We start from the raw sequence: 124,896 nt of genomic DNA on the forward strand, positions 1-124,896 counted from the left end.
GCTTATTTGATAAAATATAATTTTAAGACTTAAAAGGATATTGTATAACACCTGTAACTAAACGTTGTGAATTGTGTTCTTTTTAATCTATGAAGTTAACTTCAGTATATTCTAGTGAAAAAGGGAAAGCCTAAGTTTTGGAGCCACAGATACCTGGATTCAAATTCAAGATCTGACACTAGCTTTGTGGCTTTGACAACTTAATTTCCCTGGGCTTCAGTTTATTGTTCCACAGTGAAACAATAAAGAGTGGTGTAGTGAGCATAAAATATGTACCATATCTAGCATATTTCCTCATACCAATGTTGATGGAACTCCCTTTATAAAATTAATAAAAGGTCAAAAGGCGGGAACTGTGGTAGAGGCCTGAACTCTGCAAAGCTACAGGCATAGTTAAATGTATATATAACCAGCCATTGTTCCCTAGCTTGCTTTCCTGTAGTTGCTTACTACTCAGCAGTCACATAGCTGATGGTCACAAACATTCTTAGCTTTCTTCATTGTTCTCATAGAAAACATCATGCTTGAGAAAACTAGGGCTGATCTTAGAGATAACTTCCAGACCCTGCATAAGATGGACCAGCTGATCCAACAAGACCAGTGACCCATACCATGGAACTGACTATTGATCTTGTAACCCTCTACCTGAGAACTGACTCAGAGCAAGAAGGAAGACAATCTCTGTTTCCCAACCCTATGAGTTTATTCCCTGCCAGTCGGAACCAATTCCCAAGCACTTTGCGGTCACCAAGCTATCTTTAAAAACCCTGGCCCAAAAATTCTCGGCGAGGGAGATTTGAGAAATTCTTCCCTTCTCTTCACTTGGCAGTCTGTGATATTAAATTTTTTCTCCGTGTAACCTCTGCTGTCTCAGTGTATTGGCTTCCTCCTGAGCAGCTGGCAACAAACTTGGTTGGACGGTAACACTGGGGCTCAGAATACAGTACTTTGAAATGAAGGTCTTAGAAGCAAAAGTTTTTTTCTGACCTCCTGTCCTTTTGTCTCTGAGTCCCATTCTCCTCCAAGACTAGCCATAGAAAATAAAATGCCTCTTCCCTAATGCAGGTCATAGAAACCAGAACTCCTTTTCCCCAAAGCCAAGCCATGAATCCTAAAAATCTTCGGTGTAAAACCTCATCATAGGCTGGGTGCGGTGGCTTGCACCTGTGATCCTAGCACTTGGGGAGGCTGATCTGGGAGGATCGCTTGAGCTTAGGAGTTCGAGACCAACCTGTGCAATAGCAAGACTCCCATCTCTACAAAAACAACAACAAAAAAAAGTATCTAGGTTTAAGAACACTAGAGAGTATGTAAATATTAAAAAAGACCAGACTTAAGCATATTTATATAACAAAAAACTTGTACCACCTTAATTAATATTTTGAAATAATAACAAAAACAAACAAAAAAAATCTAAAGAAATTATCTTACCTACCATGTTTGAGTGTAGGTACTAAGACCCCCATTCAGAGAGGGCCCTGCTTCTCATCCAGAAGAAAAGAACTTCCTTCTCAGAAAGGCCAAGAAGAATCTAGACAGACAGGCATTGCTGGGTTTTCCCATTCAGTCTATTAGCATTAGAGCACAACATTTTTGTCCAATCATATTTCTACATAGCTGTGTATACTTTATTGAACCTAACCATAAAAATGGACAATATCCCCTGTATCTTTGGGTGTTCATTCTGAAGGCTTCTGCGTATACACATTGAATCATTTTTTTTTGCCTTTTCTTCAGTTAGTCTACAAATCATCAATGATTTTTCTGTGAACCTTCACAGAGCCACCTAGTAGATAAGCAATAACTGATAACTGTCTTATTTTCACTAGAATTACCTGAGAGTTGCTAAACTTTTTTTGAAAGTTTTCATGGGCAATGTTATCCAACATATTTTTGCTGCTTATAATTTTCAGACCTTCAAATCACCTGCCAAAGACCTATGGTAATTATCAGTACATCATTTACGTACATAAAAGGAAAGCCAGTAATAGATTGAGTTGATCTATCTAGCCAAGGCAAAAACCGATGTTTATGAGATCAGGAAAAGAGAGGGGAGAATCAAAGAAATTCAGACACATTTGGTATTATGATTTGGTTTTACTTTTCCTGGGTAGGCTTTGGCCTTGCTGGCAACTATCAAAGACACCAAAGTATTGTGCCACTCAGCAGCCAGATGGGTCAGTTGTTCCCATACTATTTGAAAGATTCCAAGAATATAGCTGCAGAGTATGTACCAGGATGTCTTTGTCTTATGTCTTTCAATGTCTTTAGTATCTCCAATTTAGTTATGCCAAATTTGCCCCATTTTCCTTATCAGAATTTCTCGCATTGTAATTGGCTCCATGAACAAACACAATATCACACCCCTGCCATATACTGTGTTTTCCCGAAAATGAGACCTACCCATAAAATAAGCCCTAGCAGGGTTTCTAAACATTTACGCAATATAAGCCCTACCCCAAAAATAAGACCTAGTGATGGGCGTGGCTACTCAACATAGCTGCACAACTCATGCATTTCGTGGCAGAGCATTAAAGAAGACGAGCAGCCCTTCTCATCTGCCCCATGAGAGCTCTATTGCTCGACATGAGAGATTAGAGCCAATGGTTGTAAAGGAAATAGAGTCGCAAGAAATTCAGGATGGAATTTGGAGTTTGGAGAGTTATGATGATGTTCCAGAAGAAGACGACTCAACTATATTTGAATAAATGTAGATTGTTGTACCGTACTTAAAAAAAAATAACACATCCCCTGAAAATAAGCCATAGGGTGTCTTCTTGAGGAAAAATAAATGTAAGACCCTGTCTTATTTTCAGGGAAACATGGTATGCTTTCCCTGTAGCTTTCTTATGCTTTGGATTCCCAGGCCTGTAGCACTCAGTGATCAGAACTTTATAATCATTTTGTTTAACCCTTTTACATTTTGAGTTGTCTCCCAGAAACAACAGACTCTTTGTAGGATATTAATGCCAAGACTCTCCATGTGACTTCTGAATAAACCCCCTGCATGTATTACAGCCCAGCTGGGCCACCCTTGCCCACCACTCAGTACTAAAGGCCAATATGTTGAGACAGAAGGTGTTGCAGCAGAGAAAGAGTTTTATTTCTCAAGGCACCAGGCGAGGAGATGGTAGTCATCTCTCAAATCCGTCTCTCTGAGAATTTTGGGACTAAGGCTTGTAAAGGTGGTTTGGCTAACAAAGGGCTAGGGAGTTGGCCTGCTGATTGGTTGGGGATGAACTCATAGGGTCGGGAAACAGAAATCGTCTTCTCAGTTGGGAGATTTCCTGGGTAGGGGGTCTCAAGGCTTGTTGGATTCACTCTTACACCTGTCCATAGGTCTAGTTGATGTCGGTGGGTCCCCCTGAATGCAGACTCTGAAAAATATCTCAAAGACCAGTCTTAGACTTTACAATAGCAATGCTATCTATAGAAGCAGTTGGGGAAGTCACAAATCTTGCACCTGTCAGGGAGGATACCATTAAGCAGTAACCAGTTGCAGTAGTAAGGAAGTTAGGGAAAAATCGCTAGTTAACTTCTGGCTATACCTATACTTTTATAAAAATCAGCCTTTTATTACTACTTTTACCTTATGGCTTTACATTATTTTAATATAGGTGGTTTTCTCGTGCCAAGACTCACCCTCCATCACTAACCTATGACTTCTGAATTAAGTCTCCTGAACACATTGTATTTAACACAACCTGCCCCAAAACATGTAGCCACCTTCCTGAAGGTCTTCTAAAAACCCTTACCATCAGTTGATCAGGGAGAAGGATTTGAGGCATTTCTTCTCTCTCCCAGGTGAAGTCATCTGCAACATATCACCTTTCTTCCTACCTCGGCAACCCTTGCTGTCTCAGTAATTGGCTTTCTGTGTGGCGAGCAATCAGACCAAGGCCAGCCCCCTCTTGTGGGTTCAGTAACATTATTATCACATTACTCCTGCACTCCACTAAACTACTCCTGTATCTATCCATAAACTATCCTGCCGTGTTATGTCCATGTTATTACTGAGCTAGCTCACTAATGCAGGAAAAGAAGGAATTTACCAAGTGGTATTCTCTAATTTTTTTTTTCTGAAAAGAAGAGCCTTAGGCAAAATTTAACAACAGGTACATTTTTCTCCATTGCTTTTCCACTTTCTAGCAACCTTTCTTCCCCAGCTCAAGTCACTCTACCCAAAAGAACACATGCTACCATATTTTTAGAAGAAGCCCTAGTAATGTCTTAAATCTTAAAATTATCCCATTATTTTTCCCCCTTTTGCTTTGAAGCAGCACAGGGAATTTCACCCCAAAATATGGCTCCCTAGTATAATGAGTATTTTGATTTAAAGACCCTAATAGATCAACAGACCTTGGAAGAGACTTTTTCTCTGTCCACAAAGGAGAACAATTTTTCTTTTTCCCCCTCCCTGTTATCTCATTATCCAATGTAGAAAAGAAGACCAAATATACAACCACAGCTGAATAGACCCTTTCACAAGATATTGCCTATCTCTAAGGATCAGTCAAATTCCAGAGAACTATTTACAAGTTAATCTTTATTCACAGATCCATTCATTCACCCCAGTAATCATTTATTGCCATTCAACAGAAATCCTCTTCTCCCCCTCCCATTACCTGTTATGCCAGGATCCATGCCCCCATTCTTTCTGTAACCTAAAGATAGTATATAAGCTTTTGAACCCCTTTAGGATATTGGGCAATCAATCTGTGCTTCTCTCTGTACATACTGTAGTAATGCATTTGTAAAGTCTTTTTGCTTGTTAATCTGCCTTATTGTCAGTTGATTTTTCAGTGAATCTTCCAGGGCAAAGAGAGAATTTTCCCTATGCTCCTACAATTTTCAAAACTAAAGTTTTATTCTCTCAGACATTAAAGTTAGAAAGAAAAATTTATGATTAAATCACTGGCAACAAAATGTGATTCCTGCTACCCCATCACCTTAAATGTGTTTGTTAGTTTTATATTCTGCAGTTTCCAATCCTGGTTTTGTTACCAAAAGTTCAGCACTTGCCCCTGAGGGTGCATCAGAAAAATAAGGACAAGTGGTTTTAGGAGAAGGGAAGGGGAGTTTATTAATTTGCCCACAAATGAGGAGATTGGCAGACTCCTGTCTCAAAGTACCAACGTCCTGCCTCTAACCAGAAGTACGGAGCTTTTAAAGGTTCTGATTAATCCCATAATCCCCTCTTCGACTAAAATGATCTCAAGATCTCTACCCGTATTTATGCCATCTTTGGCTAAGACAATCTCTTGACCTTGCCGGGGGAAAATTCCCTTGAGCCATCTTCTGTGGCACAAAGAACAAAGGACACTCTCCTGCCCCTCCCACCCGCTGCCCTTAGGCAAGGGATATAGGTTTTAGTTCTCAAAAAGGGTGAGGGGTGCTGTTTTATGATTGTCTCAAAAAACAAAACAAACAAACAAAAAAAACCCAAAAGGGTGAGGGAGTTTTGAGGAGACAGAAAATATTTTTAAACTTTTTTAGGCATTCTCTTACAACTTCACTTTAGAATCACCTGGGATTATTTTTAACAAATAAACTTAAGTTGTCCTGGATGGGGTTTAAACACTGTTATTTTTTAATGTTTCAAAGGTGACTTTAATTTATAGTCATTGTTGCCATCCTCTCAACCCAAACTCTAGTTAATGACTTTCAAGAGGTAAGGAATAGATTTTCGTATAGGTTTGAGAGGGAGAATTGTACTAAAATCATAATGTTTATTTCTTCTGAATAAGTAAAATGTGGATACAAAGAAAGGAAAGTAACTGGAAAAAGTGGAGCTCAAAAAACAAATCTATAGAGGAAATACTAGCCTCCTTTCTTACAAACATCTTCATCACTAGTATGATTCTCTTAGAGATTTATTTACCTTGGTGGAACCCATCAATAGTTGATTTTTTTTTTTTTTTTTTTTTTTTTTTTTTTTTTTTTTTTTAGACAGAGTCTCACTTTGTTGCCCAGGCTAGAGTGAGTGCCATGGCGTCAGCCTAGCTCACAGCAACCTCAAACTCCTGGGCTCGAGTGATCCTTCTGCCTCAGCCTCCCGGGTAGCTGGGACTACAGGCATGCGCCACCATGCCTGGCTAATTTTTTTTTTAATATATATATCAGTTGGCCAATTAATTTCTTTCTATTTATAGTAGAGACGGGGTCTCGCTCTTGCTCAGGCTGGTTTTGAACTCCTGACCTTGAGCAATCCGCCCGCCTCGGCCTCCCAAGAGCTAGGATTACAGGCGTGAGCCACAGCGCCCGGCCAATAGTTGATTTTTTAATATTGTTTCCAGTATTATTCTTTTCTTTTCAAGCTGATTTTAATAGGGCAAAATTTGCATATAGTAAAACATACCATTTTTAAATGTACAGTTCAATGATTTTTTTAAAAAAGATTGTAATATTGCCATCATGCTCTGCCCTTTTTCAGATGTGATGATAGCTATTTCTTCAGTATAGCATTAGCCATTTCTCAGGGAGCTCTTTTTCATAACGAGTGGTTTTTAGAACGCAAGATTCATTTGCTTACGTGTGCTCACTCCTACAGGACTATCATTACTTCTAACTCTTTCAACAAACAGAATCTATAGCATGTCTTTATGTGCTTATTTGACATATTCTCTCTTCTTTAAAGAAATATCCATTAATTTCCTTTGTTCACTTTTTCACTGGGCATTTATCTTTTTATTATTGAGTTCTATCTAAGAGTTCTTTATATACCTTATATGTTTTTGATACAAGTACTTTATCAGATAAGTGATTTGAAAATATTTTCTCCTATTCTTTGGGTTATCTTTTTACTTTCTTGATGGTACTGTTTATAGCATAGAAGTGTTTAATGTTGATGAAGTCAAATTTATTTTCTCTTTTTTTAAATGCTCTCATTTTGCTTTTGGTGTCATATCTAAAAAACCATTGTCTAACTCAAGGTCACAAAGATTTACTTCTTCATTTCTTTCTAAATGTTTTAGAAGAAACACTTGCATGTTTTAGCTCTTACATGTAGACTTATCACCCATTTTGAATTAAGTTTTATATATGGTGTGAGGTAGGGGTCCAATTTCATTCTGTTGCATATGGATAAATTATCATGTATAGCAGTAAAGACAAATACAAAAATATCTGTATTAATACAGAAAATATATATTTATATGTATCTATGTAATTACCTTTTCTAATATTCATTATTTGTTTATGTGAATTAGTTTTGACTTAGTGTCATTTCCTTTCAACCTAAAGAACTTACTTGAGTATTTCTTATAAGGCAGGTCTGAGAGGAGCAAATTCTTTCAGTATTTGTGAATATTAGAATGTCTTTATTTTGCCATCACTTTTGGAGCATATATTTTCTGCATATATAATTTGTGATCAATTTTTTTCTTTCAGTATTTTGACTATGTCATTCCCCCTAACTTCTGGCCTTGACTATTTGTTATGAGAAGTCCGCTATTAGTTGTATTGTTTTCCTCTTATGCATAAGTGGGTTTCTACTTGTTGTTTTCAATATTTTCCCCTTGTCTTTCAATTGTTTGAATATAATGTGTCTAGCTATGAGTCTCTTTGTGTTTATCCTAGTTGGAGTTTGGTGACCTTCTTAGCTATAGTTAAGCCATTATTTCTTCAAATATTTTTCTTCCCATTTCTCTCCTTCTGTGATTCCAATTATCCTATATATTTGTAAGTTTGATGGTTTCCTGCAGTCTCTGAGGCTTTTATTTTAACGTATTCTTTTTACTTCCTAATCCTCAAATAGAATAATTTCCATCAGAAGATCTTCAAGATTGCTGATTATTTTATCTGCCATATTTAATCTAATGTTAAGTCTTCCTAGTGAATTTCTCATTTCAGTTATTATACTTTACAATTTCCAGTTTTCCTTTTGTTCTTTTCTATAATTTTTTATTAATATTCTGTCTTTAGTGAGTTATTTTGATCATACTTTAATGAAATTCTTTAAACATGGTTTTTTCAGTTATTTGAACATATAATAGCTGTGCTGAAGTTTTGCATGCTAAGGCTAATATCTGCCTCTTCTGATGGGTTTCATTGATTATTTTCTTTGAATATGGCAATGATTTCCTGCTTATTTACATGCTTCATAATTTTTTATTGAAATCTAGACATTGAAGAAAATATACTGTAGCAAACTTTGAATTTTTATTCCTCCTGGGTGAGTCCAGAGATCCCTGTTAAATTTCTTGTTATTCTGCTGCTGTTGCATGTTTCAACCAGCATTTCAACCTCAGGGTGGGTGCAATATTGACCACTGAAATTTTCAGTGAGTGGAAAAATGCCCAGGGGCTTTGAGCTTTACTGTATTCTACTCCAAATCAAGCAGCCTCCTCCACCAACAAAATTGCTGGTTTTCACAGTCTGCACTACCCTCATGGTACTATTATGATGATGGAGCTGAAAGGTAGCATCTCCAGAATAAAACCTCAAAGACACCCACTTTTCTTACCCAAGATTGAGTTTTTTTTTGGTTTTTGGATTTTTTTGGTAAATAAATATTTCCCAGTTTGTTACATGCCTTTATTTGATTTTCAGAGTCCTAAAGTGGTTGTTTGTGACAATTTTGTCTAGCTTTGTTTCATGATTGCACTTCAGGAGAGGATTTGATCAGCTCCTTATTCTACCACTCCAAATGTTCTGCTCACTAAATCGGGTTTTTACAGTGTATGTGGCAGTAATACTGAGAATAATTTATGTGTATATTTAGTGTGGTAGATAAAATTCTGAAGATGCTGCCCCAAGATTCCCATCCCCTGGCCTATTTCATGAAACACTTATCTAGATGCTGTGGTAAAGGGACTTTGCAGATGTAATTAAGATTATAGACCTAAAATAGGGAGCTTATCTTGCATTGTCCAGGTTGGCCCAATCTAATTACATGAGCCCTTAAAAGCAGCGAATTTAATGCAGGTAGGGTCATAAAGATGCAGCAAAAAAAGGGAGTAGGAATGACAAGACAGTGGGGGAAGTGAGAAAGATTCAAATATTGAGAAGGAGTTGACTTGCTATTGCTGGGTTTGAAAATGGAAAAAGTACAGGGAAGTACATAAGCCAGCACATGTGGATGGTCTCTAAGTCACCCATACATTACTCAGCAAACGAATAGGAACATTCGTCCTACAGTGTCATGGAACTGAATTTTCCCAACAACCTGAATGAGCTTGGAAGTGAATTCATCCCCAGAGTCTCCAGAAATAAATACAGAGATAATTTGATTTCAACTTTTGAAACCTGGAAGGGAACCAGGGAATCAGGTGAACCACACTGTGCCTGGACTTCTGACCTACACAACTGTGAAATATAAATGAGTATTTCTTCATGACACTAAATTTGTAGTAATCTGTCATGTTAGCAATAGAAAACTAATAATCCAGGATTGGACAAATAATATGCTATGGATAATGAGAGCCAGGTTTCCCACTCTTAGAGAAAGGATTTGCAAATAAGAAAAAGGAAGATTAACATGAATTCTGGAAAAACATAGATGTATTGATATGCAAATCTTGGTTTTTAAATGCCATTATTTGATAAAAGGATCCAGAACTCCTTGCAGAAGGGAAAGTATAATATAAGAGGAACCTAGAGTATTTTGTGGTGCTGAACAATAAGGAAGTGCTCAAATTATGATGTGGATATGTAAAAAAAAAAAAAAAAGAAGAAGTCAACCTGGTGGTGCTCCCAATGTCCAAATAGAAAACAATTTGACAAAAAAATTAATGGATAATAATCCATAGAATAAAATAATTACCAATGAGTTTGTACTTATATAAACAATTGAACAACTTTAAATAACAGTAGGGATGGAACAGTTCTTTCTTAGAATAGAATCCCAATTAATACACATTAAAAATGTGATGGAAATAGAAAATCACTACTGACAAAAACCATTGAATTGTCAGTGGATTCTAAAATTGGTGGATGAAAATTTGCTGAGAAACAGGATATTTGCATGGTCTCAAAGAATCTCTTCAAGAGATAGTTCATAATAACAGGGGAATATGAGGTTAGACTGGTCAGTGCTGGCAGATACATACCTTAACCAACTGACCAAAGTTCTGTCATATACAGACATCATGTACCCACTGATATGATGCACTGAGAAAAGCATGACATCCTTTTTGCAAAAAACATATAACATCAGTATAATTATAAGAAAACGTCAGACAAAACAAAATTGATGGATATTCTGCAAAATAATTGGCCAATCCTTTAAAAACCATCAATGTCATATGTGGGAGTCAGCCTCCAAGATCATCCTAATGCTGCTCTTGATATTCACACCTTTTTGTGGTTTCCTCTCACACTGTACTAGGGAAGGTAGGTAGAATTCTAAAGATGTCTTCCTATTCCTAGTTTATTCAACCAAATAGGAATATGGGTGCTGTGGTGAAGGGACTTTGCGGATGTAATTAAGATCACTATAGTTGTCTATACGAACAGTAGAATGTGATAGAAGAAATGATATGTCATTTCTAAATTAGGTCATACAAGACACTGTGGTTTCAGTACTGGCTGCTCTTTCACTTTCCTTTGTAACATTCACCTTGAGCTGAGAACAGTCAGCTCCTTGTAATGAGGCCCTAAGGAGAGGCTCATATGTTCAGCTGCCTTCTAACCGCCATGTGAGCACACTTTCTTATAAGCAGATTATCCAATCCCAGGCAAGCCATCGGATGATTACGACCATCATAATCAACATCTTTATTGCAACATCTTGAAGGACCTCAAACTGGAACCACCCAGCACAGCTACACCTGAATTCCTGACCCACAGTAACTGTGAGATAATAAATATTTGTTGTTTTAAGCCACTAAAGTTTGGAGTTATTTGATACAGAGCAATAGAAAAGAAATACATCATGAAAGAAGATGAGTGAACAACTGTTCCAGTTTGGAAAAAATTAAGGAGCCATAATAAATAAATTTAATGTGGGATCCTAGACTGGACTTGGACCAGATAAAGACCACTAGTGTTAAGATAGGAAAAATTATAATAAAGTCTATACGATAATAGTCTTGTGCCAATGCTAAGTTCTTGGTTTAGATAATTGTTCTATGGATATGTAAAATATTCACACCAGGGGAAGCTGGGTAAAGCTTATAGGGAAATTGCTTATACTATTTTTGCAACTTTTTACAGTTCTAAAATCACCTTATAATAAACTTTAAAAAAGAAAGCCAGGCCGGGCGCGGTGGCTCACGCCTGTAATCCTAGCTCTCTGGGAGGCCGAGGCGGGCGGATTGCTCGAGGTCAGGAGTTCGAAACCAGCCTGAGCAAGAGCGAGACCCCGTCTCTACTATAAAATAGAAAGAAATTAATTGGCCAACTAATATATATACAAAAAATTAGCCGGGCATGGTGGCGAATGCCTGTAGTCCCAGCTACTCGGGAGGCTGAGGCAGGAGGATTGCTTGAGCCAGGAGATTGAGGTTGCTGTGAGCTAGGCTGACGCCATGGCACTCACTCTAGCCTGGGCAACAAAGCGAGACTCTGTCTCAAAAAAAAAAAAAAAAAAAAAAAGAAAGCCAGACTCTAAATTTAAAAGAAAAAAATAGGTTATGAATTCCTGAGGATAATTTTGTAAGCTAAATCAATTTTAGCTAAAATACTAAAAAGTTTTAATCCAATTTTCCCATTCAGTTTTTCAGAGTGGATTGTGTCTTCTATTTATTTTTGATTACTCTTATGTAATGTATAAGAGTTAACATTTATTATACTTTGGCCAAAAAAAGGCTGAAGGAATCTAAATGTGTTGTGGTGAGGGGAAAAGAGCATTATAGCTCAAATTAATGTCCAGTCTGATTTCTCTAAAAGTATTGTACTGAGTATTTTGATAAACCAAGATGAATTAAATATAATCCTTCCAAAACAAATTATTTTTGTAAGTATTAGATATTTTACAATAAACTATCTATAAAATGTATCCTACTTAAATAAATCATATATCAGTCTGTCATACATGGAAACTATTATGTGAAAAAATGTTCCTAGTATATATTTCATAATAAATATATGGTTTATCTTGAATTCAATACATCTTTTGAGATACCAGAAATCACTGGATGAAATTATATACACCTAATTCAAAAGTACACTGATTTCCCTTTCCCATCCATAAAATGTGCTGATATTCATAAGAGATAAGCCAAATTTCAAAATCTGTGTCATTTAATACGGTCAAACACTTAAAACAATCTAGTATAAATATTGATTTAATAAAAGGTATGTATATGTATTTTGTATAATTGTTACAATAAAGGAAATCTTGAAAGAAAATAAGTCTAAAATTTTATTTATATTTCCCTCCAATTTACATAGTAAAGTCAATTGCATACAGTTCTTTCCATGTTTAAGAGTTTCACACTTGTATTTTCTACAATTGAGGAAATCCAAATGTTAAAAAGTTTCAAGACATATATCTAATTATGTACAAAATCACAATAAGGCAATTTATAAGTTCAAGCTTACTTAAAAAATCTTTATAAATCGTGGAAAATATATTTCATGAACGATTTTGTTCTAGAAGTATCATATCAACTCATATGATCTACGTGAATTACAAAGTAAAAACAATGATTATATAAATTACAGTAGTGTCTGTATTACCCTATCATAAAAGGAGGTATTCTTTCGAAATGTGTATATTATAAATAGAAGAGTCTGATGCTCTTTAAGAACCAAAATTATTTTCACTTTAACTATTTTCTTTAAAAAGTTTATGTATCACCTTATAAAATTAAGTATACTGAATACAATGAAGGCCTTGATAATTACGAATTTTTATGAATGTCAATTATTTAGTGACTGTTTACCAACCTATTTCTATGTATGGGGTGACTTTTTTCTTCTAAGTGGCCCTATACTCTGGTTTCTCTTGAGATTGTATAAATCTTTCACCTTTTAAATTAAGTGGCTCTAGGTTAATATGTTTGTATAGTTATTCTATTTCCTTTCTTGCAATAATTTCATGTCTCCATCAGTGAGTTCCTCAGAATTTGCCATTGCTTTACAGCGATGAAATTCTTCCACTCTATTCCCTGCTTTCACAGAAGCCCTAAACATTCCTTTGGCCTTGGCTCCAACAGGAAGCATTATTTAAAATGCATCTGGCCGGGTAGGAGAGAGATTATCGATCCAGGTGTCATTTATTGCCCTGCCTATCTTTCCCTGTCCTATTGGTTGCTATGAATTTCCTGCTTCTTAAATGCCTGTATTGTCGGTTACCTATTTGGCTTTAGTCTTTGGTGTGTATACGTTTCTGGTTTAAGTAGGTCTGTCTCTGAGATTCCTAACCCACAGCTCCTTTCCTCTAATACTCAAATGTGCTTCCTTGCCTAACTCCTAACTCATTCCTTTTCCTTAAATTTCACTTTATAAATGGTGCTAGGTTCTTGAATCATCATTGGCCATAGATTACCACCAAACATAATCTCTTAAATTCTGCAAATTTTTAGTGCTTCTCATCCTGGTTTTCCTACCAGGTCTTTACTCACAGTTTGTGTTATCCTGATTGCAGTGTATATAAAACACTGCTTGTAAAAAACTAACCTAGGGGAAAGCTGATAGAGGAAACCTGATAATGAATCTTATTAAATTAGTAACCTTTATTTAACAAAAATTTCAAATGGAATCATGTCTAGGTTTGACTTCAACACTTTTCTTAAATCAGTAAAATTTAAGTTATTTTTGTTGATGTTCATTAATCTATTAATATATCCTCCATATTCTGAGCAAAGTTGGCGTTTAAGTCTGACCTCAGAAAAAAAGAGTGAAGTTATAATGTTATCAGGCTTGTGAAATACTTTATCAAATAAATGCATCAGGTAAAGAGTGGGGTTTAACATTTTAATCAAACTATAATAATAGATATCTACCACATGCAAAGCACTATTTTAGCTGCCATAAGTAATGTGCTAGGTGATTGGCCTTTAAAATAAGAAAAATTAAAGTATTGAGTATGTAAGCATTGGTCAATAGTTCATTAAGAAATCTTTTTCTGTCTAGTTGGCACTTTACTGAAACTGGCACTTTCCTCTGAAATATATATAATTGAATAATACTATCACAGAGTCATAAAAGTTAAGTGTTAAAAATCAGCAATATGAATAAATTACCTCCTGGAATTCTTGAGTTAAAGTGAAAATATCTGTATACAATGCTGTTATTTCTTTCTTTTTACATATCTATATTACTTTTATGTATAAATATCCTAAATAAATACAATCATACTGAATTGTACCAAACATAAAATAAAATGACAAAAGGGTTAACTCAAAAAATCAAAATCAAAGATCATTTAACTTAAGAAAAGTAGTTAAAGTATTATATCCCCTCAGTAGGCCCAATAAAATATATGTTATCATTTAAATATTTTATTTTATTTTCATTTTAATAGATTTAGGGAGTATAAGTTGAATTCCATTACAAGAATATATTGTATGAGGGTGAAGTCTGGGCTTTTGGTGTACCCATCATCCCAACAGTGTATATTGTACATAAGTAATTTTTCATCCCTCACCCTCTCCCAGACATTCCTTCCTTTTGAGTCTCAAATGTCCACAATGCTGATATTTCTGTATTCGTTACATACTAGGACACAAAGAAGATGAGTAACCTATATCCTAATAGTTGAATAACTTGTTTCAATAGACAAAGGCCAGGCTACATTTAAACATGTAAATTTAAAAACAAATTACATGATAAAGCTGGCTTTAAATTCATGGGCTTTCCATAATAATTTCAAGAACTCAACGCATACATCTGATTAGTTTAAATTTTTATCCCATAAATTTTCTAGATAAACTCAAACTATTGGCATGAAAATTAAAATGAAACACGTTATAAAAGGGACAGAAACATCACTGTTTTTAAAATGTAAACTTTTAACCGATTGCTGGCCTTTTCTCTTGTTATTAGTTGAGGATTTCATACCTAGACAATGGGAGATAAGTGTGTGTATGTGTGTGCGTGAGTGTGCAGGTGCATGTGTGCGTTTGAGTCTTTTGGTGGTCTTTGAAGGCACAGGTTTGTTTCTTGTATTAAAAAAAAGATGAGTCTACACATATATAAAAATACATTTGATTATAAAACATAAATTTTTAAAATATAATTGTCCATATTTGGTAAATAATGCTGCCATGGCAAAGTGTGTTCTTAGAAATGGAGGTGAATTTTCCAGCCGTAAAAGTAGTCTCTTCATTTCACCCTTCTTTTCCTTCTTTGTTGAAATCCTCTTGTACTGAAACAGTAGTCACAGCTGCATTCTGATTTTGAAATGACACCTCTGTGCCAGATGATGGTGGTTTATACAGAAAGATTGCAAGTCCATTGAAGAAAATGGTGATAATTTTACAAGTAACACCTAAATAAATAAAAAAAAAATTAATCATGCATCTGGGTCTTTAGATATTAGAAAAATTAATTCTTTTTGAGAAATTCTTCATGAATACAAACTCACTACTTTAAAGAGAATAATTACATGGGCATTATAGTTCTATGTTTTAAATTTTTAAAACATTAGGGAGAAAGAAATAAAACATTTCTATGCAATTCAATAAACTAGTATTTATTTTCTTTCAAAATAATAATAATGTATAATAAAAATTATCCTATTGTTATAATTATACATTCTTATAAAGCAAGTATTCTATAGAATTAAATAAATTCATGTTCTATTTCTAAATTTGTTAACACAATACCGTATCTATAAAAAATTACAAGCAACCAAAAATCAATGATAAAGGAAACCTACACCATCCTTGAACCTGAATAAGTTGCAGAATTTTTCCAGGATGGAAAATAATTATTAAAATGAAAAAGATTTTCAAGTTCTTAGGAAAAAGCCCCATATGGAAAAAAAGTCTTTGGAGTTCTTAGAAGAAAGCTTAGGAGAAAGCACATTCAATGCTTAATCAGATCTACTCTTCATTATCAGCTAAAAACATAAAATATTAAGATTTACTTCACAAGCTTTGATTTATTATAGTATAAGCATTTAGTGTTAGCTGACTAAATTAACGTGGTCTTACAGTGTAACTTTTGCACTAGCTAGTTATTTTTGTTAATCATTAGTATTTTATTTAAAAATCTGTATTTGAAAAATAGGAATGCTCATTGATGTAAGCAATATCAGATTCATAGGGAGATTAATTACATAGATACAACTGTAACAACTTTTTTGGTTTGTTTGTTTTTGAAAAATTAAAAACGTGTTTTGGGGAAAAAAATTCACATTCATCATTGAGTAAGATAAAGAATGATTCATTATACACATATTTTGGCAAAAAAGTACAAACAAAAGGGATTAAATAAATTTTAAACATAAACACATTGAATAAACAATGGTTTTTAACAATGGGTAAAGTGATGGGATGATTAACTTTGTCTATTCTAGCCAATATTCACTCTCCTGTTGTTTTTTGAATTTATATATTTATTTCTTCAGTGGATATTCTATTACTTTGTCATTGTAAATTCAGACAGCATACTCTGGGTTTAAACACATGTAAGAATAATAAGCCTATCTTGATACATGTTATCAAAATAATAACAGTGAAAAATCCTATGTTTATATATATATATATATAATACATATATTCAGGATTACTCTATTTTTAACTATTTTAATTTCTTAGGTTTTTTTTTTTTTTTTTTTTTGAGACAGAGTCTAACTTTGTTGCCCAGGCTAGAGTGAGTGCCGTGGCGTCAGCCTAGCTCACAGCAACCTCAAACTCCTGGGCTCGAGTGATCCTTCTGCCTCAGCCTCCCGGGTAGCTGGGACTACAGGCATGCGCCACCATGCCCGGCTAATTTTTTATATATATATCAGTTGGCCAATTAATTTCTTTCTATTTATAGTAGAGACGGGGTCTTGCTCTTGCTCAGGCTGGTTTTGAACTCCTGACCTTGAGCAATCCGCCCGCCTCGGCCTCCCAAGAGCTAGGATTACAGGCGTGAGCCACAGCGCCCCGCCCTTAGGTTGTTTTTGAAATTTTAACTTTCAAATTTTATCTTACTAGCACAAACTAAATGTTGGTCTACTTCTTCTCTCTTACCTTAACTTTCATCTACTGTTTAACCAAGACTACACAAACAACAAAAGGCAAAAAGGATTAAACATCATAGCTAACTTTCTAAACTATAAAAAGTTTTCTTACAATGTGCCTTAAAGGAAAAGTATACTTCCCTATTTCCACTGCATGTGTTTTCAAAGCCCAGATATATAGGTGACAATCATTCCAGAGAGTTTCTCACAGTTCTCTTTTGGCTTTTGGGTATACTTTTCAAGATATTTTGAGAGAAATTTGTTAAAAGAAAATTGCAAAATATATGATGTAATGAAAGCTAAAATTTTATTCTCTTCTATTTAACACTGAGACTTGCAGACTTCATTAAAACCCTCTCATAACATGCCGTGGTAATTATTCTTTGCTTCAGGATGATAGGATGGTTCAATAATGTGAACTGAACATTCTAAAACAACTATGACCTAAATAACCAAGAAAAAGATTTTGGGGACATGGTTAGTTTACTCTAAAGCAGTCAAGAAGTCACCACTTACTTATGGCTACTAGCATATGGGCCATCTTGATGTTATCATAAATCCAGCAAGCTCCTTTAATTCCACATTCATTAATATCCCAGAGAATACATGTGCTGTCTATTGTGACACCAAATATAATTGGTCCAGGTATTGTGCCTAAAAGAATATGAGTAAAGATTATGGTTTATAATTACAGATTTCTTCTTTCTTTTTAATAGAGATAAGGTCTCACTACATTACCCAGACTGATCTTAAACTCCTAGCCTCAAGTAATCCTTCCACCTCAGACTCCAAACATGCTGGGATTATAGGTGTGAGCCACCATGCCCAAATTATAATTACAGATTTTTATATACATGGTTACACATATTTTTATATAAATAAAAAAGATATCAATCTGTCCATATGCAAATTAATCAATTCATGTACAAATCAAAGGATAGAAAGCATAAATATTTTTAAATAATCATATGTAATTATTATATATTCTAATAAATTCAAAAAGTATTTTAATAGAATCTCTAACATACATTGGTTTAACATTTAGTTAAGCAAATATTTTAATTCATTGCTTATCTAATACGATGAATGAATGTCCCTTTGAAATCAGCTACTATACTTTTATAAAGTCAAAATAAATTATTCTTGATACATAAATAAGTCTGCTAAACTATAGTGTATGTGTTATGTGCATGTGCATATAAATTAATGTGGGCATGTAGATGTATGTGTGTATATTCACACACTAACAATCATGTGTGTGCATTAGAGTATATATGTGTATATATATATACAGATATATACTCATATTTAATAAATCATTTTTCATACTAACATACCTAAGAGTATCACTATTTTATACACACATACTCTCATCCCCATGAGACCATGAGGCACTAAACATTCACAAAGTGAAGGAACTTCCAATTGTTCCGAATAACATACATTATTTGAGGTGGCATTCCTTAGACAAAGATTTCAGCTACATCCAGTCTATTTTTTCAGGACCTGTAGCACGACAGAGTCAAAAGAGTACTAGACTGAGAGTTAGGAATCATTTTCCTAGGCTCATTTTCACCATTAATTATGTAACAATGGGCAAAACCCTGTACCTCTCAAGGCATTAATCTACTTATCTAAAAAAAAATGGGGAGGTTGGACTAGGTAATCTCTAATATTCCAACTTTTTATTATTGTTTTAAATAAATGATGTTAATATTATATTTATTATGTTTCTCTTTTTCTTCTGATTTTTCTTATGTCTGGAACTTTATAAAATTCTCTGGTGTAAATTCTTACTTCCAACAGTTCTTCACTAACCACAATATCTATGCCCCTGAAACATTTTTGACTCATTATTTTTCATTGCTAATGTAACACAATAGTATAGTAAATAGTATAGTAAGAGTATAGTAAATGGAGACCAAAGTAAGGACAAAAAGAATTATGTGTTAATGGCCATATTTTATATTACAAATAAATATGATATCCCTTTTAAGGCTATATTTGCAACAGAACTAGAATCAACAGGCAACCAATCAGGCAGGTGAAATGTAGAGTCATTACATTCTTATGTGATATATAAATAATACTACATCTCAAACATTGGAAAACAGCTTTCTTCAACAACAACTATGTAGTCTTCCACTATAATTATTTTCTTGATATGTACCATAAATGAACAAATCAATAACACTAATGAATCAAAATAGCCCAACAGTTATCAATGATTAAGAAAAATAGCATACCCAATAATCGAAGCAACATAAACTGTATTCCCAATGCTAGAGAACGCTGCCTGTGATTAACACACCTGGAAATATAGATACAAAAGAGACCAAAAGAGGTGATATAGCATATTCACTCTTTGAGCAAGTTCACATTGGCACCAGTTTAGCATTTGTATATTAGAAAAAATTATTGGTAAGAGCATATAACTGGTTTAATCTTCCTTAAATGTTATCTGAACTAAAATATTACAAATAACACCAAAAGAGTCACGAGATCCTCTAAATTTTAACAAATATAAAGGAGAAAGAACATTTATTAAGAAGACATTTTTTATTAAAAACTCTCAATAAACTATGTATAGAAGGAATGTACCTTAATATAATAAAGGTCATATATGACAAACTCACCGCTAACATCACACTCAATAGTGAAAACCAGACTGCCTTTTCTCTGGGATCAGGAACAAGACAAGGATGTCCACTCTCACATCTACACAGAACTATAAATCCTGGCCAGAGCAATTAGGCAAGAAAATTAAATAAAAGGTATTCAGATAGGAAAGGAAGAAGTAAAATTGTCTCTTTGCAGATGACATGATTATATATGTATAAAACCATGAAGACCCCATTAAAAATATGCTAGAGGAGTCCACATGCTCAAGGCTTCTTGGGAGTGGCTCCGGGTCATGGTCCTCAAATTTGGCTCAGAATAAATCTCTTTAAAATTAAAGAAAAAAAAAAGTTAGAAAAAATGAATTTTTTAAAGTTTCAGGACACAAAATCATACTATAAAAATCAGTTGCTTTTCTATACACTAGCAGTGAACAACCCAAAAAATAAATCGAGAAAATAATATACAGTCATGTGTCACATGACCCATGATTCCAAAATATATAGTTACACATTATATAGCAACATTTTGGTCAAAAATGAACTGTATTATGAAATAGTGGCTTCATAAGATTACAATGCAGCTGAAAAATTCCTATTGCCTAGTGACACTGTAGCCATCATAAAGTCACAGTGCAATGTATTACTGGTGTTTTGGTGATACTGGTGTAAACAAATCTAATATGCTCTCAGTAGTATGAAAGTATAGCACATACAATTATGTACAGTACCTAGCACTTCATAATGATAAAATGACTATATTATTAGCTTATGTATTAATATTTACTATACTATACTTTTTATCATTATTTTATAGTGTACACCTCTACTTATTTTTTTTAAAAAAGTGAACTGTAAAACAGCTTCAGGCAGGTCCTTCTGGAGGTATTCTAGAAGGCATTCTTACTTATGGCCCCTAAAGACCTTCCAATAGGACAAGGTGTGGAGGCGGAAGATAGTGATATCATTGATCCCAGTCCTAAGTATGTCAGGGTATGTGTGTTTGTGCCTTAGTTTTTAACAAAAAAGTTTAAAAAGTAAAAAAAATAAATAAGTAAAATAAATTTTAAGTAGTTAAAAGCTTACACAATAAGGATATAAAGAAAAAAATATTTTTGTACAACTATACAATGTGTTTGTGTTTAAAGCTAAGTGTTGTTACAAAACATCAAAAAGGTAAAACAAAATTAAAAGTTTATAAAGTAAAAAAGTTATGAGGCCGGGCGCTGTGGCTCACGCCTGTAATCCTAGCTCTTGGGAGGCCGAGGCGGGCGGATTGCTCAAGGTCAGGAGTTCAAAACCAGCCTGAGCAAGAGCGAGACCCCGTCTCTACTATAAATAGAAAGAAATTAATTGGCCAACTGATATATATATAAAAAATTAGCCAGGCATGGTGGCGCATGCCTGTAGTCCCAGCTACTCGGGAGGCTGAGGCAGAAGGATCACTCAAGCCCAGGAGTTTGAGGTTGCTATGAGCTAGGCTGACGCCACGGCACTCACTCTAGCCTGGACAACAAAGTGAGACTCTGTCTCAAAAAAAAAAAAAAAAAAAAAAAAAGTAAAAAAGTTACGGTAAGCTAAGGTTAGTTTATTATTGAAGAACAAAAATGTTAAAAATAAATTTAATGTAGCCTAAGTGTATAGTGTTTATAAAGTCTACAGTACTGTACAGTAACATCCCAGGCCTTCATATTCACTCACCATCCACTCACCAGCTCAACCAGAGCAACTTCCAGTCCTGCAAACTCCATTCATGGTAAGTGTCCTATACAGGTGTAACCTTTTTTTTTTAAATCATTTATACCATATTTTTACTGTATCTTGTCTATGTTTAGATAGACAAATACTTCCCATTGTGTTAAAATTGCCTCCAGTATTCAGTATAGGAATATGCCGTATAGGTTTGTAGCCTAGGAGCAATAGGCTATACCATGTAGCCTAAGTGTGTAGTAGGCTATAACATCTATGTTTGTGTAAGGAACTCTACGATGTTCGTAGGACAAAATTGCCTAACTATGCATTTTTCAGAATGTATCCCTGTCATTAAGCAATGCATGATTATTCTACAAAGCTACAGTAATCACACATTATAAGTTTAGCATAAAAACAAACATATAGACTAATGGATAATATTTACAGTCAACTGTTCTTCAACAAAGGTGCCAAGAACACATAGAGGGGAGAGAGTAATTTCTTCATTAAATGGTGTTGAAAAAACTGGATAACTACATGCAAAAGAATGAAAGTGGGCCCTTATCTAGGACGATTTACAAAAATCAATTCAAAATAAATTAAATACTTAAATATATGAATTGAAACTATAAAACTTCTAGAAGAAAATATCGGGAAAAAGCTTCTTGACATTGGTCTGAGCAATAATTTTTTGGATATGACAACAAAGCACAGGTAACAAAAGCAAAAATAGACAAATGGTATGGCATCAAAATAAAAAGTTTCAGCCGGGCGTGGTGGCTCACGCCTGTAATCCTAGCACTCTGGGAGGCTGAGGCGGGCGGACTGCTCGAGGTCAGGAGTTTGAAACCAGCCTGAGCAAGAAGAGCGAGACCCCGTCTCTACTATAAATAGAAAGAAATTAATTGGCCAACTAATATATATGGAAAAAATTAGCCAGGCATGGTGGTGCATGCCTGTAGTCCCAGCTACTCGGGAGGCTGAGGCAGTAGGATTGCTTGAGCCCAGGAGTTTGAGGTTGCTGTGAGCGAGGCTGATGCCATGGCACTCACTCTAGCCTGGGCAACAAAGCGTGACTCTTGTCTCAAAAAATAAGTAAATAAATAAAAATAAAAAGTTTCTGCACAGCAAAGGAACCAATTAACAGAATGAAGAGACAACAAAGGAAACAATCAACCGAATGAAGAGACAACCTAGAGAATGGGAGAAAATATCTGCAAGCCATACATCTGATATGGGGTTACTATCCAAAATATATAGAAACTCAAACAACTCAATAGCAAGAAAATAAATTAATTAAATAATGGGCAAAAGACTTAAATAGATATTTCTTCAAAGAAGACATACACATGTCTAAGAAGTATATGAAAAAAATGCTCAACATCATTAATCATCAGGGAAATGCACATCAAAACCACAATGAGATATCACTTCATACCTGTTACAATGGCTGTTATCAAAAAGACAAAAGATAACAAATGTCAGCAAGAATATGAAGAAAAGGGAACCCTTGTACACTGTTGACTGGAATGTAAATTAGTATAGCTATTATGGGAAAAAGCATGGAGATTCCTCAAAAAATTAAAAATAGAATTACCATGTAATCCAGCAATCCAACTATTGAGTAGATAGCCAAAGGAAATGAAATCAGTATATTAAAGAGTTATGTGTAGGCCGGGTGCGGTGGCTCATGCCTGTAATCCTAGCTCTCTGGGAGGCCGAGGCGGGTGGATCGTTTGAGCTCAGGAGTTTGAGACCAACCTGAGCAGAAGCGAGACCCCGTCTATACTATAAATAGAAGGAGATCAATGGCCAACTAATATATATAGAAGAAAATTGGTCGGGCATGGTGGCGCATGCCTGTAGTCCCAGCTACTTGGGAGGCTGAGGCAGCAGGATTGCTTGAGCCCAGGAGTTTGAGGTTGCTGTGAGCTAGGCTGACGCCACGGCACTCACTCTAGCCTGGGTAACAAAGTGAGACTCTGTCTCAAAAAAAAAAAAAAAAAAAGTTACGTGCACTCCCACCTTCATTGCAGCATCATTCACAATAGCTACGATATGGATTCAACTTCAGTGTCCATCAACACATGAATGGATCAAGAAAATGTGGGATATAATAATATTATTCAGCCTTAAAAAAGTCCATGTTGCCATTTGTGACAACATGGATGAACCCGGAGGACATTATGCTAAGTGGAATAAACCAAGTACACAGAAAGATAAGTACTTCATAATCTCATGCATATGTGAATTCTAAAAAAATCAAATTTATAGAGTAGAGAGTGGAATGGTGGTTGCCAGGAGCCTGAGATGGGGAAATGGGGTGATGGTCAAAGGGTACAAAGTTCCACTTGTGCAAGGTGAATAAGTCCTGGAGCTCTAATGTACAGCATGGCAACTGTAGTTAATAATCCTGTATTGTACACTTCAAATTTGCTAAGAGAACAGATTTTAAATGTTCTTACCACACACATACACAAATGACAACCACGTGAGGCAATGGATATGTGTATTAGCTTGATTGTAGTTATTATTTCACAATGTATATGTATATCAAAACATTACATTCTATATTTTAGATATATATAATTTTCATTTGCCAATTATACCTGAAAAAACAAGGTATATTTGCCAATAAATCTGAAACAATATTTTAAAAAATAAAACTAGCATTTTTACAAAAAAATATTTATTTTTGGCTATCACTATTCACTTAAGCTGCAAGCACATAATTCTTACTCTAACTCTTACTAACTTTGAAACTAGACTCATAGCTATGGGATAATGGTACAGATTTGAGGCAATGCAAAGTAGTTGCTGAAGCTCAATCTGATTCAACAATGATACTTTAGGTAATGACTGTCCAAGATGAAAGAGACATGTGATTGGTGCACAGGAGAGTCATATGAGAGATAAAAGAGATGAGCTGAAAAGAAATAAGTAGTCGAAAGGTGATTTATGTGATTTTTAAATGAATTTTTAAAAAGCATTTTCTCTCTTCTCTGAATAACTTCAATTTCTGTGCAGTATAATTTTAACGATTTAATGTTTTTAGAAAGAATTTCTAAATTTTCCATCCATCAAAAAATACATGAAAATGTAGTAAGTGAATTATTAAGGAACAAAAACTTGAGAAGGGAAATTTGATTCCTTCCCATCTGGAGCAGCTGTTGTTTCTTGCCTGGAAAAAGCTAGAGTTTGTTAGGAAAAATATAGAAAGACTAATGAGTCTATGGCAGGGCAAGTAGAAAGTATTTTGTAAAGTGATGTTGAAGGAGGAAGATCAAATGAAAGCTCAAAACACAGGCAGACAGTCAGGTGACAGCCAGCTTAGTAGCTGTAAAGACATAGTCCTGTTTACAGGAAGATGTAATATCACAGCACCTAATGTATAAGGTAGAATGCATGTCATTCTGATTCTGGCACATGTGCAGGACATTTTATTCCTGTGATACTCAAAATTGAAAATATCTCTAGCTCACCACTGAAGCTTCATGTAAGAAGCAGAGAACTAACACCAAATACATGCCAGGTAGGCAATGTTAAGACACTTTTGCATACGTAATCTCATTTAAATCTCATACATCTGGGATTCTAGGGGTAGCTTATCCAATGCCGCAGACCTGATGATCCTGGAAGAACTGAATTGATACTGGAACCAATAACATAAATTCCAAATGAGTCCAAGTCCATTTTCTTTCTATTCAACATATTGCCATAGGAAATGCAAACTTTACGACATAATACGTACCTTAGGATGGACACAGTTATAGGAGTACCAGCCATAAAGGTAAAAATAACTGTAACAAAGAAAATGCCAAGAAATATGGGCAAGTTTGCACATCGAGTTTCACACTTTCCAGCTTCAGCTTCAAAACCAAAACTTTCTGCAGTGGGTGTTATATCTGCTTTCCTCCCAATACAGGAACAATTATAATATATCTAGAAATATTAGACATAAAAATAATGAAAATGCTTATTTTGAAAATAGATCATTTTAAATTGGGTGATCTCTAGACATGGCAAACACTCTCACACTGTCTTAATCCATACATAACAAATTATGCTGAGAAAGAGTAATTAACAATTAAGAAACTAAGCAACTGGAAACAAACTATATTTATGAAGCAGAATCATCTGTATTTGCTTTTGCAGCCGTTACTTTAACTTGTAACAGATTACTGACTCATGACTTATGCAACAATTTAATGAGAATATAATGGTTACCTGATCTCACACATTCTAGACTACTTTGAATAGACAAAAATTGCTTAAATAATGTTTTCCTGAAAACTTTCTTCTTTTCTGTTATGGAAGGCAAAGGGACATCTATATTGACAATCTCATTATCTGCATGAGCCTGAAAAAACAAACCCTATAATCTTGACAAGTGCCACAGTAAAATGAACTAGTCTGTACCAAAACTTTGAAAAAAAATGCTGCTTTTTGTTTTGTTTTGGGATTTTTGGTGTTGTTTAATTTCAAAGTATTAGGTGGATATAAGTTTTTAGTTACATGGTTCGTTTTTTTAAAGCTTGAGTCACAGCCGTGTGTCCATCAGCCAAATAGTGTTCGTTGTACCCATTAAGTAGGTTTTTGCCCATCGCCTCCTCTCTCCTCCCCTTGCTTGATTTCCACTAAGTTTTACATTCTTCTGTGCACATTTGTGCTCACTGGTGGTAATTTCATTATTCCAAAGGCCAGAAACTTTTTTTGGTGCTAAAGCAATTCTAGGACTACTGGCACTGAATCAGGAAAGCTGAATATACAGATGACATCTCCAAAATTGACTATTATATACTCAACAATCAGACATATTACATAATGAAGCAATTAAGCCTTTAATTGATTTGGGTATTTTTAAATGTATCCAAGGCACATCAAATAAAATATTAAGTTTCCATTATATACACTGTACATAGTGAAAATAGGTGAAGTTCTTTGCCTTCGAGGATCTTAAAGTACAGTTAAGGAAAAATACAGTTGATCCTTGAACAACATGGGTTTGAACTGCCTGGGCCCACTTAATACACAGCTTTGCAGCATGTGAAACCTGCCTGTATGGAGGGCCAACCTTTAATATATTGGGTTGTAGACTGTGGGTTCTGCAAGGCCAACTGCAAGACTTGAGTATGGGGGATTTTTGGTATGGGCAGGAGTCCTGGAACTAATTCCCCGTGTGTATCAAGGGATGACTATAAAACAATGTAAAAAGGTAAATGATATTTCACTACTGCAACGGAAGTGATGTTACTAAGATGTATGTGAGCAACTACCAAATTGACTTTTTAAACAATAATTACGTGGGGTGTGAAGGAAGAAGATTCTTTTTCAGCTGGAGAGGTCAGGGGCTGCTTAATGGAAGAGGTGAGGCAGGAAGGAAAGAAAAAAAGGCATTGCACAACTCCAGAAGAGGGATCAAGGTGGGCATTCATAAATATATAAATACATTGCCTCATTAAGAATAAAGCAGCAGACATAAGTTACCTTTGGTTTCCTTTTTTTAGCTGAGTTTAAACAACCTGCAAAGCAGGGAGAAAAATATTGGACTCCATCTCCTCCACAGACAGGATAATAGTACGAGCGCAAACAGTTGCAATTGGCATTACAAGGGGCTGTCAAGTTTCCCAGTTCTCCTGTCCTGTAAATAAGAAATGAAAGAAGTGTAAATTATCTATGTCATAACTTGTAATGAACCATTCCAGAGCATTGCTATCTTTTGCCATTCAGTCATTTATTCACTCACTGAGAACAAAATTCCTGAATGAATAAAACAAATAAAATTTCTGCCTTTGCACATAAAGCTTAAGTTTTTGTAGAGGAGAGGCAGTAAAAACAAGAGTTATATAATATAATGTCTGTCAGTGATAAGATAAGGCATATAGCACTCTGGGAGGCCAAGACGGGCGGATTGCTCGAGGTCAGGAGTTCGAAACCAGCCTGAGCAAGAACCAGACCCCATCTCTACTATAATTATAAAGAAATTAATTGGCCAACTAATACACATAGAAAAAATGAGCCGGGCATGGTGGCGCATGCCTGTAGTCCCAGCTACTCGGGAGGCTGAGGCAGCAGGATTGCTTGAGCCCATGAGTTTGAGGTTGCTGTGAGCTAGGCTGACGTCACAGCACTCACTCTAGCCTGAGCAACAAAGTGAGATTCTGTCTCAAAAAAAAAGAAAGATAAGGCAGAGTAAGTGAAGAAAGCAGGGTTTCCCATTCGATGCCAGATAATTCTCTCTTGTGGTGAGCTGGTTCTGTGGATTGTAGGACGTTTAGCAGCCTCCCTGGCCTCCACCCACCAGACACCAGTACTAATCTCCTTAATTATGGCAACCACAATCTCTCAAGATGTTACCAAATATCTCCTGGTGGCAGGCAATATTTTAAACCTGGAAGGATGAATAGAATCATGTTGTTCAATACACTCATATTATCAATGGGAAAACTGAGGCTGAGAGAGATTAAGTTATTTTCTTTCCCTGCCAAATACAGCTTTCCTTGTCCCCAGGTCCAATGTTGTCTCATGTTGCCTCTTAAGAGGAAACATCTTTCCTAATACAAAGATGCTTCCCTAACCCCTCATTTATTCATTCAGTCAAACAATATATATTGAGCAAGTACTAGGTCCTTCATATGTAACAGAAATACAAAGTAAGATAGCCACTGTCCTCAGACTTCACAAAGTAAAATAGTCTCTGTCCTCAGACTTCTACTTCACTAGAAGGAGAGATGAACACAGATAATTATACACTAATATGCTAAGTGTGGTTACAGATGTGTGCAAAATGCATTTTAGAAGCACCAAAGGCATAGAGCTGAGAAGCAGCATCCTCTTTGGAGAAATACGAATGATGTCTAAGGCAGAGAGTGGTAAAGAATGTAGCTGGAGAGACAGGAACTAGATTAATGAGGATCTCATGGGTCTCGTTAAAAACTATGAATTTTAACCTATTGACAAAAGGTAATCATTAAAGTACTTTTAGACTGCAAAGTGACATTGTCAGAAGTCACTTTTAAAGAAATAATCCTAGGAGTTGTAAAGAGTCTGAATTTAAAGAAAGAGGACCTGTTCCAATACTCCAGACAATAGGTGATCACAATATAAAGGAGAACTAAAATAGAACATGTATATGAGTACGATTACAGGAAATAGAATGAAGAAAAATTCTTGATGTAGAATTGGTAAAATCTGGTGATTGACTGATCGAAGATGACTCTCTCTGTTAAGAATGGAAGTGTCAAGGGTAACTCCTACTGTCTAACTTGGTGTTTAGGAGAGAAGGTGAGCCAATTTTGGACAAGAGATGATGAATATGGACTTACACATACTGAGATTAAGAATCTCAAATTTGGTGAAGCGATTTGGCTTGTAGCTAGATATCTCAATATCATTTGCATATAGATGTAGCTGAAACTATCGGTGTTTATAAGATCAGCCATACAGAGTATAGAGGGAGAAGAGTACAGAAGTCCTGGGAGTCCACTTATTTAATGAATACCTAGTGGACTCCAATTATGTGCCAACTCAAAGGGCTGGAAAAATATCTAAAAGAAAGAGCTAGAGATGAGAAAGAGGGGGGTAGACAAAGAGACTGACAGATGGAAGGAAGGAAGGAAAAACAACCCCTGCCATCATGAAACTAACTTTCCTGCAACAATGGTCAAACAAAGCAAATGAGTTGATTTATTTAAGTATTTGAAGATAATCATTGCTATGTTGGAAAATGATGATATTTAAGTAGTAGGTGGAAAACAAGAAGTTCATGAAGGAAATAGATTAAAGAGCAAGAAAACAAGCCGGGCGCGGTGGCTCACGCCTGTAATCCTAGCACTCTGGGAGGCTGAGGCGGGCGGATTGCTCGAGGTCAGGAGTTCGAAACCAGCCTGAGCAAGAGCGAGACCCCGTCTCTACTATAAATAGAAAGAAATTAATTGGCCAACTAATATATATATAAAATTAGCCAGGCATGGTGGCACATGCCTGTAGTCCCAGCTACTCGGGAGGCTGAGGCAGCAGGATTGCTTGAGCCCAGGAGTTTGAGGTTGCTGTGAGCTAGGCTGACGCCACGGCACTCACTCTAACCTGGGCAACAAGCGAGACTCTGTCTCAAAAAAAAAAAAAGAGCAAGAAAACAAACTAGAAACAAATCAGTAGAAAGTTTGAAGGAAAAGGTGACAAAGAGTAAAACTGAAGTAAACTATTCCCAGATTTATCTTTATCAGGCATGACTGTCTTCACAAAGAGTTTTCCCAGATTTATCTTTATCAAGCATGACTGTCTTCACAAAGAGTTTATAACATAGATGTAGAAGTAATAAGGTAACTAGAGAAAAACTTTCCCTGCAACTCTAGAAATAGCCTTTATACAATAATTTTTAAATTTAAATTTCCAATGTGTAATTTTCATATAATTTATAAATAATTACTGAGAACATACAAAGAGTAAGGCAGCATGATGCAAACTACAGTAGAAACAAAGAAATATAGCATATATTCCTTATCATCAAGGGTTGGTCACTTTAGCCTGTATATTATATAAAGGTTTATTTCATGATGTAAGTGGGAAACATTTATAGGAAAATAACAAATGCTTGTGAAGTTGATTAAATTTTCTTAATACGTACATATTATTTTAATCATATTTCATATATTTTACATCATAAAATTTTTAATAGTTTAAGAATATATACCTGTATACATGCTTGTCACTAGTAGAATTTAAACATTACTTTTTTTCTTAAATCCAAACAAATATTCTGTCTCTATAAGTTATAATCAAATATTATGCCTCTATAATAGGCTAAAATTTCCCCTAAAACTATTGCAAAATATTAATAGATATGCCCCTATATGGTACTATTTCATATAATCAATGATATTCTAGCTACAGGCTGACACAGAAAAAATATTGCATATACTTACTATGGTATTTCATATTTTATGAGGTCGTAAGTAGTAAGTGAAATGCAAATCACCATTACCACAACTGTTTACCAAGATAAGACTCAAAGATTCTATAGATGACTAAGGGAGTATAAAAAATTAGAGAATTTTAAAAACTAATAAGTTTCTAAAAATAAACTAAGATAATCTCCATTCAGTTGAATTTAGTGTTGAGCCCAATTAATTATTTAGTAATAAATTTAAAATATTATTGAAAAAAGTCCCTGAAATAATCAATATTATTCATCTTAAGATTTTTGGATATACTGTTAAACAGGGCTTTAAATGAACTTACCAACAAGTCTAATCCATGAATTCAGAGCTGCCAAATCTCTTTTTAACCCATCTATCCTTATGTGGCAAAGGGCAAAAATTCTTTGCAACACTCTATTAGAAACCCTACACCCTCACAAACTCTTCTTCCTCCCATTCCTAAAAAAGGTATTTCTTGAGGTCCATCTTTCAATAGTCTATTCTTTCAATATATAGGCATATGTCATTTTATTTCACTTTGCTTTATTGCATTTTGCAAATATTGCAGTTTTTACAAATTGAAGGTTCATGGTAAACTGGGTCAAGCAAGTCTGTCAGTGCCATTTTTCCAACAGCCTGTGCTCATTTCATGTCTCTGTGTCACCATTTTGACAATTCTTGCAATATTTCATAGTTTTGTATTATCATATCAATTATGGTGATCTGAGATCACTGATCTTTGATGTTACTATTAAAATTGCTTTGGTGTGCCCCAAACCATGCCCCTATGAGATGGCAAGTTTAATCAATAAATGATGTGTGTGTTCTGATTATTCCATCAAATGGCCATTCCCTTGTCTCACTCTCTCTCTCTCTCTCTTCAGGTCAACAATATTGAAATTAAACCAACTAATAACCACACAATGGCCTCTAAGTCTTCAAGTGAAAGGAAGAATTGCACATCTGTCACTTTAAATCAAAAACTAGAAATGATTAAGCTTAGTGAGGAAGGCATGATGAAAGGAAAGATGGGCCAAAAGCTAGGCCTCCTGTGCCAAATCGTTAGTCAAGTTGCGAATGCAAAATAAAAGTTCTTGAAAGAAGTTGAAAGTTCTGTTGCAGTGAACACACAAATTATAAGAAAGCAAAACACCCTTATTGCTGATGTGGAGAAAGTTTGAATGGTTTATACAGAAGATCAAAGCAACCACAACATTCCCTTCAGCCAAAGCCCAATCCAGAGCAAGGCTCTAGCTCTCTTCATTTCTATGCAGCCTGAGAGAAAGAGAGGTGAGGAAGCTTCAGAAGAAAAGTTTGAGGCTGGCAGAGGTTGATTCATGACATTTAAGGAAAGAAGCCATCACCAAACATAAAAGTATAAGGTGAAGCAGTAAGTGTTGATGTAGAAGTTGCAGCAAGTTATTCAAAAGATCTCACTAAGATAATTGATGTAGCTAAGTACACTAAACAGTAGGTTTTGAAAGTAGACAAAAAAGCCTTCTATTGGAAAAAGATGCCATCTAGGACTTTCATAGCTAGAGAAGACATCAACACTTGGCTTCAAAGCTTCAAAAGACAGGCTGACAACCTTATTAGGGAACAATGCACTTGGTGACTTGAAGTCGAAGCCAATGTCCATTCACCATTTCAAAAATCCTAGAGCTTTGAAGAATTATGCTAAATCTATTCTGCCTGTGCTCTAGAAATGGAGCAACAAAGCCTGGATGACAGCATATTAAAGGAAAAGATTTATGGCTTCCCGAATATTTGAAGCCCACTGGTGAGACCTACTGCTCAGAAAAAAGATTCCTTCAAAATATTACTTCTCATTGACCACGCACCTGGTCACCCAGAGTTCTGATGTAGATGTACGGGAGGCTAATTTTGTTTTCATGCCTGCTAACACAACAGTCATTTGAGATGTTCAAGATGTTAGTAGAGGAAGTATCTACAGATGTGAAGGAAATAACAAGAGAACTAAAATTAGAAGTGAGGCCTGACAATGTGACTGCAAATCTCATGATAAAACTTTTAACAGATAAGGAGTTGCTCCTTATGGATCAGAAAAGAGAGTGGTTGTTTGAAATGGAATCTACTCTCGGGAAGATGCTGTGATCATTGTTGAAATGACAATAGAGGATTTAGAATATTCCATAAACTTAGCTGATAAAGCAGCAACATGGTTTGAGAGGACTGACTCCAATTTGAAAGAAGTTCTACCAATCGGTCAAATGCTATTAAACAGCATCACAGGCTACAGAGAAATATCTCATGAAAGTAAGAATCAATTGATGTGGCAAACTGCATTGCTGTCTTATTTTAAGAAATTACCACAACCACCTTAAACTTCAGAAAGCATCACCCTGATCAGTCAATAGCCACCAACATCGAGGCAAGATCCTCCACCAGCAAAAAGATTATGACTTTCTGAAGATTCAGATGATCATTAGAAATTTTTAGCAATAAAGTATTCTTATTAACATACATACATTAATATTGTACACTTAATAGACTACAGGGTAGTGTAAACATAACTTCTATGTACACCAGGAAACCAATATATTTGTGTGACTTGCTTTATTGCATTATTTCCTTTATTGTGATGGTCTCAAACCAAACCCACGATATCTCTGAGGTATGCCTGTTCCTTTTCTTATACAGATGTTTCTTAGGTGAAGTTATTTTTACTAAGCTCTTCATGATATAAACATTTTACTATGCAGGGTATAAAGAAGTTAAAATTAAGAATTTGGAGCCATAGGGAAAAAAACGATCTGACAATGTCACATCTACTTTGTGACATTAGACTCTCTATTTATATCTATAAATATACATATATATATAAATATATGTGAGTGTGTGTGTGTATACTCCAGTTTTTTCCATCACTGAGAAATGTGTATGTACATTAAACACTGTCTCTATGTTCCAGATCTTGATATATCTTCATGCCCACCCCCTACATGAACCTCAAAAATAATACCATCACACTTGCCTTCCTATCTGATTACACTAAGGACAGCTACCCGGTAGCAACTCTTGTTAAGGTAGAAAATACCTAGTGGATTTACATATACTTTGTTTGTTACTCAGGATGATAAACTATGTGCTTAACTATCCAGAACTTTCTGTTTTTCTAAAAGAAACATGCAGAGAAAGTGATTTGTTGGCAGAGGTTTGGGTGAAGTTTATAGGGGTGAAAATCAGATCTGCACAACTTACCTCTACCTACCTTTCAACATTCCCCCATATATTTTTACCATTTCCAGACACATAACCCAAGTTCCATTCACACTGGTCCCTAAATTTACCCTTCATTTTTTATAGCATTTATACCCTTAGTTTAGCATATTCCCTCTGCCTTTCCCTCATCTCAAATTTGTATCTCTCAAAACTCTTTGTATCCTTAAAGAATACTTAAGCCCCATTCTGCTATTATGCCATGAAGCCTTTCCTGATTCTAATGAAATAAAATTGAAACGCTCTTCTTCCATTATTCATTCACTGTTTTATTTTCCAATCTCTCCTTTGGAACAGTGATTTTGACATAAAGGTCTGCCAAAGAAAGCATTCAACAAATGTTGAATAAATGTAATGGAGCTTAACTAAACACTGTTTTAGAATGTTCAGCTTCACATCAATGTGAAAGAATGACAGACATATGAACAGCAACTACAAATCATGATAATTGTTGATGGCAAACTTTCACAAAATAAAAGTATATTTTATTTATGTCATCTGAATGCCATAGTGCACAAAATTATGGAGTCCTTGACCTGGAGTACCACCTTCCTCAACAGGCTCAAACATGTGTAATGAAAAAATTAAAGCAGCACTGTGAGCTCTAAAATACACTCCTGCATAATACCCTCGTGCCTGCTCCTCTATCCATAGCTTTTTATTTCAAAGCAAAACAAACAAGGAAAAGAAAAATGGCCAATCCAGTTATAGGTAGAACCATGTCTACAGGTCAGAATAAGAAAAAGTTATTTATTTACCTACAATAAACATGAATGTCTAAGTAGATACAACAGTGATTAGTATTACCTAGGATTAGCTTTATTTTATATTTCTTTGCTAGACTATTTTCAGAAGACCTAATAACTGAATTTTATCATAGGGAGTCATTTACATGTTTTTAAAATTTAGGACAATAGGAACATATAATGTGAACAACTTCTCAGGATGTGAATAATCCCTTAAAGGCAAAGATTCTATTGTATTAATATTTGTAATCCTTTAGCCAAGCATAGTGCCTAGTACATGATAGTTGCTCCTTAAATGCTCTCGAATAGATATCCCCAACTTTTAAGAAGACACCGATTATTTACACTAAAAACACTAAAGGAAATCATCGCCAGTAGACCTGCCTTAAGGAGTCTTAAATATGGAAACAAAAGGTCAATACTCACAATTATAGAAATACATGAAAGTATAAAACTCACAGGACTTATAAAACAATCATGCAAACAAGAAAGATAAAGGACTCAAACGGCAACACAACAGAATTCCACCAAACCACAAAGACAGAGAAAAAGAAACAATAAATTTATAAAACAACTAGAAAGCAATAAGATGACAGACAAAAAACCTCACATATCAATATTAACCCTAAATGTAGTGGATTAAATGCTCCACTTAAAAGATACAAACTAGCAGAATGAATTAAGAAAACATGATCTGGCCAAGTATAGTGGCTCATGCCTACAACCCCAGCACTTTGGGAGGCCCAAGTGGGAGGACCACTTGAGGACAGGAGTTTGAGACCAACCTGGGCAAAATAGTGAGACTTCATCTTTACAAAAAGTAAGAAAAATAAGCCAGGTGTGGTGGTGCATAGTCCCAGCTACTCATGAGGCTGAGGTGGGAGGATCACTTGAGCCCAGGAGTTTGAAGGTTCAGTGAGGTATGTTCCCACCATTGCACTCCAGCCTGGACAATAGAGTGAGACTCTGTTTAAAAAAAAAAACAAAAAAAAAAAAACATGATTCAACTATATACTACATATAAGAAATTCACCTTACCTGTAAAGACACATATAGACTGAAAGTAAAGGAGTAGAAAGAGATATTCCACATAAACAAAAACCAAAAGTGAGCACAAGTAGTTATATTTACATCATATAAAACACACTCGAAATAAAAAACAGTTAAAAAAAAAAGGACAAAGAAGAACATTATATGATGATAAGGGTTCAATTCAACAAGAGGATATAATAATTCTAAACATATATACACCAATCACCAGAGCAGCCAGATTCATAAAACAAATATGGCTAGACCCAAAGAAAGAGATAGAAATATAATAATAGTGGGGATTTCAACATGCCACCCACAGCATTAGACAGATCATCAAGATAGAAAATTATCAAAGAAACACTGAACTGAAATTGGACTTTAGACAAAGTAGACCTAACAATTACAGAACATTCTACCCCAAAACCACAGAACATAGATTCTTCTCATTAGCACATGGAACATTCTCCAAGATAGACCATATGTTAGGCCACAAAACAAGTCTCAACAAATTTTAAAAAACTGAAATCATATCAAGCATCTTCTCAGACCACAGTGGAATAACACTAGAAGTCAATACCAAGAGGAACTTCAGAAACTACATAAATGTATAAAAGTCGTTGAATGATTATTGAAATTAAGATGGAAATTAAAATAATTTTGAAATAAATGAAAATAGAAACACAACATACCCAAATCTGTGGCACACAGCAAATACAGTGCTAAGATGAAAGTTTATAGTATTGAATAACTACATTGAAAAAATAGAAAGATCACAAATTAACAACCTAACATCACACCTCAAGAAACCAAAAAAACAAATAAAAACCAAACTCAAAGCCAGAAGAAAAAAAGAAATAAAACAGATCAGAGGTGAACTAAAAGAAAGAGAAGAGACCAAAAGGAAATTACACAGAATCAATAAAATGAAAAGTGGCTCTGCAAAAAAATAAACAAAAGTAATAAAACACTAGCTAGACTAAGACAAGAGAAGTTACAAATAAACAAAATCAGAAATTAAAAAGGAGATATTACAACTGCTATCACAGAAATACAAAAGATTATCAGAGGCTATTATGAACAACTATACACTCACAAGCTAGAAAACCTAGAGGAAATGGATGAATTCTTAAAAACTTACAACATCACAAAATTAATCCAAGAAGACATAGAAATCCTGAACAGACCATTAACAAGCAGTAAGATTGAATCAGTAACAAAAAGTCCCCCAACAACAAAAAAAGCCCAGGTCCAGGTAGATTCAATGTTGAGTTCTAGTAGATATACAAAGAAGAACTAACACCAATACTCCCAAAAATGTTCCAAAAAAAATCAAGGAGGGAATTTTCCCTAACTCATTCTATGAGGCCACTATCACTGTGATAACAAACCCAGACAAGGACACAACAAAAAAGAAAACTACAGACCAATATATCTGATGAACAGATACAAAAATCTTCAACAAACTATTAGCAAACTGAATCCAATAGCATATCAAAAGGTAATATATTATGATCAAGTGGGTTTTATACTAAGCATGCAAGGTTCAACATACGCAAATCAATAAATCTGATAAACACACAAAAAAAATAGACAAAAGGGACTTAACTAAAAAGCTTCTGCATAGCAAAAGAAATAATCATAAGAGTGAATAGACAACCTGGAGAAAAGGAGAAAATATTTGCAAATTATGCATCTGACAGGAGACTAATATCCAGAATTCACAAGGAACTCAGATAACTCAATAACAATAAAAACCCCAAATAATACCATTAAACAGTGGACAAAGGACATGAAAAGACATTTTTAAAGATAAAACATACAAATGACCAATAGGTATATGAAAAAATGTTCAACATTACTAATCACCAGATAAATGCAAATTAAAACCACAATGAGGTATCATCTTACATAAATCAGAATGGCTGTAATTAAAAAGACAAAAATAATAGATGTTGACAAGAATGTAGAGAAAAGGGAATGCTTATACATTGTTGGTGGGAATGTAAATTAGTACAACCTATATGGAAAACAGTATGGAGATTTCCCAAAGAACGAAAATTAGAACTACCATTTGATCCAGTGATCCCACTACTGTGTATCTACCTAAAGATAAAAAAAATCATTACATCAAAAAGCTACCTGGCCGGGCGCTGTGGCTCACGCCTGTAATCCTAGCTCTTGGGAGGCCGAGGCGGGCGGATTGCTCGAGGTCAGGAGTTCGAAACCAGCCTGAGCAAGAGCGAGACCCCGTCTCTACTATAAATAGAAAGAAATTAATTGGCCAACTAATATATATAGAAAAACTTAGCCGGGCATGGTGGCGCATGCCTGTAGTCCCAGCTACTCGGGAGGCTGAGGCAGCAGGATTGCTTGAGCCCAGGAGTTTGAGGTTGCTGTGAGCTAGGCTGACGCCACGGCACTCACTCTAGCCTGGACAACAAAGCGAGACTCTGTCTCAAAAAAAAAAAAAAAAAAAAAAAAAAGCTACCTGCACTTGTATGTTTATCACAGCACTATTTACAATTGCAAAGATGTGGAATCAACCTAAGTATCCATCAGTGAATGACTGGATAAAGACAATGTGGTTTATATACACAAAGAAATATTATTCAGCTATAAAAAAATCAAATCTTGTCTTTCAACAACACGGATGGAACTGAAGGTCATTAAGTGGAAAAGTAATATATAGAAAGACAAATACCACATGTTTTCACTTATAAGTGGAAGTTAAATCATGTGTACACTTGAGCATAGAGTGTGGAATGATACACAATGGAGACTCGAAAGGGTGGAAGATGGGAAGGGGGTGGATGATGAAAAATTAATTAATAGGTACAATGTATGTTATTGATACTCCAAAAAGCCCTTGATTTCACCACTCCACAATATATCTATGTAACAAAATTACACTTGTATCCCCATAAATTTATACAAAAAAGACCCTACATATTCTTACATAGAAAAAAAGTCTTCTAATTAAAATAAAGCTAATTCCTCACCATTTTAATTAAGAAAGCATATATACTTGGAAATGCATGCATTTATTATTCTGATATTAATATCAAAAGGTATTGAAATATATTTACCCATTATATAATTCAGACACACCAGCAAATGGCTGATTTTCACAGTTGGCATAAATAAATACAAAACTCAGCAAAAATGCAACTCCAGATGAGAACAACGCAAACTTCATTGTATTTTTACATGTCATTTTGAATTTTGAAACAAGGAAACCACCTAAAATCTGACCAAGAGCAGCTCCAGGAATTAAAACAGCCCCTAATGAGAAAGAAGACACAGACAGTGAAAAAACACACACATACATTCAGTAATTCATAATAACACTTGGCAAACATCAAAAACAAGCACCAGTATGGTTTTAACATATAAAAGTATTCCTCTGATATAGAATTACATGCATAAATGACTTAATTCCATTAAATGAAGAATTATTAAAATTAACATAGTGAACGTTAAGATTAATATATATTCTCTTTAGCCTTATATATGCTTTGTCTCTCTCAAGTTCATACAATATGTCTGAAAATCAGAAACTTTTACCAATCAGTATTAAATTTAAATTTCAAGGAGTGGTATATCACGAATTGTATATTATCCAATAAAAATTTAATGTAGTAAAGTAAAACTATTAGATTAAATTAGAAAAAAGAAAATGCTTTACCTCCAAGGGTAGCTGCAAAACTGGATGACAATCCAAATTGATTTTCTATAAATTTAGGTAAAAATGTAGCAAATCCAGTAGTAACTAAAGCTTCTGAAGAAGTTGATAAAACTAAACATATAAACACAGTATTCTTCACCAAATTCTGAAGAAAAAAAGTACAGTTCAACAAATGAATAACTATGATTGTACAGCACTAGAAAGTTACCATGATGGAAGAGCAAAATTTTTAATAAACACAATATAATCATCTGTAAAATTTTAGCATTTTCTCCAGCACAAAAATATAACTTTGAATAATTAGTAGATTTATATATATAATGATAAAAAAAATTGTATATATGGAACACCTATACAGATGATGGATTCATCAATATAGTACTTATGACTTTATCACATTCAAGGGACCAGGAAAAGAAAGTAAAAGCCTGCTTGGACAGGTTCCCTTCCCAAGTCTTACTGTAGATACCCACACTACAAATTTACTCCTTATTTGATTTTTTCATTGTTTTGAATTCCTATGTCCAGTAAACAAAGAACTTAAGATTGTGAGCACAAATAAGAATATTCTCTAAGTACCAAACTCAAAGCATTGTTCCATAATTAAAAGACTAGTAATTACGAACCTTAGATACATATAGGGTTAAGCAACTTTAATAGGTGTCTGTATTGCTAAACCTCTCAGAATCTTATCTATCTATCTGTAGAGATTTTTTTTCAATACATGTAAACACAAAAATGAAAACCAAATTATAGTTCTGGAATATTAAATGCAAAAAAATGCTTCAAAAACTAAGCAAAACACACACAGAGAGGAGTTACTAAGGGTCAAGATAAGAGATGCAGAAGTCAGAGCCAGATAACTTACAACATAAGGATAATAGAAGTGACAAAAGGAGAAAAGTACCTGGATGAAAACATGCAATAATTTAAAATAGTAGTAATAGTAGTAGTAGTATTAGTAGTAGAAGAAGAAGAAGAAAAAAAACCTAAGTCTTTAGATTGCAAAAGATAATAGACATATGCATTTACCAAGCAAATTCCTAAAATCAAGGATAAATGAAAAATTTACAAACTTATAGAAAGAATAAGTCATAATCATGCTAACACAAAACTTCTCAAATGCCGGAATTATAGGGGAATTATCCAAAAGTATTGATCCAGATGGAAATATCATTCAGACATTCAAGGATATTTGGGTGGTATCCCAACCAAAGAAAACAGGCAATAAAATCCTGGCTCTATAGAGATCTCAGTCAGAATAGAGATCCTATAGAGATCTCAGTCAGAATGAAGATCTGTAAGTAAGAGCTATAAGGATAAAAAAAAAAGCAATGTTGAGCAATGCATCTTGATGGTAATATAAATTGGAATTTATAAAATAAATGGAAATATATGAAATAGAACAGACCTACTATAAAAGAAAATAATAGTAGTTGGAATTAAAACTTATGAACAATCTCAGCGAAACACAAGAATGTTCATGTATTGGTAGCAGAGTTGAATGACGGGCTGAGTGGACAAGTGAAAATATTTTAAGGCTTTCATTTGACAAGAAGGAAAAAAAGTAATGAAAAGCAAATAATAGCACATCTTGAAAAGGTAAAATTATAAACTCCCCTATGAATAAAGCTTTTATGATGCTCAATAGAAAGACTGTTTTGTGCTAAGTACAACCGAATAGATTCTAACACTTGTTTCTTAGCTTCAAAACAAGTTACCACCAACCACCACCTTTTTCACATGGGAGAAATATCAGTTTGGCATTCTCAAACATATATTAACAATTCAATGATAATTGATGAATCCATTACATACGGGAAATGTTATGGAATAATAGCTATAGTGCTAATGAAAAACCACTGAATATTGATATTGCTAAGAAGTTAACCCATCTTCTTTCAACCATTCTTCTCTGGAATAATTTTCGTTTGCTCAAAGGATAATAAAACTAAATCTGAAGAATAGTTTATAAGAGCTAGAATTGTAGCAAACAAGAATGTATTATGAAAAGATTTTTATGTGTGTGTGTGTATATATATATATATATGTCTGTGTTTGTGTGCATGTATTCATACAAATGGGGTTATTTATGCATGTATGCAATAAATACACATCTACATATATGTACCTATGACTTGTGTGTGTGTGTGTGTGTGTGTGTGTGTGTGTCAGAGACAGAGAAAGACAAAATACTTTTATTTTACCTTCAGTGCAGCTGGAAAATCTTTAATACTTTTTCCAAAATTCTCATCTGTATGTTGCAAGGAAATACTCTTATTCTGATGAGCCTGGGAAGTTTTTCCAGCTTGAATTTTTGCTGTACCTAAAAAAGTAGTAAATGCACTTGCTTTGTCACTTCCTTCTTTATTAAAAAAAAAAATGCTTACTTTTTAATTGACACACATTTCCACAAGTATATAAATTCCAGAACATAAGAGCCCAGTTCCTTTGTCAACAAAATTGTGCAAATATCTAGGTAATCAGGCTGTCCTAAGAGCTAGTATTCATTACCACATAGGACGTTCCAACCAGTCTAAACATTAAAATGAGATAATTTTACTCTAATCTTATATCTAAGCTCTTCATTTAAAATCTCTTTAAAAAAAATTTTTTTTTTTGGTACAGAGCCTTAATCTTACTCTGTTGCCTGGGTTAGAGTGCCATGGTATCAGCCTAGCTCACAGCAACCTCAAACTCCTGGGTTCAAGCGATCCTACTGCTCAACCTCCCAAGTAGCTGGGACTACAGGTATGTGCCACCATGTGTGGCTAATAAAATCTCTTAAAATTTTTTATTCCTTTCAAATGGTTTCCTTTTTTATCCTTTGTAGATTAAAGTACATTCGTGACTTTTTTCTTTTACTCGTTTTAGTTCTAATATGCTTAGCAGATGATATATTCACCATCTAGTACCATGTTCCTTTGATTTTTAATAATGGTACTATGAATAAATCTGAGAAAACAGTCAATATGTGGAATTATAAATTGAATGAAGAATCAATCAGAAAGAAATGGAGTCTACTTACTTCTAGTCTGCCCACTTTCTTTTGCCAATTTCCAAAAGTTAATCATCTATCTTGTTGCAAATGACAATAGAAACAAGTAAATGCCTTCAACCTAGAGAAAAATACTTCTACAGGTATATATTTTAACTACACAATTATACAGAAGCAAGATTGCATAGAGAAAAATGGGTATTTTTTTCTATTAACCTTTTCTTTTTGGACAAAGTGTCTAGTATTATAATACAGTAAAAAATGAGTATACTACAGCATGACTTTGGTGATAATTAAAAACTATAAGCTGTACTTCCAACTATAAATAATTAAAATGAATAACTTAAGGCAGATTGAAATTAGTGACTAATGAATACAAACTAACAGTTTAAAAGATATTGTGGGCCAGGCACAGTGGCTCACACCTATAATCCCAGTGCTTTGGGAGGTCAAGGCAGGAGGATAGCTTGTGGCCCGAAGTCCAAGACCAGCCTGGGCAACATAGCAAAACCCATCTCCACAAAATTTTTTTTTTAAAGTTTAGCCAGGCATAATAGCATGTGCCTGTAAGCCCTAGCTACTCAGGAGGCTGAAGCAGGATGCTTACTTGAGCCCAGGAGTTCGAGGTTGCAGTGAGCTATGATCACATCACTGCACTCCACCCCAGGTGACAGAGCAAGACCCTGTCTCTAAAAAAAGAGATATTGCACCTTGCATCCACATAAAGCAGGATTCCAGATAAAACCTAAGAAATAAATCGAACAAATAGTAAGGAGGTGAATATGCTGCACACAGCTTTATTGATTATTAATTGGAAATATAAAAAATCCATGAATATTAAGATTGCTACTCAATATTTCCTAAAATGAAGACAGATATTCAAAAGTTTGCATAAGCAAACAGTTGAGATTCTATAAAACAAACAGGGTGAATCTATGGTTCTTATTAATTATACAGAAAATGACACTTGGCTTAGAATTAGAATAAAACTCTCCTGTTTTAAAGAAAACACGTTTACCTGGTAAATGTTTTGGAAAGCAAGAAAAAGGTATTATCAAAGACCAAGCAAAGATCCAGCATACAAGAAATCCAATCCACCAAGCTCCCAACCATCGTGGATCATCCTCAGTGACATCGGGGCTAAATTATATAAAAACAAGAGGTGAAAGTCAACTCTACCTTGTTAACTAAAAACTCAGTTATGGCAATCATATACTTTATACTTCAAGTGCATATAGTACAATATTATTATAAAATATCCAAAATTTTAATAGAGCCATTGTGATGAATCAGAAAATAGGTATGCAGGTATAAATGAGAGTTATAATAATGGTTACAAAGTATTTTAAAATGACAAATATGACATAAAAGTTTAAAATATTTCATAGCAAATATTTTAATAAGTATGATAAATATTTGAAAAGATACACAGAATTTCTGAACACTCTTGAACTTTGGCTAAGTTTTCTCCACTATTGTATTAAATTAAATACAGAGATCACAGAAAATCACTGATCTATGTTAAAAGCTCATACACTGTGCTTCAATTATGGCATTCCTTTCAATGTAAAATTATTCTTAACGTCATTTATTTATTAACAGTTTTTTATCACAGTTCTCATATTTTAATATCAATAGGCCCTTTCAGAAAATACACCACTCCTACAATTCATGCAATTTTCCACTGAAATTAAAATGTCCTTTCTTAAAACTCTGACTCTCTGCTTCAAGAGCTTCTTGTGCACAACTTTTTATAATCTCTAAAAGATTAACCTAGGACTAAAAAGGCTCAGAGAACCAATCACATACCCATGACCACATTTTCGTATTCATGGTCGTACAAAGGATTGTGCAGTTATATTCCCAGTGGCAAAATGAGAAAACATGGCCTTACCAAAGGCCACTAAATTCTCTATTCAGGAAAAACAAAAGGTAACTCAGTAGTTAAGAGTGGGGATTTTGGAGTCAAAAATATATACTTCACGTCTTGGCCAAAAGATAGCTTATGAAATAAGTGAACACACAAAAAATCATTTGTATGGAACACAGTATAGGATAAATAAATATTACCTATTATTACCCTTCATTGTTGGATACAGTGGCATACTTGGATCTCTCTGACATTATCAGTGCTACTATAGAACTTATTCTGAGAATCACAGAGTCTTGAGACCTTTCAGGCTATCTGCCCCCAAATACAACTATGGAAAACATAACTTATTTGTATTGAATTCTTGTTTTTGAAAATGCAAGGTGTCCTACATATGTATTTTTAAAACTGTCATCAACTGACTCTATTGAAAATCTTCATTTATGAATAAATACATTATTACCCTAAGATGGTAGGCATTGATGCATGGAGCAAAGCAGCCCAAATAAGGCATTTTATAAGCATTATGTGTATTCAGTTTTGTTTCCTGAAAAATCCCTCATATTGTACTGAAGAAGTACTGCAAAAATATTCTGTCTATGATGTTAGCATTATTAAAATAAAATAAATTTAAATAAAAGAAAAATAAATACTGTCTTGCCTTGGTCCCATAGCGACATCAATGTACATGGTTAGCAGTTGTCCTCCCAACACATAGCCAATAGCAGGACCTAAGATTGACATAGCATAGCCAATTCCTAGAGAAGAACAAAGTCATTGAATATAATCATGTATACAGTTTTGCTTTGCATGGCTAACAATAGTGAAGAAGAACAAATGTTTTACCATAGAAAAATCTAAATGAATAGACATCAAAATCACACATATTTTTACTAAAAATATGCCATTTGAATGGTATCATTTGGTCAATGGTCAAGGCAAGGAAACTAAAATATATGACTCAATGTAAAAGCTGTTTGACTATAATGATGACAATAATAAAATCAAAAATAATAAATGTATGGAAAGTTATGTTAACTGGTGCCAGAGGTAGTATTAATACATTCATGGTATCCTTTATTCATAGTGATAATATATCATGGAAGAAAACAATGTAAAACAAGAAGCCTCTTCCACTCTGTACAACTAGGAGAGCATTCTTTATTTCACGCTACAGAAACTGACTTCAAAACCTGGATCTTCCAAGAAGTCTATTTCTTAGATATAAGCAATTAGTTTAAACCTCTTGCTCTTCGTGATTCTTCTCATTTTGACTTGCCTCAGAATTAAACTGAGCTTATTTCTGTCAGAAATTCAAAACTTTGCCATATATACCTTTGAATTTTTACAGAATGAAATTTATTTATTTTGACCAATCATTGTCTTTTTATTGTTTTTATTGTTTTTCCTTTAAGCTTCCAAGTATTTCGGGATGTCACCTGAATGTAATTTCACCATTTTTTTTTTCATTTTTAGTTGACACATAATAATTGTACATATTAATACATCTATATAATGTGTAATGATCAAATCAGAGTGATTAGGATACCCATCACCTCAAATATTTACCATTTGTATGTAATGAAACATTTAAAATCCTCTCCTCTAGTGTTTTGAACATATCCTATAAATAACTGCTAACTATATTCACCCTGCAGTGATATAGAACACTAGAACTTATTCTTCCTAATGTAATTTTGTATTCATTAACAAAACCCTCCCCAATGCTTTTCTCCCCTCTACCTTTCCCAATGTTTAATAACCATAATTCTACTCTATTTCTATGCACTGAATTTTTTTAGCTCCCACATATGAGTAAGAACATGTGGTATTTATCTTTGTGTGCCTGATATTTCACTTAACATAATGTTCTCCAGGCTCATCCATGTTGCTATGAAGGATAAAATTTCATTTTTATAACTGCATAGTATTCCACTGTGTATATATGCCACGTTTTCTTTATCCATTCATCTGTTGATGAAGATTTAGGTTGATTCCACATCTTGGATATTGTGAATAGTGCTGCAATAAATGTAAAAATGCAGATATTTTTTCCATATACTGATTTCTTTTCCTTTAGATAAATACCAAGTAGTGGGATTCCAGGATTGTATGGTAATTCTACTTTCAATTGTTAAGAAACCTCCATACTATTTTCCATAATTGCTGTACTATTTTACATTCTCCCCAGCAGTGCATAAAAGTTCCCTTTTGTATATGTACTTGGCAGCATTTTTTTTTTCTTTTTCCATAGTCATTCTAACTCAGGTACAATAATATCTCATGTGGTTTGGAATTGCATTTCTCTGATGCTTAGTGAAGTAGAACTTTTTTTTATATTTTCATTGGCCATTTGTATGTCTTGTTTTAAGAAATGTCTATACAGATCTTTTGCCCATTTTTTAATCAGATTTTTTCTTTTGTTCAGTTGTTTGAATTCCTCGTATATTCTGGATATTCATCCCTTCTCAAATGAATAATTTGTAAATATTATCTCCCATTCTATGGGCTGTTTTTTCACTCTTGATTATTTCCTTAATTGTACAGAAGCTTTTTAGTTTGATATAGTCCCATTTGTCTATTTTTGCAAAACCTCAGCTCCAACCAATGTCCGGAAGCATTTCCCCTATGTTTTCTTATACTTATAGTTCTATAGTTTCATGTCTTAAATTTAGTCTTTAATCCATTTTTAGTTGTTTTTGTATATGATGAGATAGGAGTCTAATTTAATTCTTCTGCATATATGGGTGTTGAGTTTTCCCAGCACCACATATTGATGAAACTGCCCATTTCCCAGTTACGCTCTTTGCACCTTTATCAAAAGTTAGTTGTCTGTAAATACATGGATTTAATTCTGTGTTTTGTATTTTGTTTCATTGGTCTATGTCTGTTTTGATACCAACACCATGCTGTTTCGATTAAATTTTGAGGTCTGGTAGTATGATGCCTACAGCTTTGTTCTTTTTGTTCAATATTGTTTTGGCTATACAGCTTTCTATTTTATGATGCAGGCATTTATTGCTTTAAACTTCTCTATTAGTGCTGCTTTTGCTGTAATCAATAGGTTTAGGTATGTTGTGTTTCCATTTTCATTTGTTTCAATAAATTTTTTAATTTGCTTCTTAACTTCTTCATCTATCCATTGGTCACTTGGGAGCATGTTGTTTAATTTCCATGTATTTGTACAGTTTCCAAAGTTTCTCTTGTTACTGATTTCTAGTTTTATTCCATTGTGGTATGAAAAGACACTTGATATGATTTCAACTTTTTAAAATTTGTTGAGATTTGTTTTGTGGCTTAATATATATCCCAGATAATGTTCCATGTACTGAAAAGAAGAACATTTATTCTGCAGCTACTGGATGAAATGTGATGTTCTGTTAGATTCATTTATTCTCTACTACAGTTTAAGTCTGATATTTCTTTGTTGATTTTCTGTCTAGATCATCTTTCCAGTGCTGAAAGTGGGATGTTGATGGCCCCAACTACGACTGAATTGGGATCTCTCTTTATAGCCCTAATTATGATTTGCTTTATATATCTGGGTACATATAGATGTTGAGTGCATATATGATTATAATTGTTCTATCATTTTGGTGAACTGATCTCTTTGTCATATAATGACCTTTGTCTCTTTTTTATATTTTTTGACTGAAAGTCTATTTTGTCTGATTTAAGTCTAGGTACTTCTGTCTGCTACTGGTTTCCATTCTTGTGGAATATCTTTTTCCATCCCTCCACTTTAAATCTACGTGTGACTTTCTTGAAGGTAGTATATTCTCATACCTTTGAGGATTTTGTTTGTTTTGTTTCATTTTTAATCCATTCAGCCAGTCTATATCTTTTACTTGGGGAATTTAAACCATTTACATTCAAGGTTGTTATCATTGGTAGGTGAGAACTTACTACTGTCATTTCGTTAATTGTTTTATGATTATTTTGTTTATCCTTTCTTACACTCATATTGTTTATCTTTGCAGTTTGGTAGTTTTCTGCAGTGTTAATGTTAATTCCTCTCTCTTTCTCATTAAGTATCTGCTCTACCATTGAGTTTTGTACTTTCATGTATTTTCATGATGGTTGATACTGTCCTTCTGCTTCCAGATGTAAAACATCCTTAAGCATTTTGTGTAGAGCTGGCTTAGTGATGATTCATTCCCTCAGTTTGAGCAACTTGCTTGTCTGAGAAAGACTTTGTTCTTTATTTCTGAAGGATAGCTTTGCTGGGTATAGCATTCTGGGCTAACAGGTTTTTCTTTTAGCACTTTGAATACATTATCCTATGTTTTCCTTGGCCTGTAAGGTTTCTGCTGAGAAATCTGCTGTTAGTCTGATGGGGATTCCCTCATATGTGACTTGACACTCTTTTCTTGCTGTTTTTAGAATTCTTTGTATTTGACTTTTGACAGTTTGGCTATAATATGCCTTGGAGAGGACATTTTTGGGTTGAATCTATTTGGGGATCATGGAGCTTTCTACATCTGGATGTCTATTTCTCTCCCAAGACTTGGGAAATTTTCAGCTACTATTTCAATAAATATATTTTCTATGCCTTTTCCCATCTCTTCCCTTTCTGGAACTCTCAACTGTGAATATTTGTTTACTTAATAGTGTCCCATATATTACATATACTTTCTTTATTCTTTTTCCTTTTTTGTTTTTTGGGTTTTTTGTTGTTGTTGTTGGTTTTTTTTTTGTCTGACAGCATTATTTCAAAAGATTGTTTGCAAATTTAGAAATTCTTTCTTCTTCTTGATCTGGTCTATTGTTGAAGCTCTTAATTATATTTTTTATTTCATTCATTCAATTCTTCAGTTCAAGGATTTCTGTTTAATTCTTTTTTATGATACCTCTTTCTTGAAATTCTTATTCATATCATGAATTGTTTTCTTGATTTCTTTGTATTTTCTGTTTCTTTTATCTTGCTGAGTTTCTTTACAATCATTATTTTGAATTCTCTTTAAGTTATTTCATAGATTTTCTGTTCTTTGTAGTCTATTACCAGAGAATTATTGTGATTCTTTTGATGTGTTATGTTTCCTTGGTTTTTCATGTTTCTCATGTCACTACATTGATATCTGCACATCTGAAGTAACAGCCATTCTTCCATTTGTATTAAGAGGCTTTCATTGCGTATGACTTTTTCCTGTAGATGTATCGATAGTGTCAGTTGGGTATGGTGCTTTAGCTTTGGTTCTAGATGGCACTGTAGGGTAATCTCCATATGAATACTTCATTGTAATCAAAGCCAGCAGTATCTTTGAGTTCCTCAGGGGCTTGGGCTGAAGTTGTTTTTGGAGGCTGTATCACAGCATTGCTTGTAAGAGGGACACTATGTGGGCCAGTTCGCAGGCCCCTGGGGTGCATGCCTGAACACTGGTAGTGGTGGTGGGGGTTCCTGGGTGGGCCAGTCCTTGGGCTCCTAGGCAGTTTGTGAAGATGTACAGCATCCCTACTGCTATAGGAGGTAGTTTTGCTAGGTGTTAGCAGCAATAGGGCCCAAGTAGGGAGGTCCTCAGATTCCTGTGTATCACATGCAGGTGCCAGAGGTATTGGTGGCAGGCTCCATGCAAGCCAGCTCTGGCCGCTGGGTGGCATATGCAGACACCAGTGATAGTGTTGGTAGTGGATTCCCAATAGGTTGGTCCTCAGGCAGAGGCAGTGTTTGTAGATGCTGGCAGCGGTAGTGGCCAGTGCATTGCCAGCAATGGTTTTGGCAGGCCTGGGTGGGCTGGTCCTTGGCACCCTGGGAGGTACACATGACAAGCTAGTAGTGGTGGCAACAGGCCTCAAGTAGGCTGGTCCTCTGGCCTCTGGGAGACATACACAGGCACAAAACAGCTCTGTTGCTGGAGGAGGCATGGTTGCTGTCAGAGGCAGTAGGCCCATGCAAGCAACTCTCAGGTTCTGGGGAGTGTGCACTTTGGCTTTCCCTATGTCTATGGGGCAGCCTCTCTGATGTGCTCAACTGTCTGTTCCCTCAGATGTAGGGTGTTGCATGGTCATGTATGCCAGAGACATAGCTGCTCCTCTGGGTGTAGCTGGTGTTATGACACTACAACCTTGTGGGTAGATGTGGGGCATGACAGCAGGATCCCAGGGATGTGGAAATTCAGGAGCTACTGTGGAAATCCCAGGGCAGAGTGTTGTCTGGTGGTGGCTCCAACTCAAAATGGTGCCATGCTGAAGTAGCTTGGGTCTCAGAGGGTGGGAGTAACTCAGTGTGACTTCCCTCTCTGGAACAGCGCAGTCATGTGGACTCCAGGCAGCTGCCTATACTAGGCTCAGGGCCTGTGAGGGCTGAGGTGCCCTGTGCCTGGGATTGCAGGCATCTGTCATAGGAATGTAGACTTTGGAGGATCTCCTGCTTATTTTTTGCCCTACAATGGGGAGTCCCTCTTGGTTCTAAGCCAATTAGGCGCTTTGCTTCCCCTTCTCTGTTACCACCTCAATTTTCCACATCTCGGAGGGTCTTTTTCACTTCCTTGCTGAATTCTCATGTACTTTCTTACATGCTCTACTCAGTATGTTTGGGTCCTTATTCATGGAGGTCCTTATTCATTATCTACTCACTGTTTGGGTCTTTATTCATGGAGAGGGGCAAGTGCTGGGCACCTCTAGTCAATCATCTTAATGACTCCTCCATAAAACAAAATTTATTTATACACCAATGTCTGGTGTATTACCACCTTCTAGATATTTTGTTAACTGCTAAGATTCTTATCCTCACATACAAAAGAATCGGAACCTAATTTATACCTGAAACTAAGCATATATCAGTGGTAGAAATGACTAATGCATTACTTCAAATCTCCAAATGAAAGCTCATGCAAGGTAATCTGAAAACAAGAATTTTTTTTATCTGTTGACTACCTTAATTTATATTTTAGCTATAATTTTAAATATAAAAAATTAATAGAAAAATTAAAGTATGTAATGTATAAATAATTAGGTGTGCACACATAAAGGATTCACCGCTCAAAAATTTATGGACAAAAATACATAATTAAAAATGCTGGAAATCAGTGACTCACAAATTATCTCTGTGACAGATTTTTTTTTTATAATTCCCAACTGGGTTAGATTAATAATTTCATAAGACTATGCTATAAGTTTTATAGAAATATAAAATTGCTATAGAAGATTTTACATTAGCAATCTGCCCAAGTAGATTTAGTAGTCTTTATCAGGGCTGCACTGAACATACTCACATCTATGGCTGTGGCAATGGATATTCTATGTTAGAATAATAGATTCATAAAGAGAAAACTCAAATGCAAATAAAATAGTAACTAGATGTAAGGCCATGCAAACTGTAATTAGCTCTACCATTTTAGGATCTGGAGAGGCATTTTAGAAAAACTCATGCTACCAAGAATTAGATCACAAAAGAAAAAAAAAATGAGTCATATATTTAAAAAAAGGTAATGTGAAATGAAAAACTCCATCGAGTTTCCAGACACTATCTTGTGGTTTCTTTTGTAGACTCTAGTCAAGTCCATGTAGGATGTAATAACGACACAGAAGACCAGCGCTCAATCTCCACACCTTGTGTAAGTAACCCTGGGATTCAAGCAATCTAGACAGAACGCTGCTTGGATGGCTCTTCCCATCCAGGAAGGTTGGCATGTACAGAGCAGGAAATTAAGCAGGAGGTCAACAAAAATCATTATGTTTTCCATTTACTGACTTAATACATTAGGAAATAATTAAAACAGATAAAAGTAATACTGCATTTATCTAATAGAAATATGGCATTACAACTAAATCTTTAATAAGCCTGCTTTATGCTTTATTCTAAAATAAACAAATAATAAGGCAAAAGGATACTGAGACAGTTTAGAGCGTAAGCTTACCTATATAGAGAGAAGATTTGTGTGTGGGCACAGAATCATCAATAAAGGCTGTTCCTAGGGTGTAGAGAGGAGTTCCTCCTGTCCCCAGCAATAGTTGTCCCAAGATGAAAACATACAAGTAGTTAGAAAGTGAAGAGGTTGAAGAGGTACAACTAGTACTGTTCCTTGTTATTAAGCAAGTGTCTTTAGGAGAAAAAAAAATAAAATAAAATTGTTAGTTTTACAGAAATTTAGTTAACAGCTCAAATATTTATCATACAAATTATACTTGCTTAATATAACACTAATTATTTCTTCCAATTGTTTCATTTTGATTATATTTAAACTATTTAAAAAATATATACTACTTGAAAATTTTTATAAAATATCATTTTAAAATTTAGAAAATATAGAATAAAACTGAGAAACATTAGGAATGGAAATTAACAAATTTTCAGGTAAACTAATCTAAACACAATTGAAGCAAGAAGTTCCAGGGAAAAATGGCTTCAGATTAAGAAAGAAAACAAGTACAATAGAACCATCATATTGATCTTATAAATCAATACCTTAAAAACATTTGAAAAATATACTTAGGCTATGGAACATTTTGACCAGAATATAGTGATCCCCCCCATATATATATATATATATATATATATATATATATGTATATATATATATATATATACTGTATATATATTTACTATAAAGCAGCAATACTGAAACTATATCTAGTTCTTTTTGATAGCTCAAACTATTTTATTAAGTTTCCTTTTTTGGAACAGTCTTTATGTCTATAGGATATTCTTTCAAGGATATTCTTATCAAGGAAAAGTGTTTTCCTTTAAGATTTGATCAAAATCTTTTTCTAAAAATCACATTCAAAATACAGAGTGGATATTTAAGTGAATTCATATTTCTTAAACTCAGCTGATAATATTAATGAGCTGAGATGATTGTTAAAAATATTTGCAGTCCTTTCCCTTTGAATTTGGTGTAATAATCAAGAACATGTATTTTAACAATGGCTTCGGCTAATTCTATTTTTATTTCTTTATATTAAGATCAAGATATATTATTTCCTAATGGATGAGATAAGTAAGGCTCCCAAAGCACCAATCCTGAGATTCTTTTAACTCATTTGACTGATTATATTTTTCACATCACTGAAAAGGAGAAATTAAGTTCATGGTCATCAAACTATAAGATGCAAGTCTATGTATAAAATATGTATTTTTACATTTCAAATTTAAAATGTACCCTTTAATATTGTATATATTCAGACAAAGACAATCAAACATAAGCATAATCAACTAGGACAGGAAAATATATATATTCAAAGGTAAAATTAAGGAAACTTTGCTAAAATACAGACTGATCTTTAATTTTAAAAAGACAAGGAGCATCCCAGGAAAATTTGATGAGGGACCTTCAACATGAAGATATTCCCTGGTAAAATTACTGGCTTAAAAGATAAAGAAAGACTTTTTTGAATAGCCAGGCCAAAAGATAAAATAAAGTCACTTATGCAGAGGGAAATAAAAAACAGAAATCTTGCATTTAGTCTTCTCTAAAGCAACATTAATCCCATAGAGGCAGTAAGGAAATGCCAAAAGAGTAATCAGTGAAAGATAGTGTGATCCACAAACTTTATGCTCAGGGAAACTCTCATTCAAATATAAAGACAAAGACAAATATTTAAACATACAATATTTTATGGCTCAGATTGGTCTCGAACTCCTGACCTCAAGTGATCTTCCTGCCTTGGCTTCCCACAGTGCTAGGAATACAGGCATGAGCCACCACGCCTGGCCAACATGCAATATTTTAAATCTCATGGAATAAGTCTTCCGTGAAAAAAACTACTATATGGTACATTTCAGCCTACAGAGATATTCTTCATTCAGACATACCATGTGGACCTGAAGATAATTAGAAACAAGTATAAAATAATTTATTAAACTGTATATAAATCTAGACATACTTATTCTGTGAATTCTGTAGTATTTTTAGTCGAGGAAAGCATTTGATCCTAGGATTTCAACTTATTATGGGAAATCAAATAATTTCTGACAAAATACAGTTGGCCCTCCCTGTCCACAAGTTTCATATCTGCAGATTCAACCAAGTACATATCAAAATATTAAAAAAAAAAATGGTAACACAACACTAAAAATAATATAAATTTTAAAATATAGTATACCAACTATTTACATAGCATTTATATTGTATTAGGCATTACAAGTAACCTACAGATGATTTAAAGCATACTGAGAATGTGGGTAGGTTATATGCAAATACTACACCATTTTACAGAAGAGACTTGAACATCTATGGGTTCTGGTATCTGTGGGGATGCTGGAACCAATCCCTCAGGGACACTGTACTTTCAACATTAATTAAAAGACATGTGATTTGACAATACACCACAAGAGGGAGCTCCTATGTTGTTTATAAATTTAGAAGCCCATTGTCAATAAAATCAAGGATCAGAACTGTACTTAATAGACAAACCAGTGGCCAGTCCTGCCCACGAATATTGACAGGGCCTGCGGCAAAAGGACCAAGGAAAATCCACATACCATATGTCAAAACATATAGAAGTTCAATACCAAGCTCAGCCTAACTCAATCCCACTCAAAGCCCCTGAGCCTGCTGCTCCCCAGGCATTTGCCCTAAAGATCTAGAGGCTAAAGGCATTTCTTTTTCCCTGGGCCTGTCCTGCTGTCAGGGACAGGGCAGGATGGATGCTACAGTGGGAGGTGGAATTCCCTCCCCCAGCCACACGCTTTGACAGGATTTCCAGGAGGTGCCTCAAAGGCATAGAGCCCAGGGGAGGAATGAAGCAGCTTAGTTTTCCAGGAACCCAGTCTTGCCAGTCACCTGCATCAGGTACCCCAAAGTTGCTAACTTTAAACAAAAGCAGCCTCTCTTCCTCCCTTCCCAGGGAGTGGCTGTAATTTTCTTCCCCTGGCCCCACTCCCATCTCCCACCTAGCCACCGCCCTGAGGAAGGAGAAAGAGCTGCTGCTTTTGTTTAAACTTGACCATCCCTAAATCTAAATAGCACCTTCTAGTCCGGGAAGTTTAGCTCACTCCTACATCCCTTTCCCATAACTTTTGTTCACTAATCCTGTTGCAGATCTTTCAAAAACCTTTCCTACAAAGCTTGAAAAAGAAAGCAAAGTATCTTTGAGTCTCAGTGTTTGTGATATGTAGGTCCCTGTAAGCACAGGGCTCAGAGCAGGGTCCCTCTTGCTGGGGCCTAAGGGCAACTGGTGGCAAAAGATCAGAGAAAGAAGCAAAAAAACCTATTCTTCCTGCAGGTAAAAAGAGACACTCTGAAGTCCAAATTTATATTCTTTGCCCATAATAGGAGATGAACCAGGTGGCAGCAGGGACTTCCCAGGCTGCTTTGACTCATAAAGACAGAAAGGGTGGGGTGGAAAGAGACTGCACAAAGAATCTCACGGACAATCTATCTTCCGCACTCTTTGTAGGAGCTGAAAAGTCAAGAGCCTTTGTCCGAACAGCCAACCTGCCTGGAATGGCAGCCGGGTCACTCACCTCCTGTGGGAACCTAACTGAGTCAGGAAAGTGATTTTCAAAAGGAGCTACCACAAGCATCTATAAGAAGATAAAAAAGGGAAGCATAATATTATTAAATTTAAGATTAGGGCACTGACCACAAAAATATTTTCATGGAGCAGATGAAAACTGAACACGTATTTCATCATGAAATGAAGCAATTATTTATATGAAGGAAGACAGCAAAGCAGAAATAAAACAACAGAAACAAAACAGTGAGAGAAGGAAAGAGGAGATGAAAGATGTGCCGGCAGAGAGAAGTAAAAGGAAAAAATTAAAACCCCATAGAAATGAAGATACAATTGAAAGGGACATAAGGGTGAACAGACTGAGAAAACACAGTAACAGGGATATAGAATAGAAATGAGAAAAGTGAGCAAAATGAATGAAGTGGCATTGGTACCCAACCAACAACATAGTAGTGAGGAGCTCCTTGGGTTTTATTTTTGCAACATCTATCCCAGATTTGGAGCTAAATAAGCCAGTAACTTAGAAATGCCGAAGGGTGCAGATAGGGGGAAAAAGCCACAAGAAAACCCTAATCATTCCAGCCAGAAGATCAACAAAGGAGCAGGCTGGCTAAGCTGGAAAATTTAGACAATAACCACTTAACTCTAGTCAATTCCCACAGAAAAAAATAAACTGTGGTCTCACCCATACCTACACCAGCAATATATAAACAGAGGCTGTAACAAGGTGCCTCAATCTCCCCTCTAGGGTATGTTAGAGATGGCTGAGGAGGGATCTGGGACTTCCATCCCCACCAAAAGGCCACCCCTGGTGCCAGAGGAGTCTGCATTGGTAGCCTGCATTTCCATCACCATGCAGTACTCGTCTTCCTCTCTGCTAGTGTTGGACAGAGGAAGCCTGGTGAAGAGTCAAAACTTTCACCATAGTCCAGTGGGAATTAAGGCATACCTCTCCTGGCTGGTGTCAGTAGAGAAGGCCTGGAAAACAGTAGCAAGTCACTCCTTCCCCTCCCAGACAGTGCGATATCAGCAGAGTCCAGTGGAGATACAGAACTGCCAACATCACCCAACAATAACAAGGAGTCTGTCTTACTATTAGGTGTCAATCGAGGCCAGGAGGAAAACTAGGACTTGTACCCCACCTAGCAATAACAGGGCATCACCCACCCCACCTCAAACTCATCGGTGTCGTCGGAGAAAGCAGCTAAAGCAGAAGGTTTAAATAAGATTCAGAGTCTAAAAATACCAAGGTTATACCTTATGAACTATAATACCTAGAACAAACACTCATAAAACTAAACAAAGAAATATACTCAAAACACTATAGATAAATCAAAACAAAATTCTAGAAAATGTTCAATGCAACCCACAGGAAGGCAAGAAGAACAAAACAGAGAAATGAAAAACAGAAAGAACAGGCTGGGCATGGGGGCTTTCACCTATAATCCTAATTCTCTGGGAGGCTGAGGCAGGTGGATCATTTGAGCTCAGGAGTTTGAGACCAGCCTGAGCAAGAGATAGACCGTGTCTCTACTAAAAATAGAAAGAAATTAGCTGGACAACTAAAAATATATAGAAAAAATGATCCAGGCATGGTGGCGCATGGCTATAGTCCCAGCTACTGGGGAGGCTGCAACAGGAGGATTGCTTGAGCCCAGGAGTTTGAGGTTGCTGTGAGCTAGGCTGATGCTAGGCACTCTAGCCCGGGTAACAAAGTGAGACTCTGTCTCAAAAAAAAAAAAAAAAAAAGAAGAAGAAAAGAAAAAAGAAAAGAAAAGAAAAGAAAAGAAAAGAAAAGAAAAGAAAAGAAAAGAAAAGAAAAGAAAAGAAAAGCAGAAAGAACAAATGTCAACAAAATAGAAAAGTGCAGGCTTAAACTTTAACATACCAATACTGAAATACTGATACTACATGTAAATGGTCTGAATACTACAATTAAAAGACAGATATTAGCAGAATGAATTAAAAAACATAACCCAATTATGTGCCGTCTACCAGAAATGCATTTTAAGTGTAATGATATGAATAGGTTGAAATTTAAAGGATAGAAGAAAGATATAACATCCGAGCATTAAATCAAAATAAAGTAGGAGTAACTATATTAGTATCAGAATAAAACTGACTTCAGAGCAAAGAAATTTACCTGACACAGAGGACATTACATAATGAAAGCATAGTCAATCTACCAAGAAGACATAGTAATTCTAAACATGTACTCTCCAACAACAGAGCTGTAAAACACAAAGCAGAAACTTATAGATTAAAAGGAGAAACAGACAAATTCACAATTAGAGTTTAAGTGTTCAGCACCTCTCTCTAAGCAACTGATAGACTTAGCAGGATATAGACTAATTCAACAAGGGATATAGACTAATTTAACAACCACATCTACCAATAGGATCTGACATTTCTAAAACACTGCAGCAACCAATAGCAGAATATAATTTGTTTTCTAGTGCCCAGAGACCAAGATAGACCAAATCCTGGGACATAAATAAAATCCTAATAAATTTAAAAGAATTAAAATTTTACATAGTATATTTTCAGACAACAATGAAATCAAACTAGACACCATTAACAAAAAGATAACAGCATAATTTCCAAATATTGGAAACTAAACCATATACTTCCAAATAATCCATGGGTCAAAGAGGAAGTCTCCAAAGAAATTAAACAAATACACTGAATTGAGTGAAAATGGAAATATAATGTATTGCAATTGTGAAATAAAACTAAACCAGTGCATAAGAAAACTTTATAGCATTAAAACGCATGCAATAAAAAAACAGAAAAGTTTCAAATCAATAATGCAAGCTTCCAAGTCAACCACCTAGAGAAAAAAAAGAACAAAATAAACCTAAAACAAGCTGAGGAAAGAAAATAAAGATAAGAGGAGAAACCAATGATTTTGAAAACAGAAAAACAACAGAGAAAAGCAATGAAACTAAAAGATGAATGAAATTAACTACCTCTATCAAGACTGATAAAGAATAAAAGAGAGTAGACAAATATTATCAATGTTAGGAACAAAGGATTTCACAACAGACCTTGCAGACAACAAAAAGATAATAAAGAAAAACTAGAAACAGCTAGTTCTAGACACATAACTTTGACAACTTAGATGAAATGGATCAATTCCATGAAAAGCACAAACTACCTCAACTTATCCAAAATGAAGATTTGAATAGCTATTATGGATAACTATTAAGGATATTGAAGTATTAATCAAAAAACTGCCCAAACAAAAATTTATAGGCCTAAATTATTTCACTTGGAGAACTGTAACAAATATATTAAGAGAAATAAAAATTAATTATAGATAATTTCTTCCAGAAAATAGAAAAGGAGGAACACTTCCCAATTCATTTTATGAAGCTAGTAATCCCCTAAAACAAAAACCAAATAAAGATAGTTAAAAAAAAATGATACACTAATATCCCTTATGAATATACACATATATAAAAACTCTTAACAAATTATTATCAAATAGAATTCAGAAATATATAAAAAGAATTATATGCTATTGCCAAGTGAGTTTATTCCAGGATGAAAAGCTGGGTCAATATTCAAAACTTAAAAAAATATAATCTACTATATTAACAGGCTAAAGAAGAAAAATCACATGATCTTGATCAGATCACATGATCAGACACCACATAAACAATTGCTGTGGAACAAGCACTTGACAAAATTCAACAATGATTCAAGATTCAAAATTCTCAGAAAGAAAGGAATAGAGTAGAACCTCAACTTGATTAAGAGCATTTATGAAAACCTGCAGTAATGGTAAAAGACCAAAAGTTTTTTCTCCTAAGATAGGGAACAAGGTAAGAATGTGTATTCTCACCACTCTTATTCAAAAATAGTACTGGAAGTTCTAACCAGTGCAATAAGGCAAGAAAATTAGACATACAGAATGTAAATGAAGAAATAAAACCATTCTTATTTGCAGAAGATATGACTGTCTACATGGAAAACACCAAGGAATTTACAAAATAACTTCAAGAACTAATAAGTAAGGTCACAGGATACAAGATAAAATATACAAAAATCAACTATATTGCTATATATTAGCCATAAACACATAGAAACTTAAATTTAAAATACAATACTATTTATAATCACTCAAAAAACCCAAAACATATAGCTAATGAAATGTGCATAATTTATATGTGAAAACTACAAAACATTGATGAAGGAAATTAGAGAAGATCTAAATAAACAAAGATATATATATATATATATATATATATGTTCATGGATTAGAAGACTCAAAATAGTAAAGATGTCAATTCTCCCTCAATTAATATGCAGTTTAATGCAATTCCTATCAAAATCCTATTAAGATATTTTATGGATATATAAGATTATTCTAATATTTGTATGAAAATGAAAAGAATTAGAGTAGTCAATAAATTTTTAAAAATAAGAATAAAGTGGAAGGAATCAGTCTTATCACATATCATGACTTATACAGCTACATTAGTTAAGATTGTGATATTGGTGGAGAACACATAGAGATCAATGGAACAGAATAGAAATCTTGAAATAGAGCCACACATACTCGCCCAACTGATTTTTGACAAAGCTACAAAAGCTATTCAATGGTGGAAGGAAGGCCTTTACACAAAACAATGCTGGAGCAGATGGACACCTATAGGAAACATTAATCTTGATCTAAACCTCATATCCTATGTAAAAACTAACTCAAAATGTATAAAAGACTTCAATATAAAATAGAAAACCATAAAAGTTTTTGAAAAAAACAGTAGGGGAACATTTTGGGGATCTAAGGCTAGGCAAAGGATTCTTAGACTTGACAACAAAAGTATAATCCATAAAAGGAAAAATTGATAAATCGGACTTCCTCAAAATTAAAAACTTATTCTCTGTGAAAGATCCTGTTAAAGGGATGAAAAGATAAGCCACAGACAGACTGGATGAAAATATTTGCCAACTACCTAGTGACCAAGATCTAGTACTTAAAATACATAAATAGCTCTCAAAACTCAATAGTGAAAAACAAACAATCCAGTTAGAAAATGGGCAAAAGACATGAAAACATATTTCACCAAAGAGGATATGCAGATGGCAAATTAGCACAAGCAAAGATGCTCAATATCATCAGCCATTTGGGAAATGCAAATTAAAACACAATGAGATTTCACTACATACCTATCAGACTGGCTAAAATGAAAAATAATGACAATACCTAATGCTGGCAAGGATGCAGATAAACTGGATCACTCATATATTGCTAATGGGAATATAAAATGGTACGGCAACTCTGAAAAACAGTTTGGTGGTTTCTCAACAAAATTAAACACAGAACTATCATATGGCCCAGCTGTTTTACTTCTTGGCCATCTACCTCAGAGAAATGAAAACTATGCTCACACAAAAATCTGTACACAGATGTTCATAGTTTTATTTGTAATAATCTAAAACTAGGAACAAACTAGATGTCCTTTAACAGGGAAATGATTAAACAAACCATAATACATCCATACTATGGAATACTAATTGGCAATACTAATAATAGAAAAGAACTAACAATTGATAAACATAACAATGTGATGAATATTTAGAGAATTGAAAAAGCTAATTCTAAAACGTTATACCTGTGTAATTACTAAAATATAGGAAAATATTTAAACATAAAAATGTTTATCATGAGATAATTTACAATAAAAGTTTTTAATGTAAATATGCAATGCTATGAGAATGCTTAAATATAAAATGGAATGCTATGCAAGAATAAAAATGCTCACAGGTTGCAACATATTATATTAACTCTATAAAAAGATAGGCACAGTAAAAACCGTAAGACACTCTCAAAGTTGCCTTCCTTGAAAAAAGAATAACAATGAATTGAGATTTTTCTCTCATCACTGCTTAGTATTATCCAAATTATCTACATGACCCATAGAACATCTCTAATCAGAAAAATAAAAGGTATTAAAAAAAATAACAAAACAAGGCTGATTAAATAATTTATAAAAGGAAATAATATAAAAGCATAAGGATTCTGCAGCTCCATCTTTATTAATATCAAATGATATCTAATACATATTCTAGGTTTAAAAAAATAGATATCCAGATTCAAAATATTGTTTCCATAAAACAAAGATTTGGAATGTGTAAGTATGAATGTGTATACAAATGTGTGAATATGTGTAAATGTTAGTATGTGGGTATGAGTGTTCACATAAATGTGTGTTAATGACTGTATAATGCAATTATTTGACTATTTGTGAATACACTTATGAATGTGTATATACATTTAAAAAGACTGGCTGGGCATGCCTGTAATCCTAGCACTCTGGGAGGCCGAAGTAGGAAGACTGCTTGAGGTCAGGAGTTTAAGACCAGCCTCAGCAAGAGCAAGATCCTGTCTCTACTAAAAATGGAAAGAAATTTCCCAGGCAACTAAAAACAGAAAAAAATTAGCCAGGCCTGTAGTCCCAGCTACTTGGGAGGCTGAAACAGGAGAATCCCTTTAGTCCAGGAGTTTGAGGTTGCTGTGAGCTAGGCTGATGCCACGGCACTCTAGCCTGGGCAACAGAGCCAGACTCTGCCTCAAAAAAAGAACACTAGGGAGATGTGCACCAACTGGGGGATGGTCATGCTGAAGTCTCAGACTTGTGGGGGAAGGGGGGAAAGGGGTTATTGAAACTTTGAAATCTGTACCCCCATAATATGCTGAAATAAAAAAAAAAGAACACTGAACAATGTTAACAATGGATAATCCAGGTTGTGTTATCACAAAAAAATCTTTATTTTCTTCCTTATTCTATTTTTGTTTTTCCTACTTTCTGAATATTTTACAAAGTATCTATGTTCAAAATCAGAAAAAAATTAAAGATATTTATTTATTTTTGACACAGAGTCTTGCTCTGTTGCCCGGGCTAGAGTGCCATAGTGTCAGCCTAGCTCACAGCAACCTCAAACTCCTAGGCTCAAGCAATCCTTCTGCCTCAGCTTCCCAAGTAGCTGGGTCTACAGGCATGCACCACCATGCCCGGCTAATTTTTTCTATTTTTAGTTGACCAATTAATTTCTTTCTATTTTTAGTACAGACGGGGTCTCACTCTTGCTCAGGCTGGTTTCCAACTCCTGACTTTGAGCGATCTACCCACCTCAGCCTCCAGAGTGCTAGGATTTACAGGCGTGAGCCACTGCGCCTGGCCTAAAGATATCTAAAAAAAGGCAATTTGGCTATTTAAAAGGCAATATTTTAATGTGTTATTCTAAATGGACCTAATTAATCTGAGCTATGCCAAATAAAGTATTTTCTTATCTCTCAAGAAGAAAAGAATACAATCTTAGAAACATATCGAATTAAAATATTTTCTAGGGGCCGGGCATGGTGGCTCACGCCTGTAATCCTAGCACTCTGGGAGCCCGAGGCGGGTGGATTGCTCAAGGTCAGGAGTTCGAAACCAGCCTGAGCAAGAGCGAGACCTCGTCTCTACTATAAATAAAAAAGAAATTAATTGGCCAACTAATATACATAGAAAAAATTAGCCGGGCATGGTGGTGCATGCCTGTAGTCCCAGCTACTCGGGAGGCTGAGGCAGGAGGATCACGTGAGCCCAGGAGTTTGAGGTTGCTGTGAGCTACGCTGACGCCACGGCACTCATTCTAGCCTGGCAACAAAGTGAGACTCTGTCTCAAAAAAAAAAAAACAAAAAAACAAAAAAAAAATATTTTCTAATGTATTACTTTAAAAAAGCTTGGCCAGGCAATGAAGATATGTCAAGATCAAGGGGCACCTACAAAAAAATGTACTATATTGAAAGATTTTTATTTATTTATATTATTTTAAACTACCACTTCCAATAACCAAATGAAACGAGAAAGACAGTTACTTATCATGAACATCATTATTATTCACTGTTACTATATAACGGGCAATTCCAACACACCAGGCACTGCCTTATTACTGCATAGGTATAATCGCCTATGTTGTAGCAATTATTTTTATCATGATTTGTATTTGAAGAAACTAATTCACTTCTGTCTGACCCTAATATGCCTGCTATACTGCTGCATACCTGCACTAAATGTAATGTGCTAATAGTATTAAAATAAAACAGAAAAACTATATTAAAACAGATTGGCCAATTTGTGCATTTTTAAGAACAGTGACTGAGAAAATTAAATTTCCTCTTTTGCTTCCTGCCACAAACCACATTTGTTACCAACCTTTCTCAAGAAGCTACAAAACAAGCAAAACAAAACAAAAACTAACATTGCTTAATTATCACCTCCCATACCTAATATCTGGTTAGACACAGCTATGCCTATGGCCCGCTTGAATGCCCTACCAGAGCATTTCATTTTACATGTGAAGATAAAAAATGTCTATCAAAAAATACTCCTGACATTTTAGAATAATCCTGACAAGCACAGAAGTGAATTCAACATTTTAACAAGCAACTCAGACAAAAACCCAAAGTAGAATATCAAGGCATTCTGCTGTTTCTGAATACACTTCTCATTCTAGCTTCCTTTTTCACAATGCAAATTTTTCAGATCCTAAATCTTAACCATAAAGATCACTTATAGCAAATAATTTTTGCCTGTGATAACACAATTCACAGTTTTGCCTGTGATAACCTAATTTACTGGCCAAACAAAAATGAGAAAATGTTCCATTATTCTTTAGCCCGGGTTTATGGAAAATGTGGACAGAGAATCCCAAACTGCCTTTATTTGCCATTACTTACTCTTATTATCTTCCGTGGAAGGAAAAGGCATTAGACTCCTAAAAATGCCTCTATAAAAGGGATCCATTTGTTCACTAATGTATTTTACAACTTAACAAATATTCCTTGAGCACCTACTCTATATCACATGCTGTTCTAGGTGCTGATCAAAATAAAGTTTCTAAACTCAACATGGACTTTCAAAATCATATACTTAGACCTAAGATACCATAGGGCAGATTTTCAGTGTGTTCCCTGAAACACCTAGAGAAGGAAAGGACAAGGGAGGGGTGGAAGCCAGAGAAAGGGGAGAAGTGTAGCAATTTAACCTCTTGGTAAGTTCAGAACTCTACATATCATAACCCTCACTAATGAGTAATAAAATGCATTTGCTTTTACAGTGATTGCAATAAAGACACCTGTTTAACTTTCGTTTTGTTTTTTTTCCCAAACTCATTCAACCATGGAACATATTTTAATGCCTCTAGAAACTGTGCTCTGGAGATCATACTTTGGGAAACGCTGGGACATGTTTTTCTCTTGATGAAGGCCATGGATTTTTTTTTTTAGAACCTCTACCTGACAGCAAACTATAGTTTGTGAGGTGAATTGAGTTTGTGCTAACATCTCATTGATAAATGTTTTCCTGCTTATTTTTTTCCTGTAAATTTCCTCTTTCTCAGAAGTTTGGCCACTTGAATTTCAACAAAACTGGCTACATTAGAGCACCTAGTATTTCATGATATTTTATGAAATTCCTATTTTAAAGGAAGATATAAAGCAACAATCTTGAAATGAAATCTTTCTCTTCACATCCACAGTTAAAAGCTTTACAAAATGATCAGGCACTAAACTGGATGTATACATCCCAAAGTGGACTAAGATAACCTGGATAATTTTTTAAAGTATTGATTCCTGAGTCTTACTTCAGACGTATTAAATCAAGATCTCTAAGAGGCAATATTAAATAACAAACACCAGGGTAATTCATATGATCTAGGAAGTGTGGGAAAGACTAAATGGGGCCTTTGATATCAAAAATCATGATTGTTTCTTTTGGAGCATTGACAATACCTAAAAAGTTATCTCTAGCCCTTTCATTGTGTGTATTTAAATTTGAATGATTTGTTTTACTGCACCATTGTATCTTCTAACCTAAGACAGCATCTCTCCTCTTTATTCCTTTATTTATTTCAGTTACAATATAACCAAAGTACAAGAAAAATAAAAGTGATTTCCATAAAAGAAGAAGTATATCAAAGGAAGAACACTGAGTCCAAATAAAATTAAAGCATCCTGTACTGAATTAGTAGTTGAAAACCTCTAAGATTCTTTGCCCTAGGTCTTCTCCATTCTAGGAAAGCATTCCATATTAAAAAAAAAAAAAATAAATACTGTAAGAACACAAGATAAAAGATGGTAACTAGAAATCAAGTCCAACTTTGAGTCCCACTCTTATTGTTTTCTTAGCACAGTGTTCTTAAATAGTTACTCAGCATAACCAAAGTTCTTTGACACAACATTCTCCCTGAAATACCAACCTAAAAACTTAGAAATTTAGTGCTGTAGTTAATGAGAATTTTTATCTTTAAAGGTTACCTTTTTTTTTGAGGAAAAGGGAATGGAAAAGAGAAACCAGGAAATAATATACCTAGGAAAACTTATGCAAGTATTGGTCAATAAATAAAAAGAGCTTTACTGGATTTTGTAATTACTTTTCTATAATTCCTCAGTATTTAATAATGACCCCCCTCCCAAATTCTCAAAGAGACCAAAAGATTATTTTGCTTAACAACATTAAAATAAAAATTAAAATAATAATTAAATAATTAAAATAATAATTCCTTTTAATGAAAAGGAATTAAAAAGTGCTTGGATGAAAACAAAATGTTATGTGGTAAAGATTTATTTATTTATTACATTTTAAGTAGTTTAAAGTTATATTAGAATATGTTCTTATATTATTGTTATGTTAAAATATTTCAAAAGTGAGTGTAAAATATGATTTACTTGAAAAATGTTTTATGCTACTATTCTATTTTCAGGTTAACATATACAAAAATCAGCCCTTGAAAGTATGTATTTGTCTCTCTTATATTTTAAGACTCCCTCCTTTTTTTTGAATCCAATAACAAAACCTCACTTTGATAATCTCCATTCAAAGTTAATCACCTCTAATGCTTTGTCTCCATAAAAGTTTTCCTTAAAAACACCTTTCTCACAAACCTATTTAAATTTATTTTTTACAGAACAATAAAAAATTCAAGCTGTTTCTAAACACATCTTTCTATCTTTTGCTAACTCTTAACCTCCTTTTGTGTTATCCTCACACCTGGAGAAATTATAGATGCTTATCATATTTCATATTTTGTTTTTTTCTACTTATTAACTATATTATATTACTTTAATCTCCTCTTACAGAGATTATCCCATCTAAAGTGAACCCTGACTTTGGTTTCCCTCAAGTTCAAAAAACAAGAGCAATAAAAAAAAGCACACAAAGGTGTGTAAATTTCCTCAATGTCCATTTCAGATTAAATTACATGCAGACTTCTATTAATAAAATGATTACTTAATGTTATGCTCTATGTTATGTTACTTAGGAAGATTATGCATTCCCTTTCTTCTAATTTATTTACAGGAATCTTTCAACTAATTTGTTTTCCTTTTCCCACTTAAATCCCTAGTTTACTTCTCTACTCTCCTTAAAGTTAGACAAATAACTCAGATTTTGGGTTGGTTCCTATATTTGCAAAAGTGGACGAGTTTACTTGAGCACACAAGTTATGATGTTTTCAGCAACCAGACTACCAGACTACTTGAAATTGAGAAAAAAAATGGTTTAAATTCATAAAAATATTGAAATCATTCAAAATAGTTAATGCCTACTATGGATATTAAACATAAAAATTTGAAAAACATTAAACAAAGCATAAAAATTAGGATTAGTTTTAGTTTTTGTTAATCATCTATGAAATCACTATGAAGTCACTTCACCTCTTGCCCTAAGGTTTTACATTGTTTAAAAAAGAGGGATTTATGATTTCTAACATTCCTTCTGGTTTCTAAATGTCTGGCTTGTTTAGATATGTATTGCAATATCAGTCTTAAATTCTGTATTTGTTATATTATACATACCTACACACACCCACCCCTCACAGTGATATTTCTGTTAACAAAAACTTTGAGGAAAAAAAATGCAAAAATTCAAAATATTAATAGTAGCTAGGCATTTTCATACACTGACAGTGAGGGAGTAACTGGCATATTCCTTCCTTAAAGTCAGTGTGCGATTATCTATCAAACATTAGAATGATGAAGCCCTTTAAATTCAGTGTTTACACTTCCAGGAATCAAGCCTAATGAATGATTTACATTTACATAAACACATATGTTTGAGGATACATATCACAACACTGGATATATAACATGGGTTCCTATTTAAAAACTCCAAACCCAAATTATTGATTTCTACCTCCAATTCTGTTCTACTTAATCTTCCACATCCTAGTTAAAATGGCGTCAGTTGATCACCCAAATACCAAGGAATGAATATGCATTCCTCCTTCACAATAAATCCAATAAAGTCCTATCTCTTTTCCCTCTAAACTACACTGAGAATCAGTCATCTTTGGATCTACACCCCGGGTCTCAACTAGCTTTATCTCTCACATGAACTACAGTAAAAACCTCCTATTGTTTCCTCCTATTTACTCTTGTCTCTCACAACTACAAAAGCCAAAAATAACCATTTTAAAATACAGATGAGATCATGAACTTCCCTGTGTAAAACTCTTCCACAACTTTGCACTGCCCTTCAAGCAAAATCTAAATACCTCCCCGGCATCTACCTGCCTCTCCAAAACATTCTCCCTTGCTTTGATTATGCTGCTCCACACTGACAATTCCTAAAATCTGCTAAGCTCTTCTCTACTCCAAGGCCCTTAATCATGTTTTTCTCCTGGAAAGCATCTTTCGGCTCCTTTATCTAATTATTAACATAGTAGCCTTCCCTGGTATACATATTTACCTTCTGCATTCATCTGAACACCTCAGTTTTTATTTATCATGTTCATTTGTTTATTAATTACGTATTTCTTCCTACTAGTACATAAAATTCAGACGGCATGGAACTATTTTACTGCTGTCATCTCAGTACCATGTATATAGTTCATATTAATAAATATCTGTTGTATGAATGGCAGAATAACCTAAGAGCAACCTGAGTTTTTGTTTTCATTTGCCACAGATAAGCTATTATTTAAATTATGAGTCTTAATTTAGAGTAAAACTTTTACAGATCAGGCAACTCCTCTATCTAATCTAATAATCTACTAAATCTAATCTGCTAAAATAATGGAAAATGTCAATTAGAGTAAAGAGACAAGAATTTAGTGAAAACCTGCATGGCACAGTAATGTACTAAAAGTTTATGATCTAACTTCAGAAATCTTCTTAGCTTCATCTCTGGGCACATACACACACACACACACACACACACATTTTAATTTGTGGCCATTTCCCTTTGAGAAATATAAATTGTTCAGATTGGCTGCAACTCCAGCTGTGCATGGCATGAAATGAAGCTGAGAAGACTGCCGAAGACAGATCAGGCTCTTGTACTGGAAGGAGTGTTTATGTTTTAGTTTAGAGAGTCATAGATTTTTGAGCAAGGTTTGTTTACTTTAAGAGCAAGAAAGGCATCTGGGTGAGGGCCTGGATGCAGCACAAAGATGATACCAACTAAATGCTGTACACCAGTAACATTCTTACCATTATAGAATCAGTGTCATGTTTTCTTGTGTGGCAGATTAAAATTTAGATTTTCCTTTATCATTTAGATTTCAAAGGAGTTATACTATAGCCTATGCTGCAATATGTGCCTTGTTCCTAAAACTACTCCCAGTGAAAATACATCAAGTTGGCCTTGTGCAATCTTGTTCAATCTTGGATAATATGCTAGAATCTACGTGTAAGTGCTTTTTCTACTGATAACATATTCTCCTTATCTTATCCATTCCAAACTCCATCACATTTTTAAAAACACCCTCTATTCATCCATCTGCTTGAATATTCTATTTTTTACTTCTAAAATGAAGTCTACATACCTAAAAAGTGCACTCCTAAAATCATGCTGTATAATATATACTTTGGTATAGAAGACTATTTTCCTTTTTGTTAACATTCTAGAATTGGAAAACTGGTCTTGGGAGAGATTAATACTTTAATATTATCTTAGTCCATTTGTGTTGCTATGAAGGAAACACTTGAGGCTGGGTAAATTATCAAGAAAACAAGTTTATTTCAGTTCTGCAAGTTGTATAAGAATATGGCACCAGCATCTGCTTCTGGTGAGGGACCCCAGCTGCTTCTATTCATGGTGGGAGGGGAGCCAGCGTGTGCAGAGATCACATGGTAAGAGAGGAAGTAGGAAAGCAAGAGGGGAGGTGCCAGGCTCTTGTTAACAATCAGCTGTCTTGTGAACTAACAGACTAAGAGCTCACTCACCACCCTACACTCAGAGGGCATTAATGTATTCATGAGAGATCTACTGCCATCACCCAAACACCTCCTATTATGCCCTCACCTCCAACACTGGGGATCAAATTTCAACGAGAGGTTTGAGGGGACAGAGATCCAAACTATAGCAAACATTAATTTTCAATATTAACACACAACTATAACAATCTTAACATTTTAAAAATAACTCCTATAGCGTAGCAGGCTTCAATTCTCATTTCTCTCCGAAGGCTTTTCTCCATTTACATAACCCTTGAAAGCTTCCAAATTTGTAACCATCTGATTTTATTCCTAATTATTTCAATATTTGCTATTAAGAGTCTCAGGAAGGACATAAAAATGTTAAGGTCTACTTTCATTAGCACATGCCTCTGGCTCTACCATAATTGTTTTTCCATTAAAAATGATTCTTTGTAAAAAAAAGTTAAATAATCAAATTTCCTTTCTGAGCCTTTGAATAATGTATAAAGAACATTAATAATGTTCTTTATCTAACCACAGCAACAGCAGAGCAACAGTGTAGGTCACTCTGAAGTTCTGTGTCTCTAAACTAGAGCCAAAAGTAGAGATAGTTTCAACAGTAGACTTTTCTTAGGAAATGTCCCACTTCTATAAACGTCACCTCTCTTTGTCTCAAACCAAGAATCAACATGTCCAGGGCCCAGAGCTGTAAACACAGAAAATAAAAGCACAAAGGGAAAAATTCCAGATCTCAGAACTCCAATGAGGTCACAACACCTGCAAAGGAAAGCAGTCATCTCTTTTTGAGAAGGATTGTCTATAATATTGGGAATGAGAATCAAAAGATTAAAAACTTGGGTGAACCACTGAAGCAATGAATAATGTACAGTCTGCCTCTGTAATGCCCTACCTCACATAATTCACATAATAAATGAAGCAGTGAGCAGTGGAAGAGATTTAAACCTTTACCCTACTGTACAAGTGAATTGCAATATAAAGTTAACAACCTAGTTTTAAACTACTTCTTTGGACTAAAACAAACATAAACACAACAGAAACTTACCTTCAAAAATGAACCCCAATTGATAATCTCCACTGAAAAACTGTGGCAATGAAAATACAAGTGCTCCCAGTCCTATCATGAAGGATGCAAATGCAAGCCATCTTGGCTTGTGTCCTCTTTCACCAAAGAATGATACAAATAAAGACAGCAAACAGAATGAAATATCGTAACTTGATGATATCAGGCCAGTCAGTGAACTCTTCATTTCATAACGTTTCTCGATAGTAGAAATGCTAATATTTACTAGGCCATTAACTACAATACCTAAAAAAAGAGAAAAGCAAATTTATGTGCATTATTACAACTTTACCATATATATCATATTTATTAACACAATGTACTAAAGTTTGGTTTTTCATGGGATTTTTGGTATTTTTAAATGTGCCGATTTTAAAAGTCTGGAAGTTTTATAGTTGGGCAACTCGACTATACCCAAACATACTTTCCTGAAAATAAGTGTGCTTTATAAATTGTACACTTGTGAATTTTCAGGTGTTCAACAAAACTGATGCTTGCTACATACTAAATTGCAGTTAACCATTTGTAATTCATTTTTCTTTAAATGACCAACAAAAAGTCAGCCTGGTTAAGTCCCATAAAAGTTTGCTGGAGAGTTTCCAATTTGTAGTATAGACCTCACTTAAGACAGTCTGAAAGGTATAAGTGACCCCACAGGCCACTGCAGTTACACTCAATTACTTCCCAAATTACTCAATCCTTAAATATACTTATCTACAACAAGAGAGTACCCTGATTCAGTCCTAAAAAGGAGAAATTGTGCTCTCCACTCTTACAGATATTAAGTTATTTAAAAAGTTCTGGAGCAAAAATAAACATAAGCTAAGAGTCTTATTTCGGCCACTAGCATTCTAAATCATAAACAAAGTAAAAGAAAAAAAAAAAACCCTATACTTTATCTGCTTATTATAACTATAATGAAGGAATAGATGGTAAACAAAGAAAAACAAAATTGGTTTTGACTAACTTAAAAATGTTCTGTCCAGATATAGATTAAATTTACAGGAGTTTAAACATTACTATAGAGTGAAGATAAAAAGCATATGATCAAATTTTAACTAGTTATTTCTTTTACTTAAGAGGTATTATAAACTGTTTTCATTCATTAATTATCAGAATGAGTATACTCAAGTCATGACTTGTATTTGTATAATCTCTTTAAATTTTACTTTATCAAGACTAACTGAAAATATATTTCAAGAAAAATGAATATAACAAGTTTCAAAAGTCTAAACATGATTTTTACTTTTATACTGACTTAATAAGACTATAAACCAATTACAAGTCCTGGCATTATAAGTATCTTAACTACCTAGGAAGGATATTTTTATAAGGAGATAAGCTTATCTGATAATATGAAAATTTCCCCATCCAAAAATCAACTTCTCAACACAACTGCCATACTCATTAAAAATCAGTCATGAGAAATTATTGCCTTTCTTGGTAAAACTTCTCTTTGGAAAAGTAAATTTGTAAACTTCTTTGCAAGGATAGTACTTTAATCCTATGAATTCCAACGTGAATTCTATGTTATGTAAGTTCCAAGAACACACTGCTTTAAAAAAAAAAAATGCCACGACACACCTCAAACTACTGTACATCTCTATTGCAAATGCATGAAGATAGGAAGCACATTATGATATTAATTGCTAAAAGAAACCCTGTTTGTCCTTGAGAAATGTTGGGTTAAATAAAATCAACTCTTTTGACAAGTTTTTTCTTCCCAATTAAACATCTATTAATATTCTACAAAATAGTTTTCCTAAGGACTATGTTTGAAAAACATGGCGATAATAATGTTTCCAGTCATTCAAACTTAAACTGAAACATGAATTAATTTATTGGGTCACTCTCCTCTCAGATAATGCTTCTTAAATTGGGAACTTCTAGGTACATGAGGAACTAGACTAAACCTGACACATTTTTCTAAGAGTGACAATTATATTTGATAATAAATTTAAACAATATTTTATATTATATATAAAATTATATATTCTGGAATAATATAGAAGTCTCAGAAGAAATTTAAGATAAAACACAAGGTAAAGTTTTTTTTGTTTGTTTTTATTTTCAGAGTCTCACTTTGTTGCCCAGGCTAGAGTGAGTGCCGTGGCGTCAGCCTAGCTCACAACAACCTCCAACTCCTGGGCTCAAGCGATCCTCCTGCCTCAGCCTCCCGAGTAGCTGGGACTATAGGCATGCGCCACCATGTCCGGCTCATTTTTTTCTCTATATATATTAGTTGGCCAATTAATTTCTTTCTATTTATAGTGGAGACCGGTCTCACTCTTGCTTAGGCTGGTCTCGAACTCCTGACCTCAATCGATCACCTTGCCTCGGCCTCCCAGAGTGCTAGGATTACAGGTGTGAGCCACCGTGCCCGGCCAAACACAAGATAAAGTTTTTACTTGTGTCCAGTTTTTTGAACTTCTCATTCCTTGACACTCAGAGTCTTCACAATCACTGATTTTGGACAACTGCGATCAACACATTAACACAAGGGGAACTTTGGTGGGGACAAAAAAAGGTGGAAAAGGAAGTAACTGTAGGCACAAAATCTACCTTCAGTAGAAGAGCTGCAGCTGACTTCCAATCAGCAAATAGTTACTTAGCACCTAACGTGCAAAAGCAAGGGGTACTGGATTCCTTGGAGAGGGGAAGCAGGAATAAGAACAAAAAGTACATACATTCTTCGATTTCATTTTCTGTTAACTTAAGCAAGAGCAATTTCCAACCCCTCAAAAATATTTTTAAGATTGCATTTCTCCCAATCTTTGATTGATTACTTACATAATAATTTGAGACTATGACTCGAGTGACCAAAAAATAGGTGCATGCTAATTCAAACTAACCTTCAGCATGTCCTTCGAGACACTCCCCTTAGCTCCACCCCTCTTCAATTTGTCACCTTGATGTAACTTCCCATTTCTTTCATCCCCTGTATTGGGGTGTATTAACACGCTAGCAGCTTTTACCTTTTCTATTTCTATCGAGAGAACCATTCTCCCTCCACCGTATCCCTCCAAACTCGACTTAGATGGCAACCTCCTAAGGGTATAAACCTGAACTTAATCTGCAACTCCCAGAAGAATCCAAAAAGAGATCCTACCCAGAACAAAACAGATACTGAAAAACTACCGTGACTGAACAACTAATTAAGGCTTACCCTCCAGCAACGCGGGAAGCCTTCGCTAATTTACTCACCGGGCGGCTCCCCTAGTGCCCACGTTCTCTCAAACTCACACAAAAAAGTGACTGCTTCTATCTAATCTACACTATGGATTTCAAATAGCTTTCTCCTTTGAGAAACATCCTACTCCCATCTGCGAATGTATTAATCCGTCGCCCGCAGATACAACGTGAAAACAAATCCCTTTAACAAGGGATTCAGCGAAAGGTATGCTTTCATCCTGTAAAATAAGCTCCCCCAGGGTATACTTTTCCCGAAGGAAAGTTCTGGTAATCTTAAGACCCTGGAGGGGAATTGGAATCCGCTAAAATGAGGCAGACCACAGAAGGGGGCAGGGTAGAGAAGCTTGTGTGGCAAGTTTCAAACGCTGCCCTAAAGGAGAGGCTGAGATGTGGGAGGCAGACGCGGGTCTGGGGGCCGGGTCGGGAGGGCGCGCGGGGCGCAAGGGCGCAAGGCCGAGACCGCGCCCGGGGCTCCCCGCGCACCTGCCCGCTCCGGGCTCGCCGCGCCCGGCCCGACCGCGCGAGCGGGCGCCGGACTGTACCTTGCGTGAGGGCCAAGAGGCAGTAGTGAAGCAGAAAGCCCTGGGGCGTGTTGCAACGCTGGAGACACTGGGGGTGGAAGTTCCTCCATCCGCAAGGCCCCTCCTCACACTCGGACAGCGGCTGTGGCCCGGGCTGCTCCGGGGAGACGGGGGCAGTTGCTGAAGGCAGAGGTGGCTCCGGCGACTTCTGGGGTTCCTGGGGCTCCCGGGGTTCCTGGGGCCGGGAATCCTCTGTCTGGGGCACGGAGGACAAGGCAGACACCTGCACCTGGGACGGCGACGCAGACGAGCGGCGCGGGGTGTCTGGGGTGGAAGGGACGAAAGCCGGGTTCTCAATGCCTTTGGCGCCCTTCATGGTCGGGATGGGTTCTCCCGACTCCGGTGCCTCGGAGCAGCAAGTAGCCAGGTTCCTCTCTGGCTCCTCCCCCGGGCAGGTGTCAACGCCCCCGTGCGGGAACACTTCCCGCCTCCCTGCCCTCCCTCTCCCCGCCGCCGCCCCGACCCTGCTACTCCAGCTCCGGGCTGCCCCGGGCGCGGGCGTCGACCCCCCACCCCCCAGGCTGTGTGCTCTGCCCGCGGCTGCGACTCACCTGTCGCCGCTGGGGCGGACCAGCGTGGGCGTGCGACCCGGCGGCGGCCAGGTGAGGCGGCGAGAATGCTCAGCCCGCAGTCCTTGTCGGAATCTGAGCTCCACGGCCGCCCGGCTGCTCAGATCCTGCGCCCCCGCAGCCCGCCACGCTTTTTGCCTGAGCCCAGGTACTGGGAATGAATAGAATGTAGTAGGCTGTGGCCCAAAGCTCCCCCTGGGTCCTGACATGAAAACTGTAAACAGTTGCATCAGGGGATCCTTTAAGAAAATATTCTGCCGGTTTCTTCCCTTGCTGCTTACCAAACCAGGCTAGCTCTGGACTCCAAGGATCAAGCAGCCACAGGTAATAATACTTTGGATCCCAGAGGGTCTTGATAAGACTTTTACTGGTCGTCCTCCTTAGAAACAGAAATCCACCCCGCCGCCTCCATCACGAGCACAATTAACAACAATATAACCACCTTTTTGGTTTTACTTCCCCTAAACGGAAGGAATAGAAATTAAGAAACTTTAAAAATATATATAGGGCAGTCTCTCTGCTACATATCATGTATTTAAGATCAACAATGCTGATAATTACATTAATAACTTCTGCTTGTGGAATAAATAAGAAAAACACTTTGAAAACAACACCATTGTGTGATAGTTAACCATTTGTTCATTCATTCATTCATCCTCCCTCAAAAAAAATTATTTCCTGGGTGCCAACCACTGATCTAGGTTCTGGCGGTACACAAGTGAAGCCAAACTGACCAACACCCCTACCCTATGGCACTTCAGTTCTAATAGGAGAGGGACAATAATTAATAATACAAAGTACATGGCACGTAGTATGGTAAGTAAATACTATTTTGTGAAACTTTTGTTTCAATTACATATGCTGTGTTTGCTGGGTTGAGGGATTGAGATACAAAATATGTATCTTTGAACAGGCGTGCATTCTGTTCCTGTTCCCTTCAAAAAAGTTGTAGACTGGACTAGAACATGTAGACTCCTGTAGAACATGGGAAAAGAATAACAGTAGGAACTAACATTTCAAATGTCTACTATGTGCCCCATTATTAATTTTTACAAAAGCAGTTGCTATTATCATCTACATTTTAGATGTTAAGGAAACCGCATCGTGGAGAGGATAGTAACTCTCCCCAAATCACACAGCTAATAAGTGACCTACCACTTGTTAAGGTTTTGAATTCAACTCTCCTAGCCAGGTCTCTTCCCTGAACTTTGCATTTTCTATCTTTTAATTACTACAGTCTACCCCTGTCAATTAGAATAACTGCATAGCAATTCTAAGAGATTCTATTCCAGTGATATTTATGAGGTTTAGAATATTAATGCTGCTCTGGATACCTCAGATTTTACAGATATCCAAGTTAAGTGTGGTATGTAATCTTCCAAGGCCTTCTTTCAACAGAAATGGACTCAAAGTAGGTATTCACTTTGATCAGCATTTTATCTATGGAATATGGTAACATACCCAACCAGCAAATTTTGCTTTGATAAGATATGGTTACACACAATCATGGTTTAAGATTATTTTGCAGCTTTGAATTAACAAATTCAAACTGTACTATCTAAATCAAAGTGGCATAATCATCATGCACTTAAATTTATACTGTCTAAGGAGAAATCTTCACTCTTACAGTGTTAGAGAGTAGAATTTTGTTGAAAGATTAGCAGAAATGCTATTGCTTCACTTTAAATGCATCTTGCTCTAACTGAAAATGTTACCAATGCTACTTTCCTGTTCTCTTACATTCTTTATGCTGCAATGATGGAAGGAAGGGGGCCCAGGTTTGCAACAAAGACCAAAAGAGAAAAAAAGAAAACTTGGTAGGTTTCATCTCTAATAATTATATAGAAAACTTTCAATTTTTAAATTAATTCTTTGGTCAATCTAGGTTAAATCTGCTTCTACTAAGCATAGTCAAAATATACCATGTTAAATTTCAGAAGGTAATTGATAATTTGCTTTTTATTTTTCTTAGTGGATTTCAGGTGCTATAGTTTTAAAGAATGGATAACAGGAGAAAGAGCAGGGTTCAAATTTTATAGTAAAACTCCAATACTGTACACAGGAGCAAATGTTCCTGCCTATGGATAGCATTCTCTGGAATGTGCAGTAGGTCTTCCCTGTCAGGAGTCAGATAAACCAAGGTCAAGGGGGGAGAAGGGGTGGGGTATATACAACCACAACGAGTAAGATGTGCAACGTTTGGGGGATGGACATGCTTGAAGCTCTTACTCGAGGGGGGAGGGGGGCATGGGCAATATAAGTAACCTTAACACTTGTTAACCTTAACACCCCATAATACACTAAAATAAAAAAAAAGAAACTAATAATAAATTACGTAAATTATTACATTTAATATTAAAAAAAAGATAAACCAAGGTAAAACATCTTAATGACAGAAGCCATCAAGATTATCTCATTAAGTGTCCTTGCTCTGATTCTATGTTTAAGAGCAATCTTACCTTTATGCTTCTGTTTTCCATGTAGACAGATATGTCTACTGGTGAAAATGTACTGATATGCCTACCTTTATCATGTTTTTCCTGTGTTTTTAATATTTTATTAATTCCCTTCCAATTGCAGACTAAATGTGAATCCTTTAATAGTATAACACTATGAGGCTCATAGCATATTAAAATTAAAGGGATCTTGGCAAAGCCTGAATATAAATATGGTCAAATGTGGATATTGTTGAGGTTCATTAAAAATCCCAGGATTAAATATTTATTAATATCACAAAATGTTGTTTTAACTAAATAAGAGCAATGAAACAATGTAAGTGATCATTGTAGTATTCTGCATTTATCTTTTCCTATGTAGATGTTTCACAAAATGTATAATTAAAAATAATTATATGTAAGAAAAATATTTAGTGCCAAACTAGATTATTTTAATACTATTCTAAATTGCAGTTGCACATAAAGATACACTCATAATGAGAAGAAATGAAGCTATACTTTTTCTTTTAATCATATTAATCATAAATCATTAACTGATACATACACAAACATGGCTGATCATAATTTTTTTATAAAATGTGTAAACATTTAATACAATAATCCTATAAGAAAGCTAACCTAGTAGATAGTGAAGACTATCCCACTAGTGTAAAACTTATTATAAAGTATCAATTTAAGTTTTTTTTTTTTGTTTGTTTGTTTTTTTTTTTGAGACAGAGTCTCACTTTGTTGTCCAGGCTAGAGTGAGTGACGTGGCGTCAGCCTAGCTCACAGCAACCTCAAACTCCTGGGCTCAAGCGATCCTCCTGCCTCAGCCTCCCAGGTAGCTGGGACTACAGGCATGCGCCACCATGCCCGGCTAATTTTTTATATATATATCAGTTGGCCAATTAATTTCTTTCTATTTATAGTAGAGACGGGGTCTCGCTCTTGCTCAGGCTGGTTTTGAACCAATTTAAGTTTTTCATTGATATATAATTATTATTATAATTTACTCAAGACACTATTAAACCCTGTAAAGCTTACTTATGACACAAATATCACAACATTATAGTGAAGAAATTATAGTTGCATTTTTATATATCAAGAAATGTTTTAAACTGAAGAAACTATCCTTTTATAAATTAGTAATATGTATATCATTTCTAAAATTACTTTTGTACTCAAGATCTGATTTTGATGCCTGGAAAAGTCTTTAATATGCTATGATCCTGGAGGAGCTACATAATAACAATGTCATAACCGTGATGAAATGCTATCTTTGCAAAATAGAGAAACAGCCCTACTGCAACTCTTGATAGTCCTGTCACTCGCACAATTTACCCACCACCTCTTTCTTAGCAAAGGAAAGTACTAGAATGATGACGGATATTAAAATTTAGATTTGTAGAACTATAAGGGACATCAAGATATCATTTGTTCCAGCAGACTGCCTCTAGGAATTTTAATGGCAAATCCACCGAAAAGCTCAATGCACTCAGAAGCAAGAAAGAGGCAAATAAGACATAAGGTGAGAGAGGGGAGTGAGGAATTTTCATACATTCATAATCTTTTCTCAATTTACTGAGAGTTGGGAAAAGTTTAGAAGAACTATAAGGTTGAGGGAGTTAGCAGGCTGCTATTAATTAGCAAAAAAAAATTACTTATAAATACAAGTAAGAGCTTTAGCAGAGTTCAAAGCAGTACACAGGTTAGTTGGAAAAAAAAAAAACACCTTTCATTTTGCTTTATAATTACTTGTGGAAGCTCCAGAGGACAAGGACAAAGATTTTGCAACTCGCAAAAAAGGTAGGAAAACAGATTGCTTCAGTGAGCATTAAAGCAAATCAACTGTCTGCTCTTTGAAGAGAAGGTACAATTATCCCCATACTCCAGCTCATTAGAACAAATGAAAATTTACTAGACCAAAGGACTATAGGAGGTGAAAGCAGCCGAGGCAGTGGTGAAACAAAGACAAAACTTTAAAAAATTTTAAAAAATGGAATATAAAAAAGCTGACATTAAAACTACAGCCAATAGAGAGACTTCCACTTCCAGCCAAGATGAAGTAACAGGGACCAGATTTAACCTCCATCTGAAATATGTAAAAGAAAAAAATTAAAGGAAAAATTAAAGACACCAGATATAAGATGATGAAGGACAGCGTCCCTAAAAGACAAGAAGAAAGTAGGTGAACAGTTTACTTCCTTGAGACAGTTTTCAAGAAATTGAGTGGTGGGGGGTGGGGCAGGACCCGGGGTCCACAGAAAATCTCTAATGCTAGCGGAGATTGCTATAATTTGCAGAGCAGAGTGCTGGAGAAGAGAAAGCTGCACAGAGGAGAGATGCAGAGTGTTCAGCAGAATATGGCCAGGACATGGGTATGAAGAAATGATTGTAGTCTAGGGAAAGAATCACCTCAAAAGATGAGAGGGGCAGTGAGCAGTACTCAGGGCCCACTGAAGGTGAAATAAGGAAGTTTTCAGACACTAAAAAAATACTTCATCACCCAAAGCATCTACACACAAGAAATGTTAAAAGAAGTCCTTCAGGCAGAAGGAAGATGACACCAAGTGGCAATATTGATCTATATAAAAGAATAAAGAACACCAGAAAGAAGGAGAATATGGAATATATGGTCTTATATATGGTATATAAGACCCATGAATAAATACATAAGATTTTTTTCTTAATATTTTAATCTCCTTGAAAGATAATTCCTTGTTTAAGCAAAAATAATAAAGTATTGTGGACTTTATAAGATAACATAAAGGTAAAATACATGATAACAGTAGTACAAAGGCTAGGGAAAGATAAATGCAAATATGCTATTGTAAATGTCTTATACAGGAAGTAATATATACATCTTATATGTGAAGTAATGTAATATCAAAGGTAGAATATGCTAATGATTTATAGTATGACTACTAGAGCAACCTCTAACATAGCAACAACACAAAAGAGTCAAAAGAGGAGATGAAGTGAAATCATGTAAAATATTTAATTAATCCAAAAGAAGGCAGCAAAAGAGGACATAGGGAACAAAAAATGAATTGGATGGAAAGAAAACCAGTAGCAAGGCAATGACTTAGACCTAACCATATGAATAATCACACTAAGTGTAAATAGTGTGATCCTTCAATTAAAAGGAAAAGATTGTCAAATTTGATAAAAAAAAAAAAACAAGAACCAATTAAATACTGCCTATGAGAAACACATTTTAAATATAAAGTCTAATAGCCAGGCGAGGTGGCTCACGCCTGTAACCTAGCTCTCTGGGAGGCCGAGGTGGGCAGATTGCTCAAGGTCAGGAGTTCAAAACCAGCCTGAGCAAGAGCGAGACCCCGTCTCTACTAAAAATAGAAAGAAATTAATTGGCCAACTAATATATATAGAAAAAATGAGCCAGGCTTGGTGGCACATGCCTGTAGTCCCAGCTACTCGGGAGGCTGAGGCAGTGGGATCGCTTAGCCCAGGAGTTTGAGGTTGCTGTGAGCTAGGCTGACGCCAGGGCACTCACTCTATCTAGCCTGCGCAACAAAGTGAGACTCTGTCTCAAAAAAAAACAAAACCAAAAAACAGAGATCAGACTTATTCTTTATATTTCTTAAGATTAGTACAAGGACCATATAAGTAGAAAGAAAATGTGGGCTCAATATAAAGGAAATTCTTTTATAAATAATTAGAGCAATGGTTGTCAAAGTGTGATGCAGGAACCCCAGAGGCAACTAAGACCTTTTCAAGGGTTCTACAAGTTTATAACTGTATTCAAAATAATAAGTTTTTATTTGCCTTTTAGACTCTCATTTTCTTACCTGTGTACATTTGGCATTTTCCAGAGACTGCATGACATGTTATATCATACAAAAGAAGAAATGAAAACCCTTTATAAAGCCAGACATTAAAGAGATTTTTAGAAAGATAAACCATTCCATTCTTCCCACTATAATTTTTGAAAATATAAATGTTAAATTAAAAAATTTGTTACTATGTAATAGATTTATTATTATTATTTTAAATTAATAATTAAATACTAAAATGGTGCATTTTAATTTATAATATAATATATAATAATAGCTATTTTCCACATAAATATAAGTTCTTTGGAATCCTCAATAATTTCTAAGAGTATAAAGAGGTACTAAGACCAAAAAGTTTAAGACTCACTGAAATAGAGCTATACAAAATGAGACACATTGCCTCAGTAGATAATGCATTCTCTATCACTGGAAGAGCTAGCTGGTCAGTTATGAGGGACATTGTGTGAAGCTTGGAAACTATAGAAATTTGGCTTGGACAACCACTGATGCCTATTTTAAATCTGAAATCAATGCTGCAAAAACTCCATAATCACCCATTTATTTCATAAAATACTGGCAAGAACATATATTTACTCCAATTTTTTTTTGTCAAACAACTATATAATGTCAGAGCCATAATTAGAATTCTGTTTTCTTTCTACTAGACGTTATTATTCCTTCCCTGGATGGTATTCTCTTAGTTGTCAACCTTACATTTACCTGTAGGCCTTGGCCAGATGAACAAATAGACTGTGTTCTACTCTAACTGGAATCCTTCATGAGCTCACTAGCTAAGATGTTTGTTGGTTTTGACCAGCTTTCTTTCTTAGCACTTCTTGACTGACTAGACCATAGATCTCTCAGGCTTCAGATGTGCTGTTTATTCTGACTCTTGCTTTTTATGCATGCCCAAGGCATTTAAAGCCTGTATTAGCAAAGAAAGAAAGATTGAGTCCTGGGATGTGGGTGGGAAGTAAGAAAACAAGACTAAAGGAGATGACGACAATACCTAGTTCTGAGGTCATCTACAGAGTGGGATGTCATAAAACACTAAGTTACATACAATTGTAAACCAACCACTTTCCCAAATAATGGGCCTGAATATAAAAGATATATTGAATGGATATCATGTGAGACTTGCTAAAGAAATTAGTAAGTATAGTATTTTTTTAGCATGAAAAATATTGTGAGCATGAACATTATTTAGTTGTTATAATATATTTGTTATAATATTCAAGCATGACTGTTGTGTCAATGTTTTGGATTTAATTACACATTGTTTTATTATTTCCATGGTTCAGAAGCTTATACCTGTATTTCCTTGCAAAAAGAAAATCAAGAGTAAAGCCAAAAATCCTAAAGCGAAATTCAAGCAGTAAAATAAAACCACCTACTGGATACTTGCAATGACACCAACAAGAGGAAGCTGATCTTGAAAATGATTTCCTACAGCTAATAGGTATGCTTGAGAAAATTTCAATAATTTCCAAAAGTTTTTGCATTTATTATATGAATACTTTTTAAAAATGACCTATTTATTATAATTCCTGCTTCTTATGTAGTGAATATAGAAATATTGCAGGGTTTTTTGAAATTCTAAAAAAGCGCGGACCCAAATACCATTTTGGATATTTTAAAGAAAACAGATTGAGCAAACCTGCCATTGTCATCTCACATAACAATATTATTTTTAATATTATTTTGATAGAAGACAAAACACTAATACTTAATAAACTTAGTAAAGTTATCTCAGTTCTACTTACACAAGGAAAGTAAAATATACCACTCGAATAGCAATTTCACTGATTTTCAACAGAAATAAGTAAAATTGAAATATAAAGAAGGAAAAGAAGGAGAAGAGAGGGAGGGAGGGAGAGAAGAAATTTCATGCCTTTGTACCTAGCTATTCAATAATGCATACTTTTTCAGAAAGTGGAGCTAGGCCATTTCTAAGAGTAAATAATAAGAAACCAAAACTGATCTAATATAAATAGTCCACTATCAAGTTAGTTTATATAATTTACTCCACAGAAAATGAGTAAAAACATCCTCTCCTTCTCAAGCAAATAACCTACTTGACTTTATATTACATAAAACCTGATTTTCTTAGTTGCTCTGGTAACATAAAATATTTTACAGCTAATCAGATGGTTAGTAATAATCAAAGGGTATGAATAAGGAAACCTATTAGAAAGGGTTCTGGTTGCAAATGTAGACCTGCCAACAGCAGCGAAAAATTAAAATGGATAAAAAATATCTACATAACAGAGAAACCAAGAGAATGTTGCAGTTGAGCTCATTAGTGTAGGGATAAGCATATTTAAATAGCTTCTGAGGATTTTGTTTAAGATGGGAAATGGAGAAGTAAGGATTAACAGGAAAAGGAAACAACAAAACACATCAATTTTAAAAACCATATCTAATTGACAGCAGATAAATAATTGTCAAGGGATAGGAGTGTGGGAGAGACCTGAGGGAAGTTTGGGGATGTTGGAAATGTTATATGTCATAATTGTAGTGGTGGTTATGTGACTATATACAGTAAGTCCTTACATAACATATACCATAGGTTCTTGAAAACTGCAACTTTAAGCGAAATGATGTACAATGAAACCAACTTTACCATAGGCTAATTGATAGAAAACAAGAGTTAAGTTCCTACAGCATATTTATGGCATCACCAAACTTACTAAATCCAAAACAATTCTAATATTAAACATTGAAATCAGGGACAGGCGCCGTGGCTCACGCCTGTAATCCTAGCACTCTGGGAGGCCGAGGCGGGAGGATTGCTCGAGGTCAGGATTCAAAACCAGCCTGAGCAAGAGCGAGACCCCGTCTCTACTAAAAATAGAAAGAAATTAATTGGCCAACTAATATATATAGAAAAAATGAGCCAGCATGGTGGCGCATGCCTGTAGTCCCAGCTACTCAAGGAGGCTGAGGCACCAGGATCGCTTGAGCCCAGGAGTTTGAGGTTGCTGTGAGCTAGGCTGATGCCACGGCACTCACTCTAACCTGGGCAACAGAGTGAGACTCTGTCTCAAAAAAAAAATCAATGTGAACTATGCTAACATTTAAGAAAGATTCTGAGCAAGAGCAAAACCCTGTCTCTACTAAAAATAGAAAGAAATTAGCTAGACAACTAAAAATATATACAAAAAAATTAGCTGGGCATGGTGGCTCACGCCTGTAGTCCCAGCTACTCAGGAAGTTGAGCCCAGGAGTTTGAGTTTGGTTACTGTGAGCTAGGCTGACACCACCACACTCTAGCCTGGGCAACAGAGCGAGACTCTGTCTCAAGAAAAGAAAAAAAAAAGAGAGAGCGAGAGCGAGAGCAAGAGAGAAAGAGAGAGAATAAGAAAGATTACTGAAAATAAGTAAGACAATTATTTACTGACTTATTCTAGTTCAAGGTCAAGGTTGGCTGGAGACTACTCCCAACGCCCCAGGGCACTGCCAGGAACCAAGCGTGGAAAGAAAACAACATCGCTGCTGCATGCAAGGTGTGCTCAGACCGGGACCATTTAAACATGCCAGTTAATGGAACATGCACATCTTTGGGATGTAGGAGAAAACCAGAATACCCAGAGTGCCTGGAGAAAACCCAGGCACACATGAGAAGGTGTAAATTTCATACATACAGTGGTCCTGAATGGAATCAATTTTTTTTCTCATCAACATTATGATGAAATGACTTTGAACAAAATGATGTTATTTGAGGACCTGATGTATTCTTTTTTTGAGACAGAGTCTCACTCGTTGCCTGGGCTAAAGTGCCATGGTGTCAGCCTAGCTCACAGCAACCTCAAATTCCTGGGCTCAAGCAATCCTTCTGCTTCACTCTCCCTAATAGCTGGGACTACAGGTGTGCACCACCATGCCCGGCTAATTTGTTTTTCTATATTTTTAGTTGGCCAATTAATTTCTTTCTATTCTTTAGTAGAGACGGGGTCTCGCTGTTGCTCAGGCTGGTTTCGAACTTCTGACCTTGAGTGATCCACCTGCTTCGGCCTCCCAGAGTGCTAGGAGGACAGGCATGAGCCACCATGACAATTTAATTCGTGCTTTCAAATTATATGGCTTCTGTGTGGCACTGGATTTGGGAAGCCAAAGGTAGAATATATTATCGAGTTGTATTAGGTTCAGCTGTGAGTTATAGCAAAGAAAAAACAAAATAGTAGTAACTGAAAACCAATCTAAGTTTATTTTGTTTCCAAGACGTCCAGAGGTAGTCAGTTCATGTGGTACGAGAGTCCAACGAGTCAGACATTAGGGTTCCTTCTACCCTATTGTTCTACCACATGTGTTTTCCACTGGCCAGATCAGTTTCTGGTTCAAAATGACTTCGGAAGCCCCAGCTATTATATCTGAATTTCATCTAACAGGAAGGAGGAAAAGAACGAGAAAGGGCAGTACCTGGAAGTTGCACACACCACATCTGTTTACATCCCATGGGCCAGAAGTCAGGCATGCTTGGCTAAAGGAAGTCTAAATGATAGTTTTTACACCCAAGCAGCCCTGTGGCCCATTAATAATCTAGATTTCAATTACAAAAAAAAATAAAGAATTTATTGTATTTGGAATATAGTGATACATAATAATAGCTTAGACTAGAGGAGGAGGGGCACGGTGGTGGTGGCAGAAAGAAAGATTCATGCGTGGGCCTCTTACCTCTGGTAGAACTGTGCTGTGGCATTCAGGTTTCTCCTTTGGGATTGGATGGCATTATAGTGTTTGGGGGACAGGGCAGATTGGCCTCTCCTTTCAAAAATACTGGCTTTGATAATGACATTCATCAACAAAATTACTTTTAGTGAAGAGAACAGGATCAGTACCCTCTTGCCACATCAAGGATAGGCATTCAATGCATCTCTGTACCTAAAGATGCAGTTGCTACTGCTAGACCACTCCAACAGCCACATGCTCTAGGAGGTTCTTGCACTACTTCCTCCATTATGCCCCAGGCTTCCTAGTGGTGAGATGTCCTACTTATGCTAGCTCCATCACCTTCCCTTGATGGATTCCTATAACCAAGGGTCAAGAAGTCTGGAAAACACCTGAAGTCACATATATGACATTGCATTTATGTGAATTTTTTCAGGGGCACAAGTCTATGCATGTCATCAAATTTCTGAAGTGTTATATGATCTCCCCCACCCCTCCAAAGTTAACATCTACTGGCTTAGAACCAGTCCTGAGATGTAGCTAAATTTGCCTGTATCTCACACTGGCTTCTTGAGATTTCTCAAGAAGAAGGTACATCAAAACTCAAAGGCTCTTTGCTAAGTTTTCTCAACTAAAACATTATTTCAAAGAAAGAATAAAGAAGTAAGTAATTTCCTCCAGGTGAAAGAACTCATTTGTATACTGCCCTTTTCTATCAATTCCTTAAATTTGAAAGTATGCTCCCTCAAAGTAGAATAACACTAGGGGTGTGAATATGCAAAGGATTTTGGCTGACAAACTAAACTTCTTCAAGAAGGATGATCAGTATATATTTTTAATTACATAAATAAAGGTCAGGCTTGAAGAGCCATAAATTCAGTTTTTAAAAAATCAAGACCTAATATTTATTTGTCATTTTATTTTAAAACTGCATCTCCTTTACATTTCCTATTCAAATAAGTAAATAACTTCAGCTCAACAGTGCGACTAGCAACATCTATCTTCAATACTCTCTTCTCAGTAAATGGTCTAACCAAAGCCAGAAACCTGAGAGAAAGCCTTGACTGTTCAGTTTTCCTCATGTCTCATATGTGACGATTAATTTTATGGGTCAACTTGACTGTGCTATGGGGTTTCCAGATATTTGTAAAAAGAGTATTCTGTATCTATGAGTGTTTCTGGATGAGGTTAACCTTGGAATCAGTAGATGAGTAAAGCAGATTGTCCTCCCCAGTGTGGGTGGGCCTCATCCAATAAGTTGAAGCCCGGAAGAGAACAAAAAGACTGGCCTCTTCTGAATAAGAGAATTCTCCAGCAGGCTGCCTTTGCACTTGAACTGGAACATTAGTCCTCCTGGATTTCCAGCCTGCTAGCCCACCTAGGAGATTTTGGACTTGTCAGCCTCTAAAATGTGTGAGCCAATTCCTGAAAATAAATTTATCTATGGACACACACACACACACACATATCCTATTGGTTCTGTTTCTCTGGACAACCCTGACTAATACACCATGTTAATCTATCAATAAGCACTTTTTATTCTAGGTCCAAAAGTGTCTTATATCTACTTTGTTCTGTCTTCACTGCCATTGAACGGTTTTTTTTCTTTCTTTCTTTTCTTTTTTTTTTTTTAGACAATGTCTCACAGTCACCCAGACTGGAGTGCAGTAGTGTGATCATAAGCTCACTGTAACTTCAAACTCCTAGGCTCAAGCAATCTTCCCAGCTCAGCCTCCTGAGTAGCTAGGACTATAGGTGCATGTCACCATGCCTAGCTGATTTTTTAAAAAAATTTTTGTAGAGATGGGGTCTCACTATGTTGCCCAGGTTGGTCTCAAACTTCTGGCCTCAAGCGATACTCTCACCTGGGCTTCCCCCCATTAAACTCTTCAAGTCACCCATCTCCTATAGAAACTATTCCAAATAGCCTCCTGTGGGGTTTTCTATGATTCTACTTAAGTTCTACAATTTATTTTCCACATAGCACTCAAAGTGATTCTTTAAACAAAACAAAAGAAAACAAAACACAAGAAACATTCAAGCATCAACATAAGAATGATAATAATGGGTTATAATTTATTAAATTAAAGAAAATCTATGTATCTATACCAGTAAAATAAACAATAAATGAAGAGGGGAAAGCCCTTCCTTTACAGTAGAGTGCCAATTAATAATACAGAAAGAATGATGGACTTAGAAGATGAAACTAGTGGGTAAAAGGTTGATAAGTAACCAGATATTATATAGTCTCAAAATATACTCCTCACACAAATTGTATATTCATTCCAAAAAAAAAAGGAGTAACAATAGTGGAAGAACCTTATGGAGATCATATTAACCAAGTGATCAAAGCTGTAATATTAGGACAAACTGACATTGGTGAGTCTTGATATGATGCATTGAGAAGGATACAACGTCACTTATATGGTACTCTTGACAGAAAATGCATAGCCAGATCTCATTGTAAGGAAATATCAAACTAAAAGTAAGAGACATTCTGCAGAATAACTGGCCTGTATGCTTCAAAATTATTAAGGTCAAGAAAAGGCAAAGGAATTCCAAAAAACTATTCAGATTGAAGGCAAAAAAAGAAACCTGACAACTAAATCCAAATTCAAAATAGATGTAAAATATATTATTGGAAAAATTGACAAAATTTGAGTATGGGCTGTAGATTATAGAATTGTATTAACATTAAGTTTTGTGATTTTGATAATTATACCATGATTGTGTTAGATAATATTCACATTATTAGATAATACATACTGAAATTCTTAAGTAAAGAGGTGTGCTATCTCAAGCTTACTCTTAATATATTATTAAAGAATATGAAACTGTAAATGTGGCAAAATATAATTAGAAAAACTGAGTAAAGAGTATATGAAATTTCCTTCTACTATTCTTGTAACTTTCTTGTAATTTTGCAATCGAACCAAAATTTGAAAAAAAATAAGATTTGAAAAACTAAGACTTTTCACAAAACCCTCCAGTACTTTCCAGGATATATAGAATAAAATAAAACATCATTCTCATGGCCTGCAAGGGACTGTATATTTCATCCCTTGCCTACCTCTCCAATCTTATACCACTTTATCCCTTGCTCAATATACTTTATTGTGAAGATCTCCTATTCCTTCCTTCTATATGACAAATTCTTTCCTGCCTCATAGCCCTTGAATTTGCTACCCTCTCTGCCTAGAATACTACTCTCCAGGATCTTGTGAAGCTGATGTTTTCTCAAATTCAATCTCAACATAAATGCCATATCAGAGAGATTTTCTCTGACTTTATTAAAATAGTCACACACACACACACACACACTCTATCACTTTGTCCTGTTTACTTTCCTTATGTCTTTTACACAATTCACAAATATTTTGTTTACTTGTTTATTATTATCTCTCTCCTAAATGAGAGTAATTTTCTATTTCCAGTTCTAGCATAATAAGGGTTCAATAAACATCTGTTGAATGAAACGAATCAATCAAGATCATAAAATACAAGGACAAACTGAGGAAGGATCACAGATCAGAGAGATGAGGATTGGATTCTGGAACATGAAAAAAAAAAAGAAAAAGAAAGAAAGAAACACTGATGGAAACTTGGTAAAATCTGAATAAAGTTGTAGTTTAGGTTTTTGTTTTGTTTTGTTTTGTTTTTTTTGAGACAGAGTCTCACTCTGTTGCCCTGGCTAGAGTGCTGTGGCGTCTGCCTGGCTCATAGCAACCTCAATCTCCTGGGCTCAAGTGCCCCTCCTGCCTCAGCCTACCGAGTAGCTGGGACTACAGGCACGCACCACCATGCCCGGCTAATTTCTTCTATATATCTTTAGTTGGCCAATTAATTTCTTTCTATTTTTAGTAGTGACGGGGTCTCGCTCTTGCTCAGGCTAGTTTCGAACTCCTAACCTTGAACGATCTGCCAGCCTTGGCCTCCCAAACTGCTAGGATTATAGACATGAGCCACCGTGTAATTTTTTAAAAAAGTGATGTGATGTCAATTTCAAGGCTAGGCTGTGGAAGACTGTGACTTCCATCTTGCCTGCACTCTGCCTCACTGGCTCTTCTTGCCGGCTGCTCTAATGAAGCAGTTTCCGTGTGAGCTGCCCCATGGAGAGGACCACATGGCAGAGTACTGAAGGTGGCCTCCAGTCAACAGCCAATGCGGAGCTGAGGCCCTCGGTCCAACTACTCCACTTAAGGAACTGAATTCTATCAGCAACCGCATCAGTAAGCTTGGATGCAGATTTTTCCATGTGTAAGCCTTAAGATGACTATAGTCACAGATGTGTCCATGGAATCCAGCCCTGGGAGACTGTGAGTCACAGAACTCAGGTAAACCGCAACAAATACTCCTGATTCATAGAAACTGGGATGATAAATGTTTCTAAGCCACTAAGTTTTGAACTAATTTGTGACACAGTAATAAGTAACTAAGACACACAGTTCTGCAAAATTGTTATCCCTATTTTTAAAAGAAGCAAAGTGTCTTTTTTTCCCTCTCTCTCTATTTTTTTTTTGAGACGGAGTCTTGTTCTGTTGCCTGGGCTAGAGTGCGGAGGAGTCAGTCTAGCTCACAGCAACCTCAAACTCCTGGACTCAAATGATCCTCCTGCCTCAGCCTCCCAAGTAGCTAGGACTACAGGCATGTGCCACCATGCCAGGCTAGTTTTTTCTATGTTTAGTAGAGATGAGGTCTCACTCTTGCTCAGGGTGGTCTCAAACTCCTGAGCTCAAACGATCCTCCCAGCTCGGCCTCCCAGAGTGCTAGGATCACAGGCGTGAGCCACCGGACCTGGCCAAAAAGTGCCTTAAAGAAGTGAAAAAACTTGCCCAAGGTTATATAATTAAGTGACAGAACTGGCATGCAAACCTTTGTCTCTGAAAGACAAAGTTTATAGTCCTAGTCACTGAGTTGTAAGGTGCTCACAAGGCCTTGTATAATAGTAGTTACATTTCTACTAATGAAATAGTTCTTGTTAGGTCGGGAGCCAAGAAAGACACACGAAGCCTCATGTGCAGCAAAATGCTGCTTATTTGGGGTATCTGGGTGCAGATGGGTGAAGGCAGAAAAAGGTGTCCACAAGAAAAAAGGGGAAAGCCATGGGTTTTATAGAGGGTTTTTGTGGGAGGAGTACATAAATTCTTTTCAAACGACCAGAATGGGTAAGGAAAGTAAGTTCTCCTCTTGCATTCCATTCCTATTTATTTCCCTAGGGGAGCTGGCAAAGGCTATGGTGCCTACTACACCCCTAGGAAGGGGAGAGGGGTGAGTTTTATAGGAATTTTGGGTTTTCCAGAGGAGGCATGGCCATGGCAGAGCCCATTTCCTGGGGCATTTTTACTCTAGGGACCCAGAGTCTGAGTGGAGGCAGGGTTCAGTTGCCATAGAAGGGTGTGGCCTTGTCCTCTGCTTTCTTGGGGCATTTTTGAGTGACTCTCTGGAAAGGCCCTTTGTAGGGACAGCCACTATTTGAAAAGCTTTTTCTGTTTTGGGGGGAGGGGGGCTGTTGTCAGCCCCACTCTGTTTTTCCTTCACCTCTCCTGATCTTGGTTATTAAAGACCTTGAAGGCCAACTTTAGGAGACACTTTTGTGGGGTTTGAGGGACTTCATCTAATTTTTGGAACTTGTGCCTGATGTCAGATGAGGGCTGGGAGATAAAATGCATATTGAGGAGTAAAGTTCCCTCAGGAGTTCCTGCTTGATAATCCCAAGGGATGATTCTCTAATCCCATAATGGGTACGTTCAACTGGCTGGGCAGGGGTACGTCTATGGATTTCATCGTCATATGCCTGCGCATTAAGCCAAACCCTCTCCTTCTTTTCAGGGGATAGAACAGAGGAAAGAATAATGCAGAGGTCATGCCAGGTCATGTAAGATACTGGGCTATTAAACTAACGGCCATCTTTCAGCTTCTGTTTATTGCTTGCTTGCTGATCGCAGCTAACCGCAGGGCATTATGGGTGCATTATGGGATGCAGAGAAAAAGCGCTGAGACCGGAACCTCTCGGCTAGGACCCAGAACAGGTTACAGCCAATCAGGGGCAGGATGAAGTAAAAGGCTGAGGAAAGCCTGATCAGCGGGCGCCCACCAATCACTGTAGAGGGCAGATGCGTGATCAGCACGTAAATAGCTTAGGTATAAAAGGCTCACTAGCACACCGTTGGGGGCCCTGCCAGAACAAAAGGCCACGGTGGGTGCTGCGGCTCTGGGGCTTGGACCCTAGCTCGATCTAGACAATAAAACTCCTTTTGATAATTACAGCCTCAGTGACTCTGTCTCTGACTCTGTCTCTCTGTCTCGGCCCTGCGAATTCTGGCTCTAACAGTCAGATCATAAGATTGAGATAAATAAAAGGGACATACACCTGCATGACGCCTTCCGCCCCAGCCGCTGGGGCTTGAGCAGAATGGGAGCAGGTAGGAGAGGGCTGGGAAGAGGACAGAGGGCAGGTGTGTGTGGGAAGATTTGAGCTGGATTACAGCTCCTGCAGAGTGAGGGGCGAGAGTGGAGGGCAAAAAGGCTTGGACATAGGGAATCTCAGACCATTTGCTGTCAAGGTGACAGAAATTGTAGTGGGACCTCAGAGGAGGCTCCTTAAAAGGCTGGTTTTAGGAGGAGTAGACTGAGAGTTTCCCATGTTCCTAGAAAGAGTAGGGGCCACACGGGGCCTATTCTATTCAATTCCAGGCGTCCCTAGAATGAGGGAATGGCAAAGGAGGGGAACAGGCGTCCTTGTGTCCAACGAAGGCCCTGGGGACCAAGCGTCCTCTGGCTTGCCAGTAGGACTTTTTTGAGTCAAGATGGAATAAATAAGAAACAAGAATGAGAGGGATCTGGTGATGAGAACGAGCTTGCAAGCTCCCTATTCACCAGGAACAGGATATCTCAGGGTGTAGATTTGGGAGGTCGGCAAGGAAGATCCGAGTCCCCGTCGTCCGGTGTCTGCCTCTCAGCTTGGTTCAGGAGAGTCTGGGTGGACAAATTACCTTACCTCGACCGAGCTAGAGCGCTCTGCCTACACTCCAGGATCAGAGACAAGTTAGAGAGAGGCTCCTGCACAGCTCAGGAAAGATCCATGAAAACCTTACCGATGACCCAGGGACTCAGAGGGAGGCAGGATTCGGGAGTAAACCCAGGATGAGCTGCCGCTGCCTACTGCTTCCTGAGTTGCAAGCCTTGCCTGCTAGAGTCCCAGAGGTCGTGTCCACCCAGTGTGCCCTCCCAGGTTTCGGCACAAAATGTCAGGTCTGGAGCCGAGAGAGAGAGACACACAAAGCCTCATGTGTAGCAAAATGATGCTTATTTTGAGCATCTGGGTACAGATGGCTGGAGGCTGAAAAAGGTGTCCACGAGACAAAAAGGCAAAGCCTTGGGTTTTATAGAGGGTTTTTCTGGGAGGAGTACATAAATTCTTTCCAAACAAATAGGAGGGACAAAGTCCCTTTTTTGCATTTCATTCTTTTAGCTCCCCAGGGGAGCTGGCAAAGGCCAGGTGCCTAATACACCCCCTAGGAAGGAGAGAGGGGTGCGTTTTATAGGAGGTTTGGACAGAAGTTTGGGGAGGGCGAATTCTTTAAGCCTAACAGTTCTAAGCCAGGGTAAACTTTTACAAAGCATCCAAACCTACTGCCAAATAAATTTTAGAAAAAAAATGCTTTTTAATATTTAACTATGTCAAAGTCAAACCATGTGTTTTTGGTTTTTTTGTTTTGTTTTTTGCAAGTGATTATTCATCACAATGCAAATGAATATCAAGTAATATTTAACTAGTAAATTTTCTCAGCTACTGGAGGTACTTTTGGCAGTTAATGTTCAGTGGACCCAGTGATGAAAGACAAAATCAGACATTTTATAAGATTCTGTGGTGAGTTTGTGGGATTTCAGGGCTGATCGAAGGAATAGATATGACATGAGCCTTACTTGGGCAACACTTTTACAGGTGCACATGTGGGGAAGGTCCCTCACAGTGTAATTCTATCTCTGGAGGCTTCAGCACAGGAGAAGGAGGACATAGAGGGGCCTTATATGTCTCGGTAATGTTACTCAGCAGTCCAGCAGGGAATCTGGGTCAGAGAGCTGCAAAAGGCATTGATGCTTGTCGTCTTTTATACCTTGTTTCCCAGAAAATAAGACAGGGTCTTATATTTATTTTTCCTCAAGAAGACACCCTAGGGCTTATTTTCAGGGGATGTTATTTTTTTTTTAAGTACAGTACAACAATCTACATTTATTCAAATATAGTTAAGTCGTCTTCTTCTGGAACATCATCATAACTCTCCAAACCCGGAATTCCATCCTGAATTTCTTGCAATTCTATTTCCTTTAGAACCATTGGCCGCAATCTTTCCTGTCAAGCAATAGAGCTCTCATTAAATGAGCAGGGCTGGCTTATTTATCAGAGATCCAGTGAGCACTGGGTCCAGTCTGCAGAGTGGAACAGAAATGATCTCTCTGGGATCAGTAGGAGACTGCTTGCTGAAGCTTTTCCCCTGTCCCCTGGTATTTGTGGGGGGTGAGAGAGGCCCACAGTGCTGAGTAAAATGGCAGCCACAGCTTTCCTTCTTCCCCCTGGGGACACACAATACCTAAAGGGGAGCATCCCGCTCCTCACTTCACTGAGGAGACTTTCCCTTCAAAGCCTCAGCTTGCAGCACGCACAGGATGGCCGGAACCTGACGAGGAGCTGACCTTGTTGGTGGGGCTGCCCGCACCTTTTCGGTCACCTCTGGGGTAGTAGTTGTCACGATGGGGCGGATGAGAGGGCTGCTCATCTTTACCACTTCAAGACAAAATGCATGGGTTGTGCAGATAGGCTGCGTAGCCACACCATCACTAGGTCTTATTTTCAGGGTAGGGTTTCTATTGCGCAAATGCTTAGAAATCCTGCTAGGGCTTATTTTATGGGTAGGTCTTATTTTCGGGGAAACACGGTAGCTACAGGGTTTATCTTATCTATGGCTAACAGATGTTGGGCCTAGTTTCCTATGATATGCAACGTAGGCAGGCTTCAAATGACTAAATATCTGCTTATTTGGGCCATGTTGAAAACAATTGGTTGTGTAAAAATTTGAGTTTAGTACCAGTAGGCTTTTGAACTCACAGGTTGCATACTGCTATGAACACGTAAACAACCTAGGGGCCAACTTGGACCCATTTATATAAATAGTTTCATGCTAAAAGTTCATCTACAATTGACTTGGTCAAATGGCAACCACTTGCCTTTAGAAACCTCTAGGCTAAAATAAAATCGTACTTTAGTTCTTTGGCAGGTAACTCTGAAGTGTCAAAGAAGTCTTTGTTTAGGCATATGAAAAGCTCAAAACTCTTTGAGAAAACTATTGGCCCTTTGCCAGGCATTGCTATAGACTATGCCCTGGGCATTTTTATGAGGGGTGGGTTTTCCTCTAGGCAAAAATAGAACAGTCTTTTAAATTTGTATAGCTGCATCTTATTCTGCTGCTGATCATCTTTAAAAAAAAATGATCACCATTAAAAAAAAATGACTCTTTTAAATGACATACACAGTCTTCACTTCATACAATAACCAAAGAACACAATTTAGAATTTCAAATCTTTGTGTTAAAAGGACAAATGGGACCGGGTGCAGTGGCTCAGGCCTGTAATCCTAGCACTCTGGGAGGCCTGAGTGTGATAAGGGAAACCCCCTTCTATTACTTGGAGAGCCCCACCACTTAGGGAAGACCCACATCAGCATAATACTAACCTGTTTCCTGGCCCATTAACTAGTCTATTGCCTGGCCCTTCAACATAATATTAACCTATTGCGGGACTATCAACTAACCTACACCTGGTACCCCACCCCTCTGACCACCCCACTTAATAAAAGTGGGGAAAATCGGGTAGACGGTGCTCGGAATTTGGTGGTGAGGCCCCTCTGAGCCCCAGGGCGAATGAATACACTTTGATTCTCCAACTCTCCATGTGCCACTCTGTTTGTCCTCGGGACCACCCGTGTAACACTTGCTGTAACAAACGGGAGGATCAAGAGGTCAGGAGTTCGACTGGCCTGAGCAAGAGCGAGACCCTGTCTCTACTTAAAATTAGAAAACATTACCCAGGTGGTGTGGCACACACCTGTAGTCCCAGTTACTCACGAGGCTGAGGCAGGAAGATCGCTTGAGTCCGGGAATTTGAGATTGCAGTGAGCAATGATGATGTCATTGTACTCTAGCCCAGGTGGCAGAGTGAGATGCTATCTCAAAAAAAAAAAAAAAGGACAGATGGGATATAACACTCTAAGGGGAATGTTAGCCATGAAGCCATGAAATCTTCTAATTTTTTTAAGCCCTATATTCAAGCCAGAACTCTGAGAATTAGAGAAGCTTGGTTTCTGATAGAAATATCTTTATTAACCCATAATTTGGTATCTGCACTTTTTAGGTTATGCTGTTATGTCACATGACAATAATAAATTTATCCTCAAATTGTATTGTGTCTTTCTAGCTCCAGTACATGTTCAATAAGGGTTTGGATGTGTTTGCTATATTATACTTATCCACTCAGGGGCTCAGGGTGACTGAGGATCTACTGTCTTGTAGTTATACCATCTGAACCGTTATAGACACAGTAGCAGGCAAAGAGAATCTGAAAAGTGACCCATTTCACTTCAAAGTGACCCATTTCACTTCTGCTCATATTTCATTGGCCAGAATTAGTAACATCTAACTTTAAGGGGACTGGAAAATATAAGTGGTGGGTGTGACAATGCTATTCTCCTAAATTTTTTAAAACTAATATGATAGGTGTATTAGTTTCTTATTGCTGCTTTAACAAATGACCACAAACTAGTGACTTAAAACAGCACAAATTTATTATTTTACAGTTCTGGAGGTCAGAAGTCCAAAATAGGTCTTGCTGGACTGAAATCAAGCTGTTGGCATTTCTTGGCCTGCAGCCCCCTTCCATCTTCAAAGCCGGAAATGGCCAATTTAGCCTTTCTCATATCACATCTCTCTGACACTGACTCTTCTTCCCTTTCTCACATTTAAGGGCCCTTGTGATTACATTCAACCTGGAAAATCCAGGATAAGCTCCCTATTTTAAAGGTCAGCTGATTAGAACTTTGATTCCATCTGCAACCTTAATTCTCCTTTGCCATGTGACATAACATGTTCATAGGTTCTGGGGACTAGGGCATGGGCATGTTTGGGGACTATTTTCCCACCAAACATAATATATTTAAAAAGAAACAAAATGTTTGCACAGCTTCTGCATATTTGTTATTAAAGATAATGTTCATTATGTTATGCACTGACCTTTATATAGAATTCACATTTAATAATTGTAAGAACTGATAGGCTTCCTTTTATCACTTCACAGGAAAGAAGTAACACAATATGTTTTCCTTTCTTAGAGGAAGAAGAAAAATGAATGCAGTAATACATTGCCGTGGGCATTTCAGTATCAGTCTCTGGAACAAGTAAATCCTGTTTTCCTAGGTAGTCCTATAATTTCTTTCTCCTTGGAAAAAAAATGTTCCTGCTATTTCCAATGCTTTTAGATGAAAAAAAGGTATTATGAAGTACATTTATAGAAAGATAAAATAATAATATTAGCACTACTGAATCAAGCAAAATTATAGAATATTAGATGCAACGTGAAAGGAAAAAATATTGAACATTATTGTGCTGGATGAACTTGTTCTTATATTAATATTTTATATACAACCACATAGAGAGCAAGGCATTTATATAATTGGAAGACAGAATATTCAGAGGAATGAAATAATGTCCCCTCCCTCAGGGAGGATAACATTTATTTGGAGTGATAACACCATATACATAAACGCATAACTGGCTAATCTAGCAGGAAATAAGTAGAAAAGTATCTTATAAATAAACGCTATCAAAGTTGGATCAGGAAGGAAAAAAGTAAGAATGAGTAATTATACTAAAAAAAAGTCTGATGGAATGAGAGTAAATTTTAGGGATTTTGAATTAAAAAGCAAGTTAGAGCTGTTTGTGTCAGAAGGACTTTTTCTTTTCATAACATTTGTGACGAAAGATTAATTTTATAAGACAAATGTACCCTTCGTAACAAACCCAGAAAAGGTCAGTGTACAACTTGAAAGTTATAGATAAATCTCACTTAAAAACATAAATGTAGGCCGGGCGCTGTGGCTCACGCCTGTAATCCTAGCTCTTGGGAGGCCGAGGCGGGCGGATTGCTCAAGGTCAGGAGTTCAAAAAACCAGCCTGAGCAAGAGCGAGACCCCGTCTCTACTATAAATAGAAAGAAATTAATTGGCCAACTGATATATATATATAAAAAAAAAATTAGCCGGGCATGGTGGCGCATGCCTGTAGTCCCAGCTACTCGGGAGGCTGAGGCAGGAGGATCGCTTGAGCCCAGGAGTTTGAGGTTGCTGTGAGCTAGGCTGACGCCACGGCACTCACTCTAGCCTGGACAACAAAGTGAGACTCTGTCTCAAAAAAAAACAAAAAAACATAAATGTAAAAATCTCAAATAAAATATAAGGAAGCTAAATTCTCAATATATTAAAAATATTATGCCTTGTTAGGATCTGTCCAAGAATTATAAGAATGGCTTAATTTTTGAAAACTTATCAATATGATTCACTTTGATAGATTATTTTGTTTACTTATTTATTTGGCGCATGGTCTCTCCCTGTCATTGAGGCTGGAGTGCAGTGGCACAATCGTAGCTCACTGTACCCTCAAACTCCTGATCTCAAGTGATCGCCCAACCTCACTGTGCCTCTGGAGTGGCTGAAATTACAGGTGTGAGCCAATTTGATAGACTAAAGAAGAAAAATAAAATGTTTATCTCAATAGATGTTATGAATTTGGATAATAAACATTCATTTATAGTAAAGGAAACTTTTTGTATTTTTAATTAGTGCATACTAATTATACATATATATGGTATACAAAGTGTTATTTTTATATGTGTACATGCAATGTGTAATAATCAAATCAGGGCAATTAACATATCTATCTCTTCCTGTGATGAGTTTTTTTAAAATAAAAAAAAAAAAAAAAGAAAAGAAAAAAAAAACATATCTATCACCACAAACATTTATCATTTTGTGTTGGGAACATTCAAAATCCTCTCTTTTAACTATGTGAAAATGTGCAATAAATCATTGTTAATTATAGTCACCCTTAGTACTATAGAACACTAGAACTTATTCCTCCTATCTGGCTGTAATTTTGTATCTGTTAGCTGACCTCCACTAACCCGCTTCCCCCATTCTTCTCTCCCTTATAGTACTCTCTACATTTTTAGCTTCCACGTATGAGTGAGAACATGTATTATTTATCTTTCTGTGCCTGGCTTATTTCACTTACCATAATATACTCCAGGTTCATCTATGTGGCCATGAATGACAGGATTTCATTCTTTTTTATGACTGACTAATATTCCAGTGTGTGTGTGTGTGTGTGTGTATCACATTTTTTAATCCATTCATCTGTTTATTGACACTGAGTTTTATTTCATATCTTGGCTATTATTAATAGTGCTGCAATAAACGTGAGTGCAGATATCACTTTGATATACTGAATTCCTTTCTTTTGGATAAATACTTACTAATACGATTGCTAGACTGTCCTATAGTTTTATTTTTAGTTTTTTTTTATTTATTTATTTTAAGAAAATATGACAGTACAAACATTTTGGTTACATTTTATATCTTTGCCTCTCCCTGGCAAGGGTTAGAAGTATGCCTTTCCCCTCCACAATGCTCACCGCATCCCTTTTTGAGGAATTTCCATACTGTTTTCCAAAATGGCTGTCCTAATTTACACATGAAGTAATCATATTAGGAATCAGTATTAAAAAATCTGGCAAATTCCCAAATATTTGGAAATTAAATAACAGACTTTAACCCATGGTTAAAAGTAATTCACAAGAGCTATTTTAAAATATTTTGAACCAAATGATACCAAAACCAAAACATATCAATATTTGTAAATACATCTAAATAAGGGCTTAAAAGAAATATACCATTTTAATTGTGCATGTTAGAAAAAGTGTTTAACAATTACCTAAGCTTTTCATTCAAGAAGCTAAATTTAAAAAGGGAAACTGACCCAAATATTCACAAAGAAGTTAATAATAATATAGAAAGAGTTAGTGAAATAAGAAAGAAACAATAGAGAGAAGCAATCAAACAATAGAGAGAAGCAATAAACTCTCAAAGTTGATTATTTAAAAATTGTAATGAAGTTAATAATTTCCTAGCTAAATTGATAGAGAAAGAAATGAAAAAAAAAATACAAATTATGGATGTCAAGAATAGAAGAGGGCAACATTACTGCAAATCCCACAGATATTAAAAGGATAAGGAAATATCAGAATTAATTTTAGAAATATTTGAAATCTTACATAAAGTCGACAAACTCACTGAAAGACATCTTTAACCAAAACTGAGAAGATATAAATGAAAATTATAATAGCCTTATATATCTTAAAGGAATTATATTTATAATTAAAAACATAACACACACATAACTCCAAGATGATTTCATTGATATGTTCTATCAAAACTTAGAGACAAATAATATCAATCTAACAAAATTCTTTCAGGAAATAAATAAGTCAAGAACATTACCCAAATTATTTGTTGAGGCCAGCATAAATCTTATACAAAAACAAAGATATTATAAGAAAAAAATAAATAATAATTATGAGCATACATTGAAAAGTCCTTCAAGAAGTGTTAGCAAATCAAATGCAGCAATATATTAAAAGGATAATGTATCATGACCAAGTGAAGTTTAAACCAGGAATAAAAGATTGGCTTAACATTCAAAAATCAACCTATAAAATTCACCTATGAACAGAAAAATAGGAAAAGATCACATGAATATCTGAATCGACTGACCAAAATATACAAGAAAAGAAATATGATCCTATAGAAGAAAGTACATATTCACATAATTCACAGAAGCAAAAAGCATTGGAAACAAGATTAAAGAGAATATTCTAAACTTAACAAATAATTGGTGATACCATATTGCACCTCTCTTAATGGAAATAACAGCACTGACCCAAATAAAATAAAGCAATGAGATCACTTATGTGCCGCTGATGGGCAGTTCATTTGATAACTCAATTTTCAAGATCAGTTTGGCAATAGTTGGTAATGTTGAAGACGTTAATAATATTTTATTACACAGGAACTCTTGTATGGATGGATTTATGCATATATATTTATGGATGGATTTGTGTATATAAGTATGACTGGATGTGCTAACTCACTCTCTCAAAGTTTTCAACCATGAACTCCAAAAGAGTTATAAATGAAAATTCATAGCAAAGTTATTACAGCAAGAAATTTTAAGCAATTTAAATGTGTGTCAATAGAAAATGCTCTGATGTAAATACCCATGTTCATGGTGTTACATGACTAAGTAGCCCCAGATAACTTTATTAATTCTGTTTTTAAATCTTTGATCTCAACGGTCACAAAAGAATAAAGCAGTTATGAGTACTCTGAGTGATTCCATCTGGCTTTGGAAATACAGGAATTTTATAGAAGAGTAGATAAAAATATTTAATTAGAGATCGAATTCTTAGGCTATATCCAAATGGTGTGTTTAGCACTTTGTTCATCTAAATTATAGAAAAAATAATGGGATTCCAACAAGGCCTAATTACTAGGCTAAACACTGTTTTGGAAAGGAAATGAAACATTTCCTTTTGATTTCTAAACTAGGATTCCAAAAATGTATTTTTCCCTCTTTACTCACTCCTAGGGAAGAAAGCAGTGATTCTTCCCATAATCAGTGCTGCAGTGTGGGTTTTCTGTGTTTTATACTAGGAGAGGGATATTTTTCATATATATAAGAAAAAAATGTATTTATATATTTACAGGATCAGGGAGGAAGATAGCTCTTTAGATCAGTGGTGCTTCCTCTGGGATCTTCATAAGCAGTAATGGGGATATCAAAGCTTTTACAGTATGTCAGAAAGACAAATAAAAGCAGCATATTTGCTCTCAACAAAGTTACATAGGATTTTCTTCAATAAATGCAGTCTGTTTTTTTTTTTTTTCGAACAAAAAGTCTTCCAGAATAACAGATCATGAAGGGAAGAAAAATAAACCTAAAAACATAATTGTTGGGAGCTACCACGATCTGTTGATAAGTGCTTGAATGTACTAGAAAGGGGACCACTGAAAGCCCTGCGCCAGTTGATAAGCCTAGCCTGTCTTATCAAATACGCTGCTGGTCCATAACTTGCATTTATAGGTGGTCCTGAGATGGATTTTTATTATAATGTGGGAAAACGTTACAGTATATATTTCTTCTAAGAATGAAAATCATTTTTTTTTTAGTTCTAGAAAGCTGCTTCCTAAGCATGCATATTTTTAAATTTGCATTCTTCTTATTTATTTGAAATGAGTTTCTAGATGTAAATAGTTACATCAGTATGTTAACAATAATAATAAAGAAGTGCCAAAGAACCATACCCAATTGAATAAATAAAGATTGTATATCCAAGGCTACACAATGCTGACAGATACACACCTGCAGGCAAAGAACAAGGATGGAACCAATATCCTTATTATAGGTAAATAGTCCTATTTGTTGTCTTTCCTGATGGCAGATGACCAACAATTCAGACTACGCAGACTTAGGGGCATAACCTTTGCCTTTTCTCTTCTGCCCTACCCAGTACCTCCCTATTTAAAACAAAACAAAACAAAAAAACCCTCTCTATTGTTTATGTGGGGGAAGAATGTATGGTCAAAAGTGACCCCACCACTCTACTGCTTTTGGGCAAGAAATTAAGTGTTGGCATTATTCCTGAGCTAAAGTAAACAAAAAGCTATTTTTAGTACTATTTATCCTAAATAATACTGTCAATTCCTGGGCATGGACTTACTTAGAAAAAGCAGAATTAAATATTAAACATAGTAGCATGCTGGCCACAGTGGGTCACGCCTATTATCCCAGAGTTTTGGGATGCCAAGGCAGGAGGATTGCTTGAGGCCAGGAGTTTGAGACTAGCTTGGGCAACATATTGAGACCCCATCTGTACAAAAAATGAAAAAAGAAAAATATTAGCCAGGTGCAAAGGTGTACACCTCTAGTCCCAGCTACTAGGGAGGCTAAGGTGAGAGATGGCTTGATTCCAGGAGTTCCAGGCAGCAGTGAGCTATGATCATATCACTTTACTCCTTCCATGGCAACAGATTAAGTGACCCCATCTCAAAAAAAACAAAAGCCTGCCAGGAAACACTTTTGCATAAATTGAGATAAAGGTATCCATTGCAATCTACTAAAAAGCTGTATTTTTTTTACCCTAGTACCATCCTAACAGCTTATTACTGAAAAAGGCTGAAATTTTTACTGACTTTAATATGATAAAACATGTTTTTAAAAATGCTAATTTGCCTTTTTATTGTGTGCACATTCAACAAAGAGTAAAATGAGGGTACCTTTGTATTTTGAAAACAAACTCCCACGTTAAGCTTATTTTTTGTCAATAGCGAAGCAGTTTTAGAGTTGGAACATTTCACAGCATTGACTTTTTGTGATCCCCCTGAAATTATTTAGCATGGAGATTTTTTTCTCCCGTGAAATTTCTTATGTGACTTCCTTAACTGGTACCAAATCTTTCCTTCTACCCACCTAGTCGTTGTTGTTTCCTAGATGCTATGCATAGCAACTTAAACAGATTAATGTCAGTTAGGATCTTTCTTCTTAGTCAAACAACATTGAAGTGGAAAAAAATAAATAAAAGCCAAAAGTCATAGAGGAAATTAAAATTAAAAAAACAGCCAATAGGAAAGTGAATTTTTGTTCTAAAGATCATAAATAAGGCCAGGGTTAGCACCGGTTGTTGCATAAATTGCACATGGTAATTCGAAAGAGTAACTTCCTGGATGGGTAAGAGTGAAAAACTTCTATCAAAAAAGTAAGATTTGTCTACTTGGAAGTTTCATAACATTTTCAAAATAAGTCTAAGCAAACAAAAACAAATCTATATATATATGAATGGTAATTAGTTTCCTACAGCTGTCTTAACTAAGTAGCACAAACTGGATCATTTAAAACAACACAAATTTATTTTCTCACAGTTCTGGAGGCTGGAAGGCCAAAATCAAGGTGTTGGCAAGACCGTGATTCCTCCAAAGACCATAGGGAGGAACTCTTCCTTCTTCCTCCCAGTGTCTGGTGGTTGCCTATAATTTTTGGTGTTCCTTGGTTGATAGATGCATCACTCCAATCTCTGCCTTCATATTTATATTGTGTTCTCCTCTTTGTGTTCTGTGTCCAAATTTTCCCCTTATAAGGATGCTAGCAATCAAACCAGAGCTCACTTTAACCTAGTGTGATGTCATCTTAACTTGATTACATCTTCAAAGATTCTAATTTTAAATAAGGTCACATTCACAGTTACTAGGGGTTACCACTTGAACATCTTTTAGGAGAATACACTTCAATTTACAATTGAACAATCTTAGCTGAAATGAACTTTAAAATAGGAGACATGCATGTCAGGGAGGCTGAAAACAAGTTGGAAATTGGATTTGAGAAGACGAGCCACAGAAGAGTTTATGACTGTATCTAGCAAGCTATCACCTGAGACTCTCTAGAAAAAGCAAAGACTTTTGTGTCAGTGGCATTAAAAATAAAGTCACTAGCCATTAATTTATTCAACTAATATTTTTTTGAACATTTTACTGTATGATAAATGTGGCAAAAAAGTGATGAATAACGTAACACTTTCTTTCAACTTCTCATAAAAGACTCAGAAAAGAGCTAGAAAAGAGCTGAGCAGGTAAACAATTACAACACATTGCATATCATGATCAGATTGGAATTTTAAAAAGATTTCTTTCACAGCAGGGAGGAGAGTGATTTGGAAGAAGGAAAGGCCAAGGGACCCGTTGGAGAGGTATCATGCTGATTTTATGATAGAAAATAAAAAAGGTTGCAAAATTAAGGTCGTGAGGACATGATTGTAAGGGCAGAGAGGGGAGACACATTCAGAAGATCCTGTGGTTTGAGGAATTTTCAGGCTCCAGCTACCAAACCTACAAAAATACTTTCAACAGCGCGCATCCTTTCCTTTGTACTCTCTGCAGCAATGGAAGAAATCCTTTCTCTTTACTGCAGCTAAGTCCTGTGCTTTGGACTCTATCCTATCCCCTTCTACTTTTGAGTAATATTAGTTATATTCTTTAGTTATATTCTTGCTCCTAGACAATAGCTTCCTACTCGCTCCCTGTCACCAGCTGTTGCAGGTGATCAAGCCACCCATCACAACAGGTATAGCACCAACCACCACATCTACCACCCTCTACAGACCTCAGCACTCCAGCCAACTACTGTCTTGTATTTTCTGTTGGCAAACTAATTTATAGAAGTTTATTACGTTTGATATCTCCAATTGCTCATTTCCAACCCATTCCTTAATCGATTGCCATTTAGCTTCTGCTCCTACAATTCCCCTGAAATTGCTTTTATCTCCTTTTCCAACAAACTCTTTGTTGATAACTCCAATAGGCACTTAGATCACTGACTTCGCCTGACCTCTCAACAACATGTGACAGTTTTGACTATTCCCGTTGTCTTCAATATATTCTTTTACCTTGGTTTTTATTGTATCGATTTCAATCCTTATTTTTTTTTCATTCTCCTCCTTTTTAATTTTTTCTTCTATTTCTTCAAATGTTGTGTTCTTCAAAATTTATAAGTTTATACTAGGCCCTTTTCTTTTCTTGTGCAAATATATCTTTTTCCATGTTATACCAATAATCCCCAAATATGACTGCGATTGAGATCTCTCTTGAGCTTCAGATTTGTATTTTCGACTGCCAAATCTACTTGGCTGCCTAATTGGTACTGCGAACTTATTATGTCCAAAATTAAATTCATCTCCTCCTTCAAATCTTCTGTTATTCCATGTACTAATACATGGTAACACTCTCTATCAAAACATGTAAGCCAGCTACCAAGATATCAATCTTAAGTCCTTTCTCTCTCTCTCTCCCTCCTCCCCACCTTCTCTTTCTCTCTCTCACCTCCTACCATTCACATTCTACTCTTTTTTTTTTTTTTTTTGAGACAGAGTCTCGCTTTGTTGCCCAGGCTAGAGTGAGTGCCGTGGTGTCAGCCTAGCTCACAGCAACCTCAAACTCCTGGGCTCAAGCAATCCTGCTGCCTCAGCCTCCCGAGTAGCTGGGACTACAAGCATGTGCCACCATGCCCGGCTAATTTTTTCTATATATATTAGTTGGCCAATTAATTTCTTTCTATTTATAGTAGAGACGGGGTCTCACTCTTGCTCAGGCTGGTTTTGAACTCCTGACCTTGAGCAATATGCCCACCTCAGCCTCCCAGAGTGCTAGGATTACAGGCGTGAGCCATCGCGCCTGGCCCACATTCTACTCTTAATCCCACTGTTGCTACTATAGTCCTGGCCACTACAATACTAACTTCAGTGAATTTCTTTTTCCTAAAAGAATTTCATTTTATTCATGATAAATGCCTTTCCTTAACTGCCCATGGGCCCTAAGGGAAGCTGATCTCATCTTCAGCTCTAGGGGACAAGATCTGATTAAAGCATCCAGTTACAGCCATCATATCCCCCTTGACAATGATTAATCTAGAAGCTCAAATTTAAGTCAACCTGGTTATTATTACCTTTGCAAATAAATATTATTGTCACAGGTGTGGATAGATAACCAAAATTTGTCTAACCAAACTGAAACAAAGGACTATTGTTTTTTCAAAGGTAGGAAGAAAGCCCACTGAATGTAAGCAATGCAGCATGTTGCCTCTGCTGCTACAATAGATGCTTCATTATTCTCTTAAACTTCTCCATAATTCTGTTGTGCACATCATATTTACATACATCTGTAATAGAATAAAACACTTATGAATGCTATTTGGGATTCTATCCCATGTTATAAATATTTATAGATAATCTGCAATTTGGCATTTTTGCTCAAAATTTTATTTATAAGATTTATTCATTTTAGTAGCTATACTTCAGTTTCATTCACTTTTATATACAATATTCACATTGCAAAAATATAACACAATGTATTTATGCATTGTCTTATTTATTAACATGTAGTTTTTCCCTTATTTCCTAATACAAACCAAATGCTTCTATAAATGTTTTGAACATGTCTCTTTTTGGACATATGTGAGAATATTCTAAGATATAAATTTCCAAGAATGAAATTTCTGGATCACAAGGTATACATTTCAGCTTAGAGATAAAATTAAGTAGCTGTCAAAAATGTTTACACCACTTTACGCTTCCCCCAGAAGTCTAAGAGAGCTCTTGTTTTGTCAAATTCTAAACAAGAAATTCTTGTGATGATTTTTTAATTTTAATAAGTATGCAATGATATCTTTACATTATTTTTAAATCTGTGTTTTCATGATTGCTAAATAGCTTGAACACCTTTTCATATTATTATTGGGCAATTGAATTCCCTCCCATATGAAATGCCGTCCCCCACCCTTTTCCTATTGGTATTTGTTTTTTGTTTAGTAAATTTTATAAGTTTTAATATTTTGTGTATATTAACATATTCTGCTTGCCCTAGATTCAAACAAGGAGTACCCTTGTTTTGGAGTCCATGCTTTTTATACATGAAGATTCATGTCTTTCATTACTAAATGAAAAATTCCAATCATTAATTGCCTGAATATTTTCTCCTATTCTTTGTATTCTTTAATTCTGAAACTAGAATTATTCCCATGTTTTTCCTTTTACTTTTAGCTTCCACATTTTCCATCCTCTTTAACATTTGCCTCCTTTTTTTTCTGTTTCTTTTTCCTGTGATTCTTGAGTAATTTCTTCAGATCTATCTTCCTGTTCATCAGTGCTCTCATCAACTGTGCCTAGTCATTTCTTTAATTTGTTCATTGATTTTTTTTTTAAATCATACTATTTGTCACTTCTAACTTAATTTGTTTTCATTTCCTTTCAAATCTTCCTAGATATTTTGAAACCTTTATTCTTTACTCATTTCTCCCATCCAAGTACTAACCAGGCCCAACCCTGCTTTGCTTCTGAGATCAGAAGAGATCAGGCATGCTACTGTGGTATGGCCTTAGGCACTTTACTTATTTCTCGAGTTGCCTATTTATTTCTTTAAAGTTTTAAATATAATTATCTTATACTCTCTATGTAAAAGTTCCAATACTTAAAAACTTTGGTTTTTAGTTTGAAGAAGGTATATAATTCTATTGTCAATTGTTTTTGCTGAGTCTCACTTGTAGTGGCTTATTTCATTATGTGTTCTGTAATTTTTAAAAATTGTGTGTAAGTGTTTATTTGGTCCAAATCTGTGAGGATTCTGAGAATCCTGAACTGAAGGCCCGTGAGTTTACTTATGACTGGCAGCTATTAATATCTTGGTTTGATATTTGAAAACACTTTAAATTCATGGGTTGGCTTCAAATTTCCTGAATATATAGGTAGTGTAAATTTCAATCACAACTCTGAGTGATTCTTCACAGGATGTAAGGGCAAAAGGCAAATTCTTGTGCCCACTCGCTTTGCTAGTAGATGGAGTTTTAAAAAAAAAAAAATGCTGACTGGCCTTTCACTGATATTATTGCCTTTCAGTAGTTCTGGCTTTACAGAGATGAAGGAACCTGTTCTGTCCACTAATTTTGTACTGGTCTAAAGCCTTGCCACCTGTTTCTTCACATTTTTGCAAGTCAATTTATATATTTAATAAAATATATTTTGTGCCGGTATTTAATCCAAAATATCTAGGAGGTTTTTAACATTTTTGAGATTCTCTAGACTAGATGCCTTCATTAAAGCCATGCTTTCTTTTCAATATTTTATTTATTTTTTTAATTCAAAGGTAAATAATATCTTTAAAAAGCATATTATATATACTTGCTTACAGAGTTCAGGGTTTGGTAAACACTTCAATTATTTCACTACTTTAAATAATTCCCTGTGGCTCTTTCTGTTTCTACCCATTACTCTAGAAGATTTTATCCACTCTCATGATTTCCATTATACACAGTTGATTTCAAATTTACAACCCATTTTCAGATTTGTCTTATGAAATTAGATATAGGTATATAACTGCCTATTTTATATACGCCCACTTGAATTTCTTACCTCAAACCTAATGGATTTATTACAAAAACTGAGCTCGGCCAGGAGCAGTGGCTCATGTCTGTAATGCTAGCACATGGGGAGGCTGGGGCGGATCGCTCAAGGTCAGGAGTTCGAAACCAGCCTGAGCAAGAGTGAGACCCCGTCTCTACTATAAATAGAAATAAATTAATTGGCCAACTAAAAATATATAGAAAAAATGAGCCGGGCATGGTGGCGCATGCCTGTAGTCCCAGCTACTCGGGAGGCTGAGGCAGAAGGATTGCTTGATCCCAGGAGTTTGAGGTTGCTGTGAGCTAGGCTGATGCTATGGCACTCTCACCCGGGCAACAGAGTGAGACTCTGTCTAAAAAAAAACAACAACAACAAAAAAAAACTGAGCTCATTATATGTACCCTTATATGTACCTCTATAATTATAGTAGTCCATACCAGAAGCCTGGAATTTACCTTTGGTGCCATGTTATTCCTCTCCTAAATATTTCTAAAATCTGTTCATATTTCTATATTTCCTCTGTTAACACCCTAATCCAATTCAACATTAGCTCTTGTCAAAAACCACTCAAAATTTGTAAATCATATCACATCTCTGTGTAAAAGCTAAAGTTATTCTTTTAAATAAACATGTGATTGTCTCTACTCCTCTACTTAAAAATTTTTTAGTGATCTCCCACTTGATTTAGAAAAAGTGTTGAAATCTTAATGTTGCTCACCTAGCTTTCCATCCTCTGGTTTCTCTGTACTTTCACATATAACTTCTTTTCTTGATCACAGTTCTCTCTGAACATGCTGCATTTTTGTTTTTTTCTCATTTTTCAAATGTGTCAGATTATTTTTAGAGTCTATATTCTATTACTTACTCCCGTGGCTCCAAACAATCATCCCGAAGCTCGCTCTTGGTTAACCACTATTATTATACTTTTATGTGTGCATGTCTGTGTGAACACATGTGTATTTGCCTCATGTCTTCAAGTCTTAATGCTTCATGTGTCCTACTCCTTCTTTACATATTCTTTTTCTTTATGAAATATGTCCTTTAGTAGATCTTTCCTTGAGGGTTTGTGGGTGGTAACTCTCTGTCTGAAATTTTCTTTACATCATACTTACTTATTCTCCAACAATAATTTTATCTAGGAATAGAATTCTTGACTGACATTTCTTTTCCTCTAGCACTTTGAAGAAATTATTCTATTTTCCTCAGGCCTCAATTGCCACTATTAAGATGTCAGTTAAATTTTCCCTTTGCAAGGTATTTATCCTTGCTCCCTGGGTTTGGTATTCTGCAGGCTTACTCAAATTTTTCTGAGTAAGGATTTTATTTTATTTGTTTCCAACCTGGGCCATAATATAATTGCTGAATATAAGATTACATGTTTGATCAATGGAGGCAAATTCTAAGCCATTACTTCTTTGCATGTCCTCCATTTTCTCTTTCTCTCTCCCTTTCTTTTTTCTTTGTAGCTTCTATTAAAATACACTGTACCTTCTTATACGCTTCTCAATGATTCTTAACCTCTCTTTCACATTTTTTATTTCTATCTCTCTGTGCTGAACTCTGAGAAATATCCTTCAATCTTCTAGTTTATAAATTCTTGGTTCAATGGTATCTTATCTGCTTTTTAAACCCTATAGTTAAGGGTTAAATGAAATTATTTCTTTTTATGTCAAAAGTCATTTTCCTCTTTTAATTTAATTTTATTTAAAATTTTAATTTGATATCAAAGATCATTTGGTTCTAATATTTTCCTGGTGTTTTGGTTTTGGTTCCTCTGTTTATAGGTAATCATTTAAACTATATATATTTTGTCTTTTCTCAGATTGTTGTTCTGTTTTCTCTAGCTCTTGGGATAAAATCCTACCATCTATTGTAAATATTTACTCACTCATAACAAATTGCTTCTTTACGGATTTTTAAATTTTCAATTATAAACTCATTTTCAGTGATGGTTTGTCCATAGTAATTCCATAGTAATCAGTTGTGAAAATGTTGTTTAAATGAATTTGCATTTTCTTCTTCTATCAGAAACTTAGAGAGAGTTATCAGCATGAGACCAATTCTTTTATTAATTTCTTCAGGTTTTTTCTTGCTTCCTTTAAGCATTTTTTTAGTCCAGGTTCTCAAATCTCTCACAAGACTATTACAATATTCTTTTATCTTCTTTCAGTTTTTCCTACTTAAAATTCACCCCCCCCATCCTGCCACTAAGGAGATTTTCCTAAAATGAAGATCTGATTATTGTACCTGCCTGGTTAATACCTTTCAACGCTGGCCATTCTATAGGAAAAATTCCAAAGCCCTTACCTGACATAAAAAGTATTTTCAAGATTTTTCAGCACATAAAGTTTCATACAAAAAGATTTACTTCTTACTGTATCATCATTATCAGCCTCTCTTGCCAAGCACATTTAAAAAAATGGTATTGAAGAAATATCTAAATGTTTAATAGAGTTACCCAAAACTGTCCTATTGTTTCATATAGCTATGTTTTTTCTTACACAATTCTCCATATTTTTATTCATTTTTTTAAATTAAAAAAAAATTATTTATTTATTTATTCTTTGAAACGAGCTCTTTCTCTGTTGCCCAGGCTAGCATGCTGTGGCATCATCATAGCTAATTACAACCTCAAATTCCTGGGCTCAAGTGATCCTCCTGCCTTAGCCTCCAAGGTAGCTGGGACTACAAGCATGTGCCACGACTCCTGGCTAATTTTTCTATGTTTTATAGAGACCGGGTCTTACTCTTGCTGAGGTTGGTCTCAAACTCCTAAACTTAAGTGATCCTCCTGCCTCAGTCTCCCAGTGTTAGGGTTGCAGGTGTCAGCCACTGTGCCTGGCCTCTCCCTCTTTTTTAGAAAATTTTATTCCCCACCCTTCCTTCCTAGGGAACAAAGTTCGTGTTATCCTGTGATGTCTTCATGATGAGCCTTCAAAAGGAAACAATGTGGTTGTTCCATGAAATTGGCAGCAATAGGTTTCTAAAGTTTTCCCACTTCTCTGACAGAACATCTGGAATAATGAATCCCCAAGCTGACAGAAAATATACAACAAAATGATGTGAAAGCAGAAGAAGAGAAGTGATCACGTACAAGGACTCCTTGATATGATTATAGTCAGATTTTTTTATCAGACACTTTGAAGGCTATAGGCAGTGGGCTGATATATTCAAAGCTCTAAAAGGAAAACCATGAATCCTATATCCAGCAAAACTGTCCTTCAAAAGCAAGGTGAGACTGGCAAGATGGCTGACTAGAGGCAGCTGGTGTGTGCATCTTCTTCAGAGAACAATCAGGATATCCATCAAATACCCATGTTTCAAATAAATCATTAAAAAAAATGCTTGAAGATAACAGAGAGGTGATAGAACTTACTGAGGGTGAAGGTAGAAGCCAGACTACTTTCTCAGGGCCACTGACAGCTTTGAGCAGCCCCTGGTCACAGACCCAGGGGAGGGGGAGGCAAGAGACCCTTGGGGCTCCACAGTCCCTCCTCGGATCTTCACAGTTTTAGCTACAGAAGAGCTCCTTAACACCCATAGGCCTCCAGAGTGGCATAGGGAGCTGCTAGGAGATCACACAGAGACACTGCTTGAGCTCACATGGAGTTCCACAGGCTCTTCTGACCCCAGGCCACTGAGCAGCCCTTCCCCCAATGCCCTAAGCCCTACCCTGAGGCTGCTACTTCCCCATTGCTAGACCTGGGAGGGAAACAGGAACCTGGGCAATCTCCCTGCCCCCCAGGTCAAGTTTTGCCACCACAGCTGTGGGGTACTGCAGGACCAAGGGGTGTTTGGACCATGAACTTCATGCCTGGTGGCCTTCCCCAGAGCTGCCTGCTTGCCTGCTCCCACTTAGAGCAGCATACCTTCCCTGGTGGCCAGACTGCAGCAGAATTGCAGTTGAACTACTTGAGTGTTCTGCAGGTAGCCTGGAGCCAGCCCACGTCTACCTGTCACAGTAAGTGGTTGAACTCAGGGGCTCAGAACAAGTCCATGGGCCTGATCCCATACCCCAAGGACTTTATCATGTCATTCTGGGTCACTAAGTAGAAATTTGTGAACTGATCTCCAGTGGGAAGGGAGCCCATACGGGCAGCACTTAGAGGAGAGTGTGGTTTGAGTCTGCTGTGCCACATGCATGGGGCACCCCTCCCCCCACAGGAAGGGTGGGGCAGCTGTGCTTTTTGTCCTGAGCAAGGAGGTTCACAAACTGAGGCTGCCAAATTGTTTGAGCATAGTTGTATTTTAACTGGCCTAGCTAGTTTGGCCTGTTGCTCGAAGCCAGATGCCAGAGGGAGATCCACTGGGTCATGGAAGTAGGAGTGAAGGAAACCCAACCTCTGCCCATTAGAGAGATTCTGAACGGATTCTGAACGGCCCCTGCCCCATGAGTGGGTTCTTTGGCATGGGAGGGCCACCTCTGTCCCTCTCTGGAGGCTTGTACCAGAGGCCTGGGAACAGACCCTGCTCACCATTGGGATAATGCTTAGACCAACTTTTGAGGAACCTGATCAGGCTTCCCTGACTCAGCCTCACCCCCCAACTTTGCCCCCCCCCCATTTTCCTTAGTAGTTGTGGAGTACAAGAAGGGGCACCCTTGGGGTTTCAGGGCCCCATGCATCACCTGGGACATCCAAGTGCTTCTCCTGATTGACTAGGGCTGGGCATAAGTCCCCCAAATACCACATCAGTTGGCTCTCTCTTACAAGTGTCACTACTGGCAAGGAGGTCAACCTGTAAGCCATTTACATAATTTGTTGATTCAATTGTACTGGGCTTGGTCAGTAAATATCTACAAGTGCAATCTACTGGCCTGGAGACTAACTTGTCCATTCCAGTATAATTCACAGTGTTAGAAGTACACAGAGCAGGGAAAAGAGATAAGATTCCAGAAACCTCCATCTCCCCTTTTTGGCAGAAGGCAGGAAACCTGCCCACATGCATAGTACACCACAACTATAGCCTACACATAACTAGCATTTGAGAAAACCACCACAATAAGGCTATCTATAACTAATGAATTTATTCAGAGGTTTGGCCCCCTGAAAGTACTCATAAGGGAAAATAAATGTCAATATATATGCTACAGTCACACCATTAAGGAGAGAGGAAAGTCCAATCTGAACAAAAGTAAGTTAAAAAATAAGAAATGACAGCTTCTCCAGATAAGGAGGAATCAGTGCAAGAACTCTGGCAGTATGGAAAAACAGAGTGTAACAACACCGCCCTACCCAAATATCACATCAAAGATCTAGCAATAGATCCCAAGCAAAAATGAAAAATACTGAAATGGCAGATAAAGAATTCAAAATGTGGATTCCAAGAAAGCTCAATGATATCCAAGAGAAGATGGAAAACCAACACAAAGAAATCAGAAACATAATTTGAGACATGAATTAAAAATTTACTAAAGAGATAAATATATTTTAAAAAACCCAGAATGTTTGGAAATTAAAAATTCATTTAAGGAAATACAAAACACAGTGGAAAGCTTTAACAATAGACTAGACTCAATAAAAGAAAGAATTTCAGAGCTTGAAGACAAATCATTCAAATTAACCCAGTCAGTAAAGAATAAAGAAAAAAAGAATCAAAAGAAATGAAAAAATATTTTGAGAAATAAGAGATTATGTAAAACACCCAAACAGAATAATTATAGGTATCCCTGAGAGAGAAAAAGAAAAAGAAAAAGAAAAAAGCTTGGAAAATTTATTTGAGGGAATAATGGAGGGAAACTTCCTTGATCTTGCTAGAGATTTAGATATCCAGATACAAGAAGCTCGATGAACTACTGAGAGATTCATTACAAAAAGGACGTCACCAAGGCACATAGTCATCAATCTGGCCAAAGTCAACATGAAAGAGACAATCCTATGAGCAGTAAGACAAAAGCACCAAGTAACTTACAAAGGAAAACCTATCAGACTAACAATAAACTTCTCAAAAGAAACCTCTTAAAATGGAAGGGATTGAGGACCCATCTTTAGTCTTCTTAAACAGAGGAACCAGCAGCCAAGAGTTTTCTATCTTGCAAAACTAAGTTTTATAAATGGAGAAAAAATAAAGTCCCAGACAAGCAAATGCTAAGGGAATTTGTCACCACTAGATTAGCCCTACCAGAAATGTTCAAAAGGTCTCTAAACATAAAAATGAAAGGTCAATACTCAAAAGCATAAAAATACTCAAAAGTGAAAAATGCACAGCTCTGATAAAACAGACAAAGGTAAATACAAAGCAATTAGGTAAAAATCAATACGATGACTGAAATGGTATCTCACATATCAACATTAACATTGAAATTCAATAATCAAATTGCCCCACTTAAAGGATATAGATTGGCAGAAAGGATTTCAAAAAAACCCAAATAATCTGTTGTCTGCAAGAGACTCACTTAAATTATACAGATTCTCATAGACTCAAAGGAAAGGAGAAGAAAAAAAATTCCATGCAAATAGAAACCAAAAGAGAGCAGGGGTGGCTATTTTTATATAAGGTAAAACATATTTTAAATCAACAATATTACAAAAAGACAGAGAAGGTCATTATGTAAGATAAAGGGATCAATCCAACAAGAAAAATATTAATACAACAATACTAAATATAAGTAAACCTAACACCAGAGCTCCCAGAGTCATAAAACAAATAATACAATACTGATAGACCTAGGAAAAGAAATAAGCATCAATATTATCATAGTGGTGGACTATAAAACTCCACTGACAGAACTAGACAGATCATCAAAGCAGAAAATCAACAAAGAAACATTGGACTTAATGAGGACTCTAGAGCAAATGGACCTAATAAACATTTACAAAACATTCTACCCTAAAATTGCAAAATATATATTACATTCATCAGTATATGAAAGATTTTCCAAGGTAGACCACATGTTAGGCCAAAAATAAGTCTCAAAATTTTAAAAAATCAAAATCATATCAAGTATCTTCTTAGTCCAGTGGAATAAAAGTAGAAATCAATTCCAAGGGGAACTTTCAGAACTATACAAATATATGGAAACTAACCTCTTGCTGAATGGTCATTGGGTCAATGATAAAATGAAGACAGGAACTTAAAAATATTTTTAGAAATCAATGATAATAGTGACACAAGTTATCAAAAATCTCTGGGATGCAGTAAAAGTTATGCTAAGAGGGAAATTCATACCACTAAATGCCTACATCAAAAAGACAGAAAGATCACAGATTAATAACCTACCATTATACCTCAAGAAACTAAAAAAACAAGAAAAAAAAAAAACTCAAAGCTATTAGAAGACAAGAAATAACAAATATCAGAGCAGAACTAAATGAAATTGAAACAAAATTACAAAGGAAATGAAATACAAATGAAACTAAATATTGGTTCTTTGAAAAGATAAACAAAATCAAGTGACTACTAGCTAGATTAACCAAGAAAAGAAGAGAAAGGATTCAATTACTATGCCATGAACTAGAAAATCTAGAGGAAATGCGATAAATTTCTGGAAACAGTCAATGGTCTAAGCTTAAATCAGGAACAAATGGAAATCCTGAACAGACCAATAATGAGTAGTGAGCTTGAATCAGTAATAAAATATCTCCCAAGAACAACAAAAGCTCAGGACAAGATGTATTCACAGCCTAATTCAACCACACCTACAAAGGAGAACTTGTACCAATCCTATTGAAACTGTTCCAAAATATTAAATAGAAAAGAATCCACCTTAACTCATTCTATGAAACCATTATCACCCTGATACCAAAGCCAGTAAAGGACACAACAAAAAAAGAAAACTATAGACCAATATCCCTCATGATCATAGAGCAAAAATCTTCAACAAAATATTAGCAAACTGAATTCAACAGTATATGAAAAAGATAATCCACCATGATCAAGTGGGTTTCATGCAAGTATGTAACATATGCAAGTCAATAAATGTGAGTCACCACATAAAAAAACAACCCATATGATCATTTTGATAGATGTAGAAAAAGCATTCAGTAAAATCCAGCATCCATTTATGATAAAAACCCTCAACAAACTAGACAGGAACATGCCTCAAATAATAAAAGCCTTATATGACAAACCCATAGCCAACATCATACTGAAAAAAGTTGAAAGCATTACCCCTAAGAACTGGAACAAGACAAGAATGTGCACTGTCACCACTTCTTTTCAACATAGTACTGGAAGTCTTAGCCAGAGAAGTCAGGCAAAAGAAAGAAATAAAGGATGTCCATATTGGAAAAGAGGAAGTCAACTATCCCTGTTTGCTGATGATATGACGTTATACCTAGAAAACCCTACAGACTTCTCCAAAAGACTCCTAGAATTGATAAAGTCTCAGGTTACAAAATCAATGTACACAAATCAGTGGCATTACTACACACTAACAACAATCAAGCTGAAAATTAAAATCAAGAACTCAATCTCATTTATATTAGCTATAAAAAATATACCTAGGAATATACTTAACCAAGGAGGTGAAAGGTATCTGCAATGAGACTACAAAACACTGATGAAAGAAATCATTGATGTCACCAAATCGAAAAATGGTCATGATTGGAAGAATCAACATTGTAAAAATGTCTGCACTGCCCAAAGTAATGTACAGATTTAAAACAATTTCTGTGAAAGTACCAGTGTCATTTTTCACAGAATTAGAAAACACAATCTTAATTTCATGTGGAATTAAAAAATAGCCCGAATAACCAAAGCAATTCTAAGCAAAGAGAACAAATCTGAAAGCATCACATCACCTGACTTCAAATTATACTATTAATATAAGGCTAAAGTAACTAAAACAGCCTGGTACTGATATGAAAGTAGACACATGGATTAATGGAAGAGAATAAAACCATATAGCTACAACCAATGGATCTTCAACAAAGCAGGCAAAAACATAAACTGAGGAATAAATTCACAATAAATGGTGAATAGAAAAATTGGATGGCCATATAGAAAAAAATGAAGCTGGCTCCCTATTTCTCATCATATACAAAAATTAGCTTAAGATAGGTTAAATATTTAAAAGTAAGACCTTAAGCAATAAAAATTCCACAACAAAACCTAGGAAAAACTATTCTCAGCATTGACCTAGTGAAAAAAATTATGACTAAAACCACAAAAGCAAATACAACAAAAACAAAAACAAATAAACGGGACTTAATTAAACTAAAACTATTCTGCACAATGAAGGAAATAATCAACAGAGTAACTAGACAACTTACAGAATGGGAGACAATATTTACATTTGAAATTTTTATATTTGAAAAAAGACTAACATCCAGAATCTACAATGAACTCATATCATCAAGAAAAAAACACCAAAATAAAAAAAAAAAACCATTAAAAGTAGGCAAAAGACATGAACATACATTTTTCAAAAGGAGATATACAAATGGAAAAATATGTGAAAAATAGTCATCACTAATCAACAGGGAAATGCAAATTACAACCACAATGGGATACCACCTTATCGATGTCAGTCTTACCAATGTTAAAAAATCAAAAACAATAGATGTTGGTGTGGATGTGGTGAAAAAGGAATGCTTAAATACATTGTTGGTGCAAATGTAAATTTACTAATTTACAAAACCCCTATGGAAAAACGTATGGAGATTTCTCAAAGAATTAAAAGTAGACTTAACATGTAGCAATCCCAGTACTGGGTATCCATCTAAAGGAAAAGAAGTCATTGTATCAAAAACACACCTACACTTGTATGTTGATTACAGCACAATTCAAATTGAAAGATACAAAATCAACCTTTGTGCCTAGCAACTGGTGAGTGAATAACAAAAATGTGATACACACACACACACATATTAATATATATACACATACATAATACACACCATATACTACTACTCATCCATTAAAAAGAATAAAATAATGTCTTTTGCAGCAACTTGGATGGAACTGGAGGCCATAATCCTAAGTGAAGTAACTCAGGAAGGCAAAACCGAATACTGCAAGTTCTCACAAATACATTTTGAATCTTTAATATTTAGATCTGCAGTCCATCTTGAATGAATATTTGTGTGTGTGTACAATGGGAGGTAGCAGTCTAGGTTCATACCCACTTTCCATATGATTATCAAATTGACCCAGAACCATTCATTAAAAAGATTGCATTTTAGTGCATAATGTTGCTTTTATCATAAATTAGGTACATATACATATGTGAAAATTTGATTCTGGCCTCTATTATTGTCCTTGTGTTGGCTTATCTTGAGCCAATACTATACCATATTAATTACCATTACGTGATACAAGCACTTGACATAAGGCCTTGATGTAAATCTTCCAGTTTTGTTCTTTTTCAAACTTGCCTTGGCTATCATTAATATTTTGCACTTTTATATTAACCTTAGAATTAGCTTCTTGTAATTCCACCATGAAAATTTTCACCATGAAAATTACTTGGATTTGTTTGGAATTAAAGTGAGTTATAGAACAATTTGGGTAGAAAAGAAATCGTAATGATTTTGAGTCTTCCAATCCATGAACATGGCACGGCCCTCAATTTATCTGGGTCATTTTTAAAATCCCCTTAATAATGTGTTATAGTTTTTTATGTAAAAGATTTTTTCACCTGTTATCTTTTTTCCCTTGCTGTATTATAAATATAATATTCGTTTTAATTTTTGCGACTGCTGTATCCCCAGGTTTAATTCTTGGACAGGAGAAATTTCCCCACCGCCCATCTTTGAAATGCACACATTTGAAAACATACACTTTTTATGGTTGAATAGTATTCCATGGTGTATATATACCACATTTTCTTTATCCACTTATTTGTTGATGGGCACTTATGTTTATTCCATATCTTTCCAATTGTGAGTTGTTCTGCAATACACATATGATTGCAGGTGTCTTTTTAATATAATGACTTCTTTTCCTTTGGGTAGATATCCAGTAGTGGGATTGCTGGATTGGATGATCTTTTGCAGCAACTTGGATGGAACTGGAGGCCATTATCCTAAATGAAGTAGCTCAGGAATGGAAAACCAAATACTACATGTTCTCGCTTATAAGTGGGAGCTAAGCTACAGTTACAGAGGAACATACAGAACTATACAATAGACATTAGAGACTCAGAAAGGGGGAGGGTAAGAGAGGGATGAGGGGGAAAAATTACCTAATGGGCACAACTTACACTATTCAGGTGACAGATACACTAAAAGCCCAGACTTCACCACTATACAATCTGTCCATGTAACAAAAAACCACTTGTGCCCCTAAATCTATTGACATTAAAAACAAAACAAATAAAACCACACACTTTTTGTGGTTGTTGTTCTTAATTCCCTGAGAATGAAGGACTAGAAATTAAGAAGCAATTTCAAAACACAAATACAATTTTCTTTCTGCTGTATTTTTTTTTTTTTTTTTTTTTTGAGACAGAATCTTGCTTTGTTGCCCAGGCTAGAGTGGAGTGCCGTGGCGTCAGCCTGGCTCACAGCAACCTCAAACTCCTGGGCTCAAGTAATCCTGCTGCCTCAGCCTCCCGAGTAGCTGGGACTACAGGCATGCACCACCATGCCCGGCTAATTTTTTCTATATATATTAGTTGGCCAATTAATTTCTTTCTATTTATAGTAGAGACGGGGCCTCACTCTTGCTCAGGCTGGTTTTGAACTCCTGACCTCAAGCGATCCACCAGCCTCGGCCTCCCAGAGTGCTAGGATTACAAGCATGAGCCACCACACCTGGCTTTCTGCTGTATTTTATGTAAGATTTATTTCATCAGAAATACTACAGTACTTTCAAATACCATTGTCAATATGTATTTACTTCAATTCACAGATGAGTATCATGATTATAGGTTTACATAACAGTAAGCATTTGATCTTTCCCTGGAAGTTAACTATCATATAAGTAATCTCTGTGTGGAAAAAAATGAAAAATGTTATCTGAACACAAAGAAAAAGGATTGCGGACAAATCTCCTCTTCCAAAAATATACTACTTCTATAAAAAGGACAAAATGCTTTTTTAAAAAGATTGAGTTGGTAACTTTAAGATATTTTATCTTTCCCTACATGTAGGTAAATAGTTATATCCCTAAGCAATTTAGGTAATAATACATGTAATACAGTCATTGCACATAACTACGTTTTAGTCAATGATATCTGTATATAAGCTGGTGGTCCCATAAGATTATAATGGAGCTGATGAATTCCTCCAGGAAAATTCACAGTGAAGAGCTTAGCAGAAGATTTTGTACACCCCAAAGCTCCTTAAATTGTTTGAGAACATAGACCCTGCATTAGTTCATTTTGTGCTGCTGTGAAAGAATACCTGAGGCTGAGTAATTTATGAAGAAAAGAAGGGTATTTGGCTCATGGCTCTGCAGAAGGTATAATAAGTACTGGCCTGGCATCTGCTTCTGGTGAGGGCTTCAGGAAGTTTCCAATCAAGGTGGAAGACAAAGAGGAAGCAGGTGTGTCACATGGTAAGAGAGGGAGGGGGGTGCCAGTCTCTTTAAAACAGCCAGCTCTTGCATGAACTAATAAAGTGAGAACTCACTTTACTGCAGGGAGGGCACCAAGCCATTCATGAGGGATCTTGCCCTTATAACCCAAACACCTCCCATGGGGTCCACCTCCAACACTGGGGATCAAATTTCAAGATGAGATTCAGAGGGGCCCAAAATCCAAACTATATCATTCCATTCTTAGCCTTACCAAATCTCATGTTGAAATTTGATTACCAGCGTTGGAGGTGGAGCCTATTGAAGGGTGTTTGGGCAGATGCTGGCATAATGTTTCTTGTAGAGTGTGCAGTACTGTGAGCCAAATAAACCACTTTTCTTCATACATTACCCAGCCTCAGGCATTCCTCCCCAGCAATGCAAAATGGACTAACATAGACTCCAACATGCAAAGACTTTCATTAATAGAGAGGTATATTCATAGTACCTTATCTGCTTATAAGAAAATATGACCAACAACAAAGGAAACGAACCAAACAAACCATCAGAACACATTTTTGAAAAGAGTGACACCTTCTCAAAAGATCCTCAGGCAGGTCCTTCAGAAGTTATTTCAGAAAACGAATTGTTATTATAAAAGTTGACAACTCCATGCCTGTTATTGCCCCTGAAGACCTTCCCGTGGTATAGGATGTGGACATGAAGACAGTGAAATCGATGATCTCACTCCAGGTAGGCTTAAATGTGTGTGTTTGTGTCTTAGTTAACAAAAAAGTTTGAAAAGTAAAAAAATAAAATAATTTAAAAAATAAATAAAAAATTGTAGAATAAGGATATAAAAATATTTTTGTACAGCTATACAATGTGTTTGTGTTTTAAACTAATATTTATTACAAAAGAATCAAAAAGTTAAAAAAATTTAAAAGTTTATACAGTCAAAGTTTACAGTAAGCTAGGGTTAATAATAAAACTTTTTAAATTTAGTACAGCCTAAGTATACAGTGCTTATAAAGTCTACAATAATGTGCAGTGATATCCTAGGCTTTCATATTCACTCACCACTCACTGATTCACCCAGATTTTACCTTGCATATCTTATTTTTACTGTTCCTTTTCTAAGTTTAGATATGTTCAGATAGATAAATACTTCCCATTGTGTTAAAATTACCTCCAGTGTTCAGTATAGTAACATGATGAACAGGTTTGTAGCCTAGGAGCAACAGACTGTACTATATAGCCTCGGTGTGTAATAGGCTACGCCCTTTAGGTCTGTGTAAGTACACTCTAGGATGTTCTCACAACAGTAAAATAGCCTAACATTACATTTCTCAGAACGTATCCCAGTTGTTATGTAAGGAATGACTGTATAAGGGAGTATACCAAAACTTTTTCATTTTCTATAAATACAGTATTCTACTCTGGATGAATAATAGAACAGTACCTGTTAGAAAGATGTATGTGGTGTTAACCATTAAATGAAAGCCTATGATGAATTTTTATAAAACAAAATACAGTCATGTATCATTTAATAGGGATACATTTGTTCTGAGAAATGCATTATTAGACTATTTTGTCATTGTGCAAACATCATAGACTGTACTTACACAAACCTAGAGGGTATGGTGTACTGTACAATCACTTCACATGGCCCCTTACTGGCAGCATTAGTTGTGGATTTTGTATAGTTAGGGGCCATAATAAAGAAAACAACACTATATTAGACAAAGCATAAGAGACAATGATGCCATAAAGAGGCTTCAGCTCATACATCATGACATGACAGGGCATACTCTTTTACAGTAAACTTTTTTTTATAAGTAGAAGGAGTACACTATAAAATAATGATAAATAGTATAGTAGAGTAAATACATAAACAAGTAATATAGTTATTTATTACCCTTATCAAGTGTCGTGCATTGTACATACAGTAATTGTGTGGATTACATTTATACAGCTGGCAATACAATAGGTTTATTTATACCAGCATCACACAAACACATGAGTAATGCATTGTGCTATGACCTTATGTCATTGGTCCATTATAATCCGAAGGGCCCATCTTGGTTATGCAGTCCATCAGTAACTGAAACATTGTGCAGCAAATGACTGTAAATACAAAATTCCAGAGGTTCCTTCTCAAATAATTACTCTAAAATCTAACTTCTTTGTGTGATGTATGTCTTGCATTTAGATAAAAAGTATACATTTTCTATTATGATCTAGGCTTTTCAAGTTGCACAATTGGCGACAGGATTGGAGGTTGGAGTGGTGATTAAAATGTATAATCAACAGAGGACTACAATTAATGGTTATAGCAAAAAGATACCTCCATGTCAAGAATCAACACTGGATTAATAAATTTATCACCAGTTCTTTCAATAGGACATCTTCAGACCCTCCAAAAGTGTTCTCAGATTGAAGTTTTTAAAACCCAATATTGTACTATGTATGAGACCCAAATAAAATATTATAATAGAGAATGTTAAAAATATGAGGAGTGCTTATGAAAATATTAGACTGAACAAACATCTTTATTTCTCCATGTCTGCCAGACTGAATAACAGAATAAATATAAAATGAGCAAACTCTTAACAGTGCTGAAAACAGGAAAGCATGCTATTAATAAACCAAAAATTGATACCTTTCTAGACTATAAATGGGAGATTAAACACTAAATATGATAAGCCAGAAACCTTCAAAGTAAAAGAATGAGAAACTAGGCTTTTCATTGCAATTATTTTAAAACTTTGAAACAAATGTAATTTGAAGAACACAAATTCTAATCAATTCTAAAACATAAGCATTTATTTCCACTGTATTATTTTGTATACATTCCTTTACAGTGTTTTTTTAGGCAAAATTAAGCACCAGAAATAATTGAGTTTATGGAGACATATTGTAGAGGTAAGCCACTCAAAAACCTGTGCAACTTTGTAACCAGAGCTCTAACAAAAACAATCAGATTCTTAATAAAGCTTAGCACAGTTAAATCTCCACTAGCATTTTTACCCAGCATAAAAATCAGTCAATATTTTGTAGGTTTAAATGCTGGGGCTCACCTTCCCTCTTTAAAATGCAGGTCATTGAGAGTATGAATTCCCAAAAGAGATCAGTTTCATCAAAATTAAAAATCTGACATTTAGAAATATCTTTGCAGCTTCTTCATTTGCACTTGCAGTTTCACTGGATACATTGACATTGTCAAAAGTGTAGTAATTCTTGAAAGCATTAAATCATTCAAAACTCTCTCCAAAGGAAGATGGGATTTTTTGGCATTTTTAAAGACTTCATTTATTGCTAAGGTCTTCTCTGTAATAGTGAGAAAATTTCTGCTGATTATTTAAAAAATGTAAATTGGTGTTCACCAATGGAAATTCTGGGTTATATTACCACTTCCCTATTAATAATCCTCTATGAATTAGTTTGTGATACATAAACACATTTTTGTTTGTGGCAGAAAGCTATATTTAAATTTAAAGTGTTAACACTACTCCCAACTTATTATAATTTTTATTATACTTTCACTGATTTGTTTTTTGAAAAAAAACATGAGAAAAACATATAGAGATAATATATACCTATACACACACAAACACATATGCCACA

General features: G+C 35.7%; 1 protein-coding gene and 1 long non-coding RNA gene across 2 annotated transcripts; one reads left to right on the forward strand and one right to left on the reverse strand.

Moving 5' to 3' along the window:
- Positions 1 to 12,291: 12,291 nt before the first annotated feature.
- SLCO4C1 (solute carrier organic anion transporter family member 4C1) lies at positions 12,292 to 74,661 on the reverse strand. The gene is made up of 13 exons (XM_012773547.2): positions 74,260 to 74,661; positions 70,508 to 70,771; positions 51,715 to 51,897; positions 44,520 to 44,616; positions 43,007 to 43,128; positions 41,198 to 41,316; positions 38,991 to 39,135; positions 38,392 to 38,587; positions 26,857 to 27,010; positions 25,121 to 25,311; positions 19,306 to 19,370; positions 17,576 to 17,713; positions 12,292 to 15,376 (listed from the first exon to the last, which is right to left on the reverse strand). Exons 1-13 carry the CDS (start codon positions 74,612 to 74,614, stop codon positions 15,216 to 15,218), a joined length of 2,190 nt encoding a protein of 729 aa, XP_012629001.2. The 5' UTR covers positions 74,615 to 74,661; the 3' UTR covers positions 12,292 to 15,215.
- A 95-nt stretch (positions 74,662 to 74,756) lies between these two features.
- LOC142873689 (uncharacterized) lies at positions 74,757 to 89,398 on the forward strand. The gene is made up of 4 exons (XR_012921645.1): positions 74,757 to 75,191; positions 76,633 to 76,684; positions 82,404 to 82,561; positions 89,205 to 89,398. It is a non-coding gene; the product is annotated as an uncharacterized LOC142873689 (long non-coding RNA).
- Positions 89,399 to 124,896: the final 35,498 nt, after the last annotated feature.

The sequence above is a fragment of the Microcebus murinus genome, chromosome 11 (assembly GCF_040939455.1).
Source record: "Microcebus murinus isolate Inina chromosome 11, M.murinus_Inina_mat1.0, whole genome shotgun sequence".
NCBI lineage: Eukaryota > Metazoa > Chordata > Mammalia > Primates > Cheirogaleidae > Microcebus > Microcebus murinus.

Bases quoted from the DNA above. Each gene is read 5' to 3' on its own strand.
- SLCO4C1 (XM_012773547.2), bottom strand. From the start codon at position 74,614: ATGAAGGGCGCCAAAGGCATTGAGAACCCGGCTTTCGTCCCTTCCACC. The intron at 43,129-44,519 runs GCAAGACAGTAT...TATATAATTTAG, and splicing joins GATGTCGCTATGGGACCAAG to CCCCGATGTCACTGAGGATG. The intron at 27,011-38,391 runs GTAAATATATTT...TCTTATTTACAG, and splicing joins GTGTCTGAATTATATAATGG to GACAGGAGAACTGGGAAACT.